This window comes from Budorcas taxicolor, chromosome 16, assembly GCF_023091745.1.
Source record: "Budorcas taxicolor isolate Tak-1 chromosome 16, Takin1.1, whole genome shotgun sequence".
Taxonomy (NCBI): Eukaryota; Metazoa; Chordata; class Mammalia; order Artiodactyla; family Bovidae; genus Budorcas; species Budorcas taxicolor.
In genome coordinates, this window is record NC_068925.1 from 3,130,382 (window position 1) to 3,272,626 (window position 142,245).

The 142,245-nt window shown below is 48.5% G+C and overlaps 2 protein-coding genes across 2 annotated transcripts; both read left to right on the forward strand.

Annotated features, from left to right (window-relative positions):
* Nucleotides 1-7,730: 7,730 nt before the first annotated feature.
* On the forward strand, nucleotides 7,731-114,913 carry ATP2B4 (ATPase plasma membrane Ca2+ transporting 4). Its single transcript, XM_052653953.1, has 22 exons — nucleotides 7,731-7,893; nucleotides 64,919-65,317; nucleotides 77,608-77,805; nucleotides 79,723-79,980; nucleotides 80,460-80,585; nucleotides 81,044-81,169; nucleotides 84,134-84,169; nucleotides 85,901-86,062; nucleotides 88,362-88,576; nucleotides 88,916-89,158; nucleotides 89,653-89,894; nucleotides 90,813-91,044; nucleotides 92,150-92,329; nucleotides 92,997-93,084; nucleotides 93,719-93,825; nucleotides 99,692-99,883; nucleotides 100,296-100,509; nucleotides 101,054-101,265; nucleotides 102,216-102,323; nucleotides 105,030-105,206; nucleotides 108,893-108,973; nucleotides 114,054-114,913. The coding sequence occupies exons 2-22, from the start codon at nucleotides 65,125-65,127 to the stop codon at nucleotides 114,366-114,368; spliced, it is 3,705 nt and encodes a 1,234-aa protein (XP_052509913.1). The 5' UTR covers nucleotides 7,731-7,893; nucleotides 64,919-65,124; the 3' UTR covers nucleotides 114,369-114,913.
* A 14,459-nt stretch (nucleotides 114,914-129,372) lies between these two features.
* LAX1 (lymphocyte transmembrane adaptor 1) lies at nucleotides 129,373-136,090 on the forward strand. Its single transcript, XM_052653956.1, has 5 exons — nucleotides 129,373-129,461; nucleotides 131,994-132,103; nucleotides 132,731-132,841; nucleotides 133,506-133,591; nucleotides 135,350-136,090. Exons 1-5 carry the CDS (start codon nucleotides 129,373-129,375, stop codon nucleotides 136,088-136,090), a joined length of 1,137 nt encoding a protein of 378 aa, XP_052509916.1.
* The last annotated feature ends 6,155 nt before the right edge of the window (nucleotides 136,091-142,245 follow it).

A 142,245-nucleotide genomic window follows, 5' to 3' on the forward strand; every position in this document is an offset into this window, starting at 1 on the left:
GGCTTTTCTTTGATCTTCGTTTGAAACTTAATGAGCACTTAAGGCACTGCTGACACTCTAATTAGGTTTAAAAATTAAATTTAAAAGTCATCACTTGTTCCCTTCTTTCTACATTTACTTTCTCAGCTCTACTGAACACAGACATTAACCAAAAATTATTTTTAAATGACCCTGATTTGATGTAGACTGAAACAAATGCAAGACAAATATTTTGTTAGAAAAACAAATCACGAACCAAACTTGAGTTTAAAAAAAGAAAAAATGAACAAAAACTAGTTAATGAGTTCAAAGTGAAATTAAAACCAAACCACTGAAGGTTCCAAAACAACTGAACAAGAGTAAAATTGAAACAGTAAAACATGCTCCCAAGTAAACCAAACCAATTTCACACATCAGCAGAAGCGCTGGATCCCGAAAGTGCTGCGGGCCCTCGCCTCTGCTGGTCCAGGCTTTCCCGCGGTAGACCCTGCACTCCATTCACAGGATGCCCTGGACACCTCAGGTGTGCTTAGTCACCAGGGAGGCAGAGATGAGGAAGAGAGGATTCCTTCACTCCAGGAGGGGCTCAACACACACGTTTTTCCCATCAAACACTCTCCCACTGCCCATCTCAACTCTTTCCCCGCTATACACCCTCTTCTGCCTGTGATCACAAAAGGTGGAGTTCTCTGCACCCCTACTAAGCCTCCTTGTTGCCAGAATCAGAGCATTAAACCAGCAACACAACAAAACACCCAAAATCCAGCGAATAAAAGTTGAGTCCCAAAGGCCTCTGTGGTGCCAGAGACTGGTGATCCTGAGACCAGCTCCTTCCAGTTAGCAGAGAAAGCATCCTTTGATTTAATCCTGCATCACACCCTTTACAGCTGACATGCTTTCTAACGATCTCAGTAAAGGTTGTCCCACCCAGTCCTCTCCACAAAAATCCCAGGAAGTGGAGAAAATGAAATTGTTGCTTGTCTAGGGTAGATGACCACCCACACTCAGCAAGGGGTGAGCTGGAAGCCTGACCTCCTGTGGAGGGCCCAGCAAGTTTCCTGCAGTGGAAAAATAGCCCCAGCTTGTTGCTGCTATTGCTGCTGAGACAGCTGCTGTGATTTGCGTCTCTCTCATATTACCACCTTCCCAGCTGAAATCACTATTGCCTTCCTGGATAGAGTGCTCCCTTTCTGGTTCCTGGAACAAAGCTCACCACAGAGTTGAGAGTTCCTTGTTCGAGCAGATGAGCTTGTCTTGGCTATCTGTGTTCTTATCTACCTGCGGTCTTCTTTTATTACCTGTCATCTTGACCCAGGCTCATTCTGTAGGCTTCTGTTTTGATATCTCTGCCTAGCACACTGACTCCCAGTTGCTAGCAGGCATTCTTGTCCCCAGTTTTGGGGACCAACCTGCAACCAAACTGCTTTCCTAAGCTCTGTCTTCCAGTTTCCTTTCCATCAGCAGCCTTGTCTTGGGTTATGTATAAGGACACACGAAGGGCATGGGGGCAGATGTTGCTTGGATAAGTGTCTCTTTCTATCCTGCCTTCAGCCATCACCAGAATTGCTCTGCGGGCGAATGAGAAGAGAGACCTTGGATAGAATTTTGAAGTCCAGCAGGAGTCCCACCAACTCTAAAAAGCCTTCCCCAAAGGCTCCAGCCCATCAGCAGCTTTCCTTTCACTAGAACTTCATTGGGTTTTTCATCTGGATCCAAGCTTTGGACTTAATCACACACTTTGTTTTGTGATCTGTTTTATGGGTCTCTACAACTAGATCAGAGGCTTCCAGAGGACAGGGACTATGTTATATATAACTACACTACATAAAATTGCCCAGCGTTGCACTGAGTGTGGGTTATCCCTGCCTGCCACCTAGGTTTCCAAGCTAACTACACGCTGCTGCCACAGCTAGCTTGCTAAACATAGACTTGAAGAGGCCACTCTGGGCTCTGGAGAGTCCATACCAAGCCTGCCTCCCAGCCTCCACTCTCTGCTCTTCCTACCTCTGGACTTCTGCTCACCGCTCCAGCCTGCCCCGCGCCCTTTCCCCACTCCCCTAGTCCAAAACAGGCTAAAGCTTACTCTTCAAGATTTTTCAGGAACCTCCAAATAGCATCTATTTTCTCGTGCCTTCTAATGTTTTTGTCAAAAGTTATCACTCCCTGGAATTTCCAGAGAAGTGTTTTCATACTTCAAATTTCACCATATACTATCCAGCGCATAGTAAGCCCTAAATAAACTTTTAAAAGAAGAATAACTGCTTAAAAAGAATAACTGTAACACCTTCTATTGTGGTTTTTATGCTGTGAACATCTTTATTCCTCCACTAAATGATAAGCTTTATTATCTCTCTATGCCTCATCTAGGCCCAGTAGATGTTAAAACGGTAGCCATTCAATAAATATATACTGAATTGAATAGTAGGTATTCAGTAATGAATAAAATGAATGAATAAAATTCACTGAAATGAGTGTATCTTCATTGGAAAAGACCCTGCTGATGGGAGGGATTAGGGGCAGGAGGAGAAAGGGATGACAGAGCAGGAGACGGCTGGAGGGCATCACCGACTCGATGCACATGAGTCTGGGTAAACTCTGGAGTTGGTGATGGACAGAGGCCTGGCGTGCTGGGATTCATGGGGTCTCAAAGAGTTGGACACGACTGAGCGAGTGAACTGAACTGAACTGAAATGGTATGTATGGACTTAAAAGGTTTCTATATTACTATATTACTTAGTACAAGTGATCAAAACACCCAACTTAGTCTAGATTCTGCATTGATAATGAGTCATGTAACTAACTCCTTTGTGGGAAAAGCAAGGGCATGGCAGGATATGAGGTCGAGTTGGTTCAAATGCTGCCGGAACTCGCTCCTCAGCTTTCTGCTCTGCCGCTCTCTGCGCGTAAGCTTTACTCTTGACGATGGCAGGCTTCTTTCACGTGGCAGGGAACATAGTACCTCAAACTTCCAGAGCTTCATTCCTCTGAGTGTCCTTGCTGGAGGGAATCAAGCCTCATTTTCACTTTGGCCTTTTAGTCAAAAATCTCGGAAAGGAATATAATTGGCTCACTTTGGGTCAGGTAGGGAAGGGCCTCTAATAAAAGGAGTTCCCATATTAACAGTGAGGACAAAGACCGTCTTAAAGAAGCACTGGGTCTGGGTGTCAGGGGGGAAGTTTGGTGTTCTAGACAGATGAAACAGTAGATACGCACAGTAAGGAAAGGTAGAGTCTGCATTCAAGAAAGCTGCGGAGAACTGGCACAGGTGATTTGGGGAACTCAAGGCGGGGGGCTCAAGAGGCCAGAGGAATATGCTTTGTTAAACACCTAAGGGAGAGACAAGGCTGACTGCATTTTCTTCAAGTAAGAGCCCGCGTGGGGACAGGGTCGACAGTGACGGAAGCCCACTGGCCTGGCCTGCTCTGGAGAGGCCGTGACACGGGGCTGAGGAGAGCCAGGCTGCAGCTCAAGGATCGGAGAACACATGAAGGCAGGGGCACGGCCGGGAGAAGGAAAAGGGTCTAGTCAGAGGCTAGTCAACCAGCCATCCACAGCAGCCCGACCGGGAACTTCCAGTGCAAGAGACGACACCCTCCCCTCTCCATGGTGGGAGAAGGGGCACGCCTCTGCTCTCCCACGCTGGGCAGTTATTTTTCTGGTAGATTTATTTTTATCCTTTCTAGACCTCAAGCCCCTGCTAGAAGAAAGAAGGCACGGAGGCTTCCGGGCGTCCAGCAAACACTGGCTTCAGGACTGTTTCAGTTACAGAGACGAAGCTGCAGCCATTCCACACTCCCTCCTGGTTTCAAGGGGCTGGAGCTGGGCTGTGCTGGGGGGGCTCTCCCCTCATGCCACAAGCCCCACGAGTGACGGGGACACGGGGAAGATCCTACCTGACACGGCCTAGGGATCCCAGCCAGCCACTGGGGCCTCCCAATGCACCACCCCTGCACAGCCTGCCTCCTTCGAACCCAGGGAGTCTGAGGAGACTCTCTAGCCTTTCACATACTAACCAGGCATCATTTCCCAGCCCCTACATGCCAGGCCGCCAAAGTAGATCCTTCCTTAAATGGGACCACACATCTCGTCTAAATTGTTACTCCTCCAAGGCAAACTTACAGAGCAGTCAGGCAAGGCCTCCACACAGCCACCGCAGACAAGCTTAAAATACACTTTAGTCCATATAAAGCACCATTTCAGAGACTGGCTTTTTCATGAATGATACAGATGCAACTGACACTCACTGGGGACTAAAATGTCAAGTTGCTGCTATCAGACAGGGAGCCTGACGGCCGTTAAATATGAAGTTCAGTTTCACTGACTCCGTTCCTTTCATTTCCTTGTCTTCTTCAACAATTGATCTGGGCTCCTGAAGCTGACATTTTGGTGGGACCTTAGAAACTCTAACATCTCTATCCCTGCCACCAGTTCTTCCACCGAAACACTCTGGAGATTGGAGTGGGATGCACCAGAGGAGCTGGAAGAGGGGTGGGGGCTGAACGAGCGCACACCTCACCTTCGGGTTCCTCTAATGCCAAGCGGGGAGACTTTAACTTCCGAGGAAGAAAGGGCTTCTTGAAAAACAATCCACGATGGCTTCCAGAGAGTGCGAGCCTAAACGCCCCTCCACAACCCTGGAATCCTCCACACCCCTGGAATCCTCCACCTACTGGACTGGGAAAGACAGGCACGAGGGTGGGCATGGGCCTTGTTTTGGATTCAGTTCCCAGGACACATGGGGGCAGGCGATCTAGCACCGCACTAGGGAACTCTGAGCTCTGAGCCCAGCCAACCACTCGACACAGTTTCTTTACTTTTGTCTGTTTAACTTTCGCTGGCTCAGAAATAGGACATAAATGAGTATGGAGAACTATTGGAATAGAAAAATAGAGGAAAGAAAGGACCCAAATGGTAGGACACTGGCAAGGGTGCAAAGAGGCAGAGGAAAACCAGACCACAAGGCTGTAACTCATAACTCTGCTTTTCCACGTGCACGTGGTTTTTCATGCTTGGGCCTGCAGGGTGGGTGGCAAAGGAGGACAGGGGTGTGTGTGTGAGGAGCTGGGTTAAGATGGGAAGATCAAAGAGTTCTCTTCCCAAACCCTGAAGCTGTGGCCAGTCACCTTCTCTACATCATAGTTTATGGCTTTAACCTGTGAGTTGTGTTTTGATCAGCCTTCCATTAGTATATGAGTGTGTGTGTCTGCCTGTGTTTACACGCCTGCTAAGGGAGGTATGGGAATATTTCAGTCCATGTAGATGTGCACCCGTTGATGGTGCATGTTTACACCTGAAAGCCAGAAGGTTTTAGGCAACATCTGGGGGTGGCACTGTTACACAGTGCTAGTGAGTGTGTGGCTGCTGGGTGTGGTTAACAGCTTATAGTCTGTGTGTAAGTGTGCATGAATATCTGTGTGCAAGTTAAAACGGAAATATGCACTGGAACATGATCCAAGTGCAGGGAAGCGCATGGGCTTTGGACTCAGTCTGACTCAGCCTCACATCCTCGCTCTGTTATTAACCAGATATGCAACCTTGGACGAGTCACTGATCCTCAATTTCCTCAACTTAAACGAAGATAATAAGTACCTCTCAAGTTTGCCATGAGACTACCTCACACCGGTTAGAATGGCCATCATCGAAAAATCTAGAAACAATAAATGCTGGAGAGGGTGTGGAGCAAAGAGAACCCTCTTGCACTATTGGGTGCTTGCCTAGGAATCCCACGGACAGAGGAGCCTGGTGGGCTACAGTCCATGGGGTCACAAAGAGTCGGACACAACTGAAGTGACTTAGCTAGCTTGCACTACTGGTGAGAATGTAAACTGATACAGCCATCATGGAGAACAGTGTGGAGATTCCTTAAAAAATCTAGGAATAAAACCACCATATGACCCAACAATCCCACTACTGGGCATATACCCTGAGAAAACCGTAATTCAAAAAGGCACATGTAGCCCAATGTTCATCGCAGCGCTATTTCAATAGCTAGGATATGGAAACAACCTAGATGTCCATCGACACATGAATGGATCAAGAATCTGTGGTGCACACACACAATGGAATTTTACTCAGCCATAAAAAGGAATGCATTTGAGTCAGTTCTAATGAGGTGGATGAACCTAGAGCCTATTCTAGAGTGAAAGAAGTCAGAAAGAGAAAAAACAAGCACCATCTACTTACATATGCTTAGAATCCAGAAAGATGGGACCGATGAGCTGATTTGCAGGGCAGCGGTGGAGACACAGGCACAGGGAACAGGCCTGTGGGCAGGAGGGGCGGGGGAAGGAGAGGGCTGGACGGCGGGCAGAGGGCACGGAGACACACACACCACTGGAAAAGAGCCAGTGCAAACTTGTTGTGTGACTCAGGGAGCTCACATCGGTGCTCTGTGACAACCTGGTGGGGTGGGAGGGCAGGGTGGGAAGTGGGAGGAAGGTTCAAGAGGGAGGGGCCCTATGTGCACTGATGGCTGATTCATGCTGATGCATGGCAGAAACCAATACAATATTGGAAAGCAACTATTCTTCAATTAAAAATAAATAAATTGTTAAAAAAGATTGTCATGAACATTAGAAATTATGTGTACAAAGCTTTTGACACCATAGCCCACACATAGTAGAATTCAAATTAGGCAGCTACTATCACGCACTGGGGATGTTCCTGAGGCGGTTACTGAGGTGGTTAACCAGGCAGCGGGTCTGTGAGATCTGGGTGAGGATTGTGCACTAAGCTGTGTGTACAAGCAAAGCTGTGTCTAGCTGTATTCGACCAAAGCAATTCCTTCTCCTCCGGCAGGCTCCATACGCAGGGGAAGGAGGGTCAGGGGCTGGGCCAAGTTTGCAGACACCTAGACATCTGGGTTAGCTGAAGAACTGATGCTTTTGAACTGTGGAATAGGAGAAGACTCTTGAGAGTCCCTTGGACTGCAAGGAGATCCAACCAGTCCATTCTAAAGGAGATCAGTCCTGGGTGTTCTTTGGAAGGAATGATGCTAAAGCTGAAACTCCAGCACTTTGGGCACCTCATGCCAAGAGTTGACTCATTGGAAAAGACTCTGATTCTGGGAGGGATTGGGGGCAGGAGGAGAAGGGGACAACAGAGGATGAGATGGCTGGATGGCATCACTGACTCGATGGACATGAGTTTGGGTGAACTCCGGGAGTTGGTGATGGACAGAGACGCCTGGCATGCTGCGATTCATGGGGTCGCAAAGAGTTGGACACGACTAAGCGACTGAACTGAACTGAACTGAGACATCTGGGTCCCGGGTCTAAGGCAGTAAGAGGTTGAGAGGAGCTGCAGGAAGCCAGCGACCTGCAGAAGCTTCCTTTCTCCCCTCCACCCAGCAACCGTTGAACACCGCCACCCACACCCACTCTTCGCTCCACCCCCAGCCTGCGTTGCTTTCGACGAGGGAGAGCAGGGCGGAGAGGAAACCCCACCGGAAAGAGGATTCCTCCCCTTCTTTCCCCACGCCACCTTAAGACAAACCAGGAAGCCGCCGCAGCTTGCAACAGGGCCACCTTAACAGGGAGGAATGGCCTGGCTCCCCGCCAAGCCCCACCCTGCCCGGCCTCGCCCCGCCCCTTCCCCTGCTTGGGCGGGGCTGGTGAGCCAGAGTCTGGCCCCAATTGGCTGGAGCTGTTGCCATGACGAGCATTTTCTTAAGAAAGCTCTGCCGTTGAAACCGTTTAAATCCGGGCGTGGAAAGGGGGCGCGAAGTTCTCCTCCCTCCGAGAAAAGCAAGACCAGGGACATCCGCCCAGCTCCCCGGCGCCCCTTTCCTTCCAGGAACCTGAGAGGTTCTTCCCTTGGGAGGGCCGGTGGAGACCCAGCCCACTCTGGTTTCCGCGGGGAAGGCAGAAGAGACCAGCTAACAACTCCGGCGTGGTTGCCACACTGTGGAGACCGGTGAGTAGACACCCCCCACCCTACCCCTGTCCATGGAAGGCTGGAGGGGGAGTCCCGCGTGCAGAAGCCTGGATCTTTGCCAAGAAAGAGAGGTAGGCTTGCAGAGAATGAATTGAATCGTTCGTGATTTGCAAACTTAGTTTCTTTCTCTCCTCTCAACGACTTCTTTAACTCCCTGAATTTCTTCCTAGCATATTAGTTGCGACTGGCTTTAGGGCGTGTGTATGTGTATATATGTGCACAGATTTGTCAAATACTGTATTTCCTTCCTAGATTCAGTTCTTAGAAACCATATAATCAAACAAGTGATTTCTCCTCCCCGCCCCCCAGTTGTCATTCTTAGGCTGTGGGGGTAGGGAAGTGGAGGGTCTGTATTTTTCATACCTAAATTGAGCTTTTGGCAAAAGCATTTGTTTTCCCCCATTCGTTCCTGCCCTCCCTGCCCCCTCCTCTCCCTTGGCTTGGGAATGAGACACAGAATGGAAAACTGTTGCAGAAATATTTTCCGTGTCTGTTGCCTTTCTTGAAAGCCCTAAAGAGAGATGGAAAAAAAAAAAAACTGAGTATGAAATCTTCAATAGGAAGGAGGGGCAGCTCTGGGGGCTGAGAAAGGGCTCACTGGGGGGTGAGTGGCGGTTTGAGCTAGGAGAAGTTGGGGGCGGGGAAGGGGAATGCATACATTTTCTTTGGTTTTGTAGAGAAACCTCAGCAGTTTCTCTCTACCGCTTGCAAAACATCCTCAGACTTTCACGTCTATAATTAGTCGTGGAAAAAGCTGGGAGTTCCCTCATACCGTTGTTGTTTGAGTGTATGCAGAGCATCAAGAACCAACTGTATGAGTGTCTCTGAGGGCACCGCCCCATATATAGCTGTTCCCAAAGAGGAGAAAGGCAAAGGGGTGAAGTTGGAAAGTTTGCAGTTTCACCGGGCTGGCGAGTGTTTGGTGGTTAGGGTGGGCCACAGGCAACTTTAGGAGGGTCCCAGCATCCTGGGCCACTGTGCTGTCTTGATGAAGAGCTAGAAATTCATGCTGGGATTGTCCCTCCTTTTGGTTCACAAACACACTCAAATACTTGGCTCGCCCCTGGGGTGGAGGAGGCAAGCTGGCATCCTCTGCAGGCGAGTCCAGCCTCACATACGCCTCCGTCATCTCTCTGAAGGATCCACCGCGCTCCTGCCGGGTGTGGAGGGTGCGGGAGTGGCTGGCCACAATCCTGGTAGAGTGGGCACTCTGTTGGCCAGGATCACGGCCCTCCCGGGCATACCTGCCAGACTCACCGTAACTTGAAGTTAGTGCCTGCCAGCCTGGTAGGGGGGATCTCAGCTGACGCAGTAGGCCCCGCGGCGGTGAGGGCGCCAAAGGGACCGGAAACCCCCACCGCACCCACCTCGCCTGGGTGGAGTGCCTGGCCGGGAGAGAAGGTCTCTCTCCCTCCCGGAGCCTCCCCCCAGAGCAGCCCCTTCTGGTCCTTACCACTTGGAGCTCCCTGCCCCTACTGCCCCCTCAGCTCAAGGCCCTCTTTACAAGGAAGGAAGGGCCGAGACCAAGGTCATCCTAGGCTGCGGCAGGCCCTGGGGAGAGGGGCCTCCGGGGCAGGGTCCCGGGGAGAAAGTGTAGGACGCGGGTTCCCTCGGCGGCCGGCCATGGCTGGCGGCCCACGGAGCGCGCTCTGGGGCTGGTGAAGGGTGCTGGGGAGCCGATCCTGCCCCCGAGGCTGGGGAGTGCAGGTGTGTGGAACCGAGCGCCCGCCCTCGCCCCCTCGGCCAGTTTGGTCGGAAGAGTCTTAAAGGCGAGGTTAGAACCTGGAAAGAAGGAAGCAGAAGATTTGGGGGAGAGCAGACACAGAGGCCGGGAAGCAACAGGAACCCGTTTCCACTCTGGGGTTCTGGATGACGGGGCTGCCTGCACTCCTGCAAGGTCAGACCGCGCCTCTCCCTAGACTCTGCGGGAGGAGCGAGGGGGACCTTACCCCGCGGGCAGGGGGCCCACGGCAGGACCCCGCCTGGGTCCTGAGGAAAGCCAGGGAGAGGAGCTCATCTTTTGGCCCGGGAGCCCCGTCCTCCGCGCCACCATCTTGCAGAAGCACAACCCCGAAACCACCCTCTCCTCCGCGCCCGGCGCCGTCTCCCACTCCGGCGGCCCGTAACCCCCGCGTCCGCGCGGCGGCCCCCCACGCAGGGCCCTGACCCGGGGTCAACCCCGGCGGGCTCGCGGAGGCGTCTCCGGGACACGCGGGGCGCGCCCGCCGCTTCGAGCCGCGGGCGGGGGCCGAGGGGCTCCCCGCTCCCCACGCCCGCCCCGCGGGCCCGGGGCGTGTCCGCGCTGCGCCCCCTCCGCCGCGGCCACGCCCGGCTGCTGCCCCGCCCCGGGCCTGCGGGGGCTGAGCGCACCGGGCACCCCGGGCTCTGGGCCGAGCGCGGTTCCCTGCCCCCGGGGGTGCCGGGCGCCTTCTCCCGGTTACCCTCTCCGCAGCCCTGTGTGGGTTCAGAACCCAGCAGGACGAGCACCGTTCGCTTCTGCACACTGGCTTCTCAGCACCGAGGGCGCAGTCAGTGTTTGCGGGCGGGAGAAGCTGGCGCCTGGGGGCCTGGGAGCCGGGCTGACTCCTGGCTTCCCTGCGGTCTCCGGCCTCCTTTTGGACGGGAACGCCCCCTCCCCCGGTGATGGTGGGAGGGAGTGCTGAGTCGGGTTTGTCAGGGGTCGATGGCCTTGGGTGTCCAAGAAAGTCAGAACCGGAGGGCCCAGGGGGGCAGAAGTAGCAGGTGCTGCGGGCGGGGACCCAGAGCAGGCGCGGAGGACCGGGACTCTGCCTCTCTCGCCGCGGCCCCTTGAGAAGAAGAGGGGTCCTGGGCCACTCAACCCAGCCCTGACCCGCTGCCACCTGCCAGCGTTTCATGTATTACAGAGGAAACTGTCTCTTATTCGAGAATAATTCGGCTTCTCTCAGCAACCGCCGTGGGCCCTTTTCGTCTCTTTTCTATTCCCCTGGCCTTTGACCTAGAAGGCCTGCCTGCTGAGGGGATTCCAGACCCACCAGGCCTTGGAGGGAAAAAGAGAGGGTGTTCCTTCTTGGTCCCAGCACCTTAAGAGTCCTGTCTGAACCCAGTGTTGGGTTCAGCTTCTTAGAGGAATGCCCCTCCTAGGCCCCACTGCCTTCCCTGGAGGAGCCTCCGACCTCCTCCACCAGCCCCCTGGGATAGGGCTCCCTTCCCTGCCGGCTCCCGCCCCTCAGACCCTCACTGAGTCCTGTCATCTCTGATGGGTATTTGCTGGGTGGGGGTAAGAAGGAGGGAGGGACGAGCAAGGCAGGGGTCTCAGGGAAGCAGAGTCATCTGGGATGCCGTCCCTTCCCACTCATTTCCCCCTGCTGCAGAGCGGGTTAGAGGAGGACAGCAGGCCGCGGTCCGGAAGGCTGGTGCCGAATGCTTTGTGCTCCACTTCCTCTCCCGGCCATTTCTCTGTCTCCTCTTTCCTCTTTCCCTGCATGAGCCATTGTTGTCCCACTGACTTATTTCCTCTGCACGTGGTGAAGCAGAAATGACCAGCGCTGCAGCCCCTCCACCATAAGCCAGTCCTCTGTGTTCCGCCCACAGAGACGGGGTTGAGGAGGGAACCGACAGGACCAACTTAGAACCAGAGACGACTGCCAGCCAGGGGAGGAGCTGGTGCAGGCAATTTGTGCTGGAACAGGGGCGGATCAGACAGGCCAAAGGAGAAAAAGGAGGTGAGCACACAGGTGTTGGGGGCAACAGTTCCCCCACCCCTGTTTGGACTCTCTTCACTCTTAATTCTCTGGCTATAGTCTTCAGCCTCATCATTTCTCTCTGCTCTGGTTTCCCAAGTTAAGTACAAAAATCTTTGGGATAATTCAGGGTGACGGACTGGGATGAAATCAGTGAGACTGCTTTGCTTTGGCCTCCTTGAGCTGCATCACTCAGGGCAGAGGGAGCTTAGGGTAATGTGTTAATTGTCGAGGAGGTTAAAGACTCTCAGATAAGCTCAGGGAAACTCAGCTTAGAACACTTCATAGCATCCTGCTGTGATCTTCTACCTGCAAAATCAGTGTCAGGGGTGCTGCTGGTGCTGAGTTGCTTCAGTTGTGTCTGACCGTGTGTGACCCCATAGACGGCAGCCCACCAGGCTCCCCTGTCCCTGGGATTCTCCAGGCAAGAACACTGGAGTGGGTTGCCATTTCCTTCTGCAATGCATGAAAGTGAAAAGTGAAAGTGAAGTTGCTCAGTTGTGTCCAACTCTTAGCGACCCCATGGACTGCAGCCTACCAGGCTTCTGCATCCATGGGATTTTCCAGGCAAGAGTCCTGGAGTTGGGTGCCATTGCCTTCTCCAGTCAGGGGTGCAACCTAGTACAACTCCTATGGAGAGCAAGTAAGCAATATCTAAAAAACAACATACGCATTTACCCAGCAGTCCTGTTTCTAGAAATTTATCCAGAAAATGCACATTCACAAATACAGAAAGACAGGTGCACAAGGTAATTATTTAAGGCATATTTGTAATAAGGAAATCATTGGAATTATCAATGTCTCTGTGTGTGTGCACTCAGTTGTGTGTGATTCTTTGCGACCCCAAGGACTGCAGCCAGGCTTCTCTGTCTGTGGGGTTTTCCAGGCAAGAATAGTGGAGCAGGTTGCCATTTCCTACTCCAGGGGATCTTCATGACCCAGGGATGTAAATCGTGTCTTCCATGTCTCCTGCTTTGCAGGTGGATTCTTTACCACTGTGCCACCTAGGAAGTCTGGAAACTATCTATGTCCATCTTTAATAGACACATGGAGTACTCTGCAGCCAAAAAAAATGAGTAGGAGCTCTGTGATCTAATATATGATACCTAGGATATGTTGTTATTAAGTGAAAACAGCAAGATGTGAAAGAATGTGCACAGTATGCCATCTTTGGGTTGAGGAAGTGGGAGAAATATGGCTTTTTTTTTGCAAACTGATACATACACACAGGAAGGATAAACCAGAAATTAATTAATTAAAATGGTTACCTATAGTGGGTAGGTAGAAACTAGTTAGAGAGGCTAGAGATTGGCATGAAACTCTAATGATGCCTTTTTAGACTGTTTTGAATTTTGAACCAGGTAAATATTTTATGTATTCACAAAATTAGATCAAAAAGAAAGAAGCAGACTCTAAAGCTGACTGCAACAGAAATATGCTAACTGAATATCAATTTGATTACAAATAAGAGAGTTAATTCTAGTAGTTTTTTAGTTTGGTGCGCTGACCCTATATCCATACTGAAATGTATATTCTAAGGATAAAAAGAACTGCAAAAAAATCTCAGAACTTTGTGGTATTGGTGCAATAAAATGGAAGCTTTTCTGATTATTGTAGGCTAGCTCAAAGAAGTAACTATTGTGGGGCCCTACATGGGAAACCTTAAAAAAGAAGGGCTAGCTTTGAGGTTTACAGCTAAGATGGCGCCTGGCGGATGAGACGAGGGCGTGGCGTAAGTTGTTTGTTAAAACTTTTGATTGGCTGTCTTGATTTCCGTGCACGTGGACAGCACGTGATCACCGCGTGATTACCATAGACTTGTTAGGATGAAGCGCGTGAAGACTTGACCTTTAACGTGATTGGTGCAACCCTCGCAAACCACCCCCCTCCCGCCTTGCTCGCCTATATAAACCAAGAGTTTGCGGTAATAAAGCGGAACTGCTTCGACGGAATGCCTGTGGCGTGTGATCGTCTCTCGCTCGCAGAGGGGCTGGGTAGGCGCACAGCAGGCTCACCTCTCCTTGGGACCCCTCAGCTTTGCTGAGGGAAGTTCCACTGCCTCTCTCTTTCTGCGGAGCGCCCCTCTCAACTATGTTGATGTTTCTGGCAATCAGAGTCTCACTCTGGAAAAAGACAAAAATGGGGGAAGGTGAGGCAAAGCCCTATGATTTTTTTATGAATCTCCTATGTCTGTTCCCTGGAAGGGTCTAGAAGCAATGCTCTGCAGTAGCACTGAACACACCTAGCGCTTGGAGTTTTATTTCTAAGTACCACTTTCCATTAAAAGAAAGCAATGCTCCTTGGACATATGGCTGATTCCAAGTGTGGGAATGGGAATGTAATAGAGTGTAAGACACTGAATAAAAGGTTCCTTGAGTCCATTCTGAAAGTTAAAAAGCAGCAGGGAGGAGTGGGGAGAGAAAACTCTGTAAAGATAAATGCCAATGAAGTGTGGAAGTGAGGACAGAACTTTAAACTTACCCGTTTGCAGCCCTAAAGTAATAGCTGATTTGAGCTAGACTTAATAATGGATGCCAGGACCACTGGGTGAAAGGCTGGTCTTAGTGTGTTGCCTCGCAGTTACCCCCTAGAAAAGGAAACACCTGTCTTTAGGGCAAGTCGGCACTGACCACCTTAACCTAATAACCAAACGTCAGCAGTAGCGGAAACACCTGGCGCTAATTCCTCCTGAAGTTCTATCGTATCATCTATGTTCTTGTCAAAATGTTTATCCTGATTCTAATCATGAGATGAGAGACAAATCTAGAATGAGAGCCCTTCTTTTTTATTTCTTTACATGCCCATGTAACAAATTTATTCACTTTTTAACTGTTCCTGTGTGATAAAAGTCACACTTTTTGGTGTGCAGTTCTGTGAGTCTGGACAAAAGTGATCATCCTATAATCACCGCCACCATGAGATTGTTGTTCAGTTGCTCAACTCTTTGCAACCCCATGGACTGCAGCACGCCAGGCTTCCATGTCCTTCACCATCTCTCAGAGCTTGCTCAGTCCCATGTCCGCTGAGTCAGTGATGCCATCCAGCCATCCTCTGTCATCCCCTTCTTCTGCCTTCAATCTTTCCCAGCATCAGGGTCTATTATTTTACGAAAGACCCTGATGTGCCATGACATACTGAACCACAATATTTGCCTTTCCCACACATCCTACTGATGGAATTGCACAGGATGTGATCTTTTGTGTCTGACTTTCACTAAGCATGACACAGTTCAGATCCTCCTGTGTTCTTTTGTGTCGCAAGAGCGTGTATTACAGAGTAGATGCCCATTGTTTCCGTTTATCTGTTCACTAGTTTAAGGAGATTTTGTTTGTTTCCAAGTTTTTGGAGATTGAATAAATTCACTCTAAATATTGGACTCAGGTTTTTGTGGCAAAATTCACTTCTTTAGAGTTATAATTTATAAGAAACTGTTAGAATGTTTTCCAAAGTGGCTCTACTATTTTGAACCAACACTGCATGATAATTCCATTGGCTCTGCATCCTTACCAGCACTTAGTATGGTCACCTTTTTGAAGCTAATCTATCATATGTTTAGAGGTATGAAATTAGTTGGTAGTTGGGCTATTATTTGATGTCATCAGCCTGAAATGTTGAAAAACCTAGTAAGAAATAAGGCAGGCATCTCTGGATGTTAGCAACCAAAAAAAATCTGCTGGGGTAGAATGAGAGTTATTCTCCATAACAACTGAGACTTCAAAAAAGTTACTAAATTATTAAAAAAACATTAAAATTGTGTGTTTGGAGAGAAGGGTAGGGAGGCTGAAACCTCTTTAGCTTTAAAGAGGTATTTTAGTCAAATGCAATGCATAAACCTAATTGGGTCTTGGGTCAGAAAAAAAAATAAAAAGACCATAAAAGACATTCTGGGACAACTGGGAAATATTTAATATAGATATTAGATGACATGTAATTTTTGTTAATCTTTAAAGGTATGCTAATGGCCATGATAATGATTTTATAAGAGAATATATTTATGCAAAAGTATTCAAGGGCACAGTGTCTGCAAGTGGTTTTCAAATGGTTCAGCAAACAAAAGTGTGTGTGTGTGTATTTATGTACATCAAGAGGGCACACAAGATGCTAACAATTGGTGAATCTAAGTGGCGGGTCTGGAGTTGTTTATTGTACTGTTTTTTTCAACATTTCAGATTTGGAATGTTTCCTAACAAGGTAGGGAGAGAAGTGCATGTGGGGGGGGGGGGGGGGACCCTTGGATTCCTAGATTCCCTCACTCACCCCTGTGACTGCACCAACAGCGCGTCTGCTCTCAGCTCCCTCACCAGCACACTGCACCTTCTGGGAAGTTTTGTTTTACCCTCACCGCCTTAGCATCAGGCTCTTCTTTCTGGGTGGGAGCAGCTTGGGCAGCCCGGAGTAGCCGGTGGACGCAGGCGCTTGCCTGCGGGGCCATGGCCAGCCAGGGAGGCCGGGGGGCGGAGGCTTCCAGAATCACCGTGTGCCCTCTGAGAACGGTCCTCCGTGTAAGAGGAGGGACCCACCACGGTTCAGAAGTCGCTTCTGCCAACCTTTCCCCTCCCTTCTGAATTGTACAATGAGGTGCTTCTGAGGGAACCGAGCTGTGCCTGCCCTGAGCCTTCTAGGTGGGCTAAGCAAGGGCGCCTGGACCGTCCCCTGCTGGAGACGGCACAGGGGCTGCACGGTCGCTAACCCAAGTCACCGTGCTGCCCACTGCTGCCTTCAGCCTGGCTCTGACTCCGGAGAGCGAGCAGGCTTCCAGAACTGCCTGCATTCTCCTCTCCCCTCTCTTTTCTCCCTGGGCACCCTGGGGCTTGGGCCGTGTGTGCTGACTCGGGGCCCTTCTCAGGTAGGAGAGGACTCTGGGTCCTTTGGTCAGTTCCCCTCTGTCTTGCTTGAGGAGCCTGAAAGAGCGGCAGCCAGGAAGCTGGAAGGGGGCAGACAGGGACCAGTTTGTTCTGTGTTGCCAGACCTGCCGGAAGAACTCGGGACTGGGAGTCAGAAAACTGGTGATCTGGGCTTGTGACTACTGCGTGACCTTGATTGAAGCAGGTGATGTCTCTGGGCCTTAATCGCTCCCACTATAAAATGAAACCAAGGTTAGACAAACCGGCATTTCTGATTGAAGGCTCCTTTTCTACGAAGAGGCAAAACTCAACACCCAAACCAAGCTGTTTTCTCATAGAGTCTAGCACAATGTAACATCCTGTAGCTAAGTTCCATCTTTCTTCCCAGGATGACCAGTTGTAAGGAGAGCTAAAAACATCTGCCTGATGGACAGCCACACCCTCCAAGTCTGGGAGTAGAACAAAGTTATTAGATTCCCCATCCCCACTGGCCTGAAAGTTAATTGAGTACATAGTCAGCACCTCCAAGGCCAGAGTTCTGTTATGTCCTAAACCAGAAATTAAGAAAGATTGGCTGGAGATACAGAAATGCAAGACTTCAAGGAGTTTACTTATTTCCTAAGAAATGTGATTCCCCCAGAGAGTTATTAGGTCGAACCATATAAAATTGCCAGTTTGCAACCTCTTTTGACCTATAAAAGGCAACTTAATATTCAAATTAACGTTAATATTAAACATTGAAAGTCAGGAACTACAGTCAGTGCTGTGGAATGGAGAGATGAGATTTCCATCTGAACAATGGATTGGGTTTAGAGAAATTTGGGGAGAGTCACCAGCTGCTAGGCCGGTTTGTCCTCTCTCTCAATCCAGGCTTTTAGCCCTGGAGGTAGACACATTAGCCAGGTCCTTGTCCAGACTCTAGTTGAGATTTCAGCATTAGTTTTTCTGGTAACTGGCCAGGGCCGTTGCCTGTGAGTAGAGAGGAGAGTGCTGTCCATCTGTAGTTGACTGTTCCTGTGCCCTGATGCTTCATATCTGCAGAGTTGAGAATGGAGGAAACTGAGAAAGGAAGAAATAGGAAATGCCGATCTAATTCTCCCCCTCTGGGGGCGGACCGCAGTGGGACGCACACCTGAAGCCTCATCTGGCACAGGATCCTGGGAGCTGAAGGAATTAGTGGGAATGTGGAGGCCAGAATTTGACAGGTCTGGAGACCTGGAGAATCCCAGGGACGGGGGAGCCTAGTGGGCTGCCGTCTGTGGGGTCGCACAGAGTCGAACACGACTGAAGCGACTTAGCAGCAGCAGCACAGCACCCCATCCTTAGAGGAGGTAATTGCCAAACAGGATTGGGACGAGGAGAGAAACAGCTTTGATGGAGGAGAGGATGGGGGAGGATGGGTGGATTGGGAGGAAGGGCTGTCTGCACGTGGCCGAGGACTCTCAGCATCGTGGAGAGTCAGGCGCTCTGGCAGCTGACGGGAAGCTGTCTGCTGTCCCATCCTTTGTCTGAGCCAGTGCCCAGGTCTCAGGGAGGCGGCATCCGGCCTCAGCTGCAGCCTGCTGCCTGCCTGCTCTCCCGGTACCATGGACCTTTCGGATGATTTTTTTTTTATGTTCCCTCCCCGCTGTCTATACTACGGCCTTCTTTGTGGGAAGCATTTGTAGGACATCTGTTGGAATGCTAGGATGGGCACAGCTGGCATCCAAACTTCCAGGGGCTTTCTGACCTTGGTACAAGGGAGGTTGGTCAGCAGGCTTTGGGCTGGGGAGGTTTTATTTTATTGAGCCAGAGCATTTGAGATGGATCGACCTGGAGAAATGGTCCAGTTTCCCTTTATCCCAAGTGAGAAAACTGAAACGTAGAGACTTGTCCAAGAACACCAGAGTAGTTGGAGGCCAAGCCCAGTTCGCCCCACTCCACGCCTGTGATTAGGCCCCCGGCCCCTCCGTGCATTTCTGCGTGAGCCAGATGGATGTCGAATCACCTTGGTACCCACTTTATCTACCCATGTAATTGGGGCGATTATTCTAGCCCCTCTTGGGATGATGTGCAGCGTGATGAGATCGTGTGCTAGAAGCTTTTTCGAAGAAAGATGCCAGAAACCATGGGGTTGTTGTGCCATGCTTATTACTGTTGCTGCTGCTATTAGCAGTTAAGGTTATTAGGACTAGAGAAAATGCAAAGGAGAAGCGCTTTGGTACCCCCTTGTCACTGTAGCTTCTCATGGGCCTGAGTTTTTCTCCTGGTCCTTTCCACATCCCTTCTCAGGCACCTGGGCCTTGAGCTGGGAAAGGCAGAGTAACGCGGAGCAGAAGCAGAGTCCTGGAAAGGGTTGGGCAGAACCCTCCTCCTGCCTGGGTATCTCCAGCTCTACCCTTTTTTCAGAACGTGGACTTTGGGAAGGAGCGTGGAGGGAAAACACTCTGACCTTCACTTCTTCCTTGGCAGCTGACTAACCTGGGTTGGCTGGGGGCTCTGATTTAGGGGCTAAGAATCAGCAGAGTTGAGCCACTTGTAATAGGACAGAACAGATTGATTTTATTGCCAGAGCCAATTTGTCGTTCATATGCTTGTTCATTTATTCATTTGTTCATTCAGCAAACACAAAATGAGCACAAACTGTGTGTCCGGAGCAGTGTTAGAATTTGGGAGGAAGTGGTGTCCAGAAGGCAGGGAAGGACTAAGAATCACCTACTTTCAGCTCAAGGACAAGTGAGCTGAGCCTGGGCACCCACAGCAAGCCCTGATTGTGGCAGTGTTCCCAAGAACTTGCATTTGTGTCCTTGAAGTATACCTTTAACCCCTGAGCTCAGGAAGATCAGGCTTAGATTCCATGATGGACTGAGCTGGGAAGGGCACCTCTGTGTCACTGATAAGACTGGCCTGATGAAGGACTTACCCTCGTGCTTGTCTTCTGGGCCAGGGCCTGGTGCTGGAGCTGGGTGTTTGTCCAGCCTGGTATACCCAGTCCTTAGGCTGGCATCCCAGTGTTGTCTGACTTTACAATCCCCTCCTTATGTTCTCAGAATCTGATGGGAGATATTCTGTTGCTAGGATTTGCAGAAGGATCTGAATGGAACCTTGGAAAGAAAAAATAAACATCCAGAGAAGCCCTTCAGTTTCTCTTCCAGTCCTTATTTCTCATTTCAGCCCTTCCACCCTATTTGGCAGTGTGATATTGAAGGATAGTTCAGCTCAGTTCAGTCACTCAGTTGTACCCAACTCTTTGCAACCCCATGAACTGCAGCACACCAGGCCTCGCTGTCCATCACCAACTCCCGGAGTCCACCCAAACCCATGTCCATTGAGTTGGTGATGCCATCCAACCATCTCATCCTCTGTCATCCCCCCTCCTCCTGTCCTCAGTCTTTCCCAGCATCAGGGTCTTTTCAAATGAGTCAGCTCTTCACATCAGGTGGCCAAAGTATTGGAGTTTCAGCTTCAACATCAGTCCTTCCAATGAACACCCAGGACTGATCTCCTCTAGGATGGACTGGCTGGATCTCCTTGCAGTCCAAGGGACTCGCAAGGGTCTTCTCCAACACCACAGTTCAAAAGCATCAATTCTTTGGTGCTCAGCTTTGTTTGTAGTCCAACTCTCACATCTATATATGACCGCTGGAAAAACCACAGCCTTGGCTAGACTGACCTTTGTTGGCAAAATGATGTCTCTGCTTTTAAATATGCTGTCTAAGTTGGTCATAACTTGCCTTCCAAGGAGTAAGCGTATTTTAATTTCATGGCTACAGTCACCATCTGCAGTGATTTTGGAGCCCAGAAAAATAGTCAGCCACTGTTTCCCCATGTATTTGCCATGAAGTGATGGGACCGGATGCCATGATCTTAGTTTTCTGAACGTTGAGCTTAATGGATAAGACAGTGGATTTAGATTCGATTGATGCATGTTATATACATCTTTATTGAACCTCAGCTTTCCCATCTTTTTTTTTCATTTTTTGAATGTTGAGTTTTGTTTTTTGTTTTTAATTTTATTTTTACTTTATTTTACTTTACAATACTGTATTGGTTTTGCCATGCATTGACATGAATCCACCATGGGTGTATACAAGCTCCCAATCCTGAATCCCCATCCCACCTCTCTCCCCATATCATCTCTCTGGATCATCCCCGTGCACCAGCCCCAAGCATCTTGTATCCTGTATCGAACATAGACTGGCACTTCGTTTCTTACATGATAGTATACATGTTTCAATGCCATTCCCCTGAATCATCCCACCCTCTCCCTCTCCGTCAGAGTCCAAAAGTCCGTTCTATACATCTGTGTCTCTTTTGCTGTCTCGCATCCAGGGTCATCATTACCATCTTTCTAAATTCCGTATATATGTGTCAGTATACTGTATTGGTGTTTTTCTTTCTGGCTTACTTCACTCTGTATAATCGGCTCCAGTTTCATCCATCTCATTAGAACTGATTCAAATGTATTCTTTTGAATGGCTGAGTAATATCCATTGTTTATATGTACCGCAGCTTTCTTATCCATTTATCTGCTGATGGACATCTAGGTTGTTTCCATGTCCTGGCTATTATAAACAGTGCTGCGATGAACATTGGGGTACATGTGTCTCTTTCAATTCTGGTTTCCTCGGTGTGTATGCCCAGCAGTGGGATTGCTGGGTCATAAGGCAGCTCTGTTTGCAATTTTTTAAGGAATCTCCACACTGTTTTCCATAGCAGCTGTACTACTTTGCATTCCCACCAACAGTGTAAGAGGGTTCCCTTTTCTCCACATCCTTTCCAGCATTTATTGCTTGTAGACTTTCGGATCACAGCCATTCTGACTGGTGTGAAATGGTATCTCATTGTGGTCTTGATTTGCGTTTCTCTGATAATGAGTGATGTTGAGCATCTTTTCATGTGTTTGTTAGCCATCCGTATGTCTTCTTTGGAGAACTGCCTATTTAGTTCTTTGGCCCATTTTTTGATTGGGTCGTTTATTTTTCTGGAGTTGAGCTGCATAAGTTGCTTGTATATTTTTGAGATTAGTAGTTTGTCAGTTGCTTCATTTGCTATTGTTTTCTCCCATTCCAAAGGCTGTCTTTTCACCTTACTTATAGTTTCCTTTGTTGTGCAGAAGCTTTTAATTTTAATTAGATCCCATTTGTTTGTTTTTGCTTTTATTTCCAGTATTCTGGGAGGTGGATCATAGAGGATCCTGCTGTGATTTATGTCGGAGAGTGTTTGGCCTATGTTCTCCTCTAGGAGTTTTATAGTTTCTGGTCTTACATTTAGATCTTTAATCCATTTTGAGTTTATTTTTGTGTGTGGTGTTAGAAAGTGATCTAGTTTCATTCTTTTACAAGAGGTTAACCAGTTTTCCTAGCACCACTTGTTAAAGAGATTGTCTTTACTCCGTTGTATATTCTTGCCTCCTTTGTCAAAGATAAGGTATCCATAGGTGTGTGGATTTGTCTCTGGGCTTTCTATCTTGTTCCATTGATCTATATTTCTGTCTTTGTGCCAGTACCATACTGTCTTGATGACTGTGGCTTTGTAGTAGAGCCTGAAGTCAGGCAAGTTGATTCCTACAGTTCCATTCTTCTTTCTCAAGATTGCTTTGGCTGTTTGAGGTTTTTTGTATTAACATACAAATTGTGAAATTATTTGTTCTAGTTCTGTGAAAAATACCGCTGGTAGCTTGATAGGGATTGCATTGAATCTGTAGATTGCCTTGGGTAGTATACTCATTTTCACTATATTGATTCTTCCAATCCATGAACATGGTATATTTCTCCATCTATTAGTGTCCTCTTTGATTTCTTTCAGCAGTGTTTTATAGTTTTCTATATATAGGTCTTTAGTTTCTTTAGGTAGATATATTCCTAAGTATTTTATTCATTTTGTTGCAATGGTGAATGGAATTGTTTCCTTAATTTCTTTTTCTACTTTCTCATTATTAGTGTATAGGAATGCAAGGGATTTCTGTGTGTTGATTTTATATCCTGCAACTTTACTATATTCATTGATGAGCTCTAGTAGTTTTCTGGTGGAGTCTTTAGGGTTTTCTAGGTAGAGGAGCATGTCATCTGCAAACAGTGAGAGTTTTACTTCTTCTTTTCCAATTTGGATTCCTTTTATTTCTTTTTCTGCTCTGATTGCTGTGGCCAAAACTTCCAGAACTATGTTGAATAGTAATGGTGAAAGTGGGCACCCTTGTCTTGTTCCTGACTTTAGGGGAAATGCTTTTAATTTTTCACCATTGAGGATAATGTTTGCTGTGGGTTTGTCATATATAGCTTTTATTATGTTGAGGTATGTTCCTTCTATTCCTGCTTTCTGGAGAGTTTTTATCATAAATGGATGTTGAATTTTGTCAAAGGCCTTCTCTGCATCTATTGAGATAATCATATGGCTTTTATTTTTCAATTTGTTAATGTGGTGAATTACATTGATTGATTTGTGGATATTGAAGAATCCTTGCATCCCTGGGATAAAGCCCACTTGGTCATGGTGTATGATCTTTTTAATGTGGTGTTGGATTCTGATTGCTAGAATTTTGTTGAGGATTTTTGCATCTATGTTCATCAGTGATATTGGCCTGTAGTTTTCTTTTTTTGTGGCGTCTTTGTCCGGTTTTGGTATTAGGGTGATGGTAGCCTCATAGAATGAGCTTGGAAGTTTACCCTCTTCTGCAATTTTCTGGAAGAGTTTGAGTAGGATAGGTGTTAGCTCTTCTCTAAATTTTTGGTAGAATTCAGCTGTGAAGCCGTCTGGACCTGGGCTTTTGTTTGCTGGAAGATTTCTGATTACAGTTTCAATTTCCATACTTGTGATGGGTCTGTTAAGATTTTCTATTTCTTCCTGGTTTAGTTTTGGAAAGTTGTATTTTTCTAAGAATTTGTCCATTTCTTCCACGTTGTCCATTTTATTGGCATATAATTGCTGATAGTAGTCTCTTATGATCCTTTGTATTTCTGTGTTGTCTGTTGTGATCTCTCCATTTTCATTTCTAATTTTATTGATTTTATTCTTCTCCCTTTGTTTCTTGATGAGTCTAGCTAATGGTTTGTCAGTTTTATTTATCCTTTCAAAGAACCAGCTTTTGGCTTTGTTGATTTTTGCTATGGTCTCTGTTTCTTTTGCATTTATTTCTGCCCTAATTTTTAAGATTTCTTTCCTTCTACTAACCCTGGGGTTCTCCATTTCTTCCTTTTCTAGTTGCTTTAGGTGTAGAGTTAGGTTATTTATTTGACTTTTTTCTTGTTTCTTGAGGTATGCCTGTATTGCTATGAACTTTCCTCTAAGCACTGCTTTTATAGTGTCCCACAGGTTTTGGGTTGTTGTGTTTTCATTTTCATTGATTTCTATGCATATTTTGATTTCTTTTTTGATTTCTTCTGTGATTTGTTGGTTATTCAGAAGCGTGTTGTTCAGCCTCCATATGTTGGGATTTTTAATATTTTTTCTCCTGTAATTGAGATCTAATCTTAATGCATTATGGTCAGAAAAGATGCTTGGGATGATTTCGATTCTTTTTGAATTTATCAAGTTTAGATTTATGGCCCAGGATGTGATCTATCCTGGAAAAGGTTCCGTGAGCACTTGAGAAAAAGGTGAAATTCATTGTTTTGGGGTGAAATGTCCTATAGATATCAATTAGGTCTAACTGGTCTATTGTGTCATTTAAAGTTTGCATTTCTTTGTTAATTTTCTGTTTAGTTGATCTGTCCATAGGTGTGAGTGGGGTATTAAAGTCTCCCACTATTATTGTGTTATTGTTAATTTCCCCTTTCATGCTTGTTAGCATTTGTCTTACATAGTGTGATGCTCCTATGTTGGGTGCATATATATTTATAATTGTTATATCTTCTTCTTGGATTGATCCTTTGATCATTATGTAGTGGCCGTCTTTGTCTCTTTTCACAGCTTTTGTTTTAAAGTCTATTTCATCTGATGTGAGTATTGCTACTCCTGCTTTCTTTTGGTCTCTATTTGCATGGTATATCTTTTTCCACCCCTTCACTTTCAGTCTGTATGTGTCCGTTGTTTTGAGGTGGGTCTCTTGTAGGCAGCATATATAGGGATCTTGTTTTTGTATCCATTCAGCCAGTCTTTGCCTTTTGGTTGGGGCATTCAACCCATTTACGTTTAAGGTAATTATTGATAAGTGTGATCCCGTTGCCATTTACTTCATCGTTTTGGGTTTGGGTTTATATGCCCTTTTTGTGTTTCCTGTCTAGAGAATATCCTTTAGCATTTGTTGGAGAGCTGGTTTGGTGGTGCTGAATTCTCTCAGCTTTTGCTTGTCTGTAAAGCTTTTGATTTCTCCTTCGTATTTGAATGAGATCCTTGGTGGGTACAGTAATCTGGGCTGTAGGTTATTTTCTTTCATCACTTTGAGTATGTCTTTCCATTCCCTCCTGGCCTGAAGAGTTTCTATTGAAAGATCAGCTGTTATCCTTATGGGAATCCCCTTGTGTGTTATTTGTTGTTTTTCCCTTGCTGCTTTTAATATTTGTTCTTTGTGTTTGATCTTTGTTAATTTGATTAATATGTGTCTTGGGGTGTTTCACCTTGGGTTTATCCTATTTGGAACTCTCTGGGTTTCTTGAACTTGGGTGATTATTTCCTTCCCCATTTTAGGGAAGTTTTCAACTATTATCTCCTCAAGAATTTTCTCATGGTCTTTCTTTTTGTCTTCTTCTTCTGGGACTCCTATAATTCGAATGTTGGAGCGTTTCATATTGTCCTGGAGGTCTCTGAGGTTGTCCTCATTTCTTTTAATTCGTTTTTCTTTTTTCCTCTCTGATTCGCTTATTTCTACCATTCTATCTTCTATTTCACTAATCCTATCTTCTGCTTCTGTTATTCTACTATTTGTTGCCTCCAGAGTGTTTCTGATCTCATTTATTGCATTATTCATTATATATTGACTCTTTATTTCTTCTAGGTCCTTGTTAAACCTTTCTTGCATCTTCTCAATCCTTGTCTCCAGTCTGTTTATCTGTGATTCCATTCTGATTTCAAGATTTTGGATCATTTTCACTAGCAATATTTGGAATTCTTTCTCAGGTAGATTCCCTATCTCCTCCTCTTTGGTTTGGTTTGGTGGGCAACTCTCCTGTTCCTTTACCTGCTGAGTATTCCTCCTTGTCTCTTCATCTTGGTTATATTGCTGCGTTTGGGGTGGCCTTTCTATATTCTGTGAATTTGTGGAGTTCTCTTTATTATGGAGTTTCCTCACTGTGGGTGGGGTTGTATCAGTGGCTTGTCAAGGTTTCTTGGTTAGGGAGGCTTGTGTTGGAGTTCTGGTGGGTGAAGCTGGATTTCTTCTCTCTGAAGTGGTATGAATTGTCCAGTAATGGGTTGTGAGACGTCAATGGTTTTGGAGTAGCTTTAAGCTGCCTGTATATTGAAGCTCAGGGGTGTGTTCCTGTGTTGCTGGAGAATTTGCATGGTATGTCTTGCTCTGGAACTTGTTGGCCCTTGGGTGGTGCTTGGTTTCAGTGTAGGTATGGAGGCGTTTGATGAGCTCCTATTGATTAATGTTCCCTGGATTCAGGATTTCTCTGATGTTCTTAGGATTTGGACTTCAGCCTCTTGTTGCTGGTTTTCAGTTTTATTTTTACCCTAGCCTCAGGACTTCTCCATCAATACGGCACTGATGATAAAGCGTCTAGGTTAAAGATGAAAGGTTTCTCCACATTGAGGGTCACCCATGGAGGTTTGCTGTTTTTGAAGCCAATGATCTGCTCTGCTGGGTGCCTGATGTGCTCTGCCAGCATTCAGAAGTTGTTTTGTGGAATTTATTCAGCGTTGAAATGTTCTTTTGATGAATCTTTGAGGGAGAAAGTGGTCTCCCCGTCGTATTCCTCTGCCATCTTAGCACCGCCCCAGCTTTCCCATCTTTGAAGTGTACATAAGATCATCCTTCCTTATCTACCCTGTAAAGTGTTGTGATGGACAAATGAGATGTGGTAGATGACAGCGTTGGGTAAACGCCAAAGTGCTGGATGCACATAAGGCTTGTTACTCCAGTGCCCCCTCCTCATCTTGCGGTTCGCATTTCAGCCCTTTCTGCTGCCCAGCCCTCTGATGCCCCTCGCCAGTGCGCCCTTCTCCGATCTCTCGCTTCCACTCCAGCTGCTGCTCTCACCCTGCCTTCTCTCCTTGCCTAGATCAAGATCTAAAACGGCACTTGTTGCATCTTAGATGATAACTACAGTAAAAAGTAATAGTCTAATTACGTGATAGGTATTAAATGTGGATTGTCTCATTTAATATTCTTAGTTGACGATGAAGTCAGTACTAGTATTATCTTCATTTTACAGATTAGTAAAGATGTTCATAAAACACATGCTGAGGTCCAGCCCTAGTTTAGCCTCTTTCTGAATTTCCTCTTTCTACTGCTGATGAATGACTGGCTGACAGGAACAGGGAGAGATTTGACAGCATTTATTGAATGTCGACTAAATACGCTGCTTTCAAATTATGTCACAACAGCCACCATCTGAGACAGTTACTGGATTTGTCTTAGAGATTCTCTGGTTGCAGAATAGAAACCAGTCCAAAAAAGCAAAAGGGCGCTCTAGTAGGTCACAGAGAAATATCACAGAATTAGCGGCAAGAAGTGCGGCTTCCGTGTGGACAGCATCTCTCCTCTGCCCCCCAGTCCACACGCACAGCTCTCATCGTGGTTCACCAAGCAGCAGTTTCAGTGTCCAGACTGATGACCTTCCTGCTTAGCTTTGCAAAGTAAATTAACTCAAGTTTCTCAGCCCAGATATCAAGAGATGTTGATTTCCAGATCAGATCTGATGTCCATCCCTGCTAATTATCTGTGATCTGTGTGGCCTGCTTGAGGAGAGTGTGGACTAATCAAATCATGAACACCCAGGCCTGTCCCTCCAATAGTGGCTGTGGGTGGGAGCAGATGTTTCTCGAGGGGAAGTCCTTGACCTTAAAGACGGATGCAAACCCACCATGCGGTTTATCACAGAAGACTGTCCCTACGGATGTCATAGAGGTGACACCCTGCCGCAGCCCCTAAAGAAGAGATGAGTCATTTGTATTAGAATGTGCATGTTCAGGTGGGCCCAGAAAGATAAGAATACCATTTTTGAACCCTGCTATATGCCAGGCATTTTGTATTCTCTTTCAACCTCACAACATTTCATTGTTTTCATTTTATAAATTAGAAAGCTAATACTCAGCAAGCCAAGCGTCTTGCCTAGAGGTCCTCTGGTTGGTTTGGGCTGGGCCAACGTTTGACCCAAGCCTGTCTGACAGTAAGACCCTTTCTATTAACCAAAATTCACCAAAGAAGACTATTTGATGTTGATTCTGCTGTGAGGTATGCTCCATGAGGGCAAAGATCTTAGTCTTTTTGTTCACTGACATATACCACGTAAAACAGTATGTGGCTCATAGTAAATGCTCAATTAAAACATCATCAAATGGATTTTGTTTTAGTATCTTCTGCACCCCGGGCTTCCCCTGGTCAGAGGGAAAAGGGTAACGTTCTAACTGTTGAGAATGGGCCACTGAAATAACTAGGATAGCCCTCTGGGTGTGCCTCTGATTCCTAACTCAACTCTCCTTTGACAGGGGACTTTAGGAAGAGTCCCTCAACATAGCGGACTCTAAAGGATGGTATAGCTCTATCTCCATCTGTGTTTCCTGTCCTGTACACCTGATCCAAGACACTTAGCCTTGTGAAGAGGTCAGGTGAAAGGACGTTTCCTGAACACTAGAAAATTCACTTACTGAAACAGGACATAGAATGCCAGGCAAAATAATGCTAATTTCCATTGGGTTTTCGGCCCCAAGGTTCAGTTTAGCAAATCCTGGATTTCTTCCCATGCCCTTCTGCATAGCAGTGCCCTCTGCCCCCAGTCACCCAGACAGTGTTCCCAATCCCAGGTTTGGGAGAGTCAGATGGAACTGGGCTCAAGTCTGCCTTCCCATCCTTGTGACCATGGACAAATTTTTCATGTGACTGGACTCGATTTTCTCTGGAAAAGAGGATTATTTATTAATAAAGAGTGATCCATGTTCTAAGGGCCTGGCCCGAAGTAGGTCCTCATTGCCTTTTGATTTTACCCCTTCCATCCCTCCAGTTCTCCCTTCCTTCATGGATCCTGGCTCAAGCCTGCCCACCTGCTCCCTGCTAACCTTTGGGCTCAGAGCCCATTGTCCCCAAGTCACTGAAAGGCCCAGAGGCCCCCGCTTCCTACAGCTAGCTCTTCACCAAATGGCTTCACGGGCTGACCGAAGACTCTGTTGTTTCCACGTGGCCGCAGTTCCAAAATCGTGCTTGACCCTTGTACAGCAAGAGTCCTGGCAAAATGAGGAGGAGCGGCAGGCGGAGAGCTACAGTCCCCTCTTGTTTGCTCCTGCCCTGCGTTCCTCCCCCGGCAGGTAGATGGCTGGGGGCGCCGTGCTGGGAACTCTCCTGTAGGAGCCAGAATGGGCGACAGTGCTCTACCTGCTTGTAGCAGCTGCGGCCTGAGGATGCCATCGCTATTTGGTCAGGCAGATCATTTGCCAGCTGCCCCTGGAATTGAGCAGGCTGCTTAATAAACAGGCAGGACAGTCCCAGTCTGGGATCGCCTCCTCCCTCTCCAGCACGCACCCGCACAGAGACTTTTAACTGTTGTGAAGTGCCAGCCTGGCCAAGGTAAGGCATGAACCAGATTTGCTCTCCTGAGCTGGAAGGGGCGTGGCAGTGGATTACTTAAGTGCTCCAGGCTCTCTCGGAATGGAGGAGATAGATTCTCCAGCCGCCTCCTAGTTTCTCAGCGATGGCATCCTGTGATAGGAGATGCTTTCAGCAGAAGTGAGCATGTGAGTCGTAACCAAGTTCATGTGGGCAGGCCTATGGCAGCGTGGTTGCTGGGGTAGATCAACTTGTCAGCTCTGGCTACAGCACCCGCTTAGCCCACGCGCAGCCTGTGAGCCAGGACTGGTGCTCTGCCTCTATTTAGCCAGTATTTAGCATAGTTCTTGGGCTTCCCAGGTAGCTCAGCTGGTAAAAAAAAATCTGCCTGCAATGCAGGAGACCTCGGTTCAATTCCTGGGTCAAGAAGATCCCCTGGAGAAGGGATAGGGTATACGCAGTCCAGTATTCTTGGGTTTCCCAGCTGGCTCAGACAGCAAAGAATGCACCTGCAGTGTGGGAGACCTGGGTTTGATCCCTGGATTGGGAAGATCCCCTGGAGGAGGGCATGGCAACCTACTCCAGTATTCTTGCCTGGAGAATCCCCGTGGACCGAGGAGCCTGGCGGGCTACAGTTGACGGGGTCACAAAGAGTCGGATGTGACCGAGCGACTAAGCACAGCGCAGTCGAGTCCTTGGCTCTTTACTGGATGGTCATCAGTAAACACTGGGTGGGTGAAGAGCTGAATAAGCAAATAGAGAATATTTCTTCAGAGTCAGGATCACAGCAGAGTTTACCTTTTCTCTTCCCAGGGTCGTCATCCCTGTTCAGCATCTCATCATGTCATGCTGAATAACTGCAAAGGACTCCTAATGATGGACAGGGTAGTCTAGAAGGACAAATTACAGATTAGAAGTCGGGAGACCTGGGATTTCAACTATTTAAGTTGCTTTATCACTTTAAGGCTAAATCTGGGCTTCCATTTGTTCATGTGCAAGATGAATAGTTTGGCCTAAACATACTTCAAGGAGATTTTAACTCCCAATTCTCTGCCTCCTCCTGCCCAAACAACCGTGCAGATTAATTATAGTTGGTTACCAAATTGTAAAAATAAGATTCACCATAGAAATCCAAATTTCTTGCTTCTCAAAAAGTGGAAGCTCTCACAAAAGTTCCACCTTTTTCCCATGGCAACAGTTAGCAGGATCTAAGTAACCGCTGCCCTGTTCAGACAGTGTCTGCGTTCCCGTTTGCCACAGACGCCTCCTCTCCTTGCTGCCTAATGCTCAGGCTGCTTCGCTCGTTTTTGTGGCTGCCTGGCCCATGCAGGCATGTTGATTTGCAGACCTCGAATGAGGAAAACAAAACCTCGAAGGGTGGAGGGAGAGGCAGCTAGGATGGGGCGGCAGCTCAGCTGAGCTTAGGTGCAGAGACGAGGACGACGGGATCTTCCTGGGAGGCAGTGGCAGGGATGCGAGTGGGAGCAGTGGCCAGTGCCCAGGAGACTGCGTAGGGACTTGGCCTCCAAGAATTGTTAAGGCCCTGCCTGAGGAAGCCTTCCCTCTTCACCAGTTTCCTTTTCCTTGGACGCCTGCCGGGAGTTTGGTAGGCTCCCTGGGGCCTCCTTGGTGTAACTGTATCTGCCACTACACGGTAGGGAGCTCAGGGCTCCATCTAAGACCCTCGCAAGGCTGGTAATTCCCTTCGCACTTCTTTCTGTTGTCCACCCTCTGTTAGTATTTTGGTCACAAAACAGTTCACACTGTTGGAGTAAATACAACATGAGGCAGCCTAGGATCCCAGCTGTATCCTATCGGTGAAGTGCCTGTTCTCCTGTTATCTTACTCCGCTTGTCTCATGCACTGCTGCTGTGAACAGCACCTGAGGCCTCCCCAGGGCTGGCTGATCCCAGAGTCCTTTGTCTAACTGGGAGCTGACTTGTGCCCCGGTGTAAGTCAGGGCCGTTTCTCACTCAGCTCCTTAATCATCCTGTCTGAGCCCTAGGCAACTCTGCCTCTCTGTTACCCTAAGCAGGCAGAACCTTCTTTGCATACCCATTCATAGAATTTGTTTTTCCTACTTTCTGGTTTGCATGCTTTTTTTTTGATTAATTTCTTTTTGGCTGTGCTGGGTCTTTGTTGCTGCGTGCAGGCTTTCTCTAGTTGCAGTGAGTGGGGGCTTCTCATTGTGGTGGCTTCTCTCGTTGCAAGGCACAAACTCTAGGGTGTGTGGGGTTCTGTAGTTGTGGCTCACAGGCTCAGTAGTTGGGGCTCAGGGCTCTAGAGTGCTGGCTCAGGAGTTGTGGCCCATGGGCTTAGTTGCCCTGCAGCATGTGGAATCCTCCCAGACCAGGGATCAAACCAGTGTCCCCTGCACTGGACCACTAGGGAAATCCTGCATGCTTTCCTTAAGGGATAAGTAAGATTTCCGTAAGTCCAAAGATAATTGTTAACATTCTAGTATGTTTATTCTTTTATATATGTAGGTGACTCTACACATTTTTTAAACAAAACTGGGAATAATTTGAATATCAAGTTTCTGATTCAGATGTTTTCCAGCTCAATACTATATCATGAGCATTTTCTTACAGCCTCAGGAACTGGCCACAAGTCCGTCACAAATACGGTTCTTGGAATCTGATAGTAGTAGGCAACCTGAGGTGAAAGAGTGATGTGATTTTGGAAGGAAAATTAAAATACTGATGCTTGCACCCTTTGCCTTGAAAGTTGACAGTCTGGAGCCAACCTGGGCTGGGCACAGGGGTCTGAACCTGGGATGGAAAGATCAGGAGAGGGAGAAAGCCTGGAACCCTTGAATTGCCTTTGAAAATTCCTTCTGTGTGTTTGGATCCCACATGAAGGTTCAGGCCCACTTGTGTTTGAAGTAAGAGTTAAAAATGTAAAGTGGCTTTTACACAGACTCAGCTAGGGATAGGGCTTTCTGGAAGAAGATGTGGAATACCCCTGTGAAGCTGTGAGTGGAGTTACTCTTAGTGGCAGAACAGCTGACTCCTCCTGCTGAGTTTGGGCCCTTACACTAGCCCCCTGGTTTGAAAGAACGGTAATGGCCTTTCCTGTCTTCTTTCTCTGAGTTTATTTTATCTCGGGGTATATGTTTAATGGAAAGAAACTGTTTTGTTTTGTTTGATTTTAAATAATCATCCAAGCCTGGGTCAGGGAGGGACAGAGAAAAAGGAGTTAGGAAGAGCAAGAGGCTGTCACCACCACCAAAATTAGCAAATCCAGCGCTGGGGACAAAGACGGGGTCTAGTGCCTCTGATGGAGACAGAGTCCCTGTGCTTTTGGTAGGCAGCTCAGCACCCCTCAACAGTTGGGATGCTTTGAAATGACAGCCTGAGATGTCAGCCTCTTAAAAGTTGTACCAACCGGCAATTACACATTTAAGAGTGACAGAGAGCCTTGATGACCATCATGATGAGTGTAGGCTTATCCGAATAATATTGGTACGTGTTCAGTGTAGGCTCGAGGGCTGGGCCATGAAGTCTTAGGTTCACCCATGAGTTGGTGCCACCTCCCTGTGTGACTTGGGAAGCCTTCCACTATTGTCCCCTGGCCCATAGGGAGGTTTCTCCCTTGCACTTTCCTCTTTCCTAAGGAGGTTTCATCCCTTACCTTCCTCCTTCTTCCCATCTAGGGAGATAGATGAGGGAAATGGAGGGAGATGCTGTGGTTTCCATTACAAAATAGGGGGATCTTTGTTATTCTGTTTTTATTCTGGTTACTCCAGAACCTCTTGCCCTAACAGAGGAAGATAACAGACTGGGTGTTCTCATCACACGTGTCACCCAGCTTCTGAACTTCATCTTTTTCATCCTCCATAAAATATCAGATAATAGAATTTTGAATACCTTCCAAGGTCATTACAAGAATCACATGAGATACTTGTACTTTGAACAAGGTAGAGGGCCTACAAATATATAATTATTTACAAAGATTCTTGAATGAGGAAGCTCCTCCTCACCTGACTCCTCTGAGGTTAGGAAGGCCTTTTTCCAGCTCATCTAAAATTTGAACCCTCTTCCTTGGGTATTTGCTGTACCTATGCTGTGGGTGGAAGGTGAGATGCAGCAAGTGTGAAAGATTTGTTCAAAGTGGGTGAAAAAGCTGGAACTCTAGAGCCATTAAAAAGAGCCCCTTAATTGAGTTCCTCTCTTGACCGTGCCACTAGCTAACAGCATGACTTTGAGCAAGGCCCTTAACCTTTGAACCTCATTTGTCATCTGTTTCTAACCATAAGGATTGTTAATAATCTAGGAGGACAGTGTAGACTCTAAACAGAAGTGTTCTGAGAAATTAAAAGCACTATACACGTGTGATAGTCCACTATTAGAGCTCAGATGTGTTCCTGAAGATGTCAAGAGGAACCAGTGTTTGATTAAGATTACACACCCTGCTGCTGCTGCTAAGTTGCTTCAGTCGTGTCCAACTGTGTGACCCCATAGACGGCAGCCCACCAGGCTCCCCCGTCCCTGGGAGTCTCCAGGCAAGAACACTGGAGTGGGTTGCCATTTCCTTCTCCAGTGCATGAAAGTGAAAAGTGAAAGTGAAGTCGCTCAGTCCTGTCTGACTCTTAGCGACCCCTAGAATCCTATTATATCAGAATCTGCCTGCAATGCAGGAGACCTGGGTTCAACCCCTGGGTCTGGAAGATCCCCTGGAGAAGGGAAAGGCTACTCACTCCAGTATTTGCCTGAAGAATTCCATGGACAGAGGAGCCTGGTGGGCTGCAGTCCATGGATTGCAAAGAGTCGGATGTGACTGAGCAGCTAACACACAACAGTACATTATATCAGCACTGGAAGGGGCTATCACTCAACTCCCTCAATTTTACAGGCCATAAAAAGCTGAGTCCAAGCAATCCCCCTTGGACCCTGACCAGGCTGCACTGCACTCTACGACTCTGGTTCCCCACGTGTGGCCCTTCTGCTTCAGGTCTCCCACCACCCAGTACTGGAGAAGGGAATGGCAACCCACTCCAGTCTTGCCTAGCGAATCCTGTGGACAGAGGAGCCTGGTGGGCTGCCGTCCATAGGGTCGCGCAGAGTCGGACACGGCTGAAGCAACGCAGCAGCAGCAGCAGCAGCCCAAGACAGACGGGAAGCCGCTCACTCTGTACCCTCGCGTCCTGTGTGCCTTAAAGCCTCTCCAGTTGGCCACGCCCTTCCCTCCCACCGGGCTGGGAGGCGCCTTTCATGCTGACGCCTCAGAGCTGCCCCGACATTTGTCCCTCCTCTCTGCGCTCATGCCGTGGGCATGCCGGGCAGAGCGGGGAGCCGGCGGTCCGGGCAGCTCCGGATCAGGGCTGGAAGGAACGGGGCTGAGCTCGCAGTGTGGGGGAGGCCGGGGATGGTGGGCGGGGGCCTGGGGGGCGCCGGAGGGGAGGTGGAGAGCAGGTCCTGGGCGGCCGCGGTGAGTCACGGCTCCGCTGGCCACGGAGGGGGGGGCCGCCCGCCTGCTCCGGGCTTGGAGCGCCAGGCATCCGCTGCCCCGGACGCCCCCCGGGCCTCCCCGGGGCTCCTCCCGAGACGGGCAAGCGGGCCGGGGCCTGCTCGGGCCGGGGCGCTGCGGCTCCTCGCCCCCACCCCGGGGCCCGCCCTGCGGAGCCTCCTGCCTGGGTGAGGGTGTGGCGGCGGAGGACCCGGAGTCTCAGTGGGGCTCCCCTGAGCCAGTTCACTCTGCGCCCCAGAGAACACTGGCGCTTCGCTTCCTCTGTCCCCGGTTTCTCTCTCCCTGCACTGTGAGATGACATGCCTCTCTTCACCTCTCCCCACCCAGAGCCAGGGACCAGGTCCCTGCTGAGCTCTCCCTCCTGCCTTCTTTCCGAGCCCCGCTTTCTGGCTCTCAGGTCTCTAGAGGAATAATGCAGATCCGATCTTCTGCCCTGCTTGCCTACCACCCCACCGCTGAAAATCAGAATTGCTGCGTTGGTTGATAATGTTATTAGCTAGCATGGTCAAATGCAGTGTATTCACTGTGGTGGTAAATGGCAGTTGTAGACTGTGAAATCTGTGACAGAAGGGCGCACCTAAGAGCTGCTGACTTTTGGAGGACCCATGACTGTCTGATCACGCAGATTAAAAACGTTGCAGGCAGAAATAGTGGAGACATACTTCTCTCTCTGATCTCTGCCTCAGTTTTTTTCTTCCTTTTATTTCTCTGAGACACAAAAATGAATGGTTCATAATACATTTTCTTCACTGGTTTATGCATGCCTCTCTCTTACTATTTATGTTAATGTGTTAATGTACCTGTTGAAGACACCACCCAGTCCAAAAATTTTGAACTTGTCACCCAGTCCAGAAACGAGATCCCACCCATATTTTGCATCCACCTATGCGCCCTTTCTCGGAGAAGGCAATGGGACCCCACTCCAGTACTCTTGCCTGGAAGATCCCATGGGCAGAGGAGCCTGGTGGGCTGCAGTCCATGGGGTCGCTAAGAGTCAGACATGACTGAGCGACTTCACTTTCACTTTTCACTTTCATGCATTGCAGAAGGAAATGGCAACCCACTCCAGTGTTCTTGCCTGGAGAATCCCAGGGACGGGGGAGCCTGGTGGGCTGCCGTCTATGGGGTCACACAGAGTCAGACACGACTGAAGCGACTTAGCAGCAGTAGCAGCAGCATGCGCCCTTTCTATGCTAGCCCCTTACTTTATCACCTATCTCAACCACTATCCAGAATTTTGTGTTTACCATTCTTTTCATAAACCTATGTATGCCTAACCAAGTATATTATTTAATCTTCATATTCTTTATTAAAAAAATACTGTGTACAGTCTTCTGGAGCTTGCTTTCACTCAATATTGTAATACTAAGTTTGTCCCTGTCAAGTGTAGCTGCAGTTCCTCCATTTTTACCGTTACGAACTATTCTATTGGTGGAGACTATCGCCCTTCTTCACCATAAAGAACAGGATTACCACACACTTTCTTGTTCATGTTTTCCTGTGCAAGTCTCAGAAGGGAATTGCTAGGTCTTGGTATGTGAATATTCAGCTTTACAAGAGAATGAGAGATTGTTTCCCAGTATGTTTGTAGTGGTTTTGCTTCTAGCAGTAAAGTGTAAGAGTTGCTCTTGGTCCATGTCCTTAGAGTACCTGGTATCATCAGACTTTTAAATTTTTGCCAAGTGAATGGCATAAATAGTGTCTCTTTGTTGTTGCTGTTAAGTTGCTAAGTCGTGTCCAACTCTTTGTGGCCTCATAGATTGCAGCATGCCAGGCTCCCCTGTCCTCCACTATCTCCTGGAGTTTGTTCAGATTCATGTCCATTGAGTCAGTGATACTGTCTATGGATATCTCTTAGTGGCCTTGATTTGCATTTCTCTGATTAAGTGAGGTTGAAGAGCAAAAATACTTCACAGATCAGACCCACAAAAATTGCAAACATCGGCTTTATTGGATATAGAAAATTATAGAATATATTTAATATGTTGAAAGAAATAGAGAGTATTGAAAGAATACAGGGATAGGAAACTCAATTGAGGCAGATATTCAAAGAGAACATCTAAAAATGAAAAAAATACAATAAAAGAAATTAATATTTATGGATTGCTTGAAATAGTATTTTGCAGCCAAAGATAAAATTAATGAGTTGTAAAATACTTCTGAGTAATTACATAGACAATGGAAGATGGAAGAAAGGAAGATGGAAGAAATGAAGATGGAAAATGCTGAAGAACTATAGAAGTATAGAATACAGAACAGAGATTGGCCAAATAGTGAATATGTTAGGCTTTGTGGTCCATACGGTATCTGTTATAACTACTCAACTCTGCTGTTGTAAAGCAGTCACAGACTATATATAAATGAATGGCTGTGGCTGTGTGCCAGTAAAACTTTATTTACAAAGAGAGATAGCAGGTCAGATTTGGCCCAGGTTGTATAGCTTGCCTACACTGGGTGTAGAGTAAAAAGGTTCCAATATACACTTATGACAATGTTTAAAGAAGCAATGGTTTAAGAATTGATGAGGTATAATCATTATTAATACACTTGTGAGGCCTAAAGAATCCCAAGAAGGATATGTAAAATTCCTCAGACACACAATAATAAAACTACAAAATACCAGAGATAAATAATTTTTGAAGTAACTGAAAAGATAAATTACTTTAAGGGAAAGACAATTAGACTGACAATAGATTCTCCAACTTCAACAATAAAAGCAAGAGGATGGTGAAATAGTATCTTCAAAGTTCTGAAGCAAAAAACTGCGAACACAGTATTTTGTCATCAGTGGAAATCTGTGAAGAATGAGGGCAAAATAACGCCCTTTGTAGACAAACAAAACCAGGTTTCTACCAGTGAGATTTCTACGAAGGCAACTTCTAAGGGAAATAGTTCAAGAAGAAGAAAAATTACCCAAAAGGAAGGTTCAAGGAGGAATGATGAGCAAAGGAAATTGTAAACATGGTGCTAAGTCTAAGTATTACAACGAAAATAAGGATAACAGTGTCTAATTTCTAACGATAAAATGAAACTATACACTAAAATTGCCAGTAACAATAGCATATAAATTGGAAGATAGAGTCCAAGTGTTCTAAGCTCCTAGTGTAGTTTGGGAAGAGGTTCAAGATATTATCAGAAGTTTCTAAGTTAAACGTACATTCTAGGATTCTTAAGATTTCTAAACTAACACAAAAACTAGGAATAATGTAACTTCCAAACTAGTAGGGGGGATGAAAATGGAAAGAAAGAAAAGAATGAAGATAATAGGAAATGTGGCAGTTAAAAAAGGTTCAGACTGTGACACAGAAGAAAGTAATAGCTATTACCATTTATTGAGTAGATGCTGTTAGTCATTTGGAATTATTAATCTTCATATTTTCATGTAAAATACAAAGTAGACATTAAAATTTTCAGTTTCTCTTATTACTACATGCCTATGCTTAAAACAAGATCTGGAACTTAGTAGTGACTCATATATTGAAGAAAATTAAATGGGAGTGAATATTGATTCTTATCTAAAGATGAGCAAACTGAGGCTCTGAGAAACAGGAGGAAAAGAAAAGCAACAGACAGTATGAAAGTGAAACTCGCCTCTTAAAGGGGTTGAGCACAAGTGCCCCTCTGTTTTCCTATCTGTGAAAGTAAGTCAACAGTGCATGACACACAGCAGTCTTCATTGGATGCTCCGTGCTCGCCAAATGATGAGCGCCATTGCTGGAGGACGTGTGTAGAGCCCAACCCAGGCGTGTGGACTTCAGCCACACCTGCTCTCCCCTCTACCATGTGCAGACTTCCCTGCTCTTCTCTGATGCAGAAGTGTCCATGTAAGAGCTGAGCGCAGGAGCTGTGGAGGCAGGCAGACCTGGGTTCATGGCCTGGCTGGACGGCTCTAGGACTTCAGTTTGCTGTAGGACTTGAGGCCTCCACTTCTTCAACTGTTTAAAGGGGATGAAAACAGCTATTAAGAAAGGTGAGCTTCCCAGGTGGCGCAGTGGTAAAGAATCCACCTGCCGATGCAGGAGATTGGGTTCGATCCCTGGGTCGGGAAGAACCTCTGGGTTAGGAAGTGGCAGCCTGGTCGAGTATCCTTGCCTATAAAACCTCATGGACAGAGGAGCCCGGTGGGCAACAGTCCATGGGGTTGCAAAGGGTGGGGCGTGACGGAGCGACTGAGCAAACGCACATTAAAAAAGGTGATTGGGCTTCCGGGGTGGTCTAGTGGCTAAGACTCCGTCTGCCAGTGCAGAGAGCATGGTGTGACCCCCGGTCTGGGACAATCCCACCTGCAGGACAGCTAGACCCACACGCCCACCATAACCGCTGAAGCCGTCGCACCCTGGAGCTTATGCTGCACTGCAGGAGAAGCCAGCGTGAGGAGAAGCCTGTGTCCCACAGCCCGGGAGGAACTCCTGCTCGTGACAACTAGAGAAAGGCAACACGCGGCAGTGAAGACCCAGCACAGCCACAATTAAATAGTCTTTTGTTTTTTTAAAGGTGTTTGTAAGATTGTGAGACCGCATGCCGATCACTTTGATGGTGGAGATCACAAATTAGGTCCCAGTTTCATGTAAGAGAGAGTAGGCGCTTTAGGGAACAGTAAGAAGAGAATCGTTTCTAACACCGGAGTAGAGATTAATCTGGGTGACCTTAGGGTGTTCGTTTCTTCCTTAAGCAGAAGCAAGGGAAATACTTGAGTGCATCGCCACTCACTCTCTGACTGGTGAGCAGGCCCCTAGTGACTCCAGACCCAGCGGCTGAAATGGACTGATTGATAGCATTAAATAATAACCATGATAATTACGTCTGAGTGCTTACTATGTGGCAGCACTGTGTGCTTTTACAGAGGTTATTTAATCATCTTAAAATCTTGTCAGGTATCTTCAGTGGGGTTACCATTATTATCCCCATTTTATCAATGCTAAAATGGAAGTACAGAGACAGTAACTTTCCCAGGGTCAAGCAGGTAGTGATGGTGGATCCGGGATTGATCACTGCACTGTATCTTGAAAGGTGACTGAGCGAAAGAGCCCTCGTGTCTGGAAAGCACCTTCAAGGCAACGTTGTGGGAAAAGCATGGCCCTTGTCAAATTCTGATTTGGATTCTGGCCCTGCTTTACTACATGGCCAGTGAAGTATCCGACTCTTTGCGACCCCATGGACTCTAGCCCACCAGGTTCCTCCATCTGTGAAATTTTCCAGGCAAGAGTACTGGAGTGGGTTGCCATTTCCTTCTCCTGGGGTTCTTCCTGAACCAGGGATCGAAGCCGGGTCTCCCACGTTGCAGGCAGACGCTTTGACCATCGGAGCCACCAGGGGAAGCCCTGTGGCCAGAGGCAAGATATTTAACCAGTTTTCTTCTTTGTAAAATAAGGGTGGTGGTATCTGCTTCCCATGTTTGTTGGGAGGATCAAGGGAGGTCATACAAGATGTACTCAGAAAGACTGGGGACCCTGTATTTTCATCGTGAGTCAGGAAGCTGTGCCTGTTCTAAGCAGAAACTGAGCTGATGATGGGGTGACTTTGGGAGAATGAGTAGATGAAGGCTGACTCTTTTATCTGCTGCTTTAAAGGATGCATTGAGCATTGCCCTGATCACCCTTCTATGCCATCGGCCGCCCCAACACACAGAGCATGGTGTTCAGAAAGCCCGGTTTCCCCTCCCCTTGGCCTGGCCACGCCTCCGTGTCAGGATGGTGAGTTGTCTGATGTGCTGGACCCTCTGTGGGCTCTCAGCTCTGTGCGAGTCTGGGGTAGCTGCCCTCTGGGCCACTGGGCCTCTGCCTTCGCTGCCAAGATGGGGCTGAGCTCCTGGTGGCCGCAGCAAGTGGGTTCCACAGTCCTGAGCTAGACTGTCTCTTCCCTTCTCACCTCTTTGTACCACCACTATTCTGTTTGCTTTCTCATCTTTTAAAAAATTTATTATGGTAAAATACACATAAAATGTACCCTTTTAACCATTTTTTAAATGCACAGTTCAGTGGTATTTATTACACTTAGATTGTTTTGCTACCATCACCACTATCCATTTCCAGAACTTTTCATCATCCCAAAGAAGAACTGTACCATTAAACAGTAATCTGTGTACATCACTCAACCCCCACCTGCAACTGAGCCTAGGCAGCCCCCACGCTGCTTCCTGTCTCTATGAATTTGTCTGGAGTAGGCACTTTGCATAAGTGAACTCATCCAGTGCTCATCCTTTGCTTCTAGCGTCTGTACTTTGCATAACTTCTCCAAGTTTTATTCATGTTGTGGCATATGTCAGAATTTCATTCCTTTTTAAGGCTGAATGATACTTCATTGCATCGATCGATACAGTGTTCGATATGCAACATTTTGTTTATCCATTCATCTGTTGATGAACCCTCCCTTTTCTTTAATCTTTGGACTTTAATCTTTTGTTTCGGTGCATCATAATTTGCAATAATATGGAGAGAGCAGCTTCTTTCCCTGCAGTAGAACACGGAGGGGGTCACTGTCCCAGAAGATGAGGGCAGGTGCAGCCAAGTGTGCTGTTTGTAAACTCTGCTCTGAAGCCTCTACTGGGTTTCACCCTTCCAGAAGTCTCTTCCCAACAGGTACTTAATGTGCTGACATCAGCAGACCCAGAAGTGCTCGTGGGAACAGAGAGCAGGGTTACCTGGGCATCGAGCCTGCCTTTGCCGCCTTCCTGGGGACAGAGCCGGCCTCGCCCCAGAGGCGCTCCATTGTCAGAGCTGCAGGCACAGGGTATAGAGATTCTAGAGCAGCTTTGGATTTCGTGTTTATATCTTTGAGCTTTTGTATGCTTTGTTTTGTATATTTCTTCTTACCAGTCTGTGTCATTTCTGTCTTCTGCTTGGCAGGTCAGTATTTCTGCGTGTACTATACTGTAATCTCAGGGCTTCTGAACAGACAACATGTCCGGCCTTCTTTAGACTTTTGTACCTGGGAGTTCCCTTAGAAGGCTCTCTTCCTCTCTCTGAGTCTTCCCTCCTCCTGTTTCTGTTCTCCCTTCTCTGCTTTCCCTCCTGCAGCCCCGTGATGCACCAGAGCTTTGGAGCCCTTATCTGGACCACAGTCTGCGCCCAAGGTAGCCCTGACTCCGACCGTGACGTATCTTCAGGGTGTCTCACAGCTCCCTCTCAAAGGGAGTGGAGCACCTATGCTAACCCTCTGAGCTCATCAGGGTAGGGATCTCCCAGCTCCAGTGTCCTGGGTGGGGCTAAAATCACCTGATTGCTCACATAGGCTGCTCTCCTCCCTTACCTTGGCTTCTGTCCACCTTTTAAATAGGAGCTAGTAGCGCATAGTGTGTCTCAGGTTCCGGGCTCTCTCTGTGCCTGTGTGCCGTAGCCGAGTTACGTCACCTTTGAGACCCTGTGTGATGAAATCTGGAGAAGGAGGATCATCAGTCCCATTCATCTTTTTTACTTTTATTTTTTTAGATTTTAAACTTTTGTTGGGACGTAGCCAATTAACGATGTTGTGATAGTTTCAGGGGAAGAGCAAAGGGGTTCAGCCCAAGATATGCGTGTATCCATTCTCCCCCAAACGCCCCTCACATGCAGGCTACCACATAGCATTGAACAGAGCTCCTTGTGCTATTCTGTAGGTCCTTGTTGTTTATCCATTTAAAATATATTGATAGCAGTGTGTACTTGTTTATTCCAAACTCTCTAACTGTCCCTTCCCACCATAGTCCTGCTTATCCTTAAAGGCTGTTTCAGATCACGTCAGAGTGCTCGGAAACTATAAAGCAGTATGCAGACGTGAGTTCTTACCGCAGTCTTCTCTGACTCTCATGAACTTTTCTGCCTTCCTCCTTGGTTTTCCTGACACCAGTTAACAGAAAACCTCAGGCGAACTCCCCAGATATGGCTGCAAAAGTTGGAGATTCTGGAGAGATCCGTGAAGGGGGAGTATCAGTATCCTCCTGGTACATAGAGCCAGGATCCAGAACAGGTGCTAAGAAGGGTAAGAACAAGGTAGCCAGAGGTACCGGGAGCCTCTGACAAAGGGGTGGCCTTGATTGCCTCCATTCTGCTAAAGCTTTTTAATGCCCCTGATCTCCATCCAAAGGCAAGAGCCTTTGGATACGAAAGAAGTAGTCACCTCCCAGCCTAGTATGAGGTCAGTTACTTACTTTCACTATCTCCTTTTTCCAGATGGGAAGATTAAGGCCCAGGAAGGACGGACTTGGATGAGAGTGGCTGAGGGGAGGCGAGTCTAGTGCTGCTCAGGAAGACCCGCGGGGCAGAGCCTAGGGCCGCAGGCAGGTCTGCGCCCAGCCGAGCCCACGCTGGGCTCACTTCCGCTTTTCTTCCTTAGGCATTTCTTAGAATCCAGTGACCCAAGGCAGTGTGTCGGGCTGACCGCAAAGTGTCACTGCCAGCCTGTACGGCACCTCTCTAACGATGATAGCAAGGTGCTGCCTTCAGATGAACCCAGCCCGTGGATGCATCACCCACCTGGCAGAACTTGGCGTCTCTCATCTCCCAGTGCCCGCTCAATATGGGCTCAGCATTCTCGGGGCACGCTGTGCACACCCGTGTGCTGTATGGAGCAGCTCTGGAAAGTTCCCCTTTGCATATGGTGTGGGTGGGGCCCAGAGTTGGGGGGCAGGGGTTCTGTGAGTGATCTTGTCCTGGCTGCCAGCTGGCCTGTGGGGCAGACCTTGGAGGTGCTGGATACACACGGGTGGATGGGTAAGGGAGGCATTTCCACCCTTTGGTTGACACCTAATGCAGATTCCTTTGCGTTATCGGCCCCGTTTTCCCACATAGACTGCAGTCTCTTTGTCCCGGTGCCTGGCACAGTGTTTGATAGAAGCTTCAGTGTGAAATGAGGGGATTTCCATCAGGCTTTCCCCAAAGGGGAAGGACTGGGGTTCTGGGAGATGTTTGCTTTAGTTGGTAGGAAATGCAGAGGATTTGCTCCCTGAAAAGGCAAGGAATTTAACTCTGGAGTGCACTCACTGAGAAACCTGCCTCCTAGCTTGTGGCCAGTCAACCCCCGGCCCTACCCTGCTTTGAGAAGCTAGCAGGGCATACATGGGACTTAACCTACAAAGGTCCTACACTCGCCGCTTCTGGGTGTAGAGAATCCTGGTCAGCTCTGTCCTTTCCACCTCTGCAGTGTGAGTCAAGCTGGCAGGAACTCTGGAGGAGGCATCCAGGGGGTTCTCATACAATGCAGAGAGCTGTCACGAGCATGAAAGGGAATTCCTAGACCAGGTGGCCCCGTTCAGCTGAGCACGCCTGCTGGAAAGACGTGGTGGCATTCGCACTCGACACTCTCCTGCTGCATCTGGTCCTTTGGAGCGAGAGTCAGGAGTCCCGACCGGGGCCTGGGGAGACAGTGCACCGATGCTGGTGTAGGAAGTGACCCGAGGGGTAGGCCTCAGTTCTGGGGAAACAGCGCCTCTATATACCACCTCTGGGTGAAACTCAGGGGCCTAGCCTTTCCCGGAGCAGCTCGGTTACAGCCTGTGTTCTCCCTGCCTCCTAGGTTAGGTTGGCTGGGCATTTGATATAGAAGAGGGGTTGCTCATCTTCCTACGCAATTCCTGAGTTTAACTCTTCCCCGACATGGTGCCTTATCATCCTAAAAGCAGGGCCTTCACCCTAGCCTCCCCAGGAAGAATGGGAACTATGAATGAAGACTGACCGTTGTCTTTCCCCTGTAACCTTCTGTAAACTTCGCTTCGTTTTACCATACCCCCCTCCTGTCTTGGCTCTTGAAACGACTCCAATCAGGAGAAAAAGGCGGTTCACCCTCCTACCCCTCTTTAGGGCCATATTCTGTTTGTTCTCCTGGAAACTATGGCAACCTGGCTTAGGAGGCCACTTCTACCATCTTGGGAGTTAATGTTCCAAAGCCTTGTACTCACAGCTCTGCACTCTAACGTGTTTTTCCAAAGTGGGACAAGAGCCTCTGAATGTTCAGTTCTGCTCAAAGAAGAGAGTTTCAAACGAACCAACCCCTTTGGTTAGGAATGGAAGCAACATTTCCTGCAGGATCTGGAATATAAATGTAGACATTAGCTGGGAATCCTGAAGCTGTGGTCCACGCATTTTTCATTTGCCTCTTCTTTCACTTTTCATAACTACTCAGTTACTTAGAAGACTGTTGAAGCTGGTTATCGTTTAGCTTGCCTCAACTTTTTTTTCTTTTCTCTCTTGACATGTTTGTACTTCTTGCTCTGGTGCTACCTTTTAAAGTCCCAAGCTGGGCATCCAGGGAGCTGTGATGATTAACTGCAGGCGCCCGGTAGAAGAATTCCACAGCCTTAGACGGCAAAGTTTCCATGGCTTCGCTGCTGTGGGACGTCCCCGAGAAGGAATCCTCTTGCGCCAGCTGTTGGAGGAGGGAGGGCGGGACGCGGGGTAGCCTGTCCTTGGCCTCTTTTTGGACTTGGCAGCTTGCAGAGGGAGGGCTAGGGCTGAAGCCCTGAAGGGCGGGCGCTGACCTCCCCCCTACACTGGAAAGGATTGTTCTCTGCTGATACGGGTCTTAACTGATTTGGAACAGCTGGCCAGGACGTGTGAGACTGGAGAAGCTGGGAAGAGTGCTCCAGCAAATTTTTGCCAAAGCAAATGTTAGACAAATAGTGTGAGATGCCTACGGAGGTCTGGCCCCGCTGGGTTAGGATGCCTTTTGCTGCTCCCCCACTGGATCCCTCTGCGAATCCTTGAATACTTACTTGCGTAGTGGTGGGGAGAGCTAGGAGAAGGTGACTGTGTCACCAGGGAGCTGAATGTTCGCCTCCATCTGTCTATTCCCAGCCCCAATTTGATAGACTTACAGTGCAGTTCAAGTGAAACAGTGGAGCCACTTTGCAGCTTATGGTTGGGTAGGACTAGCTTATCATGTTCAGTTGTGAATTTTCAGCTTCTGTGGCGGCACAGAGAGGAGCCAGAGTCCAGTTGTGGTCCCAGATGTGTTTTATCTGTCTAATCTCCCAGCCTCTTCCTCAGGCATCAGGTCACTTCCTGTCTATACAGGATTGGGAACTTGGCTGAGCATACGAGATCCTGACTTCAGCTTATTACCCGCAGGAATAGTCTCCCATCCTTCCTTTCCCACCGCTTCTGTTAGGGGTCTTCACTTCTGAGTCCTCAGTGTTTGCCTCTGCTTCAAGCATGATTGGATGCTACATATTCGACTTAGCCGGGCTTCCCCTGTAGCCCAGCTGATAAAGAATCCGCCTGCAATGTGGGAGCCCTGGGTTCGATCCCTGGGTTGGAAAGATTCCCCTGGAGAAGGGAAAGGCTACCACTCCAGTATTCTGGCCTGGAGTTGGACACGACTGAGTGACTTTCACTTACTTATTTACTTACTTATTCGACTTAGCCAGGCAAGCTCCAGGTAGGTCTGGGAGAATGCAGGTTGGTTCAGAGTTTAGCCTGCCTGTCTCTGGGCCATTCTCCGAGGGACACGGGTAGACTTGGCCCTGTGCTGGGACTAGCCGTGGCAGCCCCACGAGTGCCCTGCTCGCCTCTGAGTGTTCCCAGACTCCTTTGCTGTCTGAGCCAGTGTGGACTTGACAGGGCTGATTGGTTTCAGAAAAGGAGGATGGAGCTCTGCCCAATTAGATGTAAGGAGGATGGAGCTCTGCCCAATTAGATGTAAGGAGGGTGGAGCTCTGCCCAATTAGATGTAAGGAGGGTGGAGCTCTGCCCAATTAGATGTAAGGAGGGTGGAGCTCTGCCCAATTAGATATAAGGAGGGTGGAGCTCTGCCCAATTAGATGTAAGGAGGGTGGAGTTCTGCCCAATTAGATGTAAGGAGGGTGGAGTTCTGCCCAATTAGATGTAAGGAGGGTGGAGCTCTGCCCAATTAGATGTAAGGAGGGTGGAGTTCTGCCCAATTAGATGTAAGGAGGATGGAGTTCTGCCCAATTAGATTGCCCCTGGAAATGTGGAAAAGAGAGGAGAGAGATTTTGAGATTGAGATAGATAGGCAGACCGATAAATAGATAGGTTGTGAGCGTGAGAGGCAGAAAGAAAGAGAAGGAAGCAGGCAGGAAGTGAGGGAGAGATGTAAGGCTTAGAATTGAGAGAGAGAGAGAAAAATGAGGCAAAAGAGACTGGTACTGGCTGTTTTCCCCATGATTTCTGGCAGTGCAGTGCTTCAGAAATAATCCAGAAAACATGCTTTTCTGCCACTTCCTACAGACCTCTCCCCAAGAAACAATCACCATGGTTCTCCCAGGTTTTTCCTTGGAGGTATGGCAGTGATGTTTAAAATGCAGTGCGTGGGAGTTGAGAATTGAATGGGTATCAGGAGAACCTGAGTTCTGTATAGTTGGTCTTTGCTTCTGCCTAGAGGGCAGGTGCTTCCTGCAGTGATTCCTGTAGCTGGTTTCCCTTCCATCCGCAGCAGAAAAGCCCTGTGGCTGTGTCTTGGAGACTGTGGCTGTGTCTTGGAGAGCGAGGGTGATGGGCCTCCAGTATGCCAGCCCCACAGCCCCCGAAGGGCCGCGGGGCTGGGCCTGTGCTGAGGGTGGGCCCCTGGGACTGAACAGTGGCTTCTCTGTGCAGGTTGGGTCCCCTTCCTGGCCTTCCATCTTTCTCTTTCCCCTGGGAACAGAAGCGCATGGGAGCAGAGAAGGGTCGCTCATTCATGACCTCCACATTTTAGGTCAGGCACTGAGGCAGGAGCTGGGGGAAAGAGGTGAGACACCCTTTCCACTCACCCAGAATACACAGTACCTTGCACTTTCTCTTGAGACGCATAAACCACCGCCAGCTGGGGCTGACTCACCTTTCTGCCTGCCCGTTGTCTCTTTCAACAATGGGCCCTATGTCCGTCTGAGCCCTTTTGAATAAATGCTCTTTATAACCGAGATTTTTGGAAGCTTAGTCTGCCATGGGGGTTCTAGGGCATGTCCGCTTCTTTGTCTTTAATGTATTCCTAAGGAATGACTGCTCAGCCTGAGTAAATGCCCCGAGACTTACCAACAGGAGCCCTGGCGTCTGGGGCGGCCTCAGTCAGCTCCCCGCAGCCCAAGACGGTGCCCGTGTTGGGCCCTCCCTTCCTGCCCTGCAGGGACAGTGGCGTGCTGGCGACAGCTGGTTTGACAAGCCTAGAGACCATGCCCGCTCTGCTCCTTTGACCTCAAGGTGCTGCCAAGACTGATTTCTGTCCCAGGTTGCTGATTTTCCCAGCAAGATTGTATCTGCTAACCCAGGCTGTCAGTTAGGACTTTGACCTCTCCTGGGGCAGCAGGGGGTGCTTCTCTTGTGGAATCAGCAGCAACGTCCCCCTCTGCCTCTGTCTTCCCCTTGGGGACTGTTCTCATTGATAGCCTTTCTGAGCCATAGTGGCATCTGGGAGGCATTCTGTTACAGTCTGAGATGGAAAGAATTGAACCGTCTGTGTGATTTGCTCTTGTTAGAACTGCCCCTAACTTTATTTTTAATCTGATTAATATGCCCTTCGGCAGGTGGGGTTTTTTCCTCCTACTAAGGAAGTAACCATCTGAAAGGAACTAGGATAAGGTGGAGAAAGAGGAACGGTGAAGTCCTTCAGCGTCTTTCGCATTCCAGCCAGCTGTTTCTGCAAGGTGGCTCTCTGTCCCTTAGATGTCGTCTGGTACCTGGCGTATTTATGGGTCAGCACACACACTCAGCTCAGTTGTGTCTGTGCGTGGATGTGGCTGTGAGAACCCGTACGGTAATCTTCCACTCTCTCCCTCTGGGGATGCTTATGCCTGATGGCGCATTTCGTTGTGCGTATTTATTACTTCACATTTGCCTGGGCAAGTGGAGAAGGTAGGAGGCTGTGTTGCCCCATCCAGTAGCCAGAAAATACTCCCTACTTATATGAAAAGCTTTTCCCTCGTGCCTAGTGTCCTGGTGTCCAAGGATAAATCAATCTTGCTTTCGATGATCCTCCAGCATCTGAACCTTGAATGCTGGCTCCTTGGTGCTGGTGAGAGGACCTTACCATCCTGACTTGGACCTTAAACCTTGTTCTACAGGAGCATCCTTTCCCCCGAGAGCTCCCTGAGAAGAGAGAATTGAATGAAAGTTCTCTGTACAAGTGGCAGAAACAAGTGTCCCTGCAGAGGTACCTCAGAGGTCATTTCCTGCAGCCCTCTAGCGAGGAGTGTCTGGGATCCATGCGGAATGGCTCTGCACCCATAGCTGGGCTGGGAGCGGAGGGTGATCGTCTTGAGACTCTCTTCCCACGACCCCGTGTCTTGGTCCTGATGAAACCTGCATCCGGTGGGGGCTGGTGGGGACACAGGGAACCTGAGGAATGCTGCTGGCTGGAGCCAGCTTTGACAGGAAGGCATAGGACAAAGCGTCTTTGTCTATTCTCAGAGCCAGTGGTTCAGAGGTGAGAAAACCCAGAGCTGGGGCTTCCCCTTGCTGAGCCGAGGCAGAGGCAGGCAGGGGCAAGAAGCCATGTGTTTCCCTCTTTAAAGGAGCTGACTGCACTCCTTTAGTCTTCCCCTTGCTGTTCAAATCCCAGACTCTGTAATACAGCCTTTTTCTTCCTGAGGAAAGATGCCATAGCTCTTTTTTTTTTTTTAAAGAAGTTTGGGGGTTGGGAAAGGAAAACTTTGAAAGTAAAATAATAAAAAAAACAGGCCACTCTGCCATTACACGCACATAAATAGCTGCACCATCGTGGGGCTGCACTCTCACTTTGCCATAGCAACCTCAGCAAGTGTTTATAGCAGCCTGTCACCCCGGCTGGAAAACAGCAGCTGCTGCGGCTCACCCGCCACACCCGTGCCTCCTGGGCCTCAGAGCAGCGGGCACCCCCCCACCCCGACCCGAGGTGTGGTGGGGCCATGGGAAATGGCAGAGCCGAGGCAGACCCGAGGTGTGGTGGGGCCGTGGGAAATGGCAGAGCTGAGGCAGCATGGGATCCAGATGTGCAGCCGTGTCCGACGCTGCGACCTGTGGACTGTAGCCCTCCAGACTCCTCTGTCCGTGGGATCTTCCAGGCAAGAACACTGGAGTGTGTTGCCATTTCATTCTCCAGGGGACCTTCCTGACCCAGGGATCGAACCCGAGGCTCTCGCGTCTCCTGCACTGGCAGGAACCCACTATGCCACCTAGGAAGCCCTCAGATGTGCTGAGGAGCGGTAACATCCCAAGAACCTGAAGTGAGGGGTGGGTGTCTTTCCTGCCTGCTTCTTCTCTTTCCCCTGGGCATCACCCCATCTCTCATCTGCAAAGTCAGAACCAAAGTGCAGGGGGTGCTTAGCTGCACATGAACCCGAAAGGGGTCCGGGTTCTGAACCTCACGAGGCAGCTTGTTTTAACTTTCTAAATAAATCCTGGCTTCTGTTGCAGCCTCTTCAGGGAGCTTCTCTCAAGTCTGTTTTCTCAAGGACTCACAGGACAGGGGCTTCCCTTGGGAAGATCATGGGTCTCCCTGGGAACGAGGCTGCCCTGAGATGAACAGAAGCAGAGATCAACATTCTGGAAAGACTAAAGGAGGGGGAGACGGGACAAGACCCTCGTGTGAATCCCCTGTCAGCCTGGGTCCGAGGACAATGTTGGGCCTGGGCCTCTGCTGGGAGCCTCAGTTGCTTTATCTTGGTGTCGCTGGAGATTCTCGCAAGGTTGTAAACTCTGCATCCTTCTCAAGTGTGTTACCCAGACCAGCAGCAGCATCCCCTTGTCAGGGAGCTTGTTTCAACACACGTCCTCAGACTTCCTGAACCAGCAACTCTGGGAACCCTCCCGGAAGTCTTTTTCTTTTTTTTTTTTGCAGGGAAGCAATTCAGTTTTCATTCCAGTCCCAAAGAAAGGCAATGCCAAAGAATGCTCAAACTACCACACAATTGCACTCATCTCACATGCTAGTAAAGTAATGCTCAAAATTCTCCAAGCCAGGCTTTAGCAATATGTGAACCATGAACTTCCTGATGTTCAAGCTGGTTTTAGAAAAGGCAGAGGAACCAGAGATCAAATTGCCAACATCCGATGGACCATAGAAAAAGCAAGAGAATTCCAGAAAAACATCTATTTCTGCTTTATTGACTATGCCAAAGCCTTTGACTGTGTGGATCACAATAAATTGTGGAAAATTCTGAAAGAGATGGGAATACCAGACCACCTGACCTGCCTCTTTAGAAATCTGTATGCAGGTCAGGAAGCAACAGTTAGAACTGGACATGGACCAACAGACTAGTTCCAAATAGGAAAAGGAGTACGTCAAGGCTATATATTGTCACCTTGCTTATTTCACTTCTATGCAGAGTACATCATGAGAAACGCTGGACTGGAAGAAACACAAGCTGGAATCAAGATTGCAGGGAGAAATATCAATAACCTCAGATATGCAGATGACACCACCCTTATGGCAGAAAGTGAAGAGGAACTCAAAAGCCTCTTGATGAAAGTGAAAGAGGAGAGCGAAAAAGTTGGCTTAAAGCTCAACATTCAGAAAACGAAGATCATGGCATCTGGTCCCATCACTTCATGGGAAATAGATGGGGAAACAGTGGAAACAGTGTCAGACTTTATTTTTGGGGGCTCCAAAATCACTGCAGATGGTGACTGCAGCCATGAAATTAAAAGACGCTTACTCCTTGGAAGAAAAGTTATGACCAACCTAGATAGCATATTCAAAAGCAGAGACATCACTTTGCCGACTAAGGTCTGTCTAGTCAAGGCTATGGTTTTTCCAGTGGTCATGTATGGACGTGAGAGTTGGACTGTGAAGAAGGCTGAGCACTGAAGAATTGATGCTTTTGAACTGTGGTGTTGGAGAAGACTCTTGAGAGTCCCTTGGACTGCAAGGAGATCCAACCAGTCCATTCTGAAGGAGATCAGCCCTGGGATCTCTTTGGAAGGAATGATGCTGAAGCTGAAGCTCCAGTACTTTGGCCACCTCATGCGAAGAGTTGACTCATTGGAAAAGACTCTGATGCTGGGAGGGATTGGGGGCAGGAGGAGAAGGGGACAACCGAGGATGAGATGGCTGGATGGCATCACAGACTCGATGGACGTGAGTCTGCGTGGACTCCGGGAGTTGGTGATGAACAGGGAGGCCTGGCGTGCTGCGATTCATGGGGTCGCAAAGAGTCCGATACGACTGAGCGGCTGAACTGAACTGAATGGAAACACAGACATAGAGAACAGAGCTATAGCCACGGGGTCAAGGAGAAGGGAGAGGGTGGAATGTACGGAGAGAGTAACATGAAAACCTACACCACTGCTGCTGCTGCTCAGTCGCTTCAGTCGTGTCTGACTCTGTGCGACCCCATAGAGGGCAGCTACCATATGCAAAAGAGACAGCCAACAGCAATTTGCTTTTAGACCCAGGGAGCTCAAAGCGGGGCTTGCAACTTCCCGGGAGTCTTGACGCTCACGCAGGTTTCGGAACCGCTGCTCCAAGTGCAGGAAAGTGTGACCTGCCCAATTTCAGAGGACCCCCGCCGACTCAGCGTCTCCTGCCTATACAGCATATGAACAGAGGAGAGTGGGATGCTCCCGGATCTCTGTCCTGATAAGTGCCGCCATCTTGGCATGGAGCCCTTGCCCGTTTGTCTGGAGCTCCCAGGAACTAGGCTGGGCTGAGAGGTCTGGATTAGACAGGGCCGGGGGTGGCTGTCTACACCGACAAGACTGTCATGAAGTGGACAGAGGCAGCAGGAGTGCCAGCCAGGCCGTGTGGTACTCCGGGGCACACAGGAATGTTATTTTGCATCCTCTCCTCCTGAGCCCCTGGGACAGCTGCCCACAGCACACCCTTTTGGTGGATGACATGTGACCTCCCTCGTACCCTGAGGCTTCCACCAGAGCCTGAGGTCTGGGAGCAACGAGACGCTGAGCGACTCCAGTAGCCAAGGGAGACGGACCCTTCTCCCTCTGCGTGAGCATGGCATGGTTCTCTTGAAATTTGTCCCTAAAAATAACACAGGATATAGTCCAGCTGCTAAAGAGTGCCCCCTCTTTTTCCCATGGGGCCAAAATGTGAAAAAACCACCTCAGCACCAAGAAGGGCAGTCTGTTGCCCATGAGTGTATGTGTCCTGGGTCTGCGAAAGCTGCTGCCCAAGGGTCTGCCTCCTGTCTGCTGACCTAGTGGCTAACTGTCCCGGTTTCAAGCAGCTGCTCCTCACTTAGTGTAAGAGGAAGGTGCCCTTCTAACCCGTGTCCAGCGCATTTCCCACCATCTGGCCAGCACTCCTTGCCTCAGACAACAGGCCTTCCAGAATGGACGGTCACTCCCGCCTGAACTCAGCTCTTGTCCTCCTTCGTCCACTGTTCCACCCTCTACATTTTTCTCTTTTTCTCCTGAGCTCCAGCTTTCTGTGAACACTCCCGTAACACCCCCTGAGTCACAGGCAGCCATAGGAGTGACCCGGGCCAGTATGACTCAGATTATTTGGAAATAGGGTATATTCCCTATGGCTCTAGGCCCAAGGGACTGCACATTTTCATTTTGATCTATTGATGCTATTTTTAGGATGAATCCAGGAGGGTAACAGTGCCCTGTTAGGAACCTTTCAGCTTCAGTTTCCCAACCCATGTCATGAAACTTCCTGTTTTCACCTTGATGGTTCTGGGGTCTCTGACAGGGGCTGGATCAATAGATATCAGGAACAGAGTATCATCAGCCTTCGGCCAAGTCTTGGCATCACTGTGTAGAGAGAGCTTGTGCTCTCTGTGGGCCTGACCTTCTCCCTGCCATCTGAAGGCATCTGGCCGCAACTGGTAAGTTTTGTCCTCGTTGTCATAGCATATCTTAAACAGTACAGTCCCTCCAGGTCTGAAAGGCTTCAGTAGCATAGTCTGTTTTATCTTTTTCCAGTTTCAGGTGCAGATTGTTGGAGTCAATCGTACTGTGGATTCATGGTCCAGTATTACCGTGATCCATGCAAGACCCTTCCTGTGCTCACTGTTTGCCATATTCCACATATTTTCCCTTCCCTCCCTGTGAGCAGCAGCCTAATGTGTGTCTTTTTGTTTAAATATATCCCTGAAAATGTATAGTTTTGCTTCAGATGCATATGTTTTTAATTTTCGTTAAAGTACCTTTTATTACCTGCACTAAGCACTGTTTTTAAGGTCAGCAATATTGTGTGTACATCTGGTCTGTATTTCTGTTGCATGGTACTCTCTGTTATCTAGCTTATGTATTTTTTCTGCCCATCAGTGGGAGAGGGGATCCCAGGTTGCCTTCAACTCTGTCACCACAGACATAGACTTAGTTTGGTCAAGTGCAAGGTGGCTCCAAGGAGGAGGGGGACATTCTGAATCCCTGAGACCCAGGGCTTGAGGGCTCCACATCTCTAGACAGATGCTTTGATTCTGGCACTGCATTTCTGCTACTGAATTGAAGAAGACCTTCTCAGGGTAGCTTACCTGGTGGTTCAAATGGTAAAGAATCTGCCTGCAATGCAGGAGACCTGGGTTCAATCCCTGGGTCAGGAAGATTCCCCGAGAGAAGGAAATGACAACCCGCTCCAGTTTTCTTGCCTAGGAAATCCCATGGACAGAGGAGCCTGGCAGGCTACAGTCCATGGGGTCGCAAAGAGTCAGACACTCACTTTCTCTGGGTAGCAGGCTTGTGGGGAGGAAGCGGTAGGCCAGGAGGCCACATGTAAGCCACCTGCTCACCAGCAAGTGATGTCTTCACTTTAGGGAGGGAGTACCCACCAGAACCCAGGCCCCAGGGGCTGGCAGAGAATTAGCATCGGGTTCCAGCACCGCAGGCTGCAGTGTGTCATGCTGTGGTCAGTACGGAGGCCTAGTTTTGGTGCCTCAGCCCTCCCTTGGCTTCCTGGCACCAACCTGGCTGTTGCTGGCGATGAGAGGGGGTGCCACCCACCACCTGAACTCCCGCCAGCATCCTCTGCCCCAACCTTCTGCCCATATGCCTCCACAGGGCCTCGGCGACTGGAGGAGGGCGTGCACGCAGGTCTGCTTGGCAAGCCAGCAGGCACTAGGGCAGGGGGAGGGAAGGAGTGCCCTGAACCACAAGTAGGGCGGCTGCGCGACCCAAGCGGTGAGAACTGGCGCTGGTGGGCCTGCCTCTGGTCATGGGAATAAGAGACCTGTCATGTCATGAGGATGGAGCAAAGCAGCCTCCGCGTGGTATTTAGACCTTCAGAGGAGGGCCAGCCAAGGATGTCTCATGCAGGGCAGCCTGCCATGTGCAGGTGCTTGCCAGCTTTCATGAAAGGCCTGTTAGAGGTATGCCAGCAACGAGACAAAGAGTGAAGCTGAAGACACTGCGGGGAACTGCCCCTGCAGGAGTAAGAAGAGAAGAGGTGTCTCTGCGCCTCTCCCCATCCCAGGGCTGATGCCCCGAGTGTGAGGGGATGGAGTGCAGGGAGCCCTCAGCCCCTTTCTTCAGCCTCTGAGTGGGAACTGGATATACTTGGAGTCATGCCATCCGAAGCCAAGGGCATTCTGGCCGGGGCATATGTATGTGGGGGCGGGGCTGGAGTGGAGGGTGTCAGCCCCTCATAAGCTGTGACCTACTGCTGTGGTTGCCCAGGAAGCTGAAAGAGGTAAGGAGGTGTTTCCCTGACGTGTGGGAAACAGAGCCCCCTTTAGGGGCTCTGGGCCAGATAGGTTTATAGGGGCTTCTCGTCAAGCTTTAGGAAGTAAATCTGTAGCTTTGTTTCCATTTTCATAGAGGATTGACCTTGCACTTGAGGGTTTGGATTCAGGCCAGGACACAAATCCTCGTTCTCGAAATCTGTATTCCCTCCTATAAAAAGGTGTGCCCTCCTTATAAGGCTGTTAATGATTCAGAGAAACAATATGTGAAATAATGAGAATAACGACTATGTATGGACCAACCACTACTTAACAGCTGCGATCCTAGGCTGCTGTTTGTTTATCAGTAATAACACGTGTGTATTTCCATGACACTCTCTCTCTGAATGGGAAAGGGTGGGCCTGAGGCAGGGTTCGTGCTCAGTTTGGCGCATTATAAGGTGTCAGGATCCTGTTCCTGTGCCACCCCCACCCTAGCAGCTACCGGCAGCCCAGAGGCTGGAGCTGAGCTCCTTACAGTTCCCGGCAGGTCTCCCTGCAGCCACCAGCCTGCAGCCTGGGCCCGCGGCCCCCTGCCATTTCCTTTCTCCTGTTTCCAGTCATACTTCATTTCCCATGCATCACGCCAGAGCCATTAGCAGCCTTTGGCAGCGAAGATTCAGGGTGGGTTCCTTTCAGATCCTCAAAATACCCTACTCTGTCCCCTACATAGGAAGTTAACTTTTTCCCTCGTATTCTGAGAGCACCCCAGGAAGGTTTCGACGAGTAAGAGCTTTCTTGGCAAAATTGGCGGAAACGGCATCTGACTGTTGTTTATGGCTTGGTGGCTTAAGACATGAGGATTTTATCTCTGGCAGCTCCTCACTTTGTGACTTGCTAGGGAGGTCAGCTGCAAATTGAGTGACAGGAAGTGTAGGGTGCTCTGCTTCTCAGGCATGTGTAGGAACTGGAGGGGTCTCTGATCCTGTGTGGAATGTGAGGGAACTCGTTCCGAAAGAGAAAGAGCACGTGCGAGAGTCAGTACTTCCTCTAAGTGGTGACAAAGAACCTGTTAGATGTTTATCAGAAAATGAAGAAGCCCAGATTGGAGAGGAGGAGTAAGGCACAGAGGACCGCACAGCAAAGGCCACTGACTTGCCAAAGAACAAGGCACTTTTCATGGCTTTGAATCTCAGCGTCTTCACCTGCAGGGTGGGAGTCACAGCTGTCCTACCTAAAATCGGTATGCCAAATCCTGTCATGTGTCACTACAAGTTGTACAACAGCTATTACAGAACTTTAGGAGGAAAAAAATTAAAATGATTTAATGGTCATGTAAGTAGTAGGATTTCTTGACCCCGCAGGAAGGGGTGAAAATTCCCTCTTCCGTCCTGTCATCATTAGGCTGGCAAAATGCTGGAAACAGGGAGTGAGAGCATGCCTTACCCAGAAAGCCCCGAGCGGCGTGACTAATCCCGACCTGACGGGAGGCGGTGGCCTCCTGGGCAGCAGAGCGTTGCGCCCGGGGCTGAGGCTGCGTGAGCACTTAGCTGCCGTGCTTTGCCAGTTGCCTAATAAGGTTAGGGGCTAGGCAAGCTCAGCCGCAGAGGGAGGGCAGCATTGGCTCTGGCTCCTGCTATGCCTCCGAATTCCAGAAGCACTTTTCGCAGAGAGCCCGGCTCCAAAGGGGGTCCCAGGCGGGCAGCACCCCTTGGCTTTGTGCCAGCAGCTTCGTGCCTGGCCTGTGTGTGTCTCAAGGGCGGCCAGAAGCAGAGCAGCTTCACTCTTGCCTTCTTGCCACAGTGTTCCGATCTTAACTGGCCTTTCCGCATTGCTTATCTGTGTAAGTGGATAAGCCTGGGCTCTGCAGGCTGCCCCTACTTCTCTAGAGGCCCAAGGCTGCCCTGCAGTTCCATTGCCAAGTCACGGCCGACTCCCGCCTCCAATGGTCTGCAACACGCCAGGCTCCTCTGTCCCCCAGCATCTCCCAGAGTTTGCTCAAATTCACAGCTCTGAGTCAGTGATGCTATCTAACCAACTCATCCTCTGCCACACCCTTCTCCTTTTGCCTTCAATCTTTCCCAGCATCAGGGTCTTTACCAATGACTCAGCTCTTCACATCCGTGGCCAAGGTATTATAGCTTCAGCATTAGTCCTTCCAATGAATATTCAGGGTTGGTTTCCTTTAGGATTGACTGGCTTGATCTTGTTTCAGTCCAACGGGCTCTCAAGAGTCTTTCCAATGTCACATCGGCTCCAATGAAGCATTGGCTCTTCAGCACTCAAGTCTTCGTTATCGTCCATCTCACACCGACACGCCTACTGGAAAGATCATACCTTTGCCTTTACATACAGACCTTTGTTGGCAAAGTGACATCTCCACTTTTATATGCTAATTTCACGGCTGCAGTCACCATCCGCCGCTGTGATTTTGGAGCCCAAGAAAGGAAAATCTGTCACTGCTTCCGCGTTTTATCCCCTTCCCTTCTATTCACCATGGAGTGATGGAACTGGATGCCATGATCTTAGTTTTTTGGATGTTGTTTCAAGCCACGTTTTTCACCCTCATCAAAAGGCTCATTAGTTCCTCCTCACTTTCTGCTATTAGAGTGGTATCATCTGCATATCTGAGTTTATCGATATTTCTCCTGGCAATCATGATTCCAACTTATGATTCATCCAGCCTGATACTTCGCATGATGTACTCTGCTGCTGCTGCTAAGTCACGTCAGTCGTATCCAACTTTGTGACCCCATAGACAGCAGCCCACCAGGCTCCCCCGTCCCTGGGATTCTCCAGGCGAGAACACTGGAGTGGGTTGCCATTTCCTTCTCCAATGCATGGAAGTGAAAAGTGAAAGTGAAGTCGCTCAGTTGTGTCCAATCTTTAGCGACCCCAAGGACTGCAGCCTAACCGGGCTCCTCTGTCCATGGGAGTTTCCAGGCAAGAGTACTGGAGGGGGTCGCCAGTGCCTTCTCCATGATGTACTCTTCATATAAGTTAAATAAGCAGGGTGGCCACAGGACTGGAAAATGTCAGTTTTTCATTCCAATCCCAAAGAAAGGCAATGTCAAGAATGTTCAAACTACCACACAATTGCACTCATTTCACACACTAGCAAAGTAACACTCACGATTCTCCAAGCTAGGCTTCAACAGTACATGAACCGAGCTGAATTTAGAAAAGGCAGAGGAACCAGAGATCAAATTGCCAACATCCGTTGGATGATAGAAAAAGCAAGAGAATTCTAGAAAAGTATCTACTTCTGCTTCACTGACCATACTAAAGCCTTTGACTCTGTGGATCACAACAAACTGTGGAAAATTCTTAAAGAGATGGGGATCCCAGACCACCTTATGTGTCTTCTGAGAAACCTGTATGTGAGTCAAGAAGCAAGAACCAGACATGGAACAACAGACTGGTTCCAAATAGGGAAAGGATTACGTCAAGGATGTATATTGTCACCCTGCTTATTTAAGTTCTATGTAGATTACATCATGCAAAATGCCAGGCTGGATGAAGCACAAGCTCAGACAAAATTGCCAGGAGAAATATCCATAACCTCAGATATGCAGATGACACCACCCTTATTGCAGAAAACAAAGAGGAGCTAAAGAGCCCCTTGATGAGTGAAAGAGCTGACTTAAAACTCAACATTCAAAAAACAAAGATCATGGCATCCGGTCCCATCACTTCATGGCAAATAGATGGAGTAACAATGGAAACAGTGACAGATTTTATTTTCTTGGACTCCAAAATCACTGTAGATGGTGACTGCAGCCATGAAATGAAAAGACACTTGCTCCTTGGAAGAAAAGGTGTGACAAACCTAGACAGAATACTAAAAAGCAGAGACATCACTTTGCCAGCAAACGTCCATCTGGTCAAAGCTATGGTTTTTCCAGTTGTTACGTATGGATGTGAGAGTTGGACCATAAAGAAGACTGAATGCCAAAGAATTGATGCTTTTGAACTATGGTGTTGCAGAAGACTCTTCAGAGTTCCTTGAACAGTAAGGAGATCAAACCAGTCAATCCCAAAGGAAATCAATCCTGAATATTCATTGGAAGGACTGATGCTGAAGCTGAAGCTCCAGTACTTTGGCCACCTGATGCAAAGAGCTGACTCATTGGAAAAGACCCTGATGCCGGGAAAGATTGAAGGCAGGAGGAGAAGGGGATGACTGAGGATGAGATGGTTGGATGGCATCACCGACTCAATGGACATGACTTTGAGCAGGCTCCAGGAGAGGGTGCAGGACGACAGGGAGCCTGGCGCGCTGCAGCCCGTGGGGTCTCCAAGAGTCAGACACGACTGAGCAGCTGAACATAGCGAAGCGAGGTGGCGCTTCGCAGCCCTCTCATACTCCCTTCCCAGTTCCGAAGCTGCCCATGTTCCATGTGTGGTTCTAGCTGTTGCTTCGTGACCCACATGCTAGTTTCTCAGGAGACAAGTAAGATGGTCTGATAGGCCCATCTCTTTAAGAATTTTGCAGATTTGTTGTGGTCCACACAGTCAAAGGCTTTAGTGTAGTCAATGAAGCACAAGTAGATGCTTTTCTGGAATTCCCTTGCTTTCTCCACGATCCAGTGAATGTTGGCAATTTGATCTCTGGTTCCTCTGCCTTTTCTAAATCCAGATTGTACATCTGGAAGTTCACCGTTCACATACTGCTGAAGCCCAGCTTGAGGGATTTGGGGCATAACCTTTCTAACATATGAAGTGAGTGCAATAGGACAGTAGTTTGAACATTCTTTGGCATTGCCCTTCATTGGGATTGGAATGAAAACTGACCTTTTCTGGTCCTGTGGCCACTGCTTTCCAAATTTGCTAGCATATTGAGTGCAGCACTTTCACAGCATCATCTTTTAGGATTTTCGATAGCTCAGCTGGAATTCTGTTGCCTCCACTAGCTTTGTTCATAGTAATGCTTCCTAAGGCCCACTTGACTTCACCCTGCAGGGTGTCTGGCTCTGGGTAAGCGGCCTCACCATCATGGGTACCATTAAGACCTTTTTTACACAGTGTATTCTCGCTACTTTTTAATCTGTTCCGCTTCTGTTAGGTTCTTAACTGTTTCTGTTTTTTATCATGCTTCTTGCATGATGTCGCGGATGTTCTTGAGATCTCTAGTCTTCCCCATTCTATTGCCTTTTCTCTATTTCTTGGTGCTGTTCATTTAAAAAGGCCCTTTTGTCTCTCCTTGCTCTGCTTTGGAACTCGGTATTCTGTTTGGTATATCTTTCTCTTTTGCTTTTCTCTTCCCTACTTTTCTCAGCTATTGGTAAGGCCTCTCAGACAACCATTTTGCCTTCTGGCACTTGTTTTTCTTGGGGGCAGTTTTGGCCACCGCCTCCTGTACAGTGTCACCAACCTCTGTCCATAGTTCTTCAGGCACTCTGTCCACCAGTTCTAATCCCTTGAATTGGTTTGTCACCTCCACTGTACGAGAGATTTGATTTAGGTCATACATGAATGGCCTAGTAGTTTTCCGTGTTTTCATTAATTTAAGCCTGGAATTTGCAATAAGGAGCTCATGATTGGAGCCACAGTCAGCTCCAGGTCTTGTTTTATAGAGCTTCTCCATCTTTGGCTGCAAAGAACATGATCAGTCTGATTGCGGTATTGACCATCCTGTGACGTCCATGTGTAGAGTCATCTGTTGTATTGTTGAAAAAGGGTGTTTGCTATGACCAGTGTATTCTCTTGACAAAACTCTGTTAGCCTTTGCTGTGATTCATATTGTACTCTAAGGCCAAACTTGCCTGTTATTCTGGGTATCTCTTGACTTCCTACTTTTGGATTCCAATCCCCTGTGATGAAAAGGACATCTTTTTTTGGTGTTAGGTCTAGAAGAGAGTGTAGGTCTTCATAGAACCAGTCAACTTCAGCTTCTTCAGCATCAGTGGTTGGGGCATAGACTTGGATTACTCCGATGTTGAATGGTGTGCCTTGAAAATGAACCAAGATCATTCTGTTGTTTCTGAGGTTGCACCTAAGTACTGCATTTCAGACTCTTTTGTTGACTATGAGGGCTACTCCATTTCTTCTAAGGGATTCTTGGCCACAATAGGAGATAAAATGGTCATCTAAATTAAATTTGCCCATTCCCATCCATTTTAGTTCACTGATTTCTAAGATGTTAATGTTCAACCTTACCATCTCCTGTTTGACCATGTTCAAACTTGATTCATGGATGTAACATTCCAGGTTCCTATGCAGTATTGTTTTTCACAGCATTGGACTTTACTTTCACCTCCAGACACATCCCCAGCTGAGCATCATTTCTCCTTTGGCCTAGCTGCTTCATTCTTCCTGAAGCTATGAATAACTGCCCTCCACTCTTCCCCAGTAGCATATTGGACACCCTCTGACATGGGGGGGCTCATCTTCCCGTGTTTATCTTTTTGCCTTTTCATACTGTTCATAGGGTTTTTGCGGCAGGAATACTAGAATAGGTTGCCATTTCCTCCTCCAGTGGACCAAGTTTTGTCAGAACTCTTCACTATGACCTGTCTGTCATGGGTGGCCCTTACAGCTTCATTCAGTTATGCAAGCCCCTTTACCACAACAAGGCTGTGATCCATGAAGTGGTTGTTGCTAATGGTTATAACCTAGCTAATGGTTATTGCTAATAATGCTATGTGGAATTTTCCATTCATTTGGGGGGTGAGGGAGTTCACTCTCACAAGAAAAGATGGAGGGGAACATGGGGATTATTGCTCTTCTGCTTAAAGGACTAGATAACAAAAGTTCATTACGATCAAATTAACCTTTTCACATCACTCGAGTGTCCTATACAGGACACTGGTCATCTTTCATCTAAGATTTCCAGGTACTATTTCTGTTTATAATGCCATTCATTTATCATTTCTTCTCCCAGATAAAGGTGGGAGGAAAAGTCTGCAGGCAATAAATGCTGGAGAGGGTGTGGAGAAAAGGGAACCCTCCTACACTGTTGGTGGGAATGCAAACTAGTACAGCCACTATGGAGAACAGTGTGGAGATTCCTTAAAAAATTGCAAATAGAACTGCCTTATGACCCAGCAATCCCACTCCTGGGCATACACACCGAGGAAACCAAAATTGAAAGAGACACATGTACCCCAATGTTCATTGCAGCACTGTTTATAATAGCCAGGACATGGAAACAACCTAGATGTCCATCAGCAGATGAATGGAGAAGAAAGCTGTGGTACATATACACAATGGAGTATTACTCAGCCATTCAAAAGAATACATTTGAATCAGTTCTAATGAGATGGATGAAACTGGAGCCGATTATACAGAGTGAAGTAAGCCAGAAAGAAAAACGCCAGTAGAGTATACTAACACATATATACGGAATTTAGAAAGATGGTAATGATAACCCTGTATGCGAGACAGCAAAAGAGGCACAGATGTATAGAACGGACTTTTGGACTGTGAGGGAGAGAGAGAGGGTAGGATGATGTGGGGGAATGGCATTGAAACATGTATACTATCATGTAAGAAATGAATTGCCAGTCTATGTTCGATACAGGATACAGGGTGCTTGGGGCTGGTGCACGGGGATGATCCAGAGAGATGATATGGGGTGGGAGGTCGGGGGGGGGGGGGTGTTCAGGATTGGGAACTCATGTACACCCGTGGCAGATTCATGTCAATGTATGGCAAAACCAATACAGTATTGTGAAGTAAAATAAAAATAAAAAATTTAAAAAAGTATATTAAAAAAAAAAGGTGGGAGGAACTGAGCCCTAAAAAAACTGAGCTCTAGGAAAGCTAAGTGACTTGCTCAAAAGGTTCTTGGGAAGATGGTAAATCTGGTTCTGAATCTACTATGAGTTATTCAGCCAAAAAATTAGCTGAATGCCTGCTTTGTGTAGGTCATTGTCTGGGTACTGGGGAGAAAGCATTGAGCAAGACACATGAAAAATCTCTGCCTTCATGAAACAAACGTGGCAGTAGGTGGTAGAAATTAAAAAAAAGGTTATAATTTCCAGTTAAGCTGTCAATCAACACTGCCCTCAACATCCTCTTCAAAGGTTAGGGAGTTCCACTTACGGGTCAAATGGCCTTCTTGCTGCTGTAGCCCTTCCCACTGCTTCCAGGCTTGGAGAAGAAACTGAAGTGGAGAGAAATGTCCATGGTACTGCCTGTCCTGGTGCCAGGAGGATTGAAAGGAGTGGGATACACTGCCTCAGCTTCTCTTCTTGTTTCCTAGGAATGACACCTAAAAAGGGAGCATGATATTTGAAAAACAACTGCAATAACAACAAAACGCTGCTTGTATAACCCTTTATAAGTCAGGGTAGCACTAAAAATTCACAGCAGAAGGAGTAAACTGCGGGCATCCTGGGAGAGGGAGGGGTGTAACCTCCTCCAGCCCTGTGGAATCTACCAAGAACAGGATGGATTAGAATTATCAATCTAATAACTTTGGCCACATGTGATTTTTGGAAAAGTAATAAAGTAGTCAAGCCCTTATCTGATGACCCTTGTACTTGCTGTTCGTTGTCTAGAAGCAAGGACATCATCCATGTATTAAAGAGGGGCTGACCACGGCTGGGCCCTCAATGCTCTGGTGCCACGTTCAGAAAGATCCCCTTGGCATTTAAGTAGCTGGTGTGTGGCGGTCCTCTAGCCTGAAGCTGAGAACAGGGCTTAGGATAAGCCTTTTTCTCTCTTTCATCCTCCCTGTTCCCACCCGTCCCTCTCTCCCTAGTCAGCACGTGTGAGGTGACACATGGCTTCCCGAGAGGAGAACTGCTGAGCCGAGACCCTCCGTTGTCACTCACACGCAAGCTGACTTTGCCCCCCTACTGACCTTGCTGTGGCCCTAGGCTCTAGCTGAATTGATAGCTGTCATATTCCTGCAATCCCAGAGAAACTTGAATACTCACAGGCTTCAAATTTATCTTTCTTCCTCAGAGGTCCTTCTGTTCTCATTATGTATCCACCCTGCATCGCCCACTGCCGGAGCCTTTTACTCACCCTTTTCTCCCCAAAGCTTTCTAGACTCCAAGATCGGAACGTCATACCTGGTCTCTTGACAGCTGCGTCAGGCTGCAGGATTTCTATACACTGTCAGGCCAAGTGTTCTCAGGGGCGGCAGGGGATGTGGCCATCTTCTCCCAGGTTGCCCTCCTGGTTTGTACGTGTGTGTGTTAGTGTGGTAGGGTGAAGGGTGTGGAGGAGGGTGGCAGACTGGCAGGCTGCCCCCCAGATCCCTCTGGTCTGGACTCCTTTCCTGACCTCTTCTCACCTCTTAGAGGTGAGATGAAAACATTCTATGGTTAAGACAGACGAACACATTCTGTTGCAGATCCCCCAAATAGGCAGGGAGAGCCATCAGAGGTCCCATAACCCGTTATTTCCAAGCTTCTCAAGCTGTAGGGCTTGTGTTGCCTGGTTTAGCAGAGGTGAGCTGTGAAGGCTGGGGTGTAGCTGAAGTTATTTCTCTACACTGGAGTTTACAGGCTGCTGGGGCCGCCCAGGGAAGAAGGGGCCTCTCCCAAGTCAGTGCACTCAGCTTAGGCCTGAGCTATCCGTTCAGCTCAGATACCAACTGTCACCTAAACCCTTGTGCTGGGATGAGTACCTCTTGTCCTTGCAGTTGCTGGACCCCATGCGCTTCTAATTGTTTCTTCATGTCTGCCTTTGAATCTTTATTCCAGAGACCGAGTTGTCACCGGTTTCCAAGGAGCCTTGCTCGTTCTCCTCTCCTGCCACCTCTCTGCCACTGCAGTTGCTGGTTGTTGCTAAGGTTGCCTCCGTGGTAACATGCACATCCTGTTTATACCACCATCTGGGAAAGGTCTAAACTAGGAACCTACCTACCCTGGTCCATCACCACCTGGGGACACCAGTCATCGTAACACGTGGTCCGGCTCACACTCAGTTTCCCCCTCCTCTTCCTCCTCAGGCTTACAAGCTTCATACACACGAAAGGACCTGGACCACAGGCTGCTGCTCTGAAGCTTCCTGCACAAGATATAGTCGGTCTTATTCGCATCTGGACTCTGAGAGAAGAAAGAAGGAAGAAGTGAGGAAGAGAAACGAGAGACTCTGAATCAGTGGAAGGGAGAGTTGACATTTTTTCTGTCGAGGGGCTTGGTAACAGCAGGCAAAATGACGAACCCAACAGAACACACCTTGCCCGCCAACTCGACACTTGAGAGCCGTGAAGGGGAGTTTGGCTGCACAGTGATGGACCTGAGGAAGCTGATGGAGCTGCGTTCAAGAGACGCAGTAGACCAGGTCAACACCCACTACGGAGGAGTGGCGCGTCTCTGCAGTAGGCTGCAGACCAACCCTGTGGAAGGTAAAGGCCACGCTGCGGGTGGGGGATTGGAGGAAGGCGGCCCGCGCTAGGGTATAGTGTTCTGTCGGCTTCTAGAGAAGGAATGTTTCTGGAGACCTTGCTGCTATATCTGTGCCTGGTGGGCAAAGTACAGTCTCCAAAGCACGGAAAAGATGTCAGGCTGTGGAGAGAAACATTCTTTCTTTCCAATGAGGTTTAGTGACTGCGATATTCTCTGAAGATCATTCTTTCCTTCTCTTTCTATATCACTGTACAGAAGGGGGAATGTCTCTTATAAATGTTTATGTTAGAGGTGTGTTTATCAGTAAATAATCAAGTCCCTAACTCAGTATCAGTCTTTGATTGCAAAAGGTTGAAGATATGATTCTTCCCTACCCTGATCTTACAGTATAATAGGAAGAAGTGTGGATGAGTCTGTCTACCTAATGTAGTACTTCTCTATGGTACACAGTTAGAAACGGGATGGTGAATCAAAATGGAGAGAGTTTAGCCACCATATCTTTGGGTTACTCAGTTTTCTTTCAGGAAATTATTGATGACTTTTTCAACCCTGTCTGATGCACTTTTAGTATAGTTCTTCTTAATCTATTCTCTAAAGAAAATGAAAAATCCAGCTTTATGCTTACCTGGTTCAGCCCAGTTGCCCAGTGAGCCATGGTAATTTTATTTCGTTGAAATGGAGATAGTACTAGAGAAATCTTATTTGCTCCTTTTTGCCTAGTTTCACCATCTCTGTTACAGGTCCTTGCTTGGCCCTATCAGTCAGGCAGGCCTTGATTGAGTAGCTTGAGATAGAGCAAAGATCTTGTCCTTTAGATGCCATCAGCCTCTTGAGGTATACCATTTCTGACCCTTTCTTGGAAGCCGCATCATATTTTTGCCAGTTCTAAGAAGTTTTGATCCCTAGCCAGTGTTAAAAATTAGTGACTTGGAGTCCAGACTCTATGATTAAAAGAAAAAAGGAAGAAATTTTTATCTAGATATATCTGTACATTGCCCATGTTTTATTTTCTTTACCAGCAGGGAGAGGTGCCTTACATGTTCTCTGTACTTCTAGAGTTTACTTTCTTATCTCATAGGCTTTGAGTTCAGTACTACCATTTACTAGCTGAATAACATTGAATAGTTCACTCATTCTCCGTAAGTAAAAATCATTTTCTTTTTTGAAAATGGTATTAATACTTAGTCTATACAGTTATCAGGATTAAATAATGTATGTACAATGCTTGTTCTCATAATGGGTGTTCAATAAATTAGTTGTCTCACATTAAAACGGAGCCCACATTTGCCAGAATATGAGAGCCATGGAGTGCAGCGTGTTATTCTGTCTGTCAGGCTGCTGCAGGCTGCCTGCCGCTGCTGTCCATTCTCTACCTTCGCCACTGATGTCAGAGGGCGGCTGCTTAGGGCGGCGGTGCTGAGCTGCTTCCATGCGGCTCAGCCGTTGCCGTCTGGTCAGCCTCTAAAGACTGCGCTCTGGATAATGCCTGCTTCTTGTCAGCTAGATCCCTCTACCTCGCCACTTTCACAGTGGCTGCTCCTGTGTTCCCACTGAGATGATGCAGCACTTCAGCAACACGCTTCAGAGTTTGAGCAGGGTCTTCCTTTCCCTCTTCCCGTACCGTTCTTTCCCTTGGCTGAGTTGCTTGTGTGACACAGTGAAACTCCGAATAAACTGGAACCTGAGAAACTTCCAAGAGCAGAGTCCAGACTTCCCTCCCAATTTTCCAAACCCTTTCTCATAGCTGCTGCTGTTTGCTTCTAGTTCCCAGAGGCCAACGTACCTATTCTTTCATGTCAGAATCAGATGTCAAATGGTTAGATCCTTTCCAATCCCAGATTTAGACCTGTGGTTGGAAGTTGCCTTCTGATGTCAGGTGCTTCTGATGCTGCAGACCCTGGCCACGCCAGGACCCCTGCCGCCGGCGCAGCTGTCCACTGCCATCCCCTGCTTCCTTGGATCACAAACATGTATCCTGATGTGTTTCAGTATTACAGCTTTCTATTGGGCTGGTCCTGGAGCTGGGAAGCAGGCTGTCAGGAACAACTTTTCCGTGAGTGTTTTCAGCCCTCAGTGCCTCACGTGTGAGAAGAGTAAAGGGGTAGGAAAAGAAGCCGCAGAAGAGCTATGGCGTGGGACTCTCCCCAGACAGAGGTTTGTTTGGACAGGCTGAGAGAAGAGCGTCAGTATCCAGGTGCCAGAAAACGCCAGCAGTGCGCAGCAGACGACGCTAGCGTGCCTGACAGCCTAGCATAGCTTTCTCACCTGTGGTAGGCCCCTGCAGGCTAACAATGAGAACATAAAGAGATTTTCCCAGCGCTTGAATTCCACTGATTGGAAAGTCAAGTGACATAAGATTGAGAAGATCGTTTTCTAGAGTATGACCCTTCCCCTCTATTTTCTGTTGGATTGATAGTATCTTTAGGATAGATTGTTTTAAACTATAGCTACTAAGGAACCTTATGGAACTTGCAGTTTATGACTTTTCTGACACTAACATAGTTTAATTTCTCTCCCTCTGTCTCTCTCGTTGAGGGACCTCAACAGACCAAAACAATTAAATGACTTGCCTAAAGTCTTACCACAGGGTAGAACTTGATGGAATAATTCATGTTTTCTGACTTACAGACCATGCTCTGCTGCCTCTTCAGCTAGAGCAGCAACACAGAGAATCTCAGAAGCACAGATAGTTTTGCAGTTTGTTTTATATTCTGGTGCCTGATAAAATGCCTAGCTGTGACCCAATACTAATATGCATTTAATATTGGCTTGTGTTCCTTGAGTCCAATGACTAGTTGGAACAAGAGGCGATGCCCCAGTGGCTAAGAGCTGGTTACATTTGAGATGACGTGGAGGTGCTCAGCCCCCACAGCGCTCATCAGTGAGCAGACAAGGCTCAGCAGAGACGCAGAGGTGATTGTGTTGGTTGGGTAAGCGGTTGCATTGTGTGTGTGTGTGTTCAGTCGTGTCTGACTCCCATGGACTGTAGCGCACCAGGCTCCTCTGTCTGTGGAATTTTTCAGGCAAGAATACTGGAGTGAGTTGCCATTTCCTCCTCCGGAGAATCTTTCCGACTCAGGGATCAAACGCACACCTGCTGCACTGCAGGCAGATTCTTCACTGCCAAGCCGTCGGGGAAGCCCTAAGAGGTTGTGTTGCCTGAGGTTTATCAGTAAGAAAAACCTGAGCGTTTTGCACTGATAGGATCTTTTCAGTTTGCTCCTTTGCTCGTTCCAGTTTCTCTCTCTCTTTTCACTGCCGCTTGCTGCCCGATTGCATCCCCACCCCCAGATTTCTCCAGTCCTCAAAGAGCCGGATGATACCCACTGGAAGGTAGCCTTTTATCTTCTGATTAATTTTCCATGCTATCTCCTGGCTTCCAAGAGCAAGAAAAACCTGTGTGAACCTGAACTGAGAAAGCTGAGTGCCGAAGAATTGATGCTTTTGAACTGTGGTGCTGGAGAAGACTCTTGAGAGTCCCTTGGACTGCAAGGAGATCCAACCAGTCCATTCTGAAGGAGATCAGTCCTGGGTGTTCTTTGGAAGTAGTGATGCTAAAGCTGAAACTCCAGTACTTTGGCCACCTCATGCGAAGAGTTGACTCATTGGAAAAGACCCTGATGCTGGGAGGGATTGGGGGCAGGAGGAGAAGGGGACAACCGAGGATGAGAGGGCTGGATGGCATCACTGACTCGATGGACATGGGTCTGCGTGAACTCCGGGAGTTGGTGATGGACAGGGAGGCCTGGCGTGCTGCGATTCATGGGGTCGCCAAGAGTGGGGCACGACTGAGTGACTGAACTGAACTGAGGGAGAGAAAGAAGTCTTTTCCTTAGTTTGCCTTGGTGTGCAGGAAGAAGAGCAGATTTGGATGAGAGATTCTTTGGTGCAGATAAAAGTTGTATGAATTCTCCTTCCCCACAGACCCTTTCCACGTGGGTCCTCAGCTGCGTTACCCTTCTTCAGAGAAAGCATGCTGTTTTCTGAGGAGGTGCTATGCCAACAGTTAGGGGGGTTGGGGGACCTGGGCCCAGACCAGAAAGGGCAGAGAAGGGGAGCCTTGACTAAACATTGAATAATTGCCTTCCTTCAGAAAGCTAAAGGCTATTTATATGGAATTTGGATCAGGAAGAACGTTGGTGGGAATTTCTGTTTCATCTTTCTTCTACATCCTGCTGTTTCTTTTCTCCTCTGCAGAGCTGAGGTCTGGCCGTAGGACACAGGGATTCTAATTTCTTTTCAATGACAGTGAACAAATAGTGTCCAGCAAGTAGTGGGGACACAGTGGTGAACACAACAGGGACAGGTCTTCCTTCCATAGGGCTTGACAGGCACTAAGAGAATACACAGATTAAGTCGATTTCAGCAATAGTGTCATAGTGCTATGATGGTGTTATGGGGACCTGGAGGGGAGGACAGGTGGGCTTAGGAGTTGGAGATAGGACTCCTCAATCATGTGACTGTCTAGGGAAGCTCTGGCCTGGCTGTGCTCTAAGGTAATTGCTACCACTTACTAAACGTTCCTGGCACAAGAGGCAAGCATCTCTGCCTTGCGTAATTGTTGAGCAGCTACTAGGTTTTGGGAGCTGGGGTTCTTTGGGGAGTAAATGGCAGGAAGGGGAAAGAAACTGCTTTGAGACAGTCTAGATTTTGACTTTGGGTTCATTACCTGTAGGGTTTGGGTAACTATCTCCTGCCTCCCTACGGCTTCCGGGGCTCAGCGGCGTCTCTGCTGTGCTTCTGTTGCCACGCCTTTTGAGGCCAGCGGTATGTCCCACCACGAACTATTTCTCCAAAAGCTGGGACGTGCTGGGGTTGGGCTCTTCCTCAGTGCAGCAGATTGAAATTTCTAGTAGCATTGTCAGTCTGGGAGAAAATTGCACACGTAGCCCCAGGAAACGTTCAACTAAATGCTGCTGTGTTACTGTTAGTACTTCTAACACTAATATCATTTACATAGTAGACTCTGCAAAAAATAGGAACGGATGAAGTAATCCAAAAAGTTCTAGTACCTTTCCCATGCTGCAACAGATGAACGCATGCCTCCTGTTTAGAGACCACTGCCTCGGAGAATGTTAATGTTGCCAGGGGGTGTATAAAGAAATTGGCAAGTGGAGATGGGATAGAATTGATGTGAGAGGAAAATGGGTGACCGGTTTCTCTCAGATTTTCCTCCCTATCACTAGTCTGTTAATTAGCCTGTTATAGAAAATTAGTCTGTTTCAGAAAATCCACTTTTCAGTTAGTTCAGTTCAGTCGCTCAGTCGTGTCCGACTCTTTGCAACCCCATGGATTGCAGCCCACCAGGCCTCCCTGTCCATCACCAGCTCCCAGAGCTTGCTCAGACTCATGAGCAGTCCGCTTTTAGGAGTCCATCCAGCTCAGCTTAGAAGCACGGCTAAGCTGCCTCTCTCCTTATGCCCTCTGCCCCGTAGCCATCACCTTGAAGATGTCAAGTAAATTACCCTAAAAACCAGTCACATGGGCATGCCTGCCAAGATGAACAGTCTGTGGTCCTCTCTGCCCATCCCACTTTGGGTGGATATATTAAGTTTAAGGTATGAGAGAGACTCATAGCAGAAGACTCTCTTTTTTTCCTTTTTTTCTTTATTTTAATTGGAGGTTAATTACTTTATAATATTGTATTGGTTTTGCCATACATCAACATGAATCCGCCACAGGTGTACACGTGTTCCCCATCCTGAACGCCCCTCCCACTTCCCTCCCCGTTCCATCCCTCTGGGTCATCCCAGTGCACCAGCCCCAAGCATCCAGTATCACGCATCAAACCTGGACTGGCGATTCGTTTCATATGTGATGTTATACATGTTTCAATGCCATTCTCCCAAATCATCCCATCCTCTCCCTCTCCCAGAGTCCAAAAGACTGTTCTATACATCTGTCTCTTTGGCTGTCTCTCATACAGGGTTATCGTTACCATCTTTCTGAATTCCATATATATGCGTTAGTATACTGTACTGGTGTTTTTCTTCCTGGCTTACTTCACTCTGTATAATAGGCTCCAGTTTCATCCACCTCATTATCTTTGAGGGAGGAGAAGGGAGCAAACCAGCTCAAACAGCCCAAGAGCAGCTACACTGCTATGAGGATAGCTGAGGCAAGTCCAGGAGCTTCAAAAAAGAAATACTTAGTACGTGGTAGGGGGTGGAGGTTTTCACAAAACCTATAGGAAGCAGCACCAACAGCGGGATGGTAGATGGTTGAGAAAGACAGGAGAGAAAGAGTGCCCTTGCTGAGCCCCGCCCACCCTGCAGGGGATTCCGTGTTGCTCCTGGGAGTTCCTTGTCTGCTTTGAGTTATGTGCCTAGGGCTGAATTAGGCCAAGGGTGCATGACAGCCACAGGCCTGCGCTTTCCCAGGCCAACTCCAGGCTCTCCGAATTCTTTCCTAGCCAGCTCCTCCTTGCCTGGAGTGGGGATTCTGGCTTAGCTGGCATAATGCTGCCAAGCAGGGCATAGGGTATCCTGGAGGCAGGGAGTCGCTGCGTCTTCTGAACCCGAGAACCCTCCCCGCTTCTCCCCTTCCACCAGGCCTAGGACCTTTGGTGCTCCGTTCCTTTGGCAGCTCAGCAGAGTCTCTTGCAAGTTTTGTTTTGCTTTCACCCTTGCGGTTGCCTTGCTCTGAATGTCAGCTGGGGGTGGGACAAAAGATGGCATTCCTTCTTCAGCCAAGGCAGATGTTGCGTCTGCCCTTGGAAGTGGGGCTTTCACTCTTTTTATTTAGCTCCAAGGTGTGAGCACTGGGGGTGTGATACCAGAGGGGCGGATGAACACACAGCCCGGGAGAGGGCAACCGAGCAGAGGGTAAGGAGGGCACTCTGGGCAGCTCTCTCTTCTCTGTGCCAGAGTCAGAGAGTTCACAAAAGGTGCACAGCGGAGGACCAGACAGAAAGACACACCCCCGGACAAAGCTGTCCACCAAGGGCAGGCTTTGGGATCGAGAGTGAGGAAAGGGCCATTCTCTTCTCAATCCGTCACCACTTGCTGTGACTTTAGGGGAGCTGCCTTCCCTCTAAGGGGCAGGAAGGCCACAGGCACAGAGCGTGTCTCCAAGCTGCGGGTGTGAGAAGTGGGAGATGCAGAAGCAGGAAATGCTCTGACCCCTGGGAGCAGTGGCAGCGGCTTAGCACAGGAGCTGGCTGAAGCCTTTCAGTCCTCGTGTTGACTTTTCAGCTGCTCTTCCCTCTTGGTTTCCCTTGTGGCTCAGACAGTAAAGCATCTGCCTGCCATGGAGGAGACCCGGGTTCAGTCCCTGGGTCGGGAAGATCCCCTGGAGGAGGGCATGGCGACCCACTCCAGTGTTCTTGCCTGGAGAATCCCATGGACAGCGGAGCCTGGTGGGCTACAGTCCACAGGGTCACAAAGCGTCAAACGCGACTGGGTGACCAACACTTTCACTTCTCTTTTACCCCCTAATCCAGGGTTTTAAGGTAGGACTTGAAAGATATTCTGATGTCTGTTCTCATGAACCAAATAGGATTGGCTTCTAAGCAACCCCGAGAAACGTCTCCCTGGTACTGTCTGTGCAGCAGAAGATTCTGCTCTCCTCTTGGCAAGGTGTCATTGCCTACACAGCTGGGAAGTCCCTCCTGATGTGGGACCTGGCCGCACCCTCTCTGCGCTGGCTCTGATAAGGGGTGCCTCTGCCGACAGTCCTCAGCCTCCTTGGGGAAGCCGGCCCAGCCCTTCCCTCCTTCCCGCTGGAGCCAGGCCACGAGGGGCTGGGCTGCCGCTCCTCCTCCCAAGCCGCGGCCCCTGCGGCTCAGAGCAGACACAGGTTTTCCACCGCTGCCCATTCTGTCTCCTCCAGCCGGCCAGGGGCCCTGTGAGTCCCCAGCCTGGGGTGCGGGCGGTGACTTCCCAGGCCGACATTCTTGTCCCCTTTCCCAGCTCATGTGCTAAATCTGGCTGAGGACCAGAGGTACTCCCAGTTTGGGCGAGACTTTTTGTCGGACACGGTTTCTGCTCATTTTCTTGATGTATTTCTAGGGGAAACCCCTTTCCAGTTTCCCGCATTCTCTTGCTGCCAAATCCTCCTTCCCCACTTTGGGAAGCGGTGTACTTGAGAAGCAACTGTGAAGATGAGGGAGTAAAACCCCCTTCTGGCCTGGGCAAGAATTTATGTGAAATCGCAGCTGCTGAGATCAAGGCCTGAGAGCCTCTCGGGGGCTGGAAGAATTGCAATGGAAAGGCCCACATTGGGGGTTGACGGAGCTCCCAGTCCCACATGGTTCTCCTGTGGGATCCTGCATGTCAGAGGATTCATTCCCAAGGCCACCTGCTAGCAGCCCCACACTGCCCCTCCCTGCCAGAGGATCCTGGGGCCATTTGATTTCTTAGGGGGACTTTTATTTAAGAGTGAGGGTGACTTAAGGTGGAGCAGAGAGGTGAGAGAAAATGCAAAGAGGGAGTAAATGTGTGACTTTGAGAGCATTAGGTAAGAGCAAGGCCTGACCGCTTTTGTTTTCCATAATGTGTCTTGTTTTGTTTGCGTGGGTCCAAAATAAGGCCAATAATGAAACTTTTATTGAATATAAAATTCATAGGTTGGACTCTGACAGACCCGGTGTCACCATCCCTCAGGACAGCAAAAAGACAGGACTAATTGACGTCAGTTGTAAATAAAGAGTAGGAACAAGGCTGATTTGTCTAGAGGTGCAGAGAAAAGCGGCGAGAGGGCCCGCCCTGAGGTAAATGAAGAAGGCTGACCCACCATTCCTGTTTGCCTGGAGCTGAGGGGTTGTCCCCGGAGACGGGCGCTTCAGTGATGAAATCTGGAAAGTCATTAGTCACAGCAAAATGGAGCCTCAGCTGAGCACAGCTGCCTCCATGCCCCAGCCCCTCTGTGTGTGAGCTGGAATCCAGCTGTCTTTTGTGGAGCAGCTACAGACTGCCACATACTTAATTGAGTAGGTACCAAACCTGTCTAGGCCTCAGTTTGCTTGTATGTGACACGGGGTTAATAGCCGCTGCCGCACAGGGCCTTGCAGCTTCGGTGAGAAGACACAAATGTGCCTGGCACAACTGCCATCACTTAAATGTTCACAGTAATACCTATTACTCATGCAGTTCAACGAATTTGTGTACATGTCCGGCACGGCTTTAGACCTAAGGAACAAAGACAAAAACCCTGGCCTTGTAGAGGGAGATAAACAAATGTAGAACAAATGTATCAAATAACCTATTCCAGGAGAAGACCTGTAGAGGGAAACAGTTGAGCAGGCCAAGGGGATCCCATGTGCTGGGACAGAGATATCCACGTGAAATGTGAAATACGTTGGTCAGGGTTAGGGCCTTTGTCCAAAGACCTGAAGGAAGTGAAAGGACAAGCCCTAACTAGGGAAGGGAAATCTGAGAAAGAAAACAGCATGTGCAGGGACCCTGCAATGGAAACGTGTCTGGTGCACACAGAGAATCCCAGGAAGGCTAGCTTGGCGGGATCTCGGTGAACAAGGCGGAAATGGTAGCACTCCACAGGTGGGGAACTGGGTGCTCACGAAGGGGGCCTACGGAAAAGGGCAGATGAGTGCCATGGGGGGTTGGAAGAGACCATTCTGGACCGAGAGGAGACTGAGGGCAGAAAGCTAAGGCTGGAAGCAGCAGGCCTGTGGGACGGTCGCCGTGGCCAGCTGAGAGACGGCCGCCGTGGCCAGCTGAGAGACGGCCGCCGTGGCCAGCTGAGAGACGGCCAGGGCTTAAAGCAGCACACGAGCAGTGGGAGATGAGAAGTGAGGGCGACCTGGATATATTTTGAAGGTAGAGATGATGAATTTTCTGACTAAATGGGTATTGTAGATAAGAGAGAGAGGAGTCAAGGATGATTGCGAGGCATTAATGTGAGAACGGAGTCGGGCAGGGTTACCTCGGTGGAAGTGAAAGTGTTAGTCGCTCAGTCGTGTCCAGCTCTTTGCGACCCCATGGACTGTAGCCCTCCAGGCTCCGCTGTCCATGGGATTCTCCAGGCAGGAATACTGGAGTGGGTTGCCATTCTCTTCTCCAGGGGATCTTCCCACCCCAGGGATCGAACCCAGGTCTCCTGCATTGCAGATTCTTTAGCATCTGAGCCACCAGGGAAGCCCTTTTAGCTAGACTGGTGTTGAGTCTTTTAGCCTTTTGGCCTCCGTTGAACTATTGCCATGTGATAACCTTCTGATTCTGATGTCTTGATTTGCCCTCATAGTCGCCTGCTCACCCTGCTTATGGAGGGAATAGCATCTCCTCCCTTTATGTCATAAATCCTGTTTTCTTAAGAAACATCCCAGCTAGATTAACAAACTATCAGAACTGCTGTTTCTCAAGGGCTGGCCTAGCTGTCCAGCAGTTCCAAGTTGGCACACGTGTGTTATCTCAGGTCCCTGGGAGAAAAACCCCGCACGGCCCTGTTCCCTAGCAGCTCTGCCTCTGCCCTCCTGGGGATGAAGATGCCCTGCCCAGGGACACTCCTTTCCCAGGCTCTGGCATCTCTTTCCTGCTGAGAACCGACCACTCAGAGTGGTGGGGGCAGGGAGCCTCTGGCAAGCAGCCCATGTTGCTTCTAGTGCTTAGGCCAACCCCCCGCCCCGCCCATCCGTTCCCCTGCAGAGCTCTGCTGTGCCTCTCAGCTCTCTAGCCAGGGTCGCCTTCTTGGCCCCAAGGAGGCAAGAGGCCCTGGATAAGAGCATCAGGCGCCGCTTCCTGAACCAGCTTCCTGCTTCTCTCTGCTGAGCGCTAGCAGGTGGAAGGAAGCGGTCTCCAGTCCCCACTCCGCGATCATGGGTGCCAGTTCACACCCCTGCTTTACCTCCAGGCAGGGTGCCCAGGTAGATTTCGATACCTCTCCTGATGGTTTTTGTCTTTAGGGTGGAGGAATGGACCCTGCAAACAGTACTCCCTTGGGTACAGATTTTCCCATTTTCAAAATCCCTGTCTGAATGTCTTCCTTAGTTCTAACCCACCTCTCTTTCTTTGCCGTTTAAAGTCAGGCCCTTGGGTCGTATTCAGTGGAGATAGAAGTCTGCCGGCCGCTGTGTCCCCCTCCCCTCCAGCGGACCAGCCCTTCAGTGTGAAGAGGTGTGAGGTCCTCGGCATCGGCCCATCCTTTCCTTGCAGCTTCCAGGCATCTCCTCGTCCCGTGCCTCTGGGTAAAGCTGTGTTAAGTGTTTCCATCCTCTGATTCTAACCCTCCTCACTGCTGATCTTTTCTCAAGACAAAGGTTGCCTCACCCTGCCTTTGGGGAACCCATCAAGCAGTTCAGCCAACGACCAGTGCCAAACCAAGGCTATTCACTAATCAAGTTCTGTAAGCAACTTGATAAATGCCCCCTGGCATTAACTTAAATTGTATGCGTTCTCCTCTTTCCTTAAAGTGTGACCCCTCTTGGGCCCCTGAGAAGAGCCTAGGACTCTGGGAATGATTCTGCCTCTTATTCCCTCTGGGGACGTGGCTGGACTCTGTGTGCACACTCACACAGGTATGTAAGCACACGTGTGTTCGTGGAGGGCGCGCCGATGATCACGGACTGACTCAGCGCTTTCACCTCCACTGTTCTCTATCCACTCCGAACGAAGCAGTACTCGTAGCACTTAGTACATCTCCACGTGCGTAGTTCTCAGTAGAACAGCAGTACCTCCTAAAGATGGGGGTGTGTGTGTGTGTGTGTGTGTGTGTGTGTGTGTGTGTGTGTGTGCGCCTCTGTGTATGACGGAATGGGATGACTCTGTGTGCCTACAGGGGATGCCCGAAGCTGGAGTCTCATGAAGTCTGTATCCTGTTGATGTCCTGAAACCTCTGGAACTTGGAATCAGGGCAGTTGCTTGGGCTCTGTCTCCTAGCCTCCTAGCATGGCCTTGAGCAAAGAGCTTATTCTTTACGGCCTTTTTGTGTGAGCCAGTAGGCAGAAGCACCTCTGCTTTTAAATCATGACCAGCATTTACATGTTAATACAAGAGGAAAATTCTGCGTCTCAGGAAACATGTTAAGGTACTCTTAGAGCTGAAGCCTGGTGCAAACTCCGTGAGGAAGAGATGAAGTTGTAGGTCTGGGTTAGCTTACCCTGGAGACCAAGAGGAGTGAGCGGCCCCCGTGACCAGCTTGTCTTGGTTTGCCCCCATTTCACACCTGCTGAGTCTGGGGAAAAAGAGGGGGGTTGGTCACCCTAATTGGATCTCATATTTGGGCAGATTGGGAAGCAAGGGATCCTCTTTACAGGGCTCTTTTAACTGCCTTCCTCTGTCACTCAGCTCTTCCACTTTTTTGTTGCTCACTCACTCCACTCCTGTCTGTTTTTCAGGCCTATCTGGGAACCCTGCAGATCTGGAGAAACGTAAACAAGTCTTTGGACAGAACTTGATTCCCCCCAAAAAGCCCAAGACCTTCTTGGAGTTAGTGTGGGAAGCCCTTCAGGACGTCACGCTCATCATCCTGGAGATCGCAGCCATCATCTCCCTGGTCCTGTCCTTTTACCGCCCCCCGGGGGGAGAAAATGAACGTGAGTACCTTGAACAGACAAGCGTGACTCTCTTCTGGGTTCTTTCCACTGTCACTGAAAAGCACGTAGTATTTGTTGACAAATTTTATTAGGTTGGTGCAAATATAATTGCAGTTCCAGACCATGAATTTTAAAACATAACTAGTTTTATTAGGAACCATTACAATGAACACAGTTTTGCCAAAGAGAAACGTTTGTTTATTCCTGTAGTGTAAAAATCCGTGTTTCAGGATCCGACAAACTCTTGGAAAGCATTTTTCTGCATCCTTAGGGTTGTGGAAGCATTTTCCCTGCAAAATGTCGTCGAGATGCTTGAAAAAGTAGTCAGTTGGCGAGAGGTCAGGTGAATATGGCCTTCTCGGGTGGCTGAGATGGTAACGAGTCTTCCTGCAATGCGGGAGACCAGGGTTCGATCCCTGGGTCAGGAAGATGCCCTGGAAAAGGAAATGGCAACCCGCTCCAGTATTCTTGCCTGGAGAATCCCATGGACAGAAGAGCCTGGAGAGCTACGGTCCTTGGGGTCACTAAGAGTTGGACAGGACTGAGCTTTGAACAGGTGAATATGGTGGATGAGGCAAAACTCTGTGGCCCAATTCGTTCAGCTTTTGAAGTGTTGATTGTGTGGCCTGCCGTCGGGTATTGCTGTGGAGAAGAATCGGGCCCTTTCTGTTGACCACTGCCAGCTGCAGGCGTAGGAGTTCCTGGTGCATTGCATTGGTTTGCTGAGCATGCTTCTCAGATGTAATGGTTTCTCTGGGAGTCAGAAAAGTTGAGTGGAGCAGACCGGCAGTAGACCACCAGACAGTGACCAGGGCCTTTTTTGGATGGAAATTTGACTTTGGGAAATGCTTTGGAACTTCTCATTCCAGTCAGTGAGCTGGCCATCGCCAGTTGTCGTGTAAAATCCACTTTTTGCCGCACATCCCAATCCAATTGAGAAATGGTTCGTTGTTGTTTTGTAGGATGAGCGAAGATGACACTTCAGAATGACGATTTTTTTGTTTTCAGTCAGCTTACGAGGCTCCCACTTACCAAGCTTTCCCTGTTGAACCACCACTGCCCTGCACATTCATTAGCAGTTCCTGTACCAGCTGTTACTGATGTTGCAACTCGTCTCCATTGCTTTACGACCCATTTTGAACTCAAATAAGAAAATCACTGGCATTTCCTTCCTGTCTAACATCATTCCCGTAGTCTTAGTATAAAATAAACAGCAAGAAATGTCTTTAGCAAAAAAAACAAACAAACCTTAAAGCTAGAAATGCACATTAAAATGATGTATAATTTTATAACCACGTTTATTGAGGACATATTCCAGTAGGAAATGGCAAATTTCAACAATGCAAAAGCTGCAATTACTTTTGCACCAACCTAATAGCTTAAGTGTTGTGTGTGTGCCCGCCCCCCACCCCGTTATCTGAGGGGGTTCTCCAAAGGAAACTGAAACATAACTAGTAAACTATTCTTCCAACTCATCCTAATTCCAGGGTCTTCCCTGCCTTTCCCAGTAAATCCTTATTCAGAATGTTATGAATCCTCTGCCCTCACTAAACCAACAAGGCCATGCACCCCAAAGTTCCCCCATCCCCCACGCTGGGCGTCACGGGAAATAGCAGTGGGAGCTGCCGTGCTGGGGGTCGTAAGGCCTCTATATGTGTCTTGCCTGTAGTTTTCATTGACATGTTCCATGCTGTTTAGTCGTATGCCTTTTTTGGGTAAACATAAGTAGTTATATTGGTGACGAGATGATGCCCAATCCGGCCGTCCTCTGCTATCCTCAGGATAGCTATTTTACCCGAGCTTTCTGTTCTTCTCTTCCCCTGGCTTTCTGTTCTGGGGAGTTACGGGAGCACAACCTCCATTTTTAATGTCAGCAAAGGCCCCTCGGTGACCCTTTCTCTCCTTTCCCTGGGCTAGAGTGTGGTCTAGCCGTCAGTAGCCCAGAGGACGAAGGGGAGGCGGAAGCTGGCTGGATTGAGGGCGCAGCCATCTTATTCTCGGTGATCATCGTCGTGCTCGTGACTGCCTTCAATGACTGGAGCAAGGAGAAGCAATTCCGGGGGCTGCAGAACCGCATCGAGAAGGAGCAGAAGTTCTCCGTTATCCGGAATGGGCACATCATTCAGCTCCCTGTGGCTGAGATTGTGGTGGGTGACATTGCCCAAATCAAATACGGTGAGAGCTCTGTGGTTCTTTTCTCTTTTAGCTCTGTTTCTTACACCTGGGCCACCCTCCCTATCAGAGGGCTAGGTCCTTTGGCATAAGGGGGCTGGGGATTGCTGAGGACCCAAAAATGTAAGACCCCAAATTGTGTCAGCTTCTAGGTTAGAGTTTAAGGAGGTTATGGAAAAAAAATTCAAAGAAAGCAGTAACTGACCCTGCCAAAGATGTCAGACTGTACCCTGTGTGTCTTAGACTCCAAGCAGGTAATATTCAGGCCATGGGAAGGTGTTTGGGGATCAGGAACCGTTTGAATTTATAATACCCAGAGCAGAGTTTTATCGCAGGTTGTCAGATCTGAAGCTGTCTTTCAGAGGTTCTCCAGGCTCTCCCGGGCTGTTGCCTACAGATGGAGGCCCGGGAGCAGCCCTGAGATGAGGCCGGACGGTCCTCACCTGCCCTCTCCCTGTCGCCCCTTCACCGCCGTGTGCTAGGTGACCTGCTGCCTGCAGACGGGATCCTGATCCAGGGCAACGACCTCAAGATTGACGAGAGCTCTCTGACGGGGGAATCGGACCATGTCAAGAAGTCCTTGGAGAGGGACCCCATGCTGCTCTCCGGTGAGGCCCTGATGACACCAGCCCCCAGCCCCCTCCCCGCAGACAGAGCCACAGAGACCAGTCCAGACTTTGCCCTGTCTTCCGACCGTGCCCCGACTCCTGCCCCAAGGCTCCGCGGGGGCTGTAGCGTGTCAGTGGGTTGAATACAAGGATATTGAGCAACCTGACAGAGGTTGTCCATGGAGCAGATGCTACAGGAGCCTTCGAAGGGCTCTGCTGGCTGGAGAGGGTGGTGGGAAAGGAACCGTACCCCAAAGCCGTTACACACATTGTTCTCCTTACCCCCCCGGTTGCTTGCTCTTGATCTTTGCCTACTATCTGCCACGTATAACGCCATGCATAGGAGGGAAAGGTAGAGGGATTGCTCTCTTCCAAGTTTGTGTTTCACACCAAAGGATGGCCAGGTATTTAAAAAAAAAGAAAGGAAAAACTCTTCTCCCATCTTCTTTCTCATATAGGGACCCATGTAATGGAAGGTTCTGGACGAATGGTAGTGACTGCTGTGGGTATCAACTCTCAGACTGGAATCATTTTTACCCTCTTGGGAGCCAGTGAGGGGGAAGAGGAAGAGAAGAAGAAGAAAGGTAAGGGGCTTTCAGGAGAGCCTCACCCCTCCCATCCCCACGGACAGACTAGGAGAGGGAGCGGGTCTGCAGCGGAACACCTGGTTGGCAGACTCTGCAGGATGACGCGGACAGATCTCCAAACCCCTTCTTTAGCTGACGGTTTCATCCCTGACTGCCCGCGGTGCTGTAATGAAGACCGGATCCGGCTCTGCTCCGCGGTCAGGTTGCACTGGTTCCTGCGTTTACTGGTGGCTGTAAGACGATGAGGTGGAAGGCCTGTGCAAACGGGCCGGCGGTGTGCTCTGGCTCCAGCCCTCGCCACTTTCTTCCTCAGACACGGGGGGTTATACGAACCATCAAGGCTAAGGGAAAACTATCCAGGAGAAGAAACTGGTTTCCTGCTGAAACTGTGAGCAGGAAGAGAGATACAGCCAGAAGGGTGGGAACAGAGAGGGAATGTCTGCCTCAGAGTTAGCCCTGTCTTTGCCATTCACTTGTTCCTGAAAGCGAGAACAAAACAGAAGTGAAAAGCAAAGGAGAAGAGGAAAGATATGCCCATTTGAATGCAGAGTTCCAAAGAACAGCAAGGAGAGTTAAGAAAGCCTTCCTCATCAATCAATGCAAAGAAATAGAGGAAAACAATAGAATGGGAAAGACTAGAGATCTCTTCAAGAAAATTAGAGATACCAAGGGAACATTTCAAGGAAAGATGGGCTCGATAAAGGACAGAAACGGTATGGACCTAATAGAAGCAGAAGATATTAAGAAGAGGTGGCAAGAATACACAGAAGAACTATACAAACAAGATCTTCATGACCCAGATAATCACAATGGTGTAATCACTCACCTAGAGCCAGACATCCTGGGATGCGAAGTGGGCCTTAGAAGCATCACTACGAACAAAGCTAGTGGAGGTGATAGAATTCCAGTTGAGCTCTTTCAAATCCTGAAAGATGATGCTGTGAAAGTGCTACACTCAATATGCCAGCAAATTTGGAAAACTCAGCAGTGGTCAAAGGACTGGAAAAGGTCAGTTTTCATTCCAACCCAAAGAAAGGCAATGCCAAAGAATGCTCAAACTACCACACAATTGCGCTCATCTCACACGCTAGTAAAGTAATGCTCAAAATTCTCCAAGCCAGGCTTCAGCAATACGTGAACCGTGAACTTCCAGATGTTCAAGCTGGTTTTAGGAAAGGTAGAGGAACCAGAAATCAAATTGCCAGCATCTGCTGGATCATCAAAAAAGCAAGAGAATTCCAGAAAAACATGTATTTCTGCTCTATTGATTATGCCAAAGCCTTTGACTGTGTGGATCACAATAAACTGTGGAAAATTCTGAAAGAGATGGGAATACTAGACCACCTGACCTGCCTCTTGAGAAACGTATGTGCAGGTTAGGAAGCAACAGTTAGAACTGGACATGGACCAACAGACTGGTTCCAAATAGGAAAAGGAGTACATCAAGGCTGTGTATTGTCACCCTGCTTATTTAACTTATATGCAGAGTACATCATGAGAAACGCTGGACTGGAAGAAGCACAAGCTGGAATCAAGATTGCTGGGAGAAATATCAATAACCTCAGATATGCAGATGACACCACCCTTATGGCAGAAAGTGAAGAAGAACTAAAGGGCCTCTTGATGAAAGTGAAAGAGGAGAGTTAAAAGTTGGCTTAAAGCTCAACACTCAGAAAACGAAGATCATGGCATCTGGTCCCATCACTTCATGGCAAATAGATGGGGAAACAGTGGAAATAATGGCTGACTTTTTTTCTGGGCTCCAAAATCACTGCGGATGGTGATTGCAGCAATGAAATTAAAGATGCTTACTCCTTGGAAGGAAAGTTAGGACCAACCTAGACAGCATATTAAAAAGCAGAGACATTACTTTGCCAACAAAGGTCCATCTAGTCAAGGCTATGGTTTTTCCAGTGGTCATGTATGGATGTGAGAGTTGGACTATAAAGAAAGCTGAGCACCAAAGAATTGATGCTTTTGAACTGTGGTGTTGGAGAAGACTCTTGAGAGTCCCTTGGAGATCCAACCAGTCCATCCTAAAAGAGATCAGTCCTGGGTGTTCATTGGAAGGACTGATGTTGAAGCTGAAACTCCAATACTTTGGCCACCTGATGCGAAGAGCTGACTCATTGGAAAGGACCCTGATGCTGGGAAAGATTGAGGGTGGGAGGAGAAGGGGACGACAGAGGATGAGATGGTTGGATGGCATCACCGACTCAATGGACATGGGTTAAGGTGGACTCTGGGAGTTGGTGATGGACGGGAAGGCCTGGTGTGCTGCGGTTCATGGGGCTGCAAAGAGTTGGATACGACTGAGCGACTGAACTGAACTGAACTGTTCCTGAAAGAAGGAAAAACAGAAGGCAGAAAGATAAACCAAATGTGCACCTTTCCCTAAGCGTTCTTTCTCTTGGAGGAGAGGATTTGTACCATTTGGCTGGAGGTGCATCTTGAGCTGTTAGGGAAGGGCAGTTAATGAAAAGGCAACAAAGCTCATTCAGTTAGGAACCAGCCTGTTTCTGCAACTGCCTTCAGAGTGAGTAAGGAGGAGGCTTGCCTGGTGCTGGTGAGCGGACACGGAGGCACCTTGTGCGGCCTTTGCCACCAGGCAGAAACAGTTCAGACCTCTCGCTCCCTAAGCCCCACCCCATTTCTCCAAGTGGTTTGACTCAAGCCAGAAGCACCTCCCAACAGCAACCGTGCTCCAGGAGCAAGCAGCTCAGGAGGGAGTGTGCATTCCCCTCCATGAGTGGCCTGGTCCATACCCCAGGGATTTGTGAGAGCCTCTAATAAAAATGGGGATAAACAGAGGTGCGAGCTTCCTTTACATCCCCTTCGCTGCAACTCAGACCCTTTGCTGTCACCCTTTTAGGCTCTGAACAGGACCGGCAAATTGGATATCTGATCTCTGAATAGTCATTTTGGGTCCCCACCCCATTTTTTTCTTTCTTGTTCAAACAGGTAAAAAACAAGGAGTCCCTGAAAATCGCAACAAAGGTAACCTTTCCACTCACTCATTTACCATCTCTACCTGCCCACACTCAAATCAGACCTTTCCAGGCCATCTGCCTTCCCTCTGTTCCTCTCCATAAGTCTGTTAGCTGCTCCTGTGGCCTACATGCCTCATCCTGAGGATGGTGCAGAGATCTGGGGGTGGTCCCAAGCTGCCAAACCCAATCTAAGGTGGGACGCAGGACCCTCTGCTGTTAGCTCAAGGGGCCTCCTGTCAAGATTTCTCTTGGGAAGCCTGTGCGGTGATCTGCTCTTCCCAGCGTGCTGACCTTGCTTCATTGCCCTTGGCCAGAGTTAAAGAGCAAGGATCCTTAGTCTCTGGGTTGGAAGTCTGCAGGGTCCTTATGCGGGAAGGGGTTGGGATGGGCAGTCCCTGCACCCTCTTTTTCCTCTTTTGGTGCCGTCTTCCCATCTAGATGCCTTCTCAGCTAGTCTTCTCTGGGGTGCAGAGAGCCCTTTCTCTGTAACCTCTGTCCCTACTTCTTTGTTCTCTCCAGTCTGTTTTCTTCTTCCTAATCTGATGTATGTTTCTTTTTTGGTGGTTGTGTTTACATCCTGTCTCTGTCTTATTTGTGAGTCTTGACAGCAGAGACAATCTCTCAGGAAGGGCACCTAAGCAAAGGAGCAGAGCTCTGCAGGGTGAAGCTGGAGGGGTACTGGGGGCCAGCAGGAACTGCTCTCTTGAGAGAGCTCCTGGAGCCTTTTTTCCTTTCATAACCCACATCATAGTGGATTTTAGAAATAAAGACATCACGTTGGAAAACCAGGACTCAACAAAAGTAATTCTTAAATTTCAGATCTCTTTAACTCTTCTTTTTAAAGCAAAATGGATTTCTATGTCTGTCTTTATCTCTGCCTTCTCTTGTTCCAGAGAGTCCCTGATACCAACTTTTTCCCTTAGGGAAAGGTACTCTGTACCTTCCTACCTTCATCAGACAGGGGAGAAAGAAGATTTCCTTCCCCTATTGCTCAACTAATATAACAGGGAACTGGAAAATACCCTGTGTCTGGGGTCTGGGTTTCTTCTATGAAAATCTATATCTATGTAGAGAGAGAGGGGAACCTTTCAAAGAGCCAGCTAAGACCCTAATGTGTTTCCCATGTGGCTCAGGGGTAAAGAAACTGCCTGCCAATGCAGGAGATGCAGGTTTGATCCCTGGGTCGGGAAGATCTCCTGGAAAGGGAAATGGCAACCCACTCCAGCATTCTTGCCTGGGAAATCCCATGGACAGAGGATCCTGGTGGGCTACAGCCCATGGGGTCACAAAAGAGTTGGACACGACTTAGCAGCTAAACAACAAGACCCTTATGCTCTAGGAACATTTACCAACCTTCCCCTTCAGCCCCTTTCTGCAGTGAAGACTCACTGTTTTAAGCACTGAATTCCAGGAAGGATGGCTGTTGGTAATAGCACCGAGTGGCAGGACAAATCCTCTTGCGAGAATAAACCTGGCTCAGGGCTCTGAGACAGTGCCAGGAAGCTGCCACTGAAGAGGAGAGCCATCCATTTCACCTCCAGTTGTTAAGATACCCTTCCCAAGGCCCTAAGAGAAGGTCAAGCTCCCTGTCTGGCATGGGGTGAGGGAGGTCAGATCTGGTGCCAGAGGTCCAAGGTGTGTTCCAGAAACAGACAAAGGGGCGTGTTAGTTTCCCCTTGCTACTACTCAGGGCTTCTGCCTTGCCTGCTGACCTGTCCTCTTTGTGTGTGCACCCTAGCAAAGACCCAAGATGGAGTGGCCTTGGAAATCCAGCCACTCAACAGTCAGGAGGGGATCGACAGTGAGGAAAAGGAGAAGAAGGCCGCCAAGCTGCCCAAAAAGGAGAAGTCCGTGCTGCAGGGCAAGCTGACCCGCCTGGCCGTCCAGATTGGGAAAGCTGGTGAGTAGGTGGGGCCTTCTCAGTGTGTCCATCAGTCTTGCTCTGGGTCCTCGCCACTTTGATTACCTCCTGTCTGTACCAACCAGGTCTGGCAGGAAGGAGCCGAAAATTCCAAGTGGCTGGTGCAGTTCAAGAATCTGTGTCCTTCCCTGTGACTGTTGGACCCTTGGCTTTAGCAGAGAGACATGTCTTTCTATTTAGAGTTAAAGGCCCAAAACAAATGGGAGATTAACATTAGCAAGAAGGAAGACTCTAATAACTACTCACCTGCTCAAGTATTGGCTTGAAAATTCCTGAAGGGTAGAGAAGGCTGCTGTTGGCTGGGAGCAATTCTCTAGCATAGGAATGGCCAGGCACAGAGCAATGAGTTCAAAATGAGGACTGGAAGGCAAAGGAAGACAATGATTAAAGAGGGGCTTTGCAGAGCAGAGGTCACTAAAGGTACTCCTGTGCATCAGGAGAGGAAACAGCTTCTCCTTGCCTGACTCTGGAGAGGGTGATGGGGAGGGTGCGGGGAGGGACGGAGCTGGAAGAGGCAGTGCAAGGAAGATTGCTCCCTCAGCGGGTATCCCTCCAAGCAGTCTGCTCCCGCTGTTTACTTCCTGACCCCACCTCTGTGTTCACTACAGAGTCTAGCCCAATGCATCTCTCCGTGTGCTGTTCACCTGGGACCTTGTTACGGTGCAGATGCTGACTCAAGCAGTCTGGGTGGGACCTGTGTTCCTAACAAGCCCCTGGGTGGGGCCCGCGCTGCTGCTCTGCTGAAGCAGGAACCTGCAGAGATCCACTTGAGCTTTCGGCTGCTCGGTCACAGCAGCCTGTTTCAAGCGGTTGGTCACCACGTGTGGCCAGTGGCTCCCTATTGGACAGTGCACACAGACAGAGAACATTGTGAGCATCACGGAGTTGACAGAGCGTCAGCCTGGCCTGGTCATTCAGCTCCAGTACCCAGCTAATTTTGACACCATGACACCCCTTGCAAAGAGACAATAGATGAACCAGAAAAATTGAACTATGAAATCAAATCATTGAGCCTGGCACACAGGTTTGAAGCATTAAACGCTTCCTGCCTAAGGCCTCCTGCTGTGCTCCTAATCCCCACCTTATTCTTTAGGGAGAACAGGCCACTGAGGGCTGTCGCTGGTCTCTGTGTACTTCCCACATCAAGCGAGGCCAAGGACCAGAAGGAAGCAAGGGAATGCACTACCCTGAGAGTGAAGGCCTTCCTAAAGCTTGCACCCTCGCTCGATGCCTTGCTTGCCCTTACCCTGAATATGCCCTCACTGAAATAATCACCTCTAGCCTTGCTCTGATTTCCCTGACTCACTGGGCCCTCGGGAAAAGCAACGATACGAATCAGAAAGCAGAACTCTTCCCAGATATTGTGCCACAGGTAGACACAGGTGCCCAAGTATTGATCCCCCAGCTCTCAGAGTAGCCAGGCAGTACGCACGGCAGCTGGAGCCCCCAGGCCAGTTGTTTGCTGACCCAGAGCTTGTTCTTCCATTGTAGGTATAGGGTGAGCAGCTGTCGCAGTTTGCTGGAGACCTTCTCAGTTCTGGCACTGAAAGTCCCACAGCCCAGGAAACTGCTCAGTCTCAGACAGGCCAGGGTGGTTGGTCCCCCTCTGGTGTGCCATACCAACACCTCGCTGTGCCTTCGTCTCCTCATAAAAGAGGATGATAGTAGTAACTTATCTCGCAGGGTTGTTGTGAGGATTCATGAGTTACTCCCTGGAAGTGCTTGCCTGGCCCATGGTGAGCACTGCCCGAACAGTTGCCATTGCTATTGTCTTCTCTCTGTGCCAGGTCAGGAGACAGGCTGGGAGGCGCTCTTCTGAGGGTTAGTTACGTAGGAGTTGTGCTAACACCACAGGGCGTCGCTGCGAACACATTGTGAATTGCCTGGCGTTCTCAGTCTACTAGAGGAAAAGTCAATAAACTGCTAGGAAAGAGGTAACGGTAGTCACTACGTCATGATTTGTCGGAAGATAGTAGCTCTGAGGTAGAATCTTAAAATGCTGCTTTTGGAAAACTGTACCAACCCCCTTATTTATAAATGAGGAAATAGGCTCACAGAGGGGTCAAGACCAGTCCAAAGCCACGAGTCAAGTTGGTGCAGCACCAAAACTAATACCCATGTCTTTAGAATGCAAAATCATGTCTTTCGCCTACACCGTAATGAACAAGTACCAGAGACTAGCTAGGGCCTTGGGGTATGACCAGATAGATATCTGTCTCCAGTTAGGGCCCTAGGAATGCCCTCAAGCCTAGGTTCACGTGATTTGTTTCCTGGACAGGTCTGATCATGTCTGCAATCACAGTTCTCATCCTGATTCTCTACTTTGTGATCGACAACTTTGCGATCCAGCGCAGACCGTGGCTGGCCGAGTGTACCCCCATCTACGTCCAGTACTTTGTCAAGTTCTTCATCATCGGCGTCACGGTGCTCGTGGTGGCTGTGCCTGAGGGGCTGCCCCTGGCTGTCACCATCTCACTAGCCTACTCTGTAAAGGTGAGGCTGGGATGAGGCTCTGCTCTTTGAGAACACAGATCAGAGGGAGGGGCGCCAAGCAGCTCTGCTGAAAGGACGGCCACTTTGTCTTCATAAACTCTGGGTGATGCCTTCCGGGGGCACAAGCCGCTGGCACTTTGGAAGGACCACCTGGATCAGTTGCATCAACGTTTACCTAACCCAGTAGCATCTTAAGAGGGTTTACAAAAATGGTATCTTGCATTTTTGTATGGGAGCAGGAAATGAAATGCGGAGAGTTGCTGGCTAGAAAATGGCCTTTGACCTGTGTTTCGGAGAGTGCAGCTGGCCCTCTGCAGTCTCATCTATTCTCCTTTGTAGAAAATGATGAAAGACAATAACTTGGTGCGGCACTTGGACGCTTGTGAGACCATGGGCAATGCCACAGCCATCTGCTCGGACAAGACGGGCACGCTGACCATGAACCGCATGAGTGTGGTGCAGGCTTACATTGGAGACACTCATTACCACCAGATCCCAAGCCCTGATGACCTTGTGCCCAAGGTCCTGGACCTTATTGTCAATGGCATTTCCATCAACAGTGCCTACACCTCTAAGATTCTGGTAAGCTCTTCTTTTGCCAGGACACTTAAAATGGGTCGTTGGAAGGAACCATTGATTTTTCTCCCGTTCATTCTGCCTGAATTGCCATCCCAGTTCCCATTTCCCACTCCCCAGTGGACGTGTTTGGGGTGAGACTAGGGAATAATCCGTGGAAGTAGATTGGGAGAGGGGGTGGGGGAGTGAGGCAGGTAGGAATCTGTGGCTGTGAAATCACCATGGAAAGGCAGTATCTCTAAAAAGAGGCTTCATGCTAGTAGCAGAATTGAGCTTATCACGGGTAAATCACTTAGTTTCTGGAAGCTAAGAGAGAGTGTTAGAGGCACCAGCACCAGCCCCACGGCATCTAAAATGACCCCAGGCCCCGGGTGGCTCCGGGGCCAGGTCACCACAGCCCGCGGCCCCCTGGGCCCGGGCACACATGCAAAAGCTTCCTGAGGGAGCCCTCCCCTGGCCGGCCCCTCGCCCAGCCAGCCCACTGGTGCCTTTCTTTCCAGCCTCCAGAGAAGGAGGGCGGCCTGCCCCGGCAGGTGGGCAACAAGACCGAGTGCGCCCTGCTGGGCTTCGTCTCGGACCTGAAGCAGGATTACCACGCCGTGCGCAGCGAGGTGCCCGAGGAGAAGCTCCACAAGGTGTACACCTTCAACTCGGTGCGCAAGTCCATGAGCACAGTCATTGAGAAGCCGGGCGGCGGCTACCGCATGTACAGCAAGGGCGCCTCCGAGATCATCCTGCGCAAGTGAGCCCCCCAGCTTCTTCCCCCACGGTCCCCCCCTCGGGGAGGTCTGGGTGTCGGCCCCATGCTGAGCCACCCGGATAATAGCGGACCCTCCTTCCGGGTGGTAACATCATGACAAGATCTGAGCTTGGCTCTTCTGTACTTTGGATACTATACTTACACTTCGCAGCTCGAGGCAGATGCTGTCACTATCCCTGTTTTACAGATGAGGAAACAGAGGTGTGGTGAAGTTCAGTAACTTGCTAGAAGCGATACAACAGATAGTGGTCCAGGCAGGGTTCAGACCTGGGCAATCCATGCTTCCATTTCCTATTCTGAAGAGATGATACCCACTTATCTCACAGGGTTACTCTGATTAAATGATTCAGTGTATGAAAAACGCCTTGCACATAGTAAGCACTAGAAATGTTAGTTCTGTGTTCCTTTTCCTTTGCATTCTCAGTTCTGATCACAGGAAGTTGCATAATCAAAGTGGCTAGATGATCCATAGGGCGTTAAAGGTTGACCTATGTGGATTCAGGGCCAGTAGCTAAAAACCAGTGCCCCAGCATGGGTTTAGCGCCACCATGGGTGACACTCTGTCATTGCCCACACCCTCTGGCCTGAGTCCTCTAGAGACTGGGGATTGAGAAGGTCTCTCTACCACTGAGAAGCTCAAAAGAGGAGGCGACCCACGAATGGCTCTCGGTGTTGCGTTCCCAGAGGAGCGGGAGCAGGTGACAGGGGAGAGCGACGCACTCTGTCCACCTACCAGCCACCCCACCCTGGGTACAGGGGCTCAGCTCTGGGTGATGAGTGGAGATTTACAGCCGCATGGTAGTGTCTTTAGGAGTCATGCAGAGTGGTCGGTGTCTGTAACGTGTGGAAGCACACTGGGCGGGAGGCGGGGTGCTGTGTTCTGACTGTGCGCCTTCCCAGGTGCAATCGAATCCTGGACAAAAAGGGGGAGGCCATGCCATTCAAGAATAAGGACCGAGATGAGATGGTCCGCACCGTCATCGAGCCCATGGCCTGTGAGGGGCTGCGGACTCTGTGCATCGCTTACCGGGATTTCAATGATGGAGAGCCCCCGTGGGACAACGAGAGCGAGATCCTCACTGAGCTGACCTGTATCGCAGTGGTGGGCATCGAGGACCCTGTGCGCCCGGAGGTGAGGCTCTGACTTGGGAACAGGGCTGGGAAGCATGAAGGGAAGTCTTCCAGCGGCCATGGCCCCTGCACTGGCCCGCTGTGACCTAATGAGCAACCATGCAGGAGTCACGGGAACTGCGGGACCAGCTCTGTTTCTAGCTGTAGGAAACTTAGGCAAGTCACCTAACTGCTTCTCATTTGCCGGGATACATGTTTCTGTGCTTCCTGCTTCACAGAACTCCTGTAGCTTACTGAACTAATACAAAGTGGCAATCCCACTTCCTGTGGTTCATGCCGTCTGTGGGGTGAGAAGCATAGGTTTTACTGGGCTAATAACAGTTTGGCACTTAAGAATAGTGAGGAGATGGAATTAACTGAGACACCAACTTGGGCTCTGGTCACGGCCCTTCAATCAACACGTCTTGTCAGGCACCCGTGGAGTAGCTCCACACTGCTCTCAACTTTTGGAGGCATGACGGGGTGTCATGCAACTGGGAAACTTAAAAGAACTGATGTGGCTGGAGTATGTGCCAGGGGTGGAAGGTGGTTAAAACTTCTGCTGGAAAGGAAGGCAGTGGTAAAATCTCAAGAGGTCCGGCGTGCCCTGCTGCGAGATCTAAACTGTGAGCGAGAGAAGGAGCCTTGACGCCTGGCTCCCGAGGCAGAGCTCCCCTTCTGCTCGTGGTGCGTGCGTTCGTGCCAAGTCGCTCAGTCGTGTCTGGCTCTGGGCCCCCGTGGACTGTTGCCCGCCAGGCTCCTCTGTCCATGGGATTCTCCAGGCAAGAATCCTGGAGTGGGCTGCCATGCCCTCCTCCAGGGAATCTTCCTGACCCAGGGATCAGACCTGTGCCTCCTTCATTGGCAGGCGGGTTCTTTACCACTGGCGCCACCTGAGAAGTCCTCAACTCATGGTGCAGTAAGGCAAATTCAAATGTGAGTTTCATGGGTAGGACAGAAGTAAGGTGGCACCAAGCAATACAAAGCTGACCAGACTCGGCCTTCGGCGCGTGGTTCTACTTCCAGGGTGCCTCTCTCCTGTCCGCAGTGAGGGACAGCTGAGCAGAAGCCGATGGCCAGGCCTCGCCGCCCCCAGCTCTCCTCTCCGCTTGCTTCACTCTTCACAGGTGCCAGATGCCATTGCCAAGTGCAAGCGAGCGGGCATCACTGTCAGGATGGTGACAGGGGACAACATCAACACAGCCCGTGCCATCGCCACCAAGTGCGGCATCGTGACACCTGGGGACGACTTCCTGTGCTTAGAAGGCAAAGAATTCAATCGCCTCATCCGCAACGAGAAGGGCGAGGTGAGCTTTAGGTGGTGGGAATCAGAGCCTCCTTCATTAGGGGAAGGCATCCGGGACAGGTGGGAGAAAGTAGATGGTTTTTAAATTAAAATCTATTCATAGTGAGACGTGCCTTTTGCCAAAGCTGCTCAGACGGTAAAATTGGGAACTTTATCTTGTCACTGTATTCATTCACAAGCTACCTTGGAGACTCACTTTTCTCATCTCCCCATTTTCTCCAGTCGTGGGATGATTTTCCCGGATTTTCCTCTACCCCGCCCCTCCTGTGCCACTGCCCTGTGACTGGCAGGGGCTCGGGCTGGGGACAGGGTATGATCTGGGTGTGGGAAGGCCACAGCTTCTGGTCTAAGCAGAGATTGAAGCGAAGACCTCAGAGGCGCTACTTCAGCCAACATCGAAGGGTCCCATCTTCCGTCTCGGGTCTCAAAACTAGGGGGTTGGCTCCCAGGGAGGGAATCGGGAGGAAAAGGAGACAAGCAGGGCCTGAACGGTCAACGTCTGTGAACCCGCCCTCGGAGCCGAGCTGGCTGCTTCGCCTCCGCTGGAGGCCAGGGTCACGCTCCTGGGGGGCCCTGGGACACCAGCGGCCCCGGGAGCTTGGCGCGTGTGGAGACTCTCCTGGCAGTTGCTCTGAGCTTGACTGACCCGGGTGTGTCTGCTGCTGCAGGTGGAGCAGGAGAAGCTGGACGAGATCTGGCCTAAGCTCCGAGTGCTGGCGCGGTCTTCCCCCACTGACAAGCACACGCTGGTGAAAGGTGAGGTCGGCTCCTGAGCAGGTGCCTGGGATAGAGGAAGGCAGACCAGGGCGAGCACAGATACAGAACCAAAGCCAAAGCAACTCTCCATCCTGAATAGGGAGGCCTAGGAGAGCTTCCCAGCTCATGGAAGAACATGCAGGTTAGCAAACATCTGAGCACCTGGTGAGTATAAGCTATATGATGAAGTCGTTTTTAAACGTTATCATATCTTGTTTGTCGATGGTACTGGGAATTAGGCAATACAGGTTAAGCTCTTCCCATTCTGCAAAAAAGAAAGTTTGAAGCTGAGACGACACGTAACTTACCCAGATTGCCCAGCTGGTAAATGGAAGTGTTATCGTTCAGCCTCTGGGTCTCTGCCTTCAAACCACGCAGTGCTTTTTCGACTGCAGAATAGCTGTCTTGATGTACCGGACAGGATATCTGATGAGGTCAGGCTTTCTTGGCTTAGATTGCTACCTGTGAGACAATTTACTGCCCTTTGGTGACGCTATGAAACCTCCAGCATAGGGAAAAAGAAGGACAGAGCGTAAAAAGGGAGGTAGTGACAGGGATTAGAGAGGAAGACCAAAAAAGCATCTTTTGTGGGAAAGCGGCCCCCGACCTCACTGTGGTGCGCCTGTCTCCCCAGGCATCATCGACAGCACTGTCGGGGACCAGCGACAGGTGGTGGCTGTCACCGGTGACGGCACCAATGACGGGCCGGCTCTGAAGAAAGCAGACGTTGGTTTTGCCATGGTAAGCAGCTCAGCGTAGCATCTCTCTCTGCCTGCAAGCTGCCTGGGCCAGAAGGAAGCCCAGACAGGCTCTGGTACCCTTCTGCTTCCTGGACCCTCATAGCCTGCTTTGTGCTCTTTTCTCTAACTCCATCTCACCTGCCTGCCTGGCCAATAATAATAGATCTAATGAGGGACTCATGAAGTATGAAGACAGGGAAATCATGAGGTTTCATTACCCAGGAAAATAAGACAAACTGAAACTTACCCATGAATATGATCATATTGTCTGCCTAGGCACACTATAGAAGATTCACGTTCCATATGGAAAGTGTTTATTCTGTAGTTAGCACTGTTCATCACTCTGTTTGTGAGGCCAGGAGCATCAGAGTCACTTAGAAAGTTCATTTAAAATCACATATGTCAAGGTTCGACAGTCAGCTATCTTGATTCGGTAGTATCTGGGCCAGGTCCCAGAATGTATGGTGTTGTTCAGTTGCTAAGTTACATATGACTCTTTGCGACTGCGTGGAGTTTGCTCAAACTCTTGTCCATCGAAACAGTGATGCCATCCGACCATCTCATCCTCTGTCGTCCCCTTCTCCTCCTGCCCTCAGTCTTTCCCAGCATGATGGTCTTTTCCAATGAGTCAGCTCTTTACATAAGGTGGCCAAAGTATTGAAGCTTCACCTTCAGCATCAGCCCTTCCAATGAATATTCAGGGTTGATTTCCTTTAGGATGGATTTGTTTGATCTCCTTGCTGTCCAAGGGACTCTCAAGAGTCTTCTCCAACACCGCAACTTGAAAGCATTAATTCTTTGGAACTCAGCCTTCTTTATGGTCCAGTCTCACATCCATACATGACCACTGGAAAAACCATAGCCTTGACTACATGGACCTTTGTTGGCCAAGTAATGTCTCTGCATTTTAATATGCTGTCTAGGTTGGTCATAGCTTTTCTTTCAAGGAGCACGCGTCTTTTAATTTCGTGGCTACAGTCACCATCCACAATGATTTTAGAGCCCAAACAGAAATCTTTAGGTGTTTCTAAATAGGTACACTTGTTGATTCTAATGCTCAGGGACACTTAGAAGCCCTCAGATAGCAAAGTAGATTCTCACATTCAAGTAGGTAATGATTGTAAGCTTCCCATACATTTTGAACTGTTGGTGATTTTTAAGCAGTAGGTGGTGACTCAAGAAGAAATCTATCTCTAGGGTGCTCTCTTTACCCAGAAAATAAGATTTAAAAGTTTTTATCCAAGGGAATTTCAAGAACATACAAGAATAGAATAGTTTATTGAATCCCCATGTACCTGTTACCCAGAATAAAACTTGCTGGGTGGGCCAGTGTTGGCCCACACATACACATTTCCCCTTCTCCAGCTGGATTACTCTGAAACATTCCCCAGATGTTATATCATTTCATCCAGTATGTGTCTCTGGAAGAGAACTATGTATCGATAAAATATATTTAAAAGAACCGTATGCCATTGTCTCACAGCAATATTGATTCCTTGCTGCTGCTGCTGAGTCGCTTCAGTCGTGTCCGACTCTGTGCAACCCCATAGACGGCAGCCCACCAGGCTCCCCCGTCCCTGGGATTCTCCAGGCAAGAACACTGGAGTGGGTTGCCATTTCCTTCTCCAGATCCCTTGCTATCATTAGCTATCTAGTCCGTGTTCACATTTCTCTTGATAAGATTTTTGTTTTTCTAAATTATTTGTCCAAATGGGAATCCAAACAAGATCCATACACTGTGGTTGGTTGATATATCTCTTAAATGTAAGAATCTATAATAGCAGTTCCTGAAGTGTGCTCTTCCGCCTCCACCTGGAAACCTACAGAAATGCAGATTTTTCAGGCCTCGCCCCAGATCTACCTAGTGAGAAACCTTGCAGTGGGGCCCAGCACTCTGTGTTTGAACAGGCCCTCTGGGTGATTCTCACGCATCCTAAAGTTTGAGAACCACTGACCCCACAGGACCTATGTGTCAGGGGTTCCCAAGACCACCCTTCACATTTGTGGATTCACTGGAAGGGCGCAGAGGACACGGCCTCTAACTGTACTCATGGCTAAGATTTAATCCACTGGTGTACTAAGAATCTAGTAAGACAGAGTCACAGACAGGGTCTGGAATCCACATGCAGGCTTGCTGTGATTACTCCCTGCTGTGAGGGGGTCAAAGAGAGCACCTGCTTTCCCTAGCAACAAAAATGTAGCGATGCAGGTGATGTTTCTGCCCAGAGAGATGCATCAGAGACTTGGCACCCTAGAGGTCTGTTAAGGTTGGCCATATAAGCACCATCAACCCTGCATATGCTAAGATTCCAGACTCCTAGAAGGAAGCAGGTTTTCAATGGAAAATAAGAAAAATTAGTACGTCACTAATTTTCAGTTAATGTTTGCTGAGCACATTCTGAGAGCCAAGTTACCAGATGCTAACCAAGTGCCAGCCTTGCAAACAGACCTTTCACAAGGTAGTCTCAACCATGCTGTGTTAATTCTTTTCTGCACATGCCCTTCCGTCTTTTTCCCTAGCTATTTAATTTTGATGGAAACGGTTTGTTTTCCTATGTAGGATATACCACGTCATGGATTTTGTTGATTATATCCCTATGTCCTTTAAAGTGCCCTTGTATTTCCTATAAAGTAGTATTTAGTTCTATGAGCAGTCAGATTCTACACCCCATCTTTCACTAAGGGCTGCAATATGACAATGTTCTGATTTTCTTTATTTATTAACTTGAATACTTGTATAAAAAGAAAATTACCCTCATCAACTCTTTGGTTCAGCTCCTATGTGAAAGATAGGTTAAATGCTTGATTTTTCTGCACTATTTACCAGTTCCCAAAGCAATGAGTTGATTTTGGGGGGATCCTCCAAAGTTGTCCAATGAACCTCATGCGAAGAGTTGACTCATTGGAAAAGACCTTGATGCTGGGAGGGATTGGGGGCAGGAGGAGAAGGGGATGACAGAGGATGAGATGGCTGGATGGCATCACCGACTCGATGGACGTGAGTTTGAGTGCACTCTGGGAGGTGGTGATGGACAGCGAGGCCTGGCGTGCTGCAATTCATGGGGTCGCAGAGTCAGACACGACTGAGCTCCTGAACTGAACTGAACTGAAACTACTAAAAGTTAATTGTTTTTTAAAATATCATTATGAGCTCATATTCTTTTGAATATATGTGGCATGTCTCCACCCATTGCCCATATTACCATCTTGATGCTCACACTGGCCCACCATTAGCCTCTCCCGCTCTGCTGAGCACTGTGAGTGTGACCTCAGCTCTCTGTGGAATAGCGCTCTCGGCCTCTTGCACAGTGAGATGTTCTACATCCGTTGTGCATGTTTCTTGTCCTAGATCTAGAATCATCCACTTTTCAGAGGAGTTCTGCATTGCTCCAGTGAGAAATGGTATTTAGAGAACACAATCTGAATGTTAGGATATTCTTTACTTCTGAGTAAATTCTTGTTTCTAGAACTTTTCAGTGGACAAAGCTAGGAAATACGTCTTTTATATCGTATTTATTTGGTTTTGTGTTTCTTTGTTTTAAAGGTAGAATGCTTCATGAATTCATATTGCCATTTCCAATTCAAATTTAGAATCCTAGAACTAACTTCCTAATTTTACTTGCCTGATTTTATATTGATCTAAGGGTATTAACATAATTATTATTGGCTTTATCCTAATATATATGGAGTAGTCTCAAGAGAGCAATAATAATACAATTACTGTACTAAAAACAGGTAAAGATTTTTCTTACAGTTCTTTTTATCCTGTAGGTATATCCTACTACAGATGTAGGATCAAAGTGCTGTGGTTTTCAAAAAGTCATCTAGAACTTTTCATTTTGTGTGGTTTGCTATCAGCTGGTTATACCACTTCATTATATCATGTGTTGGGCTGGTTTCTTTTTTTCCATTTTTGAGATTGCTTATTTTACACTTAATGTTGTTTTACGCCTATACGAAGTAGTTGCATGATTCTCAACCAAAATATATGGAACAAGGTCTGTTTATAGAAGTCTAGCCTCCATCCCTGTCACCTCCAGCCTGTTGCCTCTTTCTTAATCCCTCAGATAGCATCTTTGATTTTTGGTTTATCCTTCTGTTTGCTCCTTTAAAAATACAATCAAATGTGTAGTATCTTCACATCCCGTTCTCTTAAATAAGGGACACTTGCTATGTTTATCTGTACACACACTGTATACTCTTTTTTTCCCCACCTTGCTGTTTTTCATTTAACAACCTAACTTGGAGATTATTCCATAGTAGTACAATGTAAAGACATCCTTTCTTTCTTTCTTCTTTCTCTTCTTTCTTTTAACAGTGCATAGTACAGAATTGTGTGGATATATTAGAGAATCTTTTGAAAGGGAAATTGAATTGTATAGTATATCTAACAGATATTCATTTGTTGCAATCTGGATAGGAAAATACTACTACCAGGTAAACAGAACAAGTAATCTAATGGTGCAGGCCAGATTCACAAACAGGCTTCTCTGCAGGTTTTCGGGGTTGTGAGACATGGCATAGAAGTGCGGCCTGGGGATGTTATGAACAGTTTTGTTTAGCAAGCAGGGCTTAATTAATTTACGGGGCCTTTAGGATAGATATCAGACACGACTGAGCAACTTTCACTTCATTAAGGATAGATAGGATTTAAATGGAAGGGGAAAGAGGATGCTCCAGGCTTGGACAAAGGGTGTCAGTGGAAGACTGAACTCTCGAAGTGAATGAGAGAATTCAGGGAGTCGTGAATAAATCAGTAGGCTTTGAGCAGAAAGCTTATATAAGAGCAGCTTGGAAAATGAACCACAGTTCACTTGTTGAAGGCTTTGACGACCAGATTAGAAAGTTTAGTGTTTCTCAAGCACTGCTTTCAACCACTGGTATGTCTATTTACAAACCTTGAGTGGCAAAGAGTCGGACACGACTGCGCGTCTGAACTGAACTGAACTGAGCAGTTACCTGGAAATAGGATTTTGAATAAGGACAGGATATCAGAACTGTGCTGCTAGACTGCTCCTTCTAGGAAAGAACGTAGAGTGACTTCAAGGTGTGGGGGACATAAGGATTTAAAGTGGATATTTAATTGGAAGGTAGAACAGAAAGGACCTTTCCCCTGTCTTCTAATTGCTCTCTAAGCTGGAGAAGTAGACAGTTCAGGAGACCGGAATATCAAAGGCGACTGTGATTTCCGGCCTCAGTTCAGGAGTGCGGTGCTGGCACCGGGGAATATCAAAGGCGACTGTGATTTCCAGCCTTAGTTCAGGAGTGCGGTGCTGGCACCGTGGAATATCAAAGGCGACTGTGATTTCCATCCTTAGTTCAGGGGTGCGGTGCTGGCACCGTGGAATATCAAAGGCGACTGTGATTTCCATCCTTAGTTCAGGGGTGCGGTGCTGGCACCGTGGAATATCAAAGGCGACTGTGATTTCCATCCTTAGTTCAGGGGTGCGGTGCTGGCACCGTGGAATATCAAAGGCGACTGTGATTTCCGGCCTCAGTTCAGGGGTGTGGTGCTGGCACCGGGGAATATCAAAGGCGACTGTGATTTCCATCCTTAGTTCAGGAGTGCGGTGCTGGCACCGTGGAATATCAAAGGTGACTGTGATTTCCGGCCTCAGTTCAGGAATGCGGTGCTGGCACCGTGGCCCGGTGCCCTTTTCCACGCGTGACAGTGGCACATTCCCCTTCCTTTCCTCTGGGAGAGACAACCAGAACACGCTGGTTTAGTCTGTGGAGCTCGTGTGGTTGCTGTGCCCTCTGCTGTTTGTGCCGAGTTCTGAAGCTTCTTGGAGTTGAGGAAATGGGTTCCGAGTACAGATGAGCTCGTTTTCCAGTTCCTCACTGTTTTCCTCCCCCTCTTACCTAAGGGTATTGCAGGCACAGATGTGGCAAAAGAGGCCTCCGACATCATCCTAACAGACGACAACTTCACCAGCATCGTGAAGGCGGTGATGTGGGGGCGGAACGTCTACGACAGCATCTCCAAGTTCCTGCAGTTCCAGCTCACCGTCAACGTGGTGGCCGTGATCGTGGCCTTCACTGGAGCCTGCATCACCCAGGTGGGATGAGCTGAGATGGGAGGGATGGGGCTGGGGCCAAGAAACGTGGGGTGTGACGTTACAGTGTGTCGGCCGAGGAGCAAGGCCCAGCGTTTGTGCAGGGGTGTTGGGGCAGGAGTTCGCTCTCCCGAGTCCATCTGCTCCTGTGGGAGGATGATCATGTATCCACCATAAACGCAGCACTTCCATGTTAGCCAGCATGATAAGCACTTATTTGGGGTTCTCTGATCTTCATAAACAGCCTTGTAGAATAGGCATTATCCCCGTTTTATAAAGAGGTTAAATAAGTTTCCAAGTGTGACTCAGCTGGATAGCAGGAGGTAGGCCCTTTCAGGGGCAAAGGTGAGGCTGACGAATGAGGTGAGGGGTCGTCTGCAAGGAAAGCTAAAAAGAGTGGTGGTTCTTCTGCCAGGATTCCCCACTGAAGGCCGTGCAGATGTTGTGGGTTAATCTAATCATGGACACCTTTGCCTCACTGGCCCTGGCCACAGAGCCTCCTACAGACTCTCTGCTGAAGCGCCGGCCCTACGGGCGCAATAAGCCTCTGATCTCGCGCACCATGATGAAGAACATCCTGGGTCACGCCGTCTATCAGCTCACCGTCATCTTTTTCCTTGTCTTTGCGGGTGAGCCACGGGGAGGTTGGGGAGGGTGGGGTGGGGGCCAGCGTGTGGAGTGTGAGAAGGAGATGGGCAGAGAGGGGCCCGAGAGGAGGAGGGCCCAGGCTGAGTCAGCGGGGCAGGAGCACTTCGCGCACCTCTCTTCCCACACCGTGGTGCGTTATGGCATTCTCTGACTCCTCTTAAGAATCTCTCAGGGGTAACTTTATGATGCTTTTCTTGAGATCACGAAACTGAAGCTTAGGTCACATATTGAGTAAATAGCGGCACTGTGTTTCAAACCTATGTCTGCCAGACTCTAGCACTTGTAGTTTTACCACCATGCGTTGCCACAAGAAGGCAAATATTGATGGAACAGAGAGAGAAGGTCAGAAATGCTGAGACCAGGGCTAACACTGAAAACGCCTGGTGACCGTGTGGCTCGGACACTGACCGGTTAGAGTGGACACCAACCCTAAGCCAAAGTGAGGCCCCACTCATCTGTCTTGACTCAACCTCAGCCCTCCCTGAGAGTGTACTCAATCTTCCGGTGCACCCCTCTCCCAACTAGGTGAGAAATTCTTTGACATTGACAGCGGAAGGAGAGCGCCTCTGCATTCTCCGCCCAGCCAGCACTACACTATTATTTTCAACACCTTCGTGCTCATGCAGCTCTTCAACGAAATCAACTCCCGCAAGATCCACGGGGAGAGGAACGTCTTCTCGGGCATCTTCCACAATCTCATCTTCTGCTCAGTGGTGCTGGGCACATTCATCGGCCAGGTGAGATTCCAGCTAGGATTGGGGTAGAAGGTCTGGGAAAATAAAGGCCAGACGCTGGAAGCCAGGATTGCCTGGGTGCCCCAGAAGAGGGCTAGGGACTTAGGCTGCGGGTTGCACCCTTTGGGTTTCCCAGCTGGCTCTCATTTGCTCATTTCTCTAGAATTGGATCCCTCTTATGTCGAGTGCTCCAGTGCACGGCAGCATGTTGGTAGGAATAAAATAAAATTTGTAGAATTCTTTCCTTAACTTTCTAGAACACAGAAATTTAACACAGTGACTGGGAGGAAGGTCACTGTCTTGTAACCCCTTTCATGCCCCGTACCGGCGCACTTGAAATGTGCATACAGGTGCCGAATAGGCGTCTCTCTGTCCCTGCCGCTTTGTTCTGGAAGGGCTCATGGTACAAAATGCTACACGATTCAAGAGTCAAGGAGAAGAAATGGCATGATGCCATGTGCAGTTGCAGATAAGCCTGATGTCGACTCTGCGGGGCTGGAGTCAAGGGCATGACTGCCCTGCTGGGGAAAGGATCGAGCGCCTTTCCTCTTGCCACCGTCAGAGATGTCCCAAGACAGGTGCCATGCAAGAGGTGACGAGCACAAGAGTGTCTGCCTCTTCCTCACTCGCACACTTCCTAAGTTTCCCTTCTCTATCACTGTTGGCTTCCGTCACAGGGAGCCCTTAGCTCCCTTTGATCCCCTCGCCTTTGCATTAATAGTGTTCATAGTGACTGGAAACTCCCCGTCAGAAGGCTCTGCAAAGACTGTTGGTGTCTCTCTTCCCTTCCCCCCATCTGGGTCTCTTCTTTCTCCTTCCCCAACAAGCAGACCAGGGTTTGCACCGCAGGGATCCTGGGGCAGGGAGCTGACGTGGCTTTGGTGGCCTTGACTAGAGGGCTGGCTACCTGTTACTTGCCTCCCAGTCACAGGCTGCCTCTTTGTCTGTTCTAGATCATCATCGTGGAATTTGGGGGCAAACCATTCAGTTGTACAAAACTCACCCTGTCCCAGTGGTTCTGGTGCCTCTTCATTGGTCTTGGAGAGCTGTTGTGGGGCCAGGTGAGTACGGACACAGCCTTCCCGCGGTCGCACAGCCGGCAGACCTCCCCTCCCCTAGATGAGATGGAGCAAGCGGCTTTGGAGACCCCCAGCTCCAGACCTTCGTGCTCTGCTTCCCTGTTCCCTCTGCCACCAGGCTTGCAGGTTCTTTCCATCCTGAAGGATTCCAAGCCAAATGATTAGTGCCTGGCACTTCAGAGCCTTCTGATCTCTTCTCGAATCATGCCTGGAGACAGACAAATCCCTTAGCTTCTCGGAGATGGAAGTGGAAATTTTCAGTGCTGATTTTGCTAAAAAGGAAAAAGTAAGGGTCTTAGAAGCAGAAGCATTTACAAAGCCCGTGTCTGCAGTGGAGCTGCAGTCTGGCTGTGCGTGCTCTGCCTCATGCAGCAGGACCCCCTTGCCTCTGCTGTTTGTCACCATCACCTTATCCAGGATGAATGCCTGACCATCACCTAAGATAAATTCAGAGTCACGTGGTCTGTAGAGAAGCATTATAGTGCATGGTTCAAAGCCCAGACTTCGCAACCGACTACCTTGGTTTGAATCCTGGTTTTTTACAAACTGCATCATAGTGAGTACATTTCTTAGCAGCTCTGCCTCAGTTTCCTCAACTCAGGATAGCAAGGCCATTGTGAGTCATTCTTAATCAGCAACCCAGTTTCCATATAGAAATGACTTAGACAAATGTCTAATACCTTGTAAATACGCAATAAATGTTGGCTATTAACATTATAATAATATAATCAGGTATGATAAGAGTTTGATTCCTTCCCTAATACCACTTTACAACTTCCCCTCATCAGTAATTCTGCCCTGGGCTCCGCTTCTGCTTTGCAGACCCCGGGTCTCCACTGATTGGTGCCCAGCCACCTGAGTAATGGAGGCTTTGTTCTAACTGGCCCCAAAGTTTCCTCCTAGGACTGCAGGCTTTCCCGCATAGACCTGCTGGTTATTTCTTCCATACCTCCTAGTTGCCTCCCTGATGAACCCCTATCCCAGTTCCTAACATACGTCCCTCCAACCTGCTCTGTTTGCTGTTTGTTTACCAGTGGGTCCCTAAAGCTTTCTTGTTTCAAGTACTGTTAGAAACACTCACCTGGATCGAGTTTCACATGTGGCCACGTGGCCTTGAAGCCTTCCTTCTGTATCACAACAGCTCCTTCCAGCATCCGAAAGCAGCATGTGGACGTTCTGTTTCAAACGTTTGACTCCACGTAGGACTGCTCACGCGGCCCCCCTTTCGCAGCTGAGCCCTATCTGCTCCTCTTCTTGTTTGTAAAGGAGAGCTGACCGGCAGGCACTGAGCTTACTGAGTGATTCACTTTGAATCACAAGCCCGAGCTTCTGCTCCATATCCTCTGAGAATATGCATATGTCCCTTCTTTTGTGGGCTGCCCCATCCACTTTCTCACCTGAAGCCCAGGAAGACCTTCAGGGTCCTCTCACTGTAGTTTTATAAAGGAGGAATCACTTAGCATGTGGAAACTGAGAAGAGGACCCCTCCCCTCCGACAGCCTTCCGTCCCCCTTGTGCACACACACACGTTGTGACCGTCTTGTCCCCAGCCATGTTTTGCCCCAGATGCTTGTCTGTGTCCCCTCCCACCGTGTACCCCGCATTCCCACCGTGTACCACACATTCCCACCGTGTACCATACATTCCCACCCTATACCACTCATTCCCACCGTGTAGCACGCATTCCCACCGTGTAGCACGCATTCCCACTGTGTCGTGCATTCCCACCGTGTAGAATGCATTCCCACCCTATACCACGCATTCCCACCGTGTACCCTGCATTCCCACCGTGTACCCTGCATTCCCACCGTGTACCACGCATTCCCACCATGTTGCACATTCCCACCGTGTACCATACATTCCCACCCTATACCACTCATTCCCACCGTGTACCATACATTCCCACCCTATACCACTCATTCCCACCGTGTACCACACATTCCCACCCTATACCACTCATTCCCACCGTGTAGCACACATTCCCACTGTGTCGCACATTCCCACCGTGTACCGCGCATTCCCACCGTGTAGAATGCATTCCCACCGTGTACCCTGCATTCCCACCGTGTACCACACATTCCCACCGTGTACCACGCATTCCCACCATGTCGCACATTCCCACCGTGTACCGCACATTCCTACCCTATACCACGCATTCCCACTGTGTAGCACGCATTCCCGCTGTGTACTGCACATTCCCACCGTGTAGAATGCATTCCCACCCTATACCACGCATTCCCACCCTATACCACGCATTCCCACCGTGTACCGTGCATTCCCACCCTATACCACACGTTCCCAGCCCTTAGCACGCATTCCCGCCGTGTAGCACGCATTCCCGCCGTGTAGCACGCATTCCCGCCGTGTAGCACGCATTCCCTTAAGAGACAGACGGCAAAATGAAAAGAGAACCGAGACAGGAGGAGGAGAATAAAGTGTGTCACAAGGCAGATGCTGGTCAGACACTGGAATGTACGTTCTCCTTCGAGCGTCCGCAAGCGCAGACAGCTGGCCGGGCCCTGGGAGATGCTGGCCCAGGCGGGCTGGTGCTTCTCTCTCTGCTCTCCCTCCCAGGGAGACGGGTGCTGGGGCCCAGCGTGACTTGCCCAGAGCCTGGCGCACGCAGCCGAGTGACAGCTCTTCTCGCCCTGATCCTGGCGTCTCCCCTTCTGCTGTCCCTGCTCTCAGGTCATTTCCACGATACCTACCCAATCCCTGAAGTTCCTGAAGGAGGCTGGGCACGGCACCACCAAAGAGGAGATCACCAAGGATGCTGAGGGGCTGGATGAGATCGACCACGCAGAGATGGAGCTGCGCCGAGGCCAGATCCTCTGGTTCCGGGGCCTGAACCGTATCCAGACTCAGGTATGGTGATGGTGGCCTGTGCTTGCCCTGGAGGAGGAATCCCATCCATCTTTATTGGGAGGTGTTGGGAGGGCAGTAGATCTCGGTGGCCAGTGTCTCTACCCTTCTTAAGGCCCTCTCACTGGTCGGTAGCCCAAGCTCCCTTGCTTCAAGTTAGACAGAGGCAGAGGCGGCCATTCGGGCTCCTCTGAGAGGAGAGTGATCGTGGAGAGCCGAGAGCACAGGACCCCAGCTGCTAGCATGGTCCTCTAGCTTTGGGTTTGTCTGACGGCCGCTTCCCACCCTTCACAGGTAGGCATCTTCCTGCTTACAGTCTCTTGTAAGCACTAGGCCTAACCTCCGGTGGGAAATGTTCAGAGTCTTTCCTGACCCTGCAGAAGAAAGGGTTCAGACAGTATCTCTGCACCATCATCCCCAGCAGACATTTACTGTACATCCTCAAGCGGCTATTAAGGGAATGTAGATGTTATCTGGAGGATCTTCGTAAGAGAAACTCACTCTTTTATGTCTTCCCCACTCAAAATGTAAGACCATGATGGGGAACCTTATTGCTAAGTGTATATAAATCACAGTAGTCTCTGAGTGCCTGAGTGTCTTTTACAGGTTCAGATTTTCTCCCCAGAAAAGAAGAGGCTGTAATTTCTTCACACCATTTCCCTTCCTGCGATCTCTGAAATGGGCTAGAAGCTGCTCCTGCTGCTCAGAAGTGCCATGCCTCTAGCCCTGCAGTAACTTCTTCTCCCCACCTTTCATGCAGCAGCTGTAGCTACCTTTTCCTGGGTAAAGGGCCTGGTCTAGGCACTTCCCTATTCTCACCTCACATACCTCTATTGTGTTAGTCCTAAAATTTCCTGTCTCAGGGAACTGGAAATCCCCAAGTTCTCAAAGGTGTTCTCCAGAGAACAGGCCTATGCCTCTCTGCAGATTGGCTAGAGATCCCAGAAGTAAATTTCACCCTCTAAACAGCACTGCAGGTGGTTTCAAAAGTTCGTTCGTCAAGCCCACCACTTTCTAGGGAAGAAAGGTGAAATGAGTATTCTAAGGTAGAGACAGTGATCGCCCCTTATCCATGACTTTGCTTTCCTTGGGTTCAGTTACCTGTGGTCACCCACAATCTGAAAATATTAAGTGAAAAATAGCACAAATAAATAACTCGTAAGTTTTCCCTTTGATGCCATTCTGAGTAGCTGATGAATCTCATACTGCCCCACTCTATCCTGCCCTGGACGTAAATCATTCCATTGCCTATCATACCCTCACTATACCAGCTACCTGCCCATTAGCCTAGGAAAAAGCATAGTGTATACAGGATTTCACACTATCTGCGATTTCAAGCACCCACTGGGGGTCTTGGGATTTACCCCTGCAGATGAGGGAGGACTCCTGTAGCAGCTAGGAACTGGTCTCCAGTAGACAGGACAGCAGATGGACATGGGGAGCCAGGGCTCGGGAGGCCTGGGCCCCTCTCCTGTCTGGAGCTCCTCCTTGCGGAGGGAAATCCCAGGGTCTGCAAAAGCCCCCTGAGCACGTGCGGAGTTTCCACAGCAGCCCCCGCTCCAGGCTGCACGTAGTGCACCCCCTTCCGTGTGGCTGACCCCTTCCCACACGCAGACCCCGAGAGCTCGGTGCCTGTGGCTCCCGTCTCTGAGGCCTCGGAGCTTCCCTGCAGGTCTGCTCTTTTCAGAATAACCTGTCTTCTTTTCTTCCCTTCAGGATCATCTGCCTCCTCTTCTACTATGTACATTTTTTCCTAGCCAGGATCCCCTCGTTCCAGTGTCTCGTGGCTCCTTCCCAGGCTTCTCTCCTGGGGCTGAGACTCATGGATCTTCCCTTCCCTCCACTACCAGTGTCCACCCCCTCGACTCTGTACCCCTCTGGTTTTGCTGCCTACGTAGCTTTAGGTATACCACATTTCTCTGTTGGAGCAAGAGGCATTTGGACCAGAATGACATTAAAGCCCGAACTTGGGCAACATAGGCGACCTGTTAGAGATGCTGTGATGAGCAGTCTGCTTCATCACCCCTGATTCCACAGCAGCTGCGGCTGACTGTGCTAACTAACCTTCACCCTGGATCCTAAAGCCCTCTCCTGGCATCAGCCCTTCACTCAGCAGAGCTGGTCCTTGTCATTCTCCTTGCAACACCTGAGATGGGAAGTGCCAGGCTCTGTCCCATCCTGGTCCCTGTAACTTTGGGAGACCTAAAAGCACTAGAGAGCAGAAGTTTGGGAAACTCGAGGGCTTGAATCTTGGTAAACTTCCAGCTTCATTGTTTGGGGCCTTGTGGCCTTAACAAGCCCGAGGAGTGACTCTCCAGCCCCTTCTTCCGTGTGGCTGACCCCTTCCCACATGCAGACCTTTTTCTCCCACAGCGTCAGTCTCCTCCATCCCTTGGAAGTGAGGACTGTATCATGTGATAAGAGTGGTATTTTAGCTCAAACCTGGTCTGAATCCAGAAACTAGCCCTAAACATTTCATGGCTTCTCAGGAAGCTTTATAAATAAGAGCAACTGTCTGATTCACAAGGTCCCTGCCCTCCCACCTTCTCACCTGGGGAAGTGAGGTTAGGTGAGTGGAGTCAGCACCTCTCCCACCTCCCTGGTAGACTGACCTGTGGTGTTAGGTATTTGGGCATTTTTAAGGTGATTCTACCAGATCCTGAAGGGTAAGGGAATTCTTTTTGATTTGTTCCTTGTCATTCAGAAGTCAGGGATGAGGGTGGTAGGTTACCGAGGCCTCAGATCAAGGCCACTGTCAGAAGACAAATGGCCTTCATTGCCTCTGTCTCCGAGGAGTCAGACCCTGAAAATCAGAGGCAGTGTGTGCAGGGCTAGACCCGCAGCTGGTGAGCACCGCCACCACTCTCAGCCAGCTCCTCCTCCTGGGCCCGCCAGCTCCTGCTCCTGGGCCCGTCTGCCTTCTGAGCTCATGACTGACTTGGGCCAGTGCTTCCAGGACCCCAGCGCATGACTGCTGTTGGAGGCCTTCTCTCTAAGGGCCTGGCCCCTGTGTTCCTGAGCTCCGCCTTCAGAGGCCTTGTCCACTCCCACCCAAGGAAGGGGTATCTCAGCGAATAACCCAGAAGAGGGTGAGCCCAGCAATTTCGTGGTCCAGGAGCCTTTTCCCCAAGGCCACTTGTGTATGGGTTACTATATTGCCTCTGTTTAAACACATAAGTTGTTTTCCTGGAAAATCTGCAAGAATAGGTAATCAATTTAATTGGTTTAGAGTTCCTGAGCCTCAAAACTCAGGAATATATACTTTGCCTACTATCTTAAATTGCATGCTTTATTTTTTCAAGAGTGTGGGTCAAAGCTGTGAATAAGCTGTCACTCTCTGTCAGGAGTGAGAAAAGTCCCTTTAATTTTAGATGTGTCTGGACACCGGCACACCTCAAATGTCCATCACGGGCTAAAAGGGAAGGGAAGGCAAGGCTAGATTCTGGCTGGGGATGTAGACTCCACGGCAAACTGTTCCTTAAATGAAGTGTGATGTGCAATTAACGTTTTTCCCCCCTTCTCCTGACTGTTGTTTTGTGTGTGAGGGATTCTCTCTGGCTTCCCATCTCCTGTCCCCTTTCCCCAGCTCTTTCCATCCCCTCCCCTAACCCTCTTGGACCTTCCCTTCCTCTTTTCTCACTTCTCTATGACTGTGGAGCAAAGCTGTCTCACTTTCTGATTCTTTGCAGATCGACGTAATTAACACATTCCAGACGGGAGCCTCTTTTAAGGGAGTCCTAAGGCGCCAGACCATGGGTCAACACCTTGATGTAAAACATGTTCCTAGCTCGTCCTATGTAACAGTTGCGCCAGTTAAATCTCCCCCCACCACTTCTGTGGCTGCTGCTGTCTCATCTCCTACTCTGGGCAGTGAGTGATAGTCTATTTTGATGCATGATTTGCTAAAATGACCACAAGAGAGCACGTGGCATTCACTTTAACCAGTCGTGGTTATCTTTTCCTTTTGGTTTTTCCCTTTGGTCTTTGAGTTGGGCAAAAAGTTGGGGCAAAATCCCCACTTCAAAACTAGCTGTGTGCCCTTTAATTGGATTATCTTTTTAATGTTGAAAAGCTATTAAACCGTAACCATTTTAAAGACAGTAATCTTGTTTTCTGATTGTTCCCCTGCATTGCCTGTTCCTTCCTTGAGTTCTGTTTGTTTTACTTTACTTTGTTTGTTGCTTTGTTTGAAGATGATGTTGTTGCTTTCCTCTCCTTCTCCTCCTTTGACTGTCAACTCTGTCTCCTAAGGTTAGGTGTAAGGTTAAGCCAAATGAAGACTCGAGAACTCTCTTCATCTGGGGGCAAAGTTGAGATCTGAAAAAAAGGCATAAAAGGAGCTATTATTCCCATTTTTCTGAGCAGTAGATCTGCCATAGCTGAATCAGTGTTGAGTGTGGCCAGTACTGATAGTGTCTTTTTGGCCACCACTCCACTGTTAGCTGGCAGTATTGGCATAAAAGTGGTAACTGAATGTGAAGAAAAGATGTTCAGTTCACATGCACAGGCCTGAGCATCCCCGTTGTTTTACTTTTCAGGGATCTTCAGCCAAACTCTGGTTTAAGAATCTATTCATTCACGTCTCGTAGGAGAAATATATAAAAAGACCAAAATAACTTATTTTTCACCTGTTAAAAAAATTTTTTTTTCTTATAGGAATTTCTGAAGAGCAACCTTTTTTTTTGTTTTCCTCCTTTCCTCTAATCTGATTGTTTTACTTATAACCAACACTTCACATTTTATTTGGCTGCAAAGTTTTAGGACCCCTTTCTCAGTCATCCTGTCAACCAGAATGCCATCAGGGCTCACCCTAAGATCTGGTAGATTATAGGTAGATTATTGGATTATTGCTAATGCTTATGCCTTCCTATTCCTGATCTTTTTACCTTCCCCAAGTGGGACCCAGAGAGGAAACAGAAGTCTCTTTGCTGATAGTGCTGTTAAGGTATTTGGTGGGGAAGGCGTCTCTCTGTATTAAGTATGTTGTGGGCTTCAAATACCTGAGTGTTTAGTCTGTTTCTTTCTCCCCAACTCCTGGATACCACCACTCCAACCCTGGGATGGAGGGTAAAGAAAGAGCAATTGCTTTCTCTGTGGTTCACTTGATTGTGAGTGTGTAGGATGGTCAGACCTAGATTACCCGTTGTCTTTCTAGCCGGCCCTAAGTGTTCTCATGTGAGGTGTGAGGAGCAGGGGGAGAGGAGGTCTTTGTGGATGCATGTTCTTCAGGCCCAAAGGCAGCCAAGATCTGTGTCTTACGCTCCAGCATGCAAGGCTCTCCTGCTCTAGTCCTCCCGTGTTCCTCCTGTTCCCTGCTTTCTTCTGGCTTTACCATGTCCTTCTAACTAGTCTCTGTTCTATTTTAAACCCTGCCTCTCTGTTGGGAAGGGTTAGTGTCAACTGTCCTGGTGATTTGAAGGTGGGAGGACTAAGCAAAAAGCAGTGACCACGGGGCTCATGTAGAGTTGCTGGTGGAAGATATGGTGCAACCCCTCAAAGGTAGAAAACCCAGAGAGTCAGGCCATCCCTGCTCTTCCTCCAGCTGTGCCTTCTTACTGGAGGGCCTAGAAGTTATAGTCAGGCATTTTAACACCCATTTCCCATTCCAGATTTCCAAACAAATTCAATTATGTATCTAATGTTTGGCAGACAGATCTCTAAGATTTCCTTCTCTGCATGCTAAGTTGCTTCAGTCATGTCCGACTCTTTGTGACCCTGTGGTCTGTAGCCTGCTAGGCTCCATGGGATTCTCCAGGCAAGAATACTGGAGTGGGCTGCCACGCCCTCCTCCCCGGGATCTTCCTGACCTAGGAATCGAACCTGTGTCTCTTATGTCTTCTGAATTGGCAGGCAGGTTCTTTACCACTACCACCGCCTGGGAAGCCCAAGATTTCCCTCTCTAGGAAGGCCCTAATTCCTTCTCTTCCCTTAATTTCTGCAAAGGAAACCTGCAGAATACCAGCTGAAGAAAAGGGAATCTTCATCTTCCCATTCACTGAACTCCAGAGAGTGGCCCTTAGCACTCATGCCTAATCTAAGGGCCAGCCTGGTTCGGGCCTCCGAGCCGTGAGAAACAGTTGCTCTCCAGTCAGCCACTTTCATCTGTAGGATAAGCGCCCCAGAAGGGACGTTTCCCAGAGACTCTGAGCGACGGTGATTGGGGAAGGAAAGGTTGATTGGCCAAGCGGAGAGGGCCTGAAGCTTGCCCAGCAGCCGCCTCGATCTGTGTCTTGTCCCCCACACACTGCTCGGGCACCAGGCCCTGTGCGTCAGGAGGGGCGGCTGCCGCCGCCTGGGGTGGGCTGGTGATGAGGTAGCTGTGTGGTGGGCATCCGTGCGCGTCACAGTCTCCGAGGTCAGCGCTGGGATTGAGGGGCCTGCTGGCACAACCCACATCCTCTGCCCACCACCCTCCTTTCCGCCCGCCAGGCCACCAGATGGTGCTTCCTAGCTCTCTGACTCCTCTTCTCGAGCTTCCCTTACAGGTGGCTGCTTTCTCTTTAGAGTCCAGAGCCCTGTTATCTAGCTGGATGACTGTTCCTTGCTCCCCTAAAGAAGAAACTGTCCCTATCTTTTCCACCCCCCATCCCCACGTCACCTTCATCTCCCTTATTGTTTGCCTGTAACAGTGACTCATCCCCCCCAACAGGTGAGAGGAAAAGCCACCAAACAGGGCTCCAGAACCTCATTGCGACCCCTGTTTTTAAACATCTGTTTTCTAGATTGGACTTAACATATAATTGTTTTAACAAAGTTTTCAGTCACTTTAAAAAAAACTAGAAGCAGGAAGTTTGAAAATCACTCATACTGAAGATGACCAGCTCATGATATAGAGGTGCCTGTTGCCTGTAGCACGTGTTAGAAATGTGGAGATCGGAAGAGTGAAAAGAGTGGGCTGTGCTAGCACTCCTGCAGGGGGAGTGTGGCTTTGAGGGCATTGGATTCGGTCTCGCTTCATCCAGGTGCTTTGCTCTTAAGATTTGATGTAGACCCATTATAACTTGGGACTTCCTGAAACCCAGATGTAACCTGGATTCCATCTGATCTTACCAAAGGGATAGAAGGATAGATCCTAACTTTGTGTGCAGCAAGGTGAATGTGTACCCAGCTTCCTCGATTCTTCTTGGCTGAAGCACTGAGCGGATGTCACTGAGTGACAGCGTCCTCTGCCTTCTGAGCTCTGAGTGCCCTCTGTCCTGTGGGTCTGCCGGTGTGCTGTGGAGTGAGGCAAGATAATAAAGAAAGCCTTATCCGGCAGAGATGCAGCTTCCGTGAACCTGCCCTGTGCGTTACTTTGGAAGGTTCTGCACGGTGACGGGAAGCGTTGAGACAAGCTGCACAGTGCATTTGCCTCTCTGTGTGCTCGCTGGATCCATGTTCTTCAGGAAGGTGTTCTTTGCTGGAAGAGGTGCCCCGCCCCAGCCCCCATCACTTCTCTCTCCTCTCCCACCTCAACAGTCTCTCCTGCATTATTTCCATTTCTTTTCTGATGAAAGAACTTTGGGATCAGTCTAGGATCAGCCACCTCCCAGAACTGAAACTGTCCTACGACCGCTTTCTTTTCCCCTCTCTCTCCAGCCTCTCAGGATCCCACCTTGCCCCTACTCTAGTACTACCAACCCAAGTTCTAACGCGTACCTCAGACAGCTTTCCAGTTTGGAAAAACAGCTGCCAGAGAGCTGGTGTCTATGGATAAAGTGAAGGCTGGCAGAGGGATCAGTGCTTGTCAAGTGTTTCTTCTTCTCCTCTAAACTGAACCCCTTCCTCTGTTGTGCAGTAGAGCAAAGCCTGTGACACTCACAGGAGTGTATCCCCTTTGAGAAACCGCAGGGGGCTCCCTTTCCTCCATCCTCTTGATCCATCCCATCAGGAAAGCCTCCTGGCCTGAGTAGCTTCTGTTCTGAGCCCACGCTCTCCCTCCCCTACCTAAGATCATGTTCCTCTTCGTAATTTACAAACAGCTGGAGAAAGCTCTGTGACTCGGCACAGCTGCTGTGTGTCAAGAGTCATGGCCGCACGCGTCCAGCCGCATCTGAACTGAGAGAGCAGCCCTTTGTCAGCCTCGGAGGGGGCAACTGTGATGCCTGTATTTATCCACCTCTTCAAGGGGAGGGGCTGAAGGAGTGGAGTTCTGCTTTGTTTGGGGGAAGAGGACACAGTGGAGATTGTGGGATGTAAACATATGCATGTTTCCTGACTGAAAGAGCAATTATTAAATTGGAGAGTATAAGAATTTTGATTTCTTGCATGCTGCTAACACAGCTGCACGGTATTGTCTGCCTTGCCACACAGTATTAATGGTCGCTTATCACCCAACGTGTATTGTGTGCAAATTGATATGTGTTTGGCTTATTGAGGGTTTTCAACAGATAACTGAACTTCAGTGTGTAATCTTCCATTCCACACTCACAAAATATTTGGCTCCAACACAGAAGTCCACATGTCTGGATCATCTTTTAAGTTTGACTATTAAACTGCATCTATTTCCAATGTCCTTGCCTTCCATCCAAAAGAACTAATGAATCTTTTTGTTTCCTGTTTAATTTCGAGAGTAGATTGTTTGGAAATGCTAACTTTGCTTTGGGTTTTCTACTTTTTCTTATGCAGCTTTGAAATATTCTGGTTGTTTGTCATTGTTCACTCTCCCCACCCCACCTCAGTGCTTGAAATTTAAGTCATGTGATGTTCTGGTGTTTCATGATCTCTTCTCGTGCTTTTGGTTTGGGTTGTGGGGCAGTAGTGTTCTGTAGCTGGGCTTTGTTTCTGTCATCAAACCACCCAGTCCGCTGTTCTGCTGACCAGTTCTCACCGCTGCGTTTTCTCACCCTCCTTTTCCTTCCCCTGGTGTAGATCAAAGTGGTCAAAGCGTTCCATAGTTCCCTCCACGAAAGCATTCAGAAACCCAAGAACCAAAACTCCATCCACAACTTCATGACCCACCCTGAATTCACCATAGATGAGGAGGGGCCACGAACACCACTCCTGGATGAACAAGAAGAGGAAATTTTTGAAAAGGTGTCTAAGCCTGGGACTAAGATGTCCTCGCCGGATGGTGAGGACACTCCAGAAACCAACGAGAACAACAGCTCGGTGGATTGCTCCCGAGTACAAATTGTTGCTTCCCACTCGGACAGCCCTCTGCACAGCCTGGAGACGTCAGTTTGAACTTCGTGGTCTGCTTCCCGTTCCTGCCTTCCCTGTCTCCCTTTTCATCTGTCCCGTCATTAAGGCGATGATGGGCGTTCTCACTGTCGTGTCAGCTGCTCCCAAGTGTGAAGAGCCACGAGCACAGACCTACGAGGATTTTAGCTGAAAGTCAAGTTGGGGTTTGCAGCAGGACCCAGCTAAGCCCCAGGCAAGTGATGCGGGGTGGATCTATTCCTTGGACGTGTCAGTAGTCATTTTGAAAGAAATGGCGACAATCATCTTGGCGTCTACCCCACCTCCAATTCTCCCCAACATTCATAACTATGTCACCAGTCTCCTTACTTCTGGATTTTTACCCTATGAGTCTATGCTGTTTATGAGCTCAGTTCAAAATTCAGAGCTACAAACATTATCAAATGAAATGTGTTGAGGTAAGAATGGAAGGTACAGAATCAGATTGTTTTAAAACAATTTTTCCATTTTGAAAACTTATACCCAAGGCCCTTAACTTCTTTCTGCCCTTCCAATCAAACCTCCCCACAATCTCTTGGTCCTTTGCGACCATTGTCTTCCTTACCTTTACTCTAAGTTGTGATGATTAAAAAAATAGAAAGAATATGGGTGAGTTGAGTCAACTTTGACCTTTCTCCCTTCCGGCCCCAGTGGAACTCTCGATTTATTTCTAGAGACACATACATTTCTTTGCTAACGGCCCTTTGGAAGTAGTTGAGAGCAGGTAATACTATATCCCTGTTGTTGCCAGGTTATCTTCTTCTTAACTGCCATCTTGCCCGGTGTGTGTGGTTTCTAAGTGCCAGGAAGATTAGCCTTGACCATGAAGCTCACACATATGTGGTCTGTAGTTTTTACCTGAAGCCTGAGCTTCCTCCTTACTGGGCTTGGATATTAAGGAACAGAAGCTGGCAGATCTAGAGCAAGACAGACCATCAGAGCCAACTAGGAGTCCTCCTCGGGGTAACCACTGCTGCTCTCAAAGCCGTCTGCTAAGGCTGTTCTCGGGTAGGGCCTGATCGTTGGGGGCGTGACGATTGCGAAGGCGTGGGAGAGGCCACAGTGCCCTTGCAGCAGGACCTGAGAAACCCTTCCACAGAGAAATCAGAACTCTGGAGCTCAGGTGACGGGTCAGCTTGGACACTGCCTTCAGTCTTCTAGTTCTCTGCTGTGTCCCCTAGCTCAGCTAGTCGCTGAAAGGGCCCCAGCCTTTTGAAACTATATGGCTCCAGTGACACTCTGCTGACTTGAAGGAGGGAAAGGAGGCTCCCCTCCTTGCTCCCGCACCCTACACCCTGCTCAAGCCCCTCCTAGAACGCTCATTGCGGCACAGTTAGGCCTGTGCCTTCTCTCCCTGAGCACTGCCCAGAGCATCCCCTTCCCTGCCTGGCTCTCAGGGGCCAGGGAACTGGCTAGGAGATTTTTAAGTGCCCCTCAGTGGGACACGATGGAGCCGCATTTGCAGTTTCTCCATTTCTCTCCCTGCTACGCTGATGTAAGCTCTTCTGTGCGGGAGTCGGCTCATGTCAGCCAAGTCCCATCTCCATCGGATAAATGAAGCCTCTCCCCTCTTTCTCGACTGATGGGGACGGGGAGAAGGGCCTTGAGGCTGCTGGGGACTGCCACATTTCCATCTGGGGGTCCGCTGACCTGAGCTGTCCTCTCCAGCCTTTTCCTGTGGCTCCCTCCCCGCTCCCCCTCTCACCAGAGCTGCCCTAGGAAGGAAAAATAAAGACATTGTACCCCCTGCACATTCCCATTAGTACATCAGCCCCCAAATCTGATTTTGGTTTTGTAAAAGTTACATGTTCCAGTGATCTTTTTTTTCTCTGTCTTCAGTACTAATGGGGGAAAAAATAGCTCACCCAAGGTGTTCGATGTTCACATATATATTTATTAATTGGAAGATTTAGTTCCATCGAGTCTTTTATTACCTCAGATCAGTTTTTAAAACAAACTTTGGAGGCTATTTTATCATTCCTGCTCCCGAAAGACTCTCATGGTGCCTGACAAGTTTACCCTTGAGGGCTTGTGTCTACTTGTTTAAAGTCAGTGGGATTTTTTCTGTGTATTCTAGTTTCCGTAGTAAGAGAGAAAATATAGAAATATTATGCAAACAATATATAGTTTTCTTTAGATCATAAACTGATATTTTTTGAGTCAGCCATATGTATTTTGTTTAAAGGATTTAAAATAAAGTGCTGTCCTGTAACCCTGTGGAAGGGGGCACAAAAGCAACTGTTAGACATGACAGGTGACTCACAGTGTATTCGCAATTGGTTTTTAAACCAATGCACCATACTACCTTTCTCCAAACAGCCATCTTCATGCTTACGGGGAAGAATTTTGTTGGATCTAGAACTTTTTAATATAAATTTCGCTGGTATGGAATTGAGCAAGTTTAAGTGCTTATGTGCATATATTTTTTATATGTTTTTTTTTTCCTATTCAGTTTCAGTGATCCCACTGGCAGTGGATAAATATGGCATAAGTTAATAAACCTTTCCCCAAAAAATGGTGCTTTGGATTTGAAAAGAGCCTGATGGGGAAAAGGGGGAAATATCCTAGATTCCTCTCTTGATAAAACTAGAAAAATGGGCAGTTGATTACCAGTGGGAAGGCAGGCATCCAGGAAGAAGGAACAGCTGGCAGGAAATAAGTGCACATCCCCATGGAAACGGGTATCAGGAACTAGTGATCAGGATCAGGGACCTCAGGTAGATTTGTATTTCTTGAAGAACAGCTAGCAGAGTGGTACCCGAGACACTTGGGCTGCACGGGTACTCTGATTTGGGGTTTGCGTTTTTTACTGTTCTTTCACCTCCTGTTGCCCCTGGAGTTTTCCATTAGTGCTTTTTTTGTGCAAGGATTTGATTTGAGACTTCTCCCCCTCCCCTAGAAAAGTTTCATGCAGTATATTGGATGAGAGAGAACAGCTCTACATGGAAAAATAAAGGCTGGTTCTAGCCCTAGATGACAGTCTTGACTAGATCCTTCCCATAGGTGTCCTCTGCTTCTAAAATGACTCTCCATCTCTAAGTGTGGTAGAGAGACCAAGAAATCCCGCAGGCACTTGTGAGTTCTTCAGGGTTTGCATTTCTTCTTCCCTTGAGCTTCAGAGGGGAGAATCGCACACGTGTATCTGAGTGATTACCTCATTGCCAAAACCCAGGGGCATGGCAAGCTCACATGTGTCCTGAAACCTCTCAGCTCATCCATCACTTCTCTCTCCTGTCTTCCCTGCCTAGTGACTGAAGCAGCCCGTGATGCCATCCCAAAGTGCACACTTCCTCTGCCTCCCTCTGCACAGCTGGGGACCCCCTCGCTGCAGTGGGAGGGGTGGGACCCTCTGTAAATGTCTGCTCTCTTAAGCCTTTCCAGGCTCTTCCTCGGAACAGACCCGACATGCCTCCGTTTAGCTCAGTGCTGCCCCTGCCTCCCCAGCCTGCTGTTAGACCTGCTGTCCCCTTTCCTCCTGATTAGGAGAGGTGGGGGAGGTGAGCTCCCCATGGCTGAATCGGCCTTTCGTTCCTGTGTTCCCCCTGTGTGTGTATATGCTGTGCGTGAGTATGCCATATACATGTGCCAACAAACCTATCTACATTGTTTCAGATTAGCACACACACAGGGATTTTGAGTGTTTTTTCTTCTTTTCAGCAACTAGTATAACAGGCACTGGTATTTTGTATAAAAGAAAAAAAAAAACAAGATTGATGATTGTGATCTGCATGACATACACAAACGGTGATATCAAAGCAATGTGTACCCCAGTGTGTGTGGTTATAATCTACAGTTCAGCTAAACAGTACACCCAATCTGTATTTGCATTTTAATATTATTTAAGCTCTCTGTACAATGTTTTGCATGTATTTATATGGTTCTTGGGGGAAAAAATGCTATAAATGGCAATTCTGAAATTCAAATATGTTGTTCCATTGAGACAGGAAGAACGGAAGGGGAGTTTTAAAAGAAGGGAAAAAAGATCTTTTTTTAGAACAATGAAGCTGTTGCTGATGAGCAAAAACCAAACTATTGTGCACTGAGAATAAAAATCCATGCCCGCTTGTGACTGTGCTATCCTCTGTATGGATCCACTTTGGGGTAAGGTCACTGGTTGTCGAAATTGAGAAGGGCCCTGCCACGGCCACGTTGAGAGCCTGACTGTGCGAGCCCAGGACTCAGCCTGTTACTGGGTCCTGAAGCGCTTCTCTGCCAGCACTTGCCTTTGGTGAGTCACAGCCCTGGTTGCCAGTTTCATTCCCTCAGGAAACGAGCTTTGCTCTGCCCACCTTGGTTAGAGTCTGCAATCAGAGAACTATGAGCTGGGGCTTTTTAAAAAGGATGAATCTGGAAGGATGAAAAAGAGTCAGGCTTGGCAGTCCTTTCTTTCTTTGTTTTACTTTTTAACAAAATGCCTATCAGGAAAATTAGTTTCCTTTATGTTAGCAGCTAGACTTCCCTTGGAGCTCAGTCGGTAAAGAATCTGCCTGAAACACAGGAGACCCAGGTTTGATCCCTGGGTGGGAAAGATCCCCTGGAGGGGGAGATTGCAACCCACTCCAGTATTCTTGCCTGGAGAATCCCAGGGACAGAGGAGCCTGGCGGGCTGCAGTCCACAGGGTCACAAGAGTCAGACACGACTTAGCAACCAAACCACCACATGTTAGCAGCTATTCCCTACCGTCCTTCCTGAGCCCTTCAGTTCCCACCTTCCCAGAGGTTTTTGGGGGGTTGAGAGTTGTTTGTTTTAGCTGTTCCATTCTCTGGGTCTCTAACATGACTAATATTAGGCCTTGGTTTCAGGTCAAAGCAGCCTCCTGGCAAGTCATTTAGGTTCTGAGCTTTCACATCTCAGAATTCAGAACTCCTCCCAGCAACTCTCGTCCAGACGCACCTACTCTCCTTTAAAACAGCAAGTAAGGAAAGGAGTTGTTGGCTCCCCAAGGTATTTTAGGGAAAGTATGATGTTGAAGAAGAGCCCAGCTCTCCTGGCTGTTTGAAGAGGTCGATTCTGAAGGAGGAACCAGCCACGGTTGACAAGTCTTCGGTAATGAGAAGTGTTACCCACCTTTCCTGCCTGTCCCAGGTTGCTCTCCACGGGCACGGACACACTGCCCACCTAGGTTCTTTCAAACGTGCTGGGGAGAAAATAACTAATAACCAACCAAACAAACAGGGTCTGGGACTTATTTGAAAACAGAAATCATTCACAAAACAGGACTAAAGTCTTTTTCTTTACTTTGTAGCTTCCATCCCAAATATCCTTACTTAAAAGGGATGCAGAATACACTCACACACAGCTCGAGTCCTTTCTAAAGTTTGGCCTGATGTTTCCCCCCTGCCTCTCACCTTGTCTTTGCTGGGCCCCAGATCTGTGCGTCTGCCACATCTAACAGGATCCCAAGGAGCCGTACCTCCCAACCCCAGTGTGTGGTGAGGCATAGAGCAGAGCTTCAGAGCAGCTTTCTGGCAGAGACAGTGTTTCCTAAGACATTGGTTTAATGGGGTATATAGCCAGCTCAGCTCCTTAGGCTTGAGTTACCACATGGGAAAAACACTGTTCTTTTCTTCCATCTTTTCCTACCCCTGTTTCTTAAAAAAAAAAGAAAAGCAGTTTCTTCGCCCTCCATCTTTAATAATGGTTTGTGAGTCTTCCCTTTCTCAACAACTGCATCCTCTCCCAGCCGTCACTGGGTTTGTTTGAAACTCTCCACCAGGACTCACTGACCCTGCCCCCAGCCCCACACCCCCACCCAAGTGTATACACACAGCCAGACAACTCCCTAACTTATTCTGGGCAAATCCAAGGATGACTCACTAGGTACCAGGAAGCTGGTTACCAACCCTTGACCTGGGTCTATTAGGGCATGGCCTCCATGCCACTGGAAGCAGGATAAAAATGGTATGTCCTTTACCAGCAGATTTTGAAACCTGTTATAAATAAAACATGTGAACCTGTTACTATCTGTGTAACATCATTCACATCCAGTTGTCCCCCAAATGAACCTGAGCCATCAGGAGTAATAGTCAACTAGATTCATAGACCAGGATACTTTTAGCCTTGCCTTTTAGCCTTTTAGGCAGTGACTTCTGCGTTCTGGGCTTGCCCGTATCATGATGGAACTAATCATACATCTCTGAAATCTGTTTCAAAGCACACCTGCCAGCTCTCAGCAGATACAGTGCTTGAGCGGAGCGGCCAGTGCCATCACACTCAGAGCTGGCCGCAGCGTCTCCACTCAGGCCTGGCCCCTGGATTCAGGCCTGGGCACTACGTGGCTTCTCTGGTGTCCCCTGGACTAATGGCCATGAAGACAATCCTCCAAACAGCACAACTGATTCGGTTAGGGTTCTTGTTTTAACTCCCGATCTTCATATCTAGGTAGGCCTTATTTAAAGCAAATATAGAGGATTCCCTGGAAGTCCCCCTGGAGAAGGAAATGGCAACCCACTCCAATATTCTTGCCTGGAGAATCCCATGGACAGGAGCCTGGTGGGCTGCAGTCCATGGAGTCACAAAGAGAGACGACTGAGCAACATTGACCGGAAGTCCAGAGGTTAGGACTCTGCTTTCACTGCCAACGGTGCAGGTTCAGTCTCTGGTCAGGGAACTAAGATCTCGCAAGCAGCACAACATGGCCAAAAAATAATGACAATAAAATTTTTAAAAGAAGCAAATATATATGAAAACTTAAAAGAGGATGTGGAGGTGGGGAGAGAAGGACTGGAAACTACTGATTGCCTTCAGACGTGGTTACACAAACTCTTCATCTCAGCTAAGCATTTCTCCATCTTTCCCATTAAACCCTTGAGCTGAAACTGCTGCTGATCAGGTAGGAAAGAAAGGAGTTTGAATATTTTTCTGCTCACCCTATGGTGGAGGAGCTTAAACAGTAATTAGATGGAGTAAAATCCTGATATAAACTCTGCTTCTTGCCTGGCTTGATTTTCCATCTCTACAAGGAAAAAGTGGAACTACATCAATGATTTTCAAGCTGCATTTTAAAGACCTGAAAGGGATTCCTTAGTGTTGATTCAGAGCCCACGGGTATTCAACAAAGAGCACTTTTAAAATATATATAATTAATTGACTTCTGGGTCAGCTGTAGGTTTAAAAAATGACTTAAAAGCCTTATGAACTCGCCATCTCTAAGGGCCCCCAGCTCTGAAATGCTGAGGTTCTAGCGAACAAATCAAATCATCAGTGCTGAAATGATCCAAACGTGGGTGACAATGTCACAACAAGTTGTGTGAATAAATGCACAAGCCAGCCTAACTGGGATCCTGTCTTTATTGTCTCCTACTATAGTTATTAATGTAACATAAATAATATAGAGTAAAACTTTGTGATTATAGATCCTTCAGCTGAGATTGTTATCTGGCTGTTCTGTGTTGGAATTTGTTGGGAAAGAGCAGTAGTTTGGGAATCCAGAGACCTAATCCAGTGGAATGGTATGAAATTAGAGAAGCGAGAGGGCTCATCTGAGCTTTGATAGAAAGAGCTAGCCAGGGAATTAGAAGGCCTGTGTTACAATCCCAACCCTGGGACGTCCCTCTAGTCCAGTGGCTAAGGCTCTGAACTTCCCAACGCAGGCAGCCAGTTTTTGAAAGGTGGTTGTTGAATTACGACGCCGGGATTCTTGGCCCCCGGAGGAGAAGAATTCAATCCGGGGCCAGAGACGAGGCTTGATCACTCAGAGCTTTTGTGTAACAAAGTTTTATTAAAGTATAAAGGAGATAGAGAAAGCTTCTGATGTAGGCATCAGAAGGGGGCAGAAAGAGTACCCCCTGCTAGTCTTTGGCTGGATGTTATATAGTCACCAGCAGTCTGTTAATGAAAGAAAGGAATGTCTCAAAACTTAGAATGGCACCAGGCCCCTCACCCATAAAATGTATTTTGGGATAATCTTGACTCCAAACAGTTTATCTTGGGCCATAAAATGACTAACTTCAATCTTGAAGAAGGGCAGATCACCATACAAATAGTGTCATTTACATAGATTAGAGGAACAATATCGGAGTATAACATACTGGTTTATCAAGTAGGTTCTGAGCCCAAAAGGCGGAACCGACTTGAAGACAGAGTTTGGGGTAAATGCATAGTACATTAGCATAGCTTAAGATAAACATTTCCATAAGAAAAAGGCATTGGTTAACTTCAGGTGAAACCAGGTGTCATTATGACAACACAGAATTTTAAGAGAAACCTCCTTTTAAATGTGTATAGGGAAGGAGAAAATATCGCTAGTTTGTTTCCTCCTGCCGCTTAAGAGAGAGAAAATGTCTGACACTTGCAGGCTATTTCCTCCGTTTGGAGACCCCTGGCCTTCCCGCCTGTTACCCTCTCATTTTGATCCCTGATCAGGGAACTAGATCCCACATTATGCAACTAAGAATTCCCATGTCACAATGAAGGCCTGGCACAGCTAAAGAAATAATTGTTCTTAATTACCAATCCTGCTGCTCATTTGCTGTGACCTAAGAGTCTCTCCAACTCTGACGCACTTTCCAAGCTTGCTCTGGCACCTAAAATTGCTATTAATAACCATGAGAGAATATCTAGATGGCCTTTCTCCATTGCTTTATCGCCTCTAGAACGCAGCGCTGTGTGTGCACTGAGCACTACCGCATACTGGTACCTGAGGCTTCACCTGGGGCTCAGACACTTATACCTGCAACAAAGACAAACTGTTCCCTGGCCCTTAAAGTACAAGAAATCAATTTCTTTTCTAAGTCAAGTCAACTCTAGCACCAAAATAGCACTGGCCAAGATCTGCGAGAGGCCTCTGCTAGTCCTTTGTTTACGGTCTCATCTCCTCCCCTTGGATATTGGTCCACTCCTTCATTCATCAAGCACTTATTATGCCAGGCACCAACGTATGCGTTCGGGATACAATAGCGAACAAAACAAAGACTCTGACACTTTTAAATTCAGTCTTGTGGAGAGAGACAAAACAAATAAATATATACAGAGCATGTCAAATGGTGACAAGGACCAAGGGGAACAGTGAAGTGCTGTGAGAAAAACGGGGAGCACAGGCCATGAGGACTGGTCTTCTGTAGAGTGAGTGATCGGGGAAGGCGTCTCTGGAGAGGAAGGCTGTAAAGAGAGGGTCTGGAGTAAAAGCCTGAGCTAGTAAATACGCAGAGGAAAGAGATTTCAGGCAAAGGATACAGCAAGTGCGAAGGACCTGAGGCAGGCACTCTTGCTCTGAGGACATGCAAAGAAGGCAGGAATCGGCACTGAGTGACTAAGTGGGAAACTGAAGGAATAAGTTCAGAGATGGAGGGATGGGAACCCGCGCGCCAGCATAAGCTTGGCTTTCTTGAGACAGGACTTCATGAGAGGGCTTTAGCTGAGGGTTCCGATGACCTATCTTACAGTTTAAGGGGGTAACTTTGGCTGTTACGTGGCTGCAGTCCAGGGAAAATGGAAGGAACACACGTGCAACACACGCCTCACATGGGCGCAGCCCACTACTAAGGGATACAGGTAAATTCAACCTCCCTGTCTTGCTGTGGTCCTATGACACACAAAAAGAAAATGCCTGTTCCAAACAGAACTGAACTGTTTGCCGCCCCAGCTTGTTCAGGCCCTGGTTCGTGAAACAGTTGAAATGATACTTTGTTCACGCCCAGGAGAAGGGAACAGGGAACCGTCCGGACGTCCGCCTCGCTCGCTCCGTGGGGCCTTGCTGCCGCGGCGCCTCCCCGGACGTGCTCTGCGCTCTTGCCGGTTCCCGCCCGCGTGGGCCGGGCCGAGGGAGCAGAGGCCGGCGGCCAGCCTCCCCGGCGTCGGCGCGCGGCTCCGCAGCTGCCGGCGCTCTCAGCCGACCGCGCGCAGGGGCGCCTGCCCTCAGACCGAGGCCTAGGAAAGGCCTGCTCGGCAGCGGCGCCCGCGTCCTCCCCTGGGCCTCAGCCTAGCAGACAGAGGCTGTCTCCCAACCCGGTCTCACTTCTTGCTTCCAAATTCTCCACAACTCTTCCCGCGGACCTTAGGCTGAATGAGAGCAGGGAGCAGAGAAGTGAAAGAAATATTTATGCACTTTCCAAATTTCTCCATCCGAACTCTGCTCTCTCACAGTGTTAACTTAAAAGGAGGGCATCCGCTGCCTTTGTTCTGCTTCAGACATGTCTGGACTGGAGAAGGCCTCTCCCTGAGCAAAGGCGCAAGGAGGGACGGGGCTATCAACCAGCTGTCCTCCTGCTCCATCGTCTCAGCTCCTAGACCTTCAAAAACGAAGCCTGGCTGCAGCTGTCTTTCACACAGGGCAATTTTGGCATGTTCGGGGAGTCCGGAAATACAAGAGCCACTGATAACCCCTTCCTAGGGCAAAAGTGAAAGTGAAGTCGCTCAGTCATGTCCGACTCTTTGCGACCCCATGGACTGTAGCCTACCAGGCTCCTCCGTCCATGGGATTCTCCAGGCAAGAGTACTGGAGTGGGTTGCCATTTCCTTCTCCAGGAGATCTCCCCAACCCAGGGATCAAACCCGGGTCTCCCACATTGCGGGCAGATGCTTTACCATCTGAGCCACCAGGGAAGACTCAAAGGAGAGCCAACACAGGCCCTGGGTTGCCCTTCCTGGGAGGAACAGCGAGGGCAGTGCTGGGATGGCTTTGTCCTCAGCCCATTGGTGCACAGCAGGAAAAGAAGACTAGGACGCTCGTTTCTTTCTCAATATCTCATCCTGTTACATACTTAGGTCATATCACAACAGCAATAAGCACCAAGAGAACGTCTCAGAGGACCCAGTTAGCTCTTAAGAGTCAGGCACTGCGTCAAATGCCAGAGATGTAATAAACTAAAGCACAGTCTGCCTGAGAAGGTTCAAAGTCTACACGGGGTAACAAACATTTAAACAACTCATCCCAGCAACTGGGAGGTGCTATTACACACAGGGCCATGAAGATACAGAAGAGCAAGAATCCAGCTCCAGATGCAAAGGGCTTTACAGAAGTGGTGATGCTTACGGCAAATTTTTTAAAAGAACAATTTTGGTTTTTTATAAAAATGACACTGCAAACAATGGGTCCAAAAAAGGAAAATAACCAAATACCTCAAGTCACACACCCAGAAATAAACTCATAAACATGATTTTACTGGGATTCTACCAAAGAAAAGGACACTGTTAAAATGAAGGAACTAGTGCAAAGGCCCAGACTATGAAAGGACAATGAGCTGGGTCAGCTTAGAAGGCAATCGGGTCTGGAGCTGACCACAGCAGGAGGGCCGGGACCACATCTGGTTCTTGTGCAAACCGGTACTCTGGTGGAAGACATCCCAGAGACGTGTGAATAAAGAATACAGGAATACACAAAAGGTAGGCAGGCTAAGCACCCAGAGAGGAAGAGAGAAAGGCCTGAGGGAGTGGTCCATTAAGTGTAAAGAAATGAGCCTCAGGCATCAGGAGATGATACTGTAATAGCAGCCCCATTTAATGAACCGGTGCGCATGCCAAGTCCTAAGCCAGGCATTTTTCATGGTTCAACCAATTAATTCTCACAACAGCATTACTTAAATATCATTATGATTGTCATTTTACATCCAAGGACACACCCAAAAAGATTAGAGGACTTGTTCAAGATCACCCAGGTAGTAATTTAAGATCTGATACTCTTAACCCAGTGCTTCTGTTTTTCCAAAGAGGATGTTTAGCATGTTGCCCCTCCACCTCAGAGGGCTTTGGTTGCTCGGATGCTTACGTTCTGTCCATCAAAAACCAATCCTAGAATCTTTAGAATCATATGTCACATTCAACTCTTCAAGTCACTCAGTTCAGTCAGTTTAGTCACTCAGTCGTGTCCAGCTCTTTGCGACCCCATGGACTGCAGCACTCTGGGCTTCCCTGTCCATCACCAACTCCCGGAGCTTGCTCAAACTCATCTCCATTGAGTCGGTGATGCCTTCGAACCATCTCATCCTCTGTCATCCCATCTCCTCCTGCCTTCAATCTTTCCAGCATCAGGGTCTTTTCCAATAAGTCAGTTCTTCACATCAGGTGGCCAAAGTATTGGAGTTTCAGCTTCAGCATCAGTCGTTCCAATGAATATTCAGGACTGATTTCCTTTAGGATGGACTGGTTTGATCTCCTTGCAGTCCAAGGGACTCTGAAGTGTCTTCTCCATCAGCACAGTTCAAAAGCATCAGTTCTTCGGCACTCAGCTTTCTTTATAGTCCAACTCTCACATCCACACATGACTACTGGAAAAACATACCTTTGACTATACGGACCTTTGTCAGCAGAGTAATTCTGCTTTTGAATATGCTGTCTAGGTTGGTCATAGCTTCTCTTCCAAGGAGCAAGAGTCTTTTTAATTTCATGGCTACAGTCACTGTCCACAGTGAGTCTGAAGCCCAAGAAAATAAAGTCTCTCACTATTTCCACTGTTTCCCCATCTATTTGCCATGAAATGATGGGACCATATGCCATGATCTTAGTTTTTTGAATGTTGAGTTTTAAGCCAGCTTTTTCACTCTCCTCTTTCACTTTCATTAAGAGGCTCTTTAGTTCTTCTTCACTTTCTGCCATAAGGGTGGTGTATCTGAGGTTATTGACATTTCTCCCAGCAATCTTGATTCCAGCTTGTGCTTCATCCAGCCTGGCATTTCGCATGATGTACTCTGCATAGAAGTTAAATAAGCAGGGTGACAATATACAGCCTTGATATACTCCTTTCCCAATTTGGAACCAGTCCATCGTTCCATGTCCTGTTCTAATTGTTGCTTCTTGACCTGCATACAGATTTCTCAGGAGGCAGGTAAGGTGATCTGGTATTCCTATCCAAGAATTTTCCACAGTTTATTGTGATCCACACAGTCAAAGGCTTTGGCATAGTCAATAAAGCAGAAGTAGATATTTTTCTAGAACTCTCTTGCTTTTTCTATGATCCAGCAGACGTTGGCAATTTGATCTCTGGCTCCTCTGCCTTTTCTAAATCCAGCTTGAACATCTGGAAGTTCACGGTTCACGTATTGTTGAAGTCTGGCTTGGAGAATTTTGACTATTACTTCGTTAGCGTGTGAGATGAGTGCAATGGTGCGATAGTTTGAGCATTCTTTGGCATTGCCTTCCTTTGGGATTGGAATGAAAACTGATCTTTTCCAGTCCTGTGGCCACTGCTGGGTTTTCCAAATTTGCTGGCATATTGAGTATAGAACTTTCATAGCATTATCTTTTAGGATTTGAAATAGCTCAACTGGAATTCCATTACCTCCACTATTTTGTTCATAGTGATGACTTCACACTCCAGGATGTCTGGCTCTAGGTGAGTGATCACACCATCATGATTATCTGGGTCGTGAAGATCTTTTTTGTTCTTCTGTGTATGCTTGCCACCTCTTCTTAATATCTTCTGCTTCTGTTAGGTCCCTACCATTTCTGTCCTTTATTGAGCCCGTCTTTGCATGAAATGTTCCCTTGGTATGTCTAATTTTCTTGAAGAGATCTCTAGTCTTTTCGCATGCTGTTGTTTTCCTCTATATCTTTGCACTGATCAAGTGGTTAAAGGCAACACCAGAGCAATTAGGTTTAAAACACATATGCGGTCACCAGGAGTGAATAGTTTTCTTCTACTATCAGGACGAATTACTTCAGATACCTGTTTTCTGTTTTGAGTGGTTGGTTTAATTGGTTTACTGTGGCGAGGGCAGGGGTGCAGCCAGAGCCAGGACACCCAGAGCTCAGTCTGAGGCCTGGGAGCCTCCTGTGAGGAGGCTGTTTCCCTCAAGCAGGCAGGAGAAAATAAGAGGAAATGGAAGACTCAGCTGACTCAAACACGCTGTGTAGATGATAAGATCACACAAGGGAAGACCTTGAGATGGTCGCAGGCAGGGGGACGTTCTTGAAAATTTTGTTAAAGCAGCTGTCGAGGTTCTGAGGTTTGGCTGTGTCTGCTTTCCCACCTGCCATCTTCCAGACTGCCCGTGCGCACGCCGTCTGCTCTTGGCACCAGGTCTGGGAAGCCCTCTCGCTTCCTGTCCCAGCACAAGTGCCGCAGCGAAGGATCACCCTCCACCCACGAGCCAGCCACAGGCACCCGAAATCTGTATTTGTTTCTAAAAAGCACCTTCCAGTGCTCCTCAGACGCTGAAACAAACACTGTCAATCCGGAGGCTGATAAAACTCAGTATCACAGAAACCCAGGGCGAGCAATCACAAACACCTTATCACCCTGACCCCTCTTGAATCATGCTCCCCGCAGACCACAGCGCATCAGCCAGCCCAGGGAACAGGGTGCAGGCGCCCTTGCTTCTATCATATTGAGAGCTGAGCAGCACTTCCTGGGCCCCAGGCTTCATTAGCACGTCGGTGGTACTGCTTCCTGTAGCTGACTATCTGTTTCCATTCTGGCAAAGTGTTTGCTCTCTTCTCTCTGCTTTGGGGGTTTGGGGGAGGATGAACTTCTCAAGGAGCCCGTCTCTGCCCTCTTGGCCATCTCCCCCTCGGAGCCCCGCACGTCCCCGCCACAAGGCAGAGCGTCTGGCGTCCCCCTGAGCCGAGCTGGGGAGCTCCACACCCAGAAGCGCTCTCCCCTCCTGCAGTCAGCATCGCAGCCACAACCAGGTAGAGCCAAACTTGCTGTTTTGTATTTTGGGTCAGGTCAGCCTGACATTTCAGGGATAGATGCAAGGTAGAGTTGGTTGTGGGAGAGAAAGTTCTAGAAAGAAAGACTGGAAGCTTTAGAAAGGAAGAAGTAAAAACCAATAGACTTTTTGTGATGGATTTTGATAAATAAAGATTTAAGAAGATGAAAATTTGAGAGTCAAGTTGTATGTCAGGGAATGTTCAGAAAATGGAGACCAGGAGGATTTCTGTCATTCTTATTTACTAAAAAAAAATGCTTATACTAGATGGGATTATATGTAAAACACAAACCAATTCTGCCTTTTCTCTTGAGAGCCAGCAGTTTAGGAAGAGACAGGAAAAGTGGCAGGCTGACTGGCAAGCTGATGACGACTAAGAGAAGGCCTAGAAGGAGAAGCTGAAGCCAGAGAGGGTCGCAGAATAATGGATGCCACCACGTCAGTGCGGTGGGAGCCCACAGGGAGAACCTCAGAGCCCAGCACTCTGCGGGGAACCCTCGGCAGCCTGAACAAGTGAGTGCCGGGGGCGGTGAGCGCTCCCCTCCCCTGATTTAGAAAGAGGGTCCTGGTCTATCCTGGGAAGCTTCTGCCCCAGCAGCCTTGCCACCCCTCACCAGGCTCTCGTCTCCTAAGACCGCTAAACTCTTGGCTCAGAGAGGTTTGCTCAGAACTGCTGGGAGGAAAGGAACAGGTATTGCGAACAGAAAGGAGTTGTTGGGAAGAGAGGAAATATGATAACACCACTTCCTTAGAGCTGGCTTCCTGGCATGGCTGGGTTTCTCATGCTCAGAGGCCCTCATGGCGGTCCTTGAGCTTTCCTTTGTCAAGGCCCACGGATCACTCCTCAAAGAAACAGAAACAAAAACTAGTTTCTACTCTGATGGAAACAAACTGCCCACTTTTTACGCAGATGTGCTTTTAGGTCCTAAACACTTGCCAGGAATGAAAATGGAATCACAGATGTGATAAAGACACAGCCTTAGATCATAAAACCCCACAGAATTAATCATAGAGGTAAATCTTACAGTTAAAACCTTCAATATTATATTAACAAAAAGTCCATCAAGAGTTGAAACTTTGACACTGAGAGGTATTGATTTCAGTGCAATGATAAAAGCACAGCTCAACAGCAATAAATTAAAAATCACTGTAGTTTGGGGAGGTAAATGTCATTACCATGATAAACAAATACACGTCCCCTGCAGGTGGACAAGGTCGTTGATGGGGAAGGAATTCATAAAGTGTCAGAATCCTGCAGCACTCCTCCAATACTATTTCTACATCCATTCATTAGATAATTTATTCATTCATTCATTTAACAAATATCCATCAGGTTCCTACTGAGTGCCAAGCACTGTGGCAGGCACAAGGTGAATAGGACCGACAAGGACAGCCTCCTGGAGGTTACAGTTAAGTGGGAGGGTCAGATACAAACAGATGAACGAAAGCATGGCTAGCATAACATCAGTCAGTCGTAAGCTGTGAAGAAAAACCAGGGCAGAGTAAGGGGACTGGAGTACCCAGGAGAGTGTGACCAGGGAGGACCTATCTCAGGAGGTGACATTTCAGAAGAGTCCTAAATTAAATGAGGGGATTGAACTGCGGGAGAGGGGGCAGCGGGACTGAGACAAGACTGTGCTTTGCTGGAAACAGCATCGAGTCCTGGTCATCAAGGTCAGAGGAAAACAGCAGGAAAGGAGGTCAGAGGCAGGCAAAGGCAGAAGAGAAGAGGCCGTCACATTCTCGCCTGTTAGGGACAATGGATGCTATCCCACGTGTGATGAGAAGTCATGGAGGGTTGCAAGCAGAGGGGGCACGTGATCTGATTTAACCTTTTAGAGGATCACTCTAGCTCCTGTGTGAACATAGTATGTTGGGGCCAAGAGTGAAAGCAAGGAGCTCATTAGAGAGGTTCTGGCAAAGGTCTGTGTGGAACTCATGGTGGCTCAGACCGAGGTGGTGGCAATGGAGGAGCAAGAGGTGATGCTTTGGGGTAAATGTCCCGGTTAAGCAGATAGAAACTGCTGGTTAACCAGCAGTGGGGTGTGAAAAAGAAAACATTCACGAATGGCTCCAAGGGTTTTGACCAAGCCATCAGATGACAGGAAACACCAGAGGAACAGGCTTATGGGGGGTGGGGGAGAACAGGAGTTCTATTTTAAACATTTTTGGTTTGAGATGTCTATTAGGTTACTACATGGAAATGTCCAGTATGAAACTGGCTGAACAAGTCTAGAACTTATAAGGACAAAAACCTTCCCTGATGGATGACCTGGTTTCTAGTATTTAGTATTTGGAGGGGCAGGTCTGCTAGTGATGCACTCTGTAACTTCAACTGGCTGCTTCCTATAGCCAAAACAGAGCTAGCCTGGCCCTGCCCAGGAATTGCGAACAGCCCGGTCCTTGCCCAGTGCATCTGCATGGTCAAATTCCACAGCAGAGCAGGGTGTTGCTTGAAGACCAGCCCCACAAGCTGATGCTACAGGGATTATTAAACGCAAGCAACCTGGACTCTTGTCCCAGAGCTGCTCCTTAATTGTAAGTGGATAATCTCTTCCAAGCAAGACAGAAAGCTGAGGGGCAGGGAACAGGGTAAGCAGGAGCAAATGGATTTGACAAGTTTGGAAGACAGTGTGAAGCCATAGAAAGAACAGTCTTTGGGCCCAAACAGACCTAGATTCACATTCCATCATGCTCCTTCCTACCTATGTGATCTTCCCTATGTTACTCTACCTTACTGAGTCTAAATCTCAGGTTCCTTGGTCACAAAGAGAGATGGGATTGTTATACAGATTAAATAAGCTTTAATGCAAACCACTGGCATCCAGTGAGCATTCAGAAGGGATAGCTCCCTTCTCCCACATCCTCCTTCCCTCTCTCCATGAGGAGGTAACCCGCTCTTCTACCACCCAGCCCATCCCACCTCAGTTTTCCTTCCCTCGGCTCCCACCCCAAACCCTCGAGTCCTGCCTCTGGAGGAAGCATCTCCCCCCACCCCCCACCCCCGGCCCATGGCTCGATCGTGGCCCTTGGTTTTCCTCACAGGACTGGGGACCACAGCAGCAGCATCTTTTCTGGGTTTGCGGCTCTCCTTGCCATCCTCCTGGTTGCGGCAGTTTTCTGCGTCCTGTGGAACTGCGGTAAACGGAAGAAGCGTGAGTCCCTTGTTTGTCCAGAGCTGACACACACTATGATCAATTGTCTAGTCTGGAATTTAAAGCCCAGCTCTCAGATGGCACAGTGGTAAAGAATCGGCCTGCCAATGCAGGATATGCAGGAGATGTAGATTCGCTCCCTGGGTCAGGAAGATCCCCTTGAGGAAGAAATGGCAACCCACTCCAATGTTCTTGTCTGGAAAAATCCCATGGACAGGGGCCTGGCAGGCAACAGTCCATGGGGTCACATGGAGTCAGACATGATGGAGCACAGACACGCACATCGCCCTCCCGAGATAAACCGTTGCACCGAGGAGTCCTCTGTTCTTACCTGTGTGTAAACACAGGTCATTGTCTCCGTCGGGATCACAAGCCGTGGCTCTGAAAGCTCCGTGCTGAGTCGAGCTTCATTCTAAAAGCCATGCCCTGGTGCCCTGTGCCCATTTCTTCTTCCTGCTTCTGTCTCCTGAGTCCCCTGTTCTTCTAGCTCAAAGGCATTGGTCAAGTCTGGAAACACGTTTTTCATAATACATGGTGAGGGTGGGGAATATTTTCAGGCGCAGTCTCTTCCCCAGTTCTGTGCGGCTAAGCCCAGCCATGACCTCTGTGTCTCTCATTGTCTTGCAGGGCAAGTTCCCTACCTCCGAGTTACCATCACGCCCTTGTTGACTCTGCCTCGACCCAGACAGCGAGCCAAAAATATTTATGACCTCTTGCCCCGAAGACAAGAAGAGCTGGGTAGGTTTTTCTTTCTCATCCATGGAATCCAGGCCTACAGAACTTCTGCCCCCAGAATATAGGTCTCACCTGCAAAAGCGGCTTTTTCTAAGCATGCTACCGTCCTGCTCTTCAGGAAGCCGGCAAGAGGACGGGACAGACAGATGGCAAGGTTCACCTCCAGTGGGGCCTGGGGGCTTGAAGAGGGAGCAGGGAGTCATCGGGGTCAGGGATCTGGTTTGGGATTTTCTCCAACTTCATTGAGGAATGACTGGCATATGCCACTGTATGAGTTTACAGAGTACAGCATGATAATTTGATTACATAGACTACAGTTTTGGTTTCTCTTGATGTAGTTAGCTGGGTATGTCTAAGGTTGGGAAAGACACACAGGAGGAGAACATGGCCTCCAGCCTCAAGTCAGGGAGGGCTCACCCGAGAAGACTCCTCCCAGCCAGCCTCCTCGAGTCCTGTGTTAGTGTCCATTTGTCCTCAGCGAGCTGAGGAGTGTTCCTGGTCTCCCAGCTCATCATCCTTGAAGCCCTGATCCTCTCCCCACAGAACACTGGCCCCCAAATACCAGATATCAGACAGGTCCACTTCACCCAGAATGTGAGGACTGAACAGGCTGAAGCACTTGGAGGACTGGCTGACTGTGCTCAGGGTTTGCTCTCTGTCCTTTCAGGAAGACATCCCTCAAGGAGCATCCGTATTGTCAGCACCGAAAGCCTCCTCTCCAGGAATTCTGACAGCCCTCCATCTGAGCACGTGGTAAGAGTGAAGCTAAACGACAGTCCCTTTGGGAGAAATGACGTGTCTCTGGCAGAAGAGCTGAAGTGCAAGAGTTCTAGGTTTTGCTTCTTGTTTCACTATAAACAGCACCCCAGGCCCTATTAGTAAATGGGGAGACTAGCCTCAGGACCGCCCTACCACCCAAGGCAAAAAATTTCGAAAGAGAGGAGTAAGTGCTTGAGATTTTAAGAAAGGCACCAAGGCACATGTGTTCATGGATACTTGTTGGAACCGAAATGTACTGCTTTAACAAAGACACGATAATGCGTTTTTCCAAATAAGTGTTGTCTCCTGTACCGTAATTACCTTGGGAGGGTACATAAATTTTCCTACAGGGCTGTTGGTGCTCAAAGCATCCTTAAAGTTCTGCTTTGGGAATTACTTCCAAGCCTATGTCAAATTGTTTCCATCTTCCTCCATAGCAGAAATACTCATCAGTCACTCAGCACTGCGACTGGTGTCAGAAGTGCTGAGCGTGTTGGGGATACCTTTGCGTCTGGTTCTGCAGTCAGCTCCCAAAGAGGAGACGCACAGCAGTGTGGGGCAGAGGGACTGTCCTGAAGATCAGGGCGCTCGTTTCTGTAGATAAGTCCTTGTTAGCTTGTTAAAGAATTTTTTTCTTCGGTTTTACCGCATCCCTGGGTGAGTACAGCCATGGTGCCGCTGCTGCCGATTTGCTCGTTACCCAGCCTTTCGTTACCCAGGGCTGCTGATTGGCTCGTTACCCAGCCTTTCCTTACTCAGGGACGCAGGTTTGATGACCACGTGGCCGCCTCCAAGTCACCACATTTGCTTCCTCCTCCTCTTGCATGTCCCATTCTTAGGCTCTGGTCCTGCTTCTAAGACTTCCTAGGGCAGCAGGTCCACGTGGCTATAAAAAGAAGAGTGGAGGAAATCCACTGCTTAAGCTAGTTCTCGGATTCAGCTGAGCCCTGAGGGGATTTTGCACCTAGAGTTTAGATCTCAAGCTGACTTAAACCTACAAACATGTTTGGATTGTACTCTGTACTGTTTGAAGGACGTTTTGAACCAGTTGCCAACATTTAAAAACCTAAGAGATTTCACACTGAAGTCCAGATATTCAGCCTTTTTTGAAAATCAGACGTCCTGGAAACATCAGACCAGCATTCCTAAATGGCCGTAGCTGATCTGTGTGTCAGCTGCGCCCATACTAATAACAGCAAGCATTTCGTAGTGTCCCCTTTGTGCCAGGAGCTAAACAATTCACAGACAGTAATTCTTTTTTTCTTCACAAAAATCACATGGTATTGATATTATTATGATTATCCCCATTGTATAAGTTAGGAAGCTGAGGCACAGTGAGATTAGGTAACTTGTGTAAACTCAGCACAGAGTGGTAAGGTTAGGGCTTGCACCCTCAGTCTGAACTTAAGCCTCTATCTTTAGCCACTGTGCTGGGCCTAGCAATATGTTCTGGGGTGGCAGGCTCTCTCTAGTTCATAATACTTCCCCCACTGAACCCCCACATGTGGCCAGAAACTAGTTACAACTTACTGTCACATTTACACTGCTGCTTTCCTTAAACCCAGCCCACTTCACTCATCCCAACCTGGCGTGGGAAGCCTTGTGATCTGAGACCCCTGCTTCAGAGGCTTTCTCTGCAGTGGAGAGCTGAGTGAGGAGCCGTTAGATACAGCAGTACCAGGTAGGGAGAAGAAAGGGCTTGTCCTTATTCCTACTCCTGCCCTGTCACTCGCCTTCTCTTCTTACTTACAGCCCTCCCAAGCAGGCGACGCCCTCCACATGCACAGAGCCCGTACTCACGCCGTGGGGTATGCAGTGGGCATCTATGACAATGCCACGTGGCCCCAGACGTGTGGAAACCTTGCTCCCTCGCCTCACTATGTCAATGTCAGAGCTTCAAGAGGTTCCCCGAGCACTTCTTCAGAGGATTCGAGAGACTATGTCAATATCCCCACAGCCAAGGAGCTTGCTGAGACTTTGGCTTCTGACAGTAACCCTCCTGGGAACCTCTTCATCCTCCCAAGCACCAAGGAGCTGGCACTGTCTGAAGAAATAGATGAGGGTTGTGGGAACGCCAGTGACTGCACCAGTTTGGGGTCTCCAGGAACCGATAACAGTGACCCACTCAGCGATGGGGAAGGGTCTTCTCAGACCTCGAATGACTATGTCAACGTGGCAGAGTTGGACCTCGGGACCCCCCGAGGGAAGCAGCTCCGGGGGACGTTTCAGTGCCGCAGGGATTATGAAAATGTACCACCAGGTCCCAGTAGCAGCAAGCAGCAGGAGGAGGAAGTGACATCCTCAAACACACACCATGTAGAGGGCAGGACAGACGGTCCAGAGACCCACATCCTACCTGCCGTGCAGTCAGGGAGCTTCCTGGCTTCAAAGGATTACGTGGCCTGTCAGTCGTCTGCCCACAGTGAGACCGGGCCGTGGAAACATGCAGAAGAGACATCAAGTGAGGACTCTCATGACTATGAGAATGTGTGAGCTGCCGAGGCAGGCGCAGGGGCTGAGCAGCGGCCTGACCCACGGCTCTTTCCTGACAAACTGAGACCCAGCCACCCAACCGGCAAGCTACATGACGTGGTCGCTGCTGCAAGAGTCACCCTTGACGACCCTGTATTTCAGTGGTTTCATTTGGTTAGGCTAAGGAGATGAAATGAGCAAGGAGCTAAGGGGCTCTCAAAAGCAGAGTTCTGAGAAAGCCAGAAAGTAATTCTTCTCAGCAAGGTTCTGTTACCTCTAGTACCAACTTAAGAATGTTTGCTGAAACTACCTTACAGAATTGTTAGGAGGTTAAAAACAGAAGAGTCCTTTAGTGCGCAGTGGAAACACGATGTAGCCTAAAATCATTGGCTTTGCTAATACCAGCAGGCTGCAAAGCTAGAATAGATTATTTGGTAATCCAGGCAGAGGCCAAAAGGAATGAAGCAATTGGAGTGGGGTGGGGGGGGGGGGGGGGGAAGAGTTTCCACTCTAGAATGAGTGTGGACCACCAAACGCTGGAGAAAATAATAATTCTCATCATTGCTAAGGGGATTGCAAGCCATAAGCTTCACTCTGGAAAATTGTTCATCAATTTCTTATTAACATACACTTATTATATAACCCAGTCATTCCAGTATTAGGTATTTATCCAAGTGTAAAGGTTGTGTTCACAAGAGAAAAAAAAAAAACACCTCATACATGACTGTTTATAGCAGCTTTATTCATGATTGTGAAAACTTGGAAATAAGTCTTTCAACAGGTGAGTGGATAAACAAGCTGTCCTGTAGTCACACAATGAATTTATCCACACTCAACGGTAAAAATGAGTGAAGTGTATAGATTCATGCAACAACATGGACAAATATTAAACACATTTTGCTAAGTGAAAGAAGCTATACGTAAAAATCTACATATTGTATGGTTCTACTTATACGCCATTTCTGAAAAAAGCAAAACTGTGGAGGCAGAAAACAGATCAGTGGTTGAGAGGCTTGGGAAGCGGGAACAAAGGAGCTGTACAAGGAAATTTTTAGGACAATGTTTCTATAAGGTGATTGATACTTGACTGTATGCGTTTGTCAAAACACACACACAAAAAGCCCATACAGCACAAAGGATGACTTTATTACATGCAAATTTTAAAACCTCACCAGGCTGTTGGGGGGCCCACAATATAATGCAGAGTGTAAAAATTTTATGAAATTTTGTAAAAATTGAATTGGTTTTACAAATGTATGACATAATGTCACTGAAGGGAGTGGGGGAAAATTGAGCTGGCCCAAGTAACTTTGGAAAACAATATTTTGCTTGAAAATGTAAGATGAAGACACAAAGAGCTGAACACAAACACTGCAGTGTAATTGATAAATTTGTGTCTCATGGGAATATAGTTTAGCAATTTTGAAACTAAGTATATCTCGAGTTGAACAAGTAAGTAAATATGATACAGGTAAGGAGAGGCAGTGGCACCCCACTCCAGTACTCTTGCCTGGAAAATCCCATGGACGGAGGACCCTGGTAGGCTGCAGTCCATGGGGTCGCTGAGGGTCGGACACGACTGAGCGACTTCACTTTCACTTTTCATTTTCATGCATTGGAGAAGGAAATGGCAACCCACTCCAGTGTTCTTGCCTGGAGAATCGCAGGGATGGGGGAGCCTGGTGGGCTGCCGTCTATGGGGTCGCACAGAGTCGGACACGACTGAAGCGACTTAGCAGCAGCAACTTCAATTTTCTTCAGGAGGATGATTTCCCCAAAGTTCAGGCCTCCCTGAGTTCCAGCTACTTGCTATAATTTCAGACCTAATGGTCCATATCCTCCAAAGCGTCAAGACCTGCATCAACCCAGACAGATGTCCTCTAACAGTCAGAGCGCCAGGCATCACACCGTCCTCGGAATACCCTCAGCACTTCCCTTCTGATTCAAGCAACAACAAATCACAGACCATTCCGGACACTCTGTGTCATTCACATCTCATTTTATTATGTGTGCGTGCATGCTCAGTAGCTCAGTCATGTTCTGTCCTGTGTGACCCCGTGGATTGCAGCCCACCAGGCTCCTCTGTCCATGGAATCTTATTATGCTATTGGGTAATTTTCATGGGTTTTTCCAGTAGTCATGTATGGATGTGAGAGTTGGACTATAAAGAAAGCTGAGTGCCGAAGAATTGATGCTTTTGAACTGTGGGGTTGGAGAAGACTCTTGAGAGTCCCTTGGACTGCAAGGAGATCCAACCAGTCCATCCTAAAGGAAATCATTCCTGAATATTCATTGGAAGGAGTAATGCTGAAGCTGAAACTCCAAACTTTGGCCAACTGATGCAAAGAACTGACTCATTTGAAAAGACCCTGATGCTGGGAAAGATTGAAGGCAGGAAGAGAAGGGGATGACAGAGGATGAGATGGTTGGATGGCATCACCAACTCGATGGACACGAGTTTGGGTGGACTCTGGGAGTTGGTGATGGACAGGGAAGCCTGGCATGCTGCAGTCCATGGGGTCGCAAAGAGTCGGACATGACTGAGCGACTGAACTGAACTGAACTGACTGAATTTTCATAGGTGTAAGTTATTATAGTCAACTACACCATAGACTTTCTGTAACTCCTCATGCAGCTATAACAAAATTAGGCACAGACTTTATGCTAAAGCTGCTTTGAATGAGCAAATGAGCTGAGCTTAGCTGGAGCATTAGGCTAACGAGATCAGGGCTTAGGGTCCAGGCTATAGATGGCTCAGAGTCCAGGCCACCCCGGCTGACCGTGCTGCTGGTCAAGCAAAGATGGGACAAATGAGTGTGGGCGAAGCAGCCACTACAAGCAGAACAAAGGTGCCTGCCCTGCAGAGGGGGCTCAGAGCCTGCTTCTCCTTACTGCTTTCTGTCTTGCTGATCTAGTTCAAGGTGACTGGGACCGTGAGAGAGAGGAAATAACCAGATGGAACCAGGCTGAGACGGAAATGCAGATGCTGCTGCACAAACTGGGCCTGGAGAAAACCTCAGGCAGCCTGGGACCAAAAGAACAGGGGCCCATGTGAAAATAGATGGCGCTGGGTGTCCAATCAGCCTAATAGGGAACAGCAGTGGGCAGTGAGGGGGGACCTTTACCTGGAGTGCTGGCCAGTGAGGGTGCTGGCCATTGGGAGATCAGCTCAAATACAGAAAGAACCCGGCCAAGGTAGCACCCAAGCTTGGGGCAGTAATGTGGACTAAGCCACAGCCAAGCTGGAGACAGAAAGACACTGGTTCCCTGTCGGATTGGAAAGAGCTCCCAGGAGCCTGTTGGGCATGGCTCCCTCATTAGCCCTTGGCTGGAACTTTCTTCAGCTTCCCTCCCTCAGGCATTTCTAGCTAGGATGCTCTTCCTTTCATCTCAGCACAGGCCAGAGGGGACGAATATTGTGCAGATAATTAATACAAGTCCGACTTCTCTTGATGGTAATTCAGAAACTGAATCTAGCCGGGAACAGGAGCCAGGGGGACAGAGGAGTGGAGCAGACAGAGGTGCGCCTGACAAGTCTGTAACACCGCAAGAGCTGTTGGTCTGATGCGCTAGAGCAGTATTTTGTACATAGAGAAATCCCCTAATAGGCTGATGTGTCCAAAATGTGAGCTTTAGATTTGATACCCATCGCCACAGATTTTCAGGTCCCTTTGCTCTGGTGGGTAAAATCACCCCCAGCTGACTCTCTCAACAGCAGGGTCTTGGACGGAAAAGGATAGAAACAAGACCTCCGGGGATTGTGGAGTTTTGAAGTGAAGAGGACAGTGATCTCAGTACCAGGAGTCAGAAGGTGCAGGGTGGACATCTCAGGAGGCTGCGTAATTGCCCACTGAGGGCCCACTGCTCCCTCGCCCGAGCTTAGTGGCCTGCCATCCCGAGGGCTGTTTCTGCGACTCCGTGCAGTGGGAGCCAGCCTGAACTGAGGGCTCTCCTTCTGTGTCCCCCATGGCCTCACCTGCCCCACCAGGACAACGCTGTCTGGAAACATGCTCGTTCCTCCATCATCTACACACACTAACACGCTTATCCTGATGAAATCCGGTTAGACCAAACTCTGGGGCAACCCGAAAGGGGAAAGGAAGTAAGAAAAGGCCAATGTATAGCAGGAGATGTAGGAGGGAGAAGAATTCGCTCCTGTTCCCTCAGGCCAGGAGAAAAAGGCAACTTTTTTTTTTTTTTTTTAATGATATGGGCCTCAATCCAACATTAGTCTGGACTGTTTCCACTGCAATGAAAAGAAACCTAACTAAACCTGGCCTGAGCAAAATCCATGAGTATACAGGCCTGGCTGCCTACAGAAATCTCACGGTCAGGACTGGTTCCTCTGCCACTTGCAGCTGGACTTTCAACGCTGGCTTTCCAGGAGGCATTGCCAAGATGGCCCCACATATCCAGGTATTAACACTACTTGCGTGAATTCTACTGGAAGGGATTTTGACCAAAGTTCCGGAATTGAGTTTCATCCCCTGGTTTGAAGTCAGGAGTAGGGCCAATTCTTCCCAAACTGCAAGATTTTAGCAAGAGGAAGCAGTAACTTTTCTTTTATTTTTTAAATTGTATTTTATTTTTAATTGGAGGATAATTGCACTACAATATTGTGATGGCTCCTTCAGCAGTGATTTTTCAAAGAAAAAAATAAAAAAATCCAAGTGCCACCACTCAGGAAATCAGCTGGGGGGTGATTTTACCCACCAGAGCAAAGGGACCTGAAATTTTTTAGGTGTAGGTATCAAATCTGAAGCTCACATTTTGCACATGTCACCCTATTAGGGGATTTCTCTACATACAAGGGCCCTAGATCCTGGAATAAATAGCTGCTGCTATCAGCAGCAGACAAAGATGCAAATGACCGCTACAGACCCTATCTTGAATCAGTGGGTCAAGTTTCTTAATATGAAGACATCCAATGTAACTACTAAAGCATTTGTTGGGGCTAGGTGAAGCATTTACACAAATGGATGCCGTGAGGAACTTCTGACAAACTCCTGTCCCCTCAGAGCCAGAGTCAGTCTTATCCACCTTTGTTTCTTCAATCTTAAACCAGAACATTTGACTTGACTACCTCCAGGGCATTTTAAAAGACTGTGAGTTTAAGAAAAATGGATACTTAGTCAAACTTTCGTTGCTCATAGGCACCCCGAAGAGGCAGAAACCTCTTGCAAAATTCCAGTTTTCACAATGCAGGGGATGCAATGACTTTGAATTGAGAGAGCTGTAATGAAAATCAGGGTACCTTTTTTGCCCAGACAGGAGGTTTTGTTCCTGTGTGACAGAAGAAGTTAAGAGAAATATCCCTGAAGGAATGGGAATCCAGGAGAGGGAGCTGGAAACGTGGCTGTGCTAGCTAGTGTGTGGCAGTCAGTGTGTGATGGCTAGCCCATGCCAGCCCACCCTGGACGGCAGAGACTGCATCAGTTACCTCATCGGGGTTGAGTTTATCCACCAAGATGCCAGACCCAGAAATAAACTGTTTTGTGAGCTCTATACTTAGAGAGAGCACATAGAGGCAGAGGGGTGGGGGTGGGACAGTCAGAAGTCCAGGAGCCACGGGCCCCAGGCTTTGGAAGAGAAAATCTGGGCATTCCTTCCTGGTAAGGAAAGTAGGTTTGAAACCGAGTGCTGCTACTTACCAGCTATGTGCCATTGGATAAGTTAACAACCCTCTCTGACCTTCACTTTCCTCTTCAATAAAATGAGGATAATGATACTAGCCCCTCAAGTTTTCATAGACTCAAATACAGTAGCCTAACTAAAACCTTTATCACAGTGGGAACTCAGAAGTGTATGATCAATGGTGGGTGTAGACCCCACCCAAGACTTCCTATGTCAAAGGATTTTGAGCATTTCAACTTTATCCTGCAACAAGCAGCCTCAGAAACAGATGAGGGAGCAGAGGGTGAGTTCCCAAAGGGGGAACTTTGACCCTACTCTTTACCTCCCTTGTTTCACATCTGTGGTTTGCAAGGTCAGAGACTTACATCCCTGGCCTGGCAAAACCAAAATTAGCCCAGACCAGGCAGATGGCAGGGCTTCCCTGATGGCTCAGGGGGGAAAGAATCCACCTGCAGTGCAGGATACACAGGAGACATGGGTTTGATTCCTGGGTTGGGAAGATCCCCTGGAGAAGGGCATGGCAACGCGCTCCAGTATTCTTG

What these genes read in the sequence shown, in the direction of transcription:
- ATP2B4 (XM_052653953.1), top strand. Translation starts at nt 65,125, where the DNA reads ATGACGAACCCAACAGAACACACCTTGCCCGCCAACTCGACACTTGAG. An exon ending in CCCGGGGGGAGAAAATGAAC is followed by an intron (nt 77,806 to 79,722) that starts GTGAGTACCTTG and finishes TCCCTGGGCTAG; the next exon opens with AGTGTGGTCTAGCCGTCAGT. An exon ending in CAAGCACACGCTGGTGAAAG is followed by an intron (nt 93,085 to 93,718) that starts GTGAGGTCGGCT and finishes CTGTCTCCCCAG; the next exon opens with GCATCATCGACAGCACTGTC.
- LAX1 (XM_052653956.1), top strand. Translation starts at nt 129,373, where the DNA reads ATGGATGCCACCACGTCAGTGCGGTGGGAGCCCACAGGGAGAACCTCA. An exon ending in ACCCTCGGCAGCCTGAACAA is followed by an intron (nt 129,462 to 131,993) that starts GTGAGTGCCGGG and finishes TTTTCCTCACAG; the next exon opens with GACTGGGGACCACAGCAGCA. An exon ending in GCCCTCCATCTGAGCACGTG is followed by an intron (nt 133,592 to 135,349) that starts GTAAGAGTGAAG and finishes TCTTACTTACAG; the next exon opens with CCCTCCCAAGCAGGCGACGC.